At 45.9% G+C, this 144179-nt stretch overlaps 1 long non-coding RNA gene across 1 annotated transcript; it reads left to right on the top strand.

The window, feature by feature from the left end:
- Positions 1-31307: 31307 nt before the first annotated feature.
- On the top strand, positions 31308-122291 carry LOC137517920 (uncharacterized). The gene is made up of 3 exons (XR_011020713.1): positions 31308-31561; positions 52271-52361; positions 122240-122291. It is a non-coding gene; the product is annotated as an uncharacterized lncRNA (long non-coding RNA).
- Positions 122292-144179: the final 21888 nt, after the last annotated feature.

Here is a 144179-nt window from a genome sequence, read left to right as displayed (position 1 = left end):
CTTGTTCACAAGATTCAGTTTAATAAACCCTGAAAATTTGGTGTTTCTAGGGCTTAAGGGGGCTTTGCTATTAACCGCTAAAGTCGGCGGATTTTTACTGTAATGTAAAATGCAGAATCTGCATCTTCCTATTTTCTGCATTTTACATTACAGTAAAAATCCGCCAACTTTAGCGGTTAATAGCAAAGCCCCCGTAAGACCTCGAAGCACCACATTTTCAGGGTTTATTAAAATGAATCTTCTGAACAAGATGCAAAAAAAGTTTTCAAAAAGACTTTATAGTTTTTGAGAAAATCAATGTTAAAGTCGGGCGGAATTTCCGCGATTTCCGGCGGAAATTCCGCATTGGAATGCGGAAATTGGTAGCGGAAAGCGGAATCGGTAATTGGTACGTGACAGAATGCGGATTTACCGCGGAATCGGAAATTGGCATTCCGACCATCCCTAGTTTTCAGTCTCCCAGAACAGGGAAAATAAACTCGTTCCCCCCCGCCCATGGCCCCCTGCAGCTTCTGTGTCCCCCTGCGGCTGCATCCCTTACAGGGTCTACTGTTATGCCCCTGGTCCAGATGGCCACATCCGCGTTCCAAATGTAAAAGGGAACCCTGCTTTTGGACAGTGGGCTTTACATGTAGGGCTGCTCAAATCCGGATCTGGGAGATACCCGGATAGTTGCTATCCGGATATCTCCCCGTAAACCTGTGCGGGGTGGGTGGGGGGGTCAATCTTACTTGTCTGAGGTCTTCTTTGGTCCAGCCCTCGGCGCCTCCCACGATGCGCTCCACGCGCGTCACGTGATTACAAACACTTCCTCCTCCTCCTTCGGAAGTGTTTGTAATCACGTGACCGCCGCTTGGACCGCATCGTGGGAGGCGCCGAGGGACAGACCAAAGAAGACGTCAGAAAAGTAAGATTGACTCCCACCTCGCACAGGTAACTGGGAGATATCCGGATAGAACTACCCGGATATCTCACAGATCCGGATTTGAGCAGCACGATTTACAAGGACACCAGAAGCCTCTGTATCCTGCAGAGGCTTTCGACTACTGAGGATAGAATCTTACTTTCGTTTTTTTTCATTACATTTAGGTGTAGTTTAATATTCGTTCCTTTGAATTCACATCTAATTGGTTTCTATTTTTACTTTATGGTGATGAGAGAAAGAAATATCAAATGTACAATAGTGTCCTGAACTGACCACCATCTAACCATACAGGCCAGTAAACTAGTAGCAAATCGGTACATTATGTGCAAGGCAGATAATTGCTACATGACGAGAAAAACAAATACGGGATGCCATTAGAAAAACAGGATGTCTCCTTCTACAAGGCCGCCTAAAAGCAGAGCACTCAAGAATAAAGATAGATCAGCTCAAGAGGTAGTGCAGACAGTAGTCACATGTTAAGGGGTCTGCTGAGAAAGTGGAAAAACAAAAACTGTTTTTGTTTGCTTTTACTTGCCAACAGAGACTTCTTGCTTGAAAAATGAAGTGATGAATCTTTAAAGGGAAGGTTCAGGGAGGGTGGGTTAAAAATAAAAATCAAATTCCACTTACCTGGGGCTTCCTCCAGCCCGTGGCAGGCAGGAGGTGCCCTCGCCGCCGCTCCGCAGGCTCCCGGTGGTCTCCGGTAGCGTGCCCGACCTGGCCAGGCCGGCTGCCAGGTCGGGCTCTTCTGCGCTCCAAGGCCCGGAACTTCTGCGTCCCACGCCGGCGCTCTGACGTCATCGGACGTCCTCCGGGCTCTACTGCACATGCGCAGAACTACTGCGCATGCGCAGTAGAGCACGGAGGACGTCCGATGACGTCAGAGCGCCGGCGTGGGACGCAGAAGTTCCGGGCCTTGGAGCGCAGAAGAGCCCGACCTGGCAGCCGGCCTGGCCAGGTCGGGCGCGCCACCGGAGACCACCGGGAGCCTGCGGAGCGGCGGCGAGGGCACCTCCTGCCTGCCACGGGCTGGAGGAAGCCCCAGGTAAGTGGAATTTGATTTTTATTTTTAACCCACCCTCCCTGAACCTTCCCTTTAAGCCATAGACCCTGAACAAGTGTACAGATCAGAAGTCTATGACAAATCTGACAAGATTAGCTGCATGCTTGCTTCAGGTGCATAGCTCCCAACTGTCCCTCTTTCCTCCTCATTTGTCCCTCTTTCAGAACTTTGTCCCTCTTTCTATGTAAATATATATATTTCTCTACTACAAAATGTGTTTGATTGACTCTGAATTTTTATCCCCATCCTTTAAATTGATGTATTACTAATTTTAAAATTTTAATATGAAGGAAAATGAACCAGGATAGAAAGGACCAGTGTGGTTTGAATTATAAAACAACATCTTTTTCCCATGAAATCTTTATGGTATGTGTGACTAGGGGTGTGATCAGGGGTGTGGCAGGGGCGTGGCTTAAGTGCCCCTCTTTCTCATCTCAAAAAGTTGAGAGGTATGCAGGTGTGAGATTTAAAGCTTACTGAACAGAAAAATCAGCAGGACTGCCAGGCAACTGGTATTGTTAAAAAGGAAATAAATATGGCAGCCTTCATATCCCTCTCATTTATGTTGCCATGTAGGTTATGTAATTCAATACAAAAAAAAAATAGAAGACAAGCCTGTCTGCCAGACGGTCTGAAGATAGGGGATATCCAACATATGAAATAGGAACATTACTCTTTTTATCTGACTCCTCCTCCACAATGTCATGTGACCATGTGGCAGATGCAGTCTGACCTCCACAATGTCATGTGACCACTTTGGAAGATGCGGTCTGACCTCCACAATGTCATGTGACCATGTGGCAGATGCAGTCTGACCTCCACAATGTCATGTGACCACTTTGGAAGATGCGGTCTGACCTCCACAATGTCATGTGACCACTCTGGCAGATGCAGTCTGACCTCCACAATGTCATGTCACCACTTTGGACGATGCGGTCTGACCTCCACAATGTCATGTGACCACTCTGGCAGATGCGGTCTGACCTCCACAATGTCATGTGACCACTCTGGCAGATGCAGTCGGACCTCCACAATGTCATGTGACCACTTTGGAGGATGCGGTCTGACCTCCACAATGTCATGTGACCACTCTGGCAGATGCGGTCTGACCTCCACAATGTCATGTGACCACTCTGGCAGATGCAGTCGGACCTCCACAATGTCATGTGACCACTTTGGAAGATGCGGTCTGACCTCCACAATGTCATGTGACAACTCTGGTAGATGCGGTCTGACCTCCACAATGTCATGTGACCACTCTGGCAGATGCGGTCTGACCTCCACAATGTCATGTGACCACTCTGGCAGATGCAGTCTGACCTCCGCAATGTCATGTGACCGCTATGGCAGATGCGGCCTGACCTCCACAATGTCATGTGACCACTCTGGCAGATGCGGTCTGACCTCCACAATGTCAAGTGACCACTCTGGCAGATGCGGTCTGACCTCCACAATGTCATGTGACCACTCTGGCAGATGCGCTCTGACCTCCACAATGTCATGTGACCACTCTGGCAGAAGCAGTCTGACCTCCACAATGTCATGTGACCACTCTGGCAGATGCAGTCTGACCTCCACAATGTCATGTGACCACTCTGGCAGATGCAGTCTGGCCTCCACAATGTCATGTGACCACTCTGGCAGATGCAGTCTGACCTCCACAATGTCATGTGACCACTCTGGCAGATTATTATTATTATTATTTAGTATTTATATAGCGCCGACATATTACGCAGCGCTGTACAGTATATATATATATATATATATATATATATATATATATATATATATATATAGTCAGCAGATGCAGCCTGACCTCCACAATGTCATGTGACCACTCTGGCAGATGTGGTCTGACCTCCACAATGTCATGTGACCACTCTGGCCGATGCAGCCTGACCTCCACAATGTCATGTGACCACTCTGGCAGATGCAGCCTGACCTCCACAATGTCATGTGACCACTCTGGCAGATGCAGCCTGACCTCCACAATGTCAAGTGACCACTCTGGCAGATGCAGCCTGACCTCCACAATGTCATGTGACTACTTTGGCAGATGCGGTCTGACCTCCCTCCACAATGTCATGTGACCATTTTGGTAGATGCGGTCTGACCTCCACAATGTCATGTGACCATTTTGGCGGATGCGGTCTGACCTCAACAATGTCATGTGGCCATTTTGGTAGATGCGGTCTGACCTCCACAATGTCATGTGACCATTTTGGCACATGCGGTCTGACCTCCACAATGTCATGTGACCATTTTGGTAGATGCGGTATGACCTCCACAATGTCATGTGACCATTTTGGTAGATGCACTCTGACCTCCACAATGTCATGTGACCATTTTGGCAGATGCGGTCTGACCTCAACAATGTCATGTGACCATTTTGGCATATGCGGTCTGACCTCCACAATGTCATGTGACCACTTTGGCAGATGCCGTCTGACCTCCACAATGTCATGTGACCACTCTGGCAGATGCGGTCTGACCTCCACAATGTCATGTGACCACTCTGGCAGATGCGGTCTGACCTCCACAATGTCATGTGACCACTCTGGCAGATGCAGTCTGACCTCCACAATGTCATGTGACCACTCTGGCAGATGCAGTCTGGCCTCCACAATGTCATGAGACCACTCTGGCAGATGCAGTCTGACCTCCACAATGTCATGTGACCACTCTGGCAGATTATTATTATTATTATTTAGTATTTATATAGCGCCGACATATTACGCAGCGCTGTACAGTATATATATATATATATATATATATATATAGTCCAGGGGGAGTCAGCAGCTAGCACTAGCCAGGTGGATGGGTGTGCACGCAATTGGGGCGGCCAAAACCCCAAGTACAACAAAACAAACGTGGAATTGCAGCACACAGCTCTTTTATTAGAGCAAAGTTATATATCCAGCAAACAGTTTCGGTCGTCCCCGACCTTTGTCAATGCCGATGCACAAATGAATCACAAATCAATATATACCCGCCCAGACAGGAAGCAGGAAACAGCATCATGAGCACATGATCAATGTAAACAAAAGAGTATATAGGAAGTGTTTAAACAGCACACTTATCTCCCTCTATGATTGTCCATAGTCCACAAGCTTATGTCTGTATTTCAACCAATCCGGTATATTAAGTAGCATTCTGTCAACCTGAAAAGAAAAATCACAAAAATAAATGTATATCAAAGTCTCTGTTCAATCCCTGTGGGTGTAAAGTACCCATTTTATGTATCCACATGACCTCTCTTCTTTTGAGGAGTAAAATCCTGTCACCCCCACGTCTTGGCTTAGGTACATGGTCTATAACCATAAATTTCAAATCAATATCGCGATGGCCAACATCCCTGCAATGTCGTGGCACAGGTAGATCCGACGTCCCTCCCCTGACAGAGCTCCTATGTTGTGATATACGGTCACGTACTTTCTGTGTAGTTTCACCAATGTATCCAAGCCCGCAAGGGCAAGTTAACAAATAGATCACATAGGTGCTCTGGCAGGTGAGGAAATGCCGGATCTGAAAACCATCACCAAAAGTGGTGCCCTTGTTCATGTGAATGCACTCACTGCAAGAGAGACATGGGTATGAGCCCAAACGTTTAGAACCAAGGAAGGTGGTGGTCTGTCTAGGCGTAGGTGGGCAATCAGCCCGTACCAGTCTGCTGCCCAGTGTTTCGTTGCGTCTATATGCTGCAATCGGCGGTTGGCGAAACTCCGGAATCTCCGGATAGGCATCGCCAAGTATGTGCCAATGTTTTCTAAGGCAGGACATAATCTTATTAGAAAAACCATGGTACTGGCAAACAAACGGCAGGCGATTAGTGCCTGAATCAGGTCTCACCTGCACATTCATATCATCAGTAGAGAGTATCCCTCTCAATTCAGTTTGGACCAAGTCATCCGGGTATCCCCGCTCTGAGAGCTTATCGACCATCTGCTGCCTTCTCAACTCCACAGAATCGTGGTCCGTAACAATGCGTTCAACACGGAGTAATTGACTCCTAGTGATTGAGCGGAAGACAGCAGGTGGATGAAAGCTCCCAAAGAGGAGCAATTGGTTGCGATCCGTAGGTTTCCGATAGAAGTCAGAGACCAAGGCCCCATTCTGATATTTAATCAAAGTATCAAGAAAGCTTAATTCAACCCGATCATGTGTGATCTCAAACTTTATGTTGGGATGGCAAGAGTTTAATTGTTCGTGGAAGTCAAGTAGGGGTCCAACGGGGCCCCTCCAGACGGCGAAGACGTCGTCAATGAAGCGCCACCACACACCACAGTGTGTGGTGAACGCCTCATTGTTATAGACGAACGATTTCTCAAAGTGGTGCATGAACGCTCCCGCAAAAGAAGGGGCCACATTGGACCCCATCGCCGTTCCACGTTGTTGGAGATAATACTTCTCCTTAAAAAGAAAATAGTTGTTACCCAACACAAAGTGAAACAATGTCTCGAAAAAACGAATCTGTGCCTCAGTGTACTCACCGGAATCTTTGATTAAATCAATGGATGCCCTGATCCCCTCATCCTGGGGTATGGAAGTATATAAGGACGCTACGTCCCACGTGACCAACCATATTTCATCAGAGGGAGTAAACCTAAGCCCAGACAGTTTAGATAGAAAATCTCCCGTGTCACGAATATAAGAAGGTATGTTCTTAATCAAGGGTGACAACACCTTGTCCAATAGTGTGGCACAGGGGGTAAACACCGAGCCTATGCCCGCCACTATTGGACGACCAGGTGGTCTAGTAAGATGTTTATGAACCTTAGGCAAGGTATATAGTACCGGTGTAACAGGATGTGAGACAAAAAGAAAATCACTAAGATCCCGAGCAATAACCTGTTCATAAACTGCTTTATCTAGAATGGATCGTAAGGCAGTTTTAAGCTGTGGGGCGGGGTCACCTGGTAACATTTTATAGACTTTGTCATCGGATAACTGTTTCAATATCTCATTAACGTAATCACTATCATCCATAATCACCAGGGCCCCGCCCTTATCAGCAGGTTTCAAAACGATGTCTCTCCTCTTGCTAAGATCAAATAAAGCAGATTTCTCACCAAGGCTCAAATTGTTACTTGTATAGTCTCTCTTCTGAGTCTGCAATAAATTGTCAATATCCCTGGTCACCTTATCTATAAACATTTCAGCCCCACTGTACGTAGTTGGGGGGACAAATCTACTCTTAGGAAATAAGTTAAATTGTTTACTGTTCAAGGTGCTCCCAGTAGCAGCTATTCTAGTACCACCAGGACGCAATAAGAAATGAACCTTCAGTCTAATTTGTCTAAATAATCTGTATGCGTCCTGTTTTAAAGTAAAGGTATCCATGACAGTTCTTGGCGAAAAACCAAGTCCTTTGTTAAGGACACATACCTCATCAGTAGTAAGTTCAACTGTAGACAGGTTCATGATGGAATCTACCGCCGCTGGCTGCGGGTAACTCGGCGTTCCGGCGGCTCTGTCAGAGGGGCCGAGGTGGAAGCGGGTTCTGCGGTGCTTCCGCCCGGCGCGGCGGTATCTCTTAGCTTTCTCCTGCGTCGTGGTTGGCGTGTTCCACGGCCTAAAAAACGGCCAGAAGCGGGCGAGGAGGACCCGGAAGTGGGTATAGAAGATGAAGAAGGTGCGCGCGCAGTGCGCGGTGTACGCCACGGGCGTCCCCCGGGTGCAGTCCAATAGTAAACTTGGTTCCTACGGTAATCCTCCTCGTCACGTTCGAACTTGCTACGTTTGCGTTCCTGTATAGCAAGTCGCAGCTCCTTCAAAGTTTTTTCAACACGCTCCTTGGTACTTGTGAACTCTTCCGGAGTAAGTGAATTGCGTAGCTCCTTTTCTGCTTCGTCAGCACGGCTTTTCAAAGTAGGCAATTCCTTTTGTATATGAGCAATAGTGAGAGTAATGATGTCAAAAGAACATTTGTTCAGGATCTGGCCGAAAAGGATTTTAAATTCCTCGGAATCCGCAAAGAGGGTTGGGGTCAATCGCACCCTAAGTCCTCTGGGGATATGTTTGACACGGTGATACTCTGCCAAGGTAAGACAGTGCAGCTCCAGGGCCAGTTCGCGTTTCAGCAGTTTCTCCCAGGTCCTAGTGTTGACAGTGGGGGACCTCTGTGTCAAAAAGTCACGGGAGCCAGAGACTTCAGTGTGTATTTTGGAGGTTTCCTCCTCCGTATAGGAAAACACACCAGTGGTTGGAGCAGTAAAAGCGGGCTCCATGTGATCCGGCGTGCAGCAAGCTGACCCAAGGCAATCAAATATGTAGTCCAGGGGGAGTCAGCAGCTAGCACTAGCCAGGTGGATGGGTGTGCACGCAATTGGGGCGGCCAAAACCCCAAGTACAACAAAACAAACGTGGAATTGCAGCACACAGCTCTTTTATTAGAGCAAAGTTATATATCCAGCAAACAGTTTCGGTCGTCCCCGACCTTTGTCAATGCCGATGCACAAATGAATCACAAATCAATATATACCCGCCCAGACAGGAAGCAGGAAACAGCATCATGAGCACATGATCAATGTAAACAAAAGAGTATATAGGAAGTGTTTAAACAGCACACTTATCTCCCTCTATGATTGTCCATAGTCCACAAGCTTATGTCTGTATTTCAACCAATCCGGTATATTAAGTAGCATTCTGTCAACCTGAAAAGAAAAATCACAAAAATAAATGTATATCAAAGTCTCTGTTCAATCCCTGTGGGTGTAAAGTACCCATTTTATGTATCCACATGACCTCTCTTCTTTTGAGGAGTAAAATCCTGTCACCCCCACGTCTTGGCTTAGGTACATGGTCTATAACCATAAATTTCAAATCAATATCGCGATGGCCAACATCCCTGCAATGTCGTGGCACAGGTAGATCCGACGTCCCTCCCCTGACAGAGCTCCTATGTTGTGATATACGGTCCTTTTCGGCCAGATCCTGAACAAATGTTCTTTTGACATCATTACTCTCACTATTGCTCATATACAAAAGGAATTGCCTACTTTGAAAAGCCGTGCTGACGAAGCAGAAAAGGAGCTACGCAATTCACTTACTCCGGAAGAGTTCACAAGTACCAAGGAGCGTGTTGAAAAAACTTTGAAGGAGCTGCGACTTGCTATACAGGAACGCAAACGTAGCAAGTTCGAACGTGACGAGGAGGATTACCGTAGGAACCAAGTTTACTATTGGACTGCACCCGGGGGACGCCCGTGGCGTACACCGCGCACTGCGCGCGCACCTTCTTCATCTTCTATACCCACTTCCGGGTCCTCCTCGCCCGCTTCTGGCCGTTTTTTAGGCCGTGGAACACGCCAACCACGACGCAGGAGAAAGCTAAGAGATACCGCCGCGCCGGGCGGAAGCACCGCAGAACCCGCTTCCACCTCGGCCCCTCTGACAGAGCCGCCGGAACGCCGAGTTACCCGCAGCCAGCGGCGGTAGATTCCATCATGAACCTGTCTACAGTTGAACTTACTACTGATGAGGTATGTGTCCTTAACAAAGGACTTGGTTTTTCGCCAAGAACTGTCATGGATACCTTTACTTTAAAACAGGACGCATACAGATTATTTAGACAAATTAGACTGAAGGTTCATTTCTTATTGCGTCCTGGTGCTACTAGAATAGCTGCTACTGGGAGCACCTTGAACAGTAAACAATTTAACTTATTTCCTAAGAGTAGATTTGTCCCCCCAACTACGTACAGTGGGGCTGAAATGTTTATAGATAAGGTGACCAGGGATATTGACAATTTATTGCAGACTCAGAAGAGAGACTATACAAGTAACAATTTGAGCCTTGGTGAGAAATCTGCTTTATTTGATCTTAGCAAGAGGAGAGACATCGTTTTGAAACCTGCTGATAAGGGCGGGGCCCTGGTGATTATGGATGATAGTGATTACGTTAATGAGATATTGAAACAGTTATCCGATGACAAAGTCTATAAAATGTTACCAGGTGACCCCGCCCCACAGCTTAAAACTGCCTTACGATCCATTCTAGATAAAGCAGTTTATGAACAGGTTATTGCTCGGGATCTTAGTGATTTTCTTTTTGTCTCACATCCTGTTACACCGGTACTATATACCTTGCCTAAGGTTCATAAACATCTTACTAGACCACCTGGTCGTCCAATAGTGGCGGGCATAGGCTCGGTGTTTACCCCCTGTGCCACACTATTGGACAAGGTGTTGTCACCCTTGATTAAGAACATACCTTCTTATATTCGTGACACGGGAGATTTTCTATCTAAACTGTCTGGGCTTAGGTTTACTCCCTCTGATGAAATATGGTTGGTCACGTGGGACGTAGCGTCCTTATATACTTCCATACCCCAGGATGAGGGGATCAGGGCATCCATTGATTTAATCAAAGATTCCGGTGAGTACACTGAGGCACAGATTCGTTTTTTCGAGACATTGTTTCACTTTGTGTTGGGTAACAACTATTTTCTTTTTAAGGAGAAGTATTATCTCCAACAACGTGGAACGGCGATGGGGTCCAATGTGGCCCCTTCTTTTGCGGGAGCGTTCATGCACCACTTTGAGAAATCGTTCGTCTATAACAATGAGGCGTTCACCACACACTGTGGTGTGTGGTGGCGCTTCATTGACGACGTCTTCGCCGTCTGGAGGGGCCCCGTTGGACCCCTACTTGACTTCCACGAACAATTAAACTCTTGCCATCCCAACATAAAGTTTGAGATCACACATGATCGGGTTGAATTAAGCTTTCTTGATACTTTGATTAAATATCAGAATGGGGCCTTGGTCTCTGACTTCTATCGGAAACCTACGGATCGCAACCAATTGCTCCTCTTTGGGAGCTTTCATCCACCTGCTGTCTTCCGCTCAATCACTAGGAGTCAATTACTCCGTGTTGAACGCATTGTTACGGACCACGATTCTGTGGAGTTGAGAAGGCAGCAGATGGTCGATAAGCTCTCAGAGCGGGGATACCCGGATGACTTGGTCCAAACTGAATTGAGAGGGATACTCTTTACTGATGATATGAATGTGCAGGTGAGACCTGATTCAGGCACTAATCGCCTGCCGTTTGTTTGCCAGTACCATGGTTTTTCTAATAAGATTATGTCCTGCCTTAGAAAACATTGGCACATACTTGGCGATGCCTATCCGGAGATTCCGGAGTTTCGCCAACCGCCGATTGCAGCATATAGACGCAACGAAACACTGGGCAGCAGACTGGTACGGGCTGATTGCCCACCTACGCCTAGACAGACCACCACCTTCCTTGGTTCTAAACGTTTGGGCTCATACCCATGTCTCTCTTGCAGTGAGTGCATTCACATGAACAAGGGCACCACTTTTGGTGATGGTTTTCAGATCCGGCATTTCCTCACCTGCCAGAGCACCTATGTGATCTATTTGTTAACTTGCCCTTGCGGGCTTGGATACATTGGTGAAACTACACAGAAAGTACGTGACCGTATATCACAACATAGGAGCTCTGTCAGGGGAGGGACGTCGGATCTACCTGTGCCACGACATTGCAGGGATGTTGGCCATCGCGATATTGATTTGAAATTTATGGTTATAGACCATGTACCTAAGCCAAGACGTGGGGGTGACAGGATTTTACTCCTCAAAAGAAGAGAGGTCATGTGGATACATAAAATGGGTACTTTACACCCACAGGGATTGAACAGAGACTTTGATATACATTTATTTTTGTGATTTTTCTTTTCAGGTTGACAGAATGCTACTTAATATACCGGATTGGTTGAAATACAGACATAAGCTTGTGGACTATGGACAATCATAGAGGGAGATAAGTGTGCTGTTTAAACACTTCCTATATACTCTTTTGTTTACATTGATCATGTGCTCATGATGCTGTTTCCTGCTTCCTGTCCGGGCGGGTATATATTGATTTGTGATTCATTTGTGCATCGGCATTGACAAAGGTCGGGGACGACCGAAACTGTTTGCTGGATATATAACTTTGCTCTAATAAAAGAGCTGTGTGCTGCAATTCCACGTTTTTTTTTTTTTTTTTTTTTTTATATATATATATATATATATATATATATATATATATATATATATATATAGTCAGCAGATGCAGCCTGACCTCCACAATGTCATGTGACCACTCTGGCAGATGTGGTCTGACCTCCACAATGTCATGTGACCACTCTGGCCGATGCAGCCTGACCTCCACAATGTCATGTGACCACTCTGGCAGATGCAGCCTGACCTCCACAATGTCATGTGACCACTCTGGCAGATGCAGCCTGACCTCCACAATGTCAAGTGACCACTCTGGCAGATGCAGCCTGACCTCCACAATGTCATGTGACCACTTTGGCGCATGCAGTCTGACCTCCACAATGTCATGTGACTACTTTGGCAGATGCGGTCTGACCTCCCTCCACAATGTCATGTGACCATTTTGGTAGATGCGGTCTGACCTCCACAATGTCATGTGACCATTTTGGCGGATGCGGTCTGACCTCAACAATGTCATGTGGCCATTTTGGTAGATGCGGTCTGACCTCCACAATGTCATGTGACCATTTTGGCACATGCGGTCTGACCTCCACAATGTCATGTGACCATTTTGGTAGATGCGGTATGACCTCCACAATGTCATGTGGCCATTTTGGTAGATGCACTCTGACCTCCACAATGTCATGTGACCATTTTGGCAGATGCGGTCTGACCTCAACAATGTCATGTGACCATTTTGGCATATGCGGTCTGACCTCCACAATGTCATGTGACCACTTTGGCAGATGCCGTCTGACCTCCACAATGTCATGTGACCACTCTGGCAGATGTGGTCTGACCTCCACAATGTCATGTGACCACTCTGGCCGATGCAGCCTGACCTCCACAATGTCATGTGACCACTCTGGCAGATGCAGCCTGACCTCCACAATGTCATGTGACCACTCTGGCAGATGCAGCCTGACCTCCACAATGTCAAGTGACCACTCTGGCAGATGCAGCCTGACCTCCACAATGTCAAGTGACCACTTTGGCGCATGCAGTCTGACCTCCACAATGTCATGTGACTACTTTGGCAGATGCGGTCTGACCTCCCTCCACAATGTCATGTGACCATTTTGGTAGATGCGGTCTGACCTCCACAATGTCATGTGACCATTTTGGCGGATGCGGTCTGACCTCAACAATGTCATGTGGCCATTTTAGTAGATGCGGTCTGACCTCCACAATGTCATGTGACCATTTTGGCACATGCGGTCTGACCTCCACAATGTCATGTGACCATTTTGGTAGATGCGGTATGACCTCCACAATGTCATGTGACCATTTTGGTAGATGCACTCTGACCTCCACAATGTCATGTGACCATTTTGGCAGATGCGGTCTGACCTCAACAATGTCATGTGACCATTTTGGCATATGCGGTCTGACCTCCACAATCATGGCCGGATTTCTGGCAAGGCCACATAGGCCATGGCCTAGGGCACCAGATAAACAAGGGGCGGCCTGCAGACAGTGGGCATTATTTGCAGGGCATTATTTGCAAGTGTCCAAACAAATGAAAAGGGTCAGGATAACTGCACTATTAGTACCAGCTGGCATCTGCCTGTGCTGTGCTACAGGCAGCTGCAGTCCAGTAACCAAACATTTGTGAACAGTGTGTGACTAGCAAAAAGCCAGACCTTGTCCAATGACATAGCAGCAGCTGCAGGCAGTTACAGAAGGCCGGGTCTCACGCACTTGGTGTGGGGGATGAAAGGACCAGGGGCAGCACCAGCAAATAGTACAGAATACAGAAGGCAGCCTCTCACAGTACCCATTTCTTAATTATTGATTGGCCAGCGCTGTTACCCTGGAGACAGCAGTGGGTACAGGACTCACTTTTACATGTTGCTGACCCCACCCAATGTCCAATTGTGAGCCACTTTTGACAATGTGTGTGTGGTGGACAGCTCCCACCACGCCCATCACCTGTAGATCGCTTGATTGACCAGTTCCCCCGTGTGACGTGATTGATTCACTTCACGTTGCCAAGGAGACCTCGGCACTAGCCGCAATAGTGGACACCAGCGGCCCAAAAATTATTGGGTGGGTGTGTGTGTGGGGCGGCTGGTAATAGTCGGCCTTGGGCGGTAAGAAGTACAAATCCGGCCCTGTCCACAATGTCATGTGACCACTTTGGCAGATGCCGTCTGACCTCCACAATGTCATGTGACCACTCTGGCAGATGCCGTCTGACCTCCACAATGTCATGTGACCACTCTGGCAGATGCCGTCTGACCTCCACAATGTCATGTGACCACTCTGGCAAATGCGGTCTGACCTCCACAATGTCATGTGAACACTCTGGCAGATGCGGTCTGGCATTTGCATTTTCAGGTTACTTTATTGTGTGATATCCGCCTGCATTAGCTCTTGAACAGATCCAGCTTTAATCTTCAGCACTCTTTTGTCGTGCTGCCTCAGTGCTGTGTGCCTAATGGCATCCTGTATATGTCTTTGTGGACATACAGCATCTGTCTGCCTTGTACATAATATTCTGCTGCTACTTTACTGGTCGGCATTGTTCCTCTTGTTCCTTTGAGGACAAGGTTTACATCAGATTTTTGTTCCTGAGATTTATCACGTTGCCATGCATTAGACTAGAGCCACTTAGTTTATGTACACCTGTGCTGAGTTTGTAAAAGTGGCCACACAATTCATTTCTTAGGTTTTTTGGACTTGAGAAATCTGATTGATTTTTCTGCTCGAACAAATAATCAGAAAAATTTAACCAATATACCATACACTTTATGATTGATTATTCTGAAAATATCAAACAGACTAATCAAACTCACAGACACCCTTCCTGACCACTGACACCTAAGCCGAACTTCCCCCCCTTACACCCGTCCTGACGCCTAACCCTAACTGTGTCTCCAACCCTCCCTCCCCCACCTGGAGCTTAACCTTTACACCCACGCCTAACCTTAAAGGATACCCGAGGTGACGTGACATGATGAGATAGACATGTGTATGTACAGTGCCAAGCACACAAATAACTATGCTGTGATCTTTTTTTTTTCTCTGCCTGAAAGAGTTAAATATCAGGTATGTAAGTGGGTGACTCAGTCCTGACTCAGACAGGAAGTGACTACAGTGTGACCCTCACTGATAAGAAATTCCAACTATAAAACATTTTCCTAGTAGAAAATGGCTTCTGAGAGCAAGAAAGAGGTAAAAAGGGGAATTTCTTATCAGTGAGGGTCATACTGTAGTCACTTCCTGTCTGAGTCAGGAGTGAGTCAGCCACTTACATACCTGATATTTAACTCTTTCAGGCAGAGAAAGAAAAAAGGAACACAGCCTAGTTATCAGGCACTGTACATACACATGCCTAACTCATCATGTCACATGTCACTTCGGGTATCCTTTAAAGGAACCCTACCAAACCAAGTGTTCTAAAATGACAATGTACAAATAATGTCTAAGTAGCTGTGTAAACCTTTTCCTACTTTTTATGGTAAATATCAGAGGCAAAAGCTGTAAATCATTGTGTGTAGAGTTTAGCTACGTTTGGAATCTGGAGTCTAATTTGCATAGGAGAATCTCTGCAGTCTGACATGCTAAGAATAGTGTAATATTGCAGCAGAGTTATATGAAAAGCCTGTCAGGTATCAGGTTACACACACACACACACACACACACACACACTTACAAATGTTTCTGTTGCACATAAGATGCATTTCCTCTGTTCTCTGAGGAGGGCTCAGTCAGAGACAGGCAGAGCTTTCTCTCAGACACACACAGAGTTAACAGATGAAGTGTGAGGGAATTCCCCCTCCCTCTCATGGTTCACTCTGTGGTCAGAGTTGCCTTCAGAAAAATGTGAAAGTAATTAGATAACAGCAAACAAAGAGATACATATTCAAATGCAATAGTAGTACAGAGGCGCCAACAAGGTAAAAACAATATTTCTTTAAAATGGATAAAATTAAGTAGGTAGCGATGTACATACGCCTCCTTTTAACCACCCCTTAACTCTACTGCCACAGACAATGGATGCCTGTGGCCACGCCCAAATGTCCGCTACTAGCGGGCGCCAAAATTTCCTGCTACCGTTAATTGTTGCTTAGATCTGAGGGATTACAGTAGCTTCCACCTCCATGGGGGGCTCCGGGGGCTTAAGGCGCCCACTCCTAAACTTATTTTTAGAGAAACAGCAGCAGAGCAAGATACAATACCTGCTGGAAGCGGCAGGACAGGTCCTCCTCAGTCCTCTTCAGTGAGGCTTTGCATACTCTGTTGCTCTGCCGGGCAGTAATGCTCATCCAGATTCCAGATACCCGAACTATCCAGATATCCAAACTTTTTTCTGGTATCCGAACTCGGATACTGATTCCAGATACCTGGATACATCCGGAATGCACTATCTGAGCTAACTCAGATATCTATTAGGTGTTCGGAAATCAGTCCAGATACCTAGTTCGGGTACCCGGATAGCGTAACCACGAAGATGGCGTCCATGACGCCATTGACCCAATCAGAGGGCTCCCAGCCGAAGCCATAGCAACCAATCACAGAGGGGAACCCTGGCCAGCCCCTCCTGTATATAAGGCAGGTGCCATGATGAGAATCTCGTCCTTGCTTGTGACTGCTCACTAAGAGACATCTCCAGTGCTGTTGGCTGAGCAAACGCTGTATTACTAAGTTAAACCTAGCGTTTTTGCTCCTAAACACCTGTACTCACCAGTATTTTATTGTTTTTTTAGTTAGCTAGCTTGTATTTTGATTTTAGTCAGTGTGACAGTCAGACTCAGTGCTGCAGCTGCTAGGCTAGGTTAGGGCCTGCTGTGTGCACAGGCTAGGCCTGCTGCCAGCCTTAGCTACAGTATAGCTTGTAGGTTATTAGGGATTAGGTTACTGTACTACTGCTAGTATTATACCTCGATTCATAAAAGTGTGTTCAGTGAAGTAAATCCGTGCGGGAAAACTCCGCGCTCTGTATTTCAGACTTCTGGGTGGGCATTCATAAATAGTTGCCAGTTGCGATAGCAGAGCGGAGATTTCCCGCTGTAGGCTGTCGGTAGGCTTGCGGAAACACAGAAGCTGGCCGAGTCCCTCCGTGCGCTGCTCTCTCTGCTGCTGCTTGGGAGGTCTGTCCCATTCACTTACATGTATTCCGCACGCTTCTCGCCACATCCGAGGTAGCGGTAATCCCCGTCCGCATACCGCTTGCTCTAATTTTTATGAATTGAAATTTTGTTACATTTGTTACGCTAATCACCGCACAAGGCTGTGATTTATCGCTCTGCTCAGGAATGTCGGCTTTTAATGCGGAAACAGCCTTTATGAATACAGATTTTGCTGTGTGGTCGGTAAAGTGAGCTGTTTTCAGCATTTCCGCATGTGGGAATGCTTTATGAATCGAGGCCTTTGTGTGTGGTTAGTTGTTCGAGAGAGTACTACTACTGTGTTAGCTTTATTTACTACAGATAGTTACTGCAGTGCTGCTGTTAGAGTCAGTCAGTGTGTGACAGATAGACAGTAAGTGTGTGCTCCTGTCACTCCGTTAGTTGAAGTTCTACTAGTAGTACTACTACAACTAGTCTACTACTACCAGTTATATATAGTTAATTTGTATCGAGTTAGCTTACTTTAATTGCAGTGTAAGTTACAGTGTGACAGATAGACAGACAGTTAGTGTGTCAGTGGGTGCTACTCTGCTGTCACTCCGTTAGTTGAAGTTCTACTACTGCTACTATCTACTAGTACTACTGGTTTAAATAAAGTACAAGTACCCCACTTCACTTGGACACATATAAAGTTGTACTATGTCTGCTGGCACTGGCAGCCGGGGGAGGGGCAGCATGAAAAGCAAGGGCAAGAGGAGAAGGAGCAGCATTGCCGGCGCCGCCACCGTTGGCAGTTCTGCCGCCTCAGTGTCCATTCCGCCGCTAGCCACTGGCTGTGGACTCACTGGACGCCAAGCTGTTAGGGGGAGTCACATTGCAGAGGTGCAGCAGCGTGTAGCTGCCACCATTGGCAGTTCTGCCGCCTCAGTGTCCATTCCGCCGCTAGCCACTGGCCGTGGACTCACTGGACGCCAAGCTGTTAGGGGGAGTCACATTGCAGAGGTGCAGCAGCGTGTAGCTGCCACCATTGGCAGTTCTGCTGCCTCAGTGTCCATTCCGCTGCTAGCCACTGGCCGTGGATGCACTGGACACCCAGCTGTTAGGGGGAGTCACATTGCAGTGGTGCAGCAGCGTGTAGCTGCCACCATTGGCAGTTCTGCTGCGTCAGTGTCCATTCCGCCGCTAGCCACTGGCCGTGGACTCACTGGACGCCAAGCTGTTAGGGGGAGTCACATTGCAGAGGTGCAGCAGCGTGTAGCTGCCACCGTTGGCAGTTCTGCTGCATCAGTGTCCATTCCGCTGCTAGCCACTGGCCGTGGACTCACTGGACGCCAAGCTGTTAGGGGGAGTCACATTGCAGAGGTGCAGCAGCGTGTAGCTGCCACCATTGGCAGTTCTGCTGCGTCAGTGTCCATTCCGCTGCTAGCCACTGGCCGTGGATGCACTGGGCACCTAGCTGTTAGGGGGAGTCACATTGCAGTGGTGCAGCAGCGTGTAGCTGCCACCGTTGGCAGTTCTGCTGCGTCAGTGTCCATTCCGCTGCTAGCCACTGGCCGTGGACTCACTGGACGCCAAGCTGTTAGGGGGAGTCACATTGCAGAGGTGCAGCAGCGTGTAGCAGACATTTTCTAGCAGGGTCATCGGCGCACATTGGAGGAGAAAGACGCCGAGCCTATGATGAAGCTGATGGTGGATGAGCAGGCCACCACCAGCTCTACAACAGAGATCTCTACCCACCGCCAGGGTCCACACAGAACAAATCTTCTGCTGCCAGTCTGCCACTGTCACCAGCTATTACGCCACTACAATAGCTGTATTTTGTTGAAAAAAAAAACGGTTTAATATTTTTGAGATGTCTGGGATGAAAACTGTGATGTCCCAGTTGTGCATTGAACACAATGTGAGCTGCACGACCGCTGTCTGGAACCTCCTGATGTTAATTTACAGACATTTCGGTTTGAATCCAGATATCTGGATTTATCCAGATTTTTTACTATCTGGATCCGGGACAACCCAGATATCAAAAAGAGGTATCCGAGCACCACTACTGCCGGGTGTCTGTGTGTGTGTTGGGGGGGGGGGGGGGTGATTTGCTAAAGGTACCTAATATTGTGACTGGAGGAGGGCCATTGCTGGGAGGGTGGGGCTTATGGTGATACACTCTGGACACTGATGCCACAAACCAGGAATTTCAGAAATAAAGCTATCGTAAAGACCTTCAGAGAAGCGATTATCACAATTACACCCACGCAAATGTCCCTCGTCCCATCATATTGATATTGCGATGTGCGGAGTCCTCCTTTAAATGAGTCGCCCCTGCAGTTTCAGGTCAGACCAGGAGATTTTGTAAAACATTATTTATAGCAGCTCAGCTCTCGTTTGACAAACACACAAAAAAATAAATAAGTAACCAACAGTTGGGCTGGCTGATTACTGAGCTGTCGGGGATATATTTAGATGCGTGTGTTTGGTGACAGCCATTAATTAACTTCATATCCCACACAATAACTCTATCTTCATATTAGCCTTAACTAGTCACTCTGCTAACTGCTGCACTAACGTTATTATCACAATGCCGGGACTGGTGTGTAAGTCAGTGACTCAAGCTGATGGAACTATTAGGTCAGCGCAGTAACCGGGGAACTAGCATTATCAGGAGGCAGGGGCGTAGCAATAGGGGTTGCAGAGGTAGCGACCGCATCGGGACCCTTCGGCCAGAGGAGCCCCATGGGGCCCTTCCTCAGAGTCTTAGCTGTTTATTGGTCCTGGTGTGGTAATAATCAGTTCTATAGATGCTTTGAATAGTAGTAATCATTAACAAGCTGTTTCCCATCCCCTTCTTGCACCTCTGACACTGTGGATGACCTTGGCAGGTTTTGTTGCGTCGTATCAAGTGTTATATATAGAGTGCTGGGGGGGGGGGGGCAATGTAAAACTCGCACTGGGGCCCATAGCTCCATAGCTACAACACTGTCAGGAGGACAGCAATGACAGTCTTCCAATTACTCAAAACCGTGGGTGCCCGAACATTTTAAACCAAGGGCCTTATCGCCGTTCTTGTAAGCGCTTTTCCCAGCACTTTCTGAGCGATTAGCGATTTTTAGAAGTGTTTTTCTAAGCGATTTTGTTAGGCGGTTTTTCTTCCTGTAAACAATCAGGAAATGAACTCTTTGACCTGGATAACGACTGTACTTTGCGAGTAAAAGCGCTCACAAAATTGCTTTTCCAAGCGGTTTTTAGTGCACTTAGCAATTTTCTATACCTTGCGTTGAAGCGCATTTGCGATCGAAAAGAAAGCTCATCACTCATGTGAGTAACCTATTGCACAAGCGCTTTTAAAGCGCTTTTTAAAAAAATGAAAAGCGTTCTTCATAGTGGTTGGGTGGAATTCGCTCTGTAATATTTATTAGCTACAGGCTCGCTATACCCATGTGTTTATGGATGTGTGCTTGGATTTCAGGGGCATAAAGAGATGATTTGCATATTCAGGAGTGGTGCATTGTGGGAAACCACAGCTGCTCACTTACAGGTGATTTATCGAAAAATACCTTATAAGAAGACACAATGTAATACTGCATTACAGTCACTTCAGCACCTGAGACAGCACCATGTCTGCCTTGTAATGAGTGTATTCCTCCAGTCACAAAGAACAGCCAATACAGCTTCCAGTGTGGCCACTACAGACGAACGAAACCGTCACCAACAGCTTTGTGAGATGTTCATCAAAATTCCAATCTTTTTTTTTTTTTGAGACTCTTGCGAAACAGTTTCGCGAGACCGACACAGGCGATTATACAAAATTATCATGAACAAAAGTGAAATGAAGGCGAATTGAAGCAACATGATCGATAAATCACTGAAACAAAACAAAAAAAAAGTTTACTACTTATCATGGGTTCTTCTACCTCCTATTTGGAATAGTTTGTGTAGAATATACTTGTTCTAGCCTAATGTTATTGCGTGGCGACATTGACTGCGACACAGTCAAATTTAGCCAGACTCTCACTAAAAGTGGCTACATACATTACATTTTTGATATTTCTTTTCAATTCAAGAATCACAATCGATTTTACTGACTGATTGTAATATTTTAAAAATCTGACCAATGTATCATACACGTGTTTACATTTTTTCCCAATTATGAAAAAAAAGAAAAAAAAGAGAGGGAGAGAAAAAAACTCCTACACCATTCAATTTACATAAAAAAAAATGATTTGGGAAAATCAGACGCTCACACACGAATGACAGTATATACATTTAAGATTAAGATTTTCCCTGGAAAAGAAAAACAGAAGTATGATCCTCATCCTACACACTGGATAGCAGGAAGTGTGACTAGAGGGACATGTATATGTGAAAATCGAAAAAAGGCACATGGAAATTTAGGATCCGAATAAAGTGTAAACTATGGGTATTAAACACTGAAATTTTACTATGGCTAAACCTAACCCTACTCTCACACAGGACCCTCCACAGCCCCCTCCCCCATGCCTAACCCTAAACCACACCACACACACAAACTTCCTACCGGATGCCTAACCCTAACCTCCCACCCCTCCAAAAAAAAGTCCTACCTGATGCCTGACCCCAACGACAACCCCCCCCCCACCACCACCACCACCACACACACACACAAACTTCCTACCTTACGCCTAATACTAAGCTCCCCCCCCCCCAAAAAAAGTCCTACCTGACGCCTAACCCTGAACTTCCCCCCACACACACACGCACAAACTTCCTACATGACGCCTAAGGCTCAACACGCACCATACAATCTTGGTTGTTCAATCTGACCACTTTCATGTAGTATAAGAGCTTATCCAATCAATCATTCAAGGTATTTTCAATCTGTTTGCCCTTATACTGCATAGATTTGGTAAATCTGTACAACCAAGATTGTATGGTGTGTGTTGAGCTTAACCCTAGCCTCCCGCCCTCCCACCTCCCCCAAAAAAATGTCCTACCTGACGCCTGACCTCAACAACTCCACCCCACCCACACACACACAAACCTCCTACTTGACGCCTAACCCTAACCTCCCGACCCCAAAAAAAAGTTCTACCTGAGGCCTAACCCTGAACTCCCCCCCCCCCCCCCGATGCCTAATTATACTAACCCCCTGCATGCCTAACCTTAACCTCCCGCCAATCAAAAGTAAAGCAAGAAAAAAAAGATGCCACTATAGGCGCCTATTGAAATATCGGCACTGAGGCATAATTTGAGTACCCAAATTACTCCTCAATGCCCATATTTCAATAGGCGCCCATGGAGACACCGAAACGTCTACCGCTACCGATGCCCAAATTGCCTGCTTGGCATATATATAGCATTGGACACAAAGTTTCCAACATGGTTAAATGCAACCAGCTTTTTCCTGCTCGGTGTTTATACAGTTGGTCGTATAGTTGTTGGTCATCATGTGTAATTTCAGTCACTGTCTTGCCTTGTCTCGGATGTAATACTTCAGGTTCAGACTCATCTACTGTTTCTCTTGTCCCCCCTGAATAGCAGTCACTTGTCCTCAGTGTCAAGGACGTCACTCCTGTCTTCTGCAGGTCGGGATATATCTGCAGAGATGGGATTTATCCCTCCAGGCTAGCCGGTTGTCACTGATGGCCCCATAATTCATACATTTCACAGAAGAGGTTTTCATGCCGTGGTCCAGGGAGCTCTGGTGGTGGGCTGCAGCCACGTGTGTCGTGGTCTCCAGCCGTAATGTGTGACACGCATCTTTCATCTGAGCCTATTCCATTTTCCGAGCTTTCTGGATGGAAAGGAAAATTATATGAAACAATGCAGAAAATGCAACGAAGCTAAGTTTTATTAAAAAATCCTTATACATTACATAAAGGTTACCTCCACCCCCAATGAACTGTGTGTCCATACCATAATGTTCCTGCTATGGTGTTGGTGGTAGATGCCATCATGGTCATTTCCTGAATGGTGTCATCAGCCTAAATCAGATGGCCTGAGCTGACACAATGTGCAGGGTTCAATTGCCACCCGGTCTTTTACCCCTTTGAGCCCGGACCTTGTTTCCCACTTATGGACCAGAGCAGTTTTGACAGTTTAGCTATGTCCTTATTTAATCAGAAATAACTTTATCCCTACTTATGACACAGAAATTATATATTGTTTTTTTCTAAACAAACTACGCTTTCATTGTATGCCATTTTTTTCCCTCAAACAACTTTGTTTTCTATGAATTTTAATGGGAAAACAAAGAAAAAAATAGAAGAAACACATTATTTCTCACTTTTACCAATTCCAGTTTAAAAATAAAAAGTGCTACTGTAGATAAAAAAACACAAATTTTGTTTGGCTATTCTTAGAGCTTATAACAAAACTTAGATTATGTTCCTGTCACAATTTATGGTGAAGATATTTGATTCTGAAATAATGCTACAGAGTGTATTTTCCATTATAAACTGAGAAAAATAAAAGTATTTTTAATGGTAAAAATCAATCTCATTAGCTCAGGGAACATATATTCCCGTTCACCAATTAGCGCTGCATCAGATAGTGCCAGAAATGTGCACAGGAGCAAGCCCAATCCTGCACAGCACTGCTTCTGCTACAAGACGTATATCTACTGACTTGTGGCTTAGATGAACTTCCAGATGGTATGATAGTACGTAAGGGATGTACTTTAAACTTTTTGTGTTAAATGACATCTGAAGTGAGGGAACAGACCAGTGGCGTAGCTAAGAAGCTGTGGGCCGCAGTGCAAGTTTTACATTGGGGTCCCCAAGCACTCTATACATAACAACTGATATGGCGCACCGAAACCTGCCAAGGACAACCACAGTGTCAGAGGTGCAAGAAGGGGATGGGGAGCAGTTTGTTAATGATAACCACTATTCAAAACTTCTATAGAAGTGAATATTATCAGCACAGAACCAATAAAGAGCTAATACTGCAATTGAAGTTGGGCCCTGCGGGGGCCCCTCTAGCCCAAGGGCCCTGGTGCGGCCGCTACCTCTGCACCCCTTATTGCTACGCCACTGGAACAGACACACTGTAGAGCTCTTTTTGATCTTTTTCATTTTTAAAAACACACTTCCATCGACTTGCATTGAAATTGCTGTAAAATCACAGCAAAATTCGCGGTTTTACCGATTTTTAACATGATTTTAATACAAGTTGAAATCAATGGGAGTGTGTTTTTGAAAAACAAAAATGAATCAAAAAGTGCTCTGCAGTGTGTCTCTGCCCTAACAACAATGTGAAGGTTGCCATATTTATTTCTTTTTAAACAATACCGGTTGCCTGCAAAGAACAAGAACTGCAACCCTGTGAAATTTTCCTAAAATTGTCCTAAATTTTGCAAATCATGGATGCACATTTTTGCAGTTTTAAAATAGACCAATCGAATCTGGCCAAGGTAAAATTCGATACATCTATTTTCAAGCTACATATATTTGCATGCAGAATTTGCATAATCCTGCATCAAGTTGTAATTATTTGCATCTCATTGACCATCCCCAGTCAGTAGAGGTGGTCAGCGAGATTCCATGCAAATTGTAGGCAAATATTTAGCTTGGCATTAGGCCAATCACATGTATAAAGGCCCAGTGCACACCAAAAACCTCTAGTAGATCTGCAAAACGCAAGAGGTTTTTGAAGCAAATTTTCAGAGCGATTCTAGGCATGTTTAGAGATGTTTTCTACACATTTCTTTCTTGAAATCACGTTTTCTACACATGCCTGGCATTTTTGGAGCATTTTTGTGTAGCAGATTACAAATATTGTTACAGTAAAACTGTTTTAAAAAAAAACGCTTCAGAACCGCTCTGGTGTGCACCAGCCCAAACTGTCAATTTTGATTGTTTAAATTTCATGCTGTATACAATTTGCCAACTAGCAGGATTATAAACCTATCATAGTCCATCGCTTGAGGTCAGCAACCAGCGTCTTCTAATGAGTCAGACGAATGACGGTTTAAAGGGGAACTGAAGAGAGAGGTATATGGAGGCTGTCATGTTTATTTCCTTTTAATCAATACCAGTTGCCTGGCAGCCCTGCTGGTCTATTTCTCTGCAGTAGTATCTGATTAAAACCAGAAACAAGCATGCAGCTAGTCTTGTCAGATCAGACTTATAAGTCTGAACCACTGAAACACCTGATCTGCTGCATGCTTGTTCAGGGGCTATGGCTAATAGTATTAGAGGCAGAGGATCAGCAGGGCTGCCAGGCAACTGGTATTGTCTAAAAGAAAATAAACATGACAGCCTCCATATACCTCTCTCTTCAGTTCCCCTTTAAAGTGAACCTCCGGACTAAAAATCGACTCAGCAGCCCTGAAAAGGCCTGGTGTTTCTTTAACAGTTTCACAGCATCAGAAAATTGTTTCTCTTATACAAGCCTCATTTTTAGCTGCACAGAAGAAAACTGCCCGGGCATTTTTCCCCTGATGCTGTGCAAAGCATGATGGGATTTCTGATGTTGTTGTTCTTGTTCTGCTGTTTTGGTGCAATTTTTTTTTTTTTTACATTTTGTATTTGACATTTGAAGCCTAGCACATGCAGCTGGGAGGGGTGATCAGGACAAAGGACAGTTGGAACTGTGTCTTATACTCCCTGTCACTTCCTTTCAACCAAAAAGATGGCTGCCCCATGACAAAGATGGCAGCCCCCATGAATCACAAACATTTGTATGTTCTTTTAAAACAGGGTGGGTAAGAGATTATATTACCTATCTATTCTAATTAACATAACTAATGTAATTTAATGACAGTATGTTTGTTTAGGCTGAAGTTCCCCTTTAAGGAGCCTTTTAAAGGAAACTAAGCACCCATTTTTTTTACCCTGGAATTTCTCCTGGTTTCTAATAGCTATAGGAGCTGCAATGTCCCCCTTTCACCTTCTTTATGCCCTTATTTATCAAGGGGAAGGTGTGAAGATAGCATCTGTGACTTCTCTAAACTCTTTAAAGCTGTTGTCCTAATTACCCCCTAATTTGATGAAAGGTATTGTTTACTCTCTGCTAATGTGTGCAATAAGACCATTAAATCAGCTGTTTGAAATTTCTGTGGTTGGACAGACCGCCGCAGAAGTAGGGTAATGAAACCTCTGCTAAACTTTTAAATGTAAATTAAAAAAAAAAGGTAAACTGGAAGTTTTTTTTTATAAGGAGCCACATTGTTGGCATGAATTTTTAATGTGCTATTGGGATGCTCTGGGTGCTAAAAATGGTGCTTGGTTCACTTTAACGGCACAATCTCCTGAACGATTGACCGTATGATCATTCTATCATCGTTCCGTCAATCTGAATGATTTATGATTCTTTTGGTCTGATGGGACTGCTAATAATTTTTCCCTCCGTTTGTGGACTTGAATGATCGTTTCCAATTGATCAGATGAAAAGGTTGATTGTTTAGGAAATTGTACCTTTAGAAGCTTGGAAACAGAACTTGAAGGAATGTTCCCTGTCCTGGACACAAATAAAACGACAGATGCATTTGTCAATCCAATCTTGCTTGCTAGGGTAAGGATATCAGAATCAGGAGTATGGAAGATGCCGGCAGGACAGGCTGCATGCGACTTGCGCACTCTCTGGGGCCACTGAAAGAAATATCCAGAACAGCCACATCCAAGATCGGGATGCCTCTGAGCGGCGAGGAGCGTGGCCTGCTCTGTCAATACTTATTATTCCGGTGGGCGTCACGGTGCGTCTTTTATCGGGAGTTTTGTGTACAGATGTCAAGTGGTGATTGGAAACCCCCCGCCAAGACGCGAGATCTAATAAACCGGTGTCGTGATTTCTCCTAGCAGGGGTGCATTTACACAATCAACCAAGTCATAAATTATCCAGGCATGAGACTTCCAATAGGCTTTTTTTAAGTTCCTCTGAATCATGACAAGTGCGTTCGGGAAAATCAATGAGTTTAGATGCGTCTTGCTGCATTCATCATGCTAATCTTCCCAGCCGAAGAGAAGGAGCAGAATATCATAATATCGCCGTTACATCACAACACACCAATCAATAGCGGAGTTAGCATACTGTGTGCTGTTCCCAGCTGGCAATCATGCGCCAATCAGGGCCATGTCTTGTGTAGGTCAACAACATCGGGCTTCCTATTATCATAACTAGCGCTAGGAGGCCAGAATTATGAGATCTGATTGGACGCCATAAGCAATGCCGATATACCTTCCTGTAGACACTGTAATAAAATTACATTTGACTGAATTCTTTTTCCAGTTGAATCTTTTAAGGCACAGAATAATATTACTGTATCCATGTTTAAAGAGGAACTGCAATGAAAAAGACAAATAATACATTTGCTTATTTTTTAAAATATTAATTTATAGATTATTTAGTAAGTGTTTATCCTCTGTAAAATCTTTCCTCTCCCTGATTTACAGTCTGACATTTATCACATGGTGGTGACATATTTAGTTGTGTCAGGTGATCTGTACGGAATCTTTGGAAGGCCTAGTGCACACCAGAGCGGTTCGGCTGCGTTTTGCGATCCGCTTGCGGTTGTGGATACGCTTGGGTAATGTATTTCAATGGGCTGGTGCACACCAGAGCGGGAGGCGTTTTGCAGAAACGCATACTCACGGGCTGCTGCAGATTTTGGATTGCGGAGGCGTTTCTGCCTCAATGTTAAGTATAGGAAAAACGCAAACCGCTCTGAAAAACGGCACTTCAGAGCGGTTTGCCAGGCGTTTTTTGTTACAGTAGCTGTTCAGTAACAGCTTTACTGTAACAATACATGAAATCTACTACACCAAAAACGCTTCACAAAACCGCAAAATGCTAGCTGAAACGCTACAGAAAAAGAAGAAAAAGCGTTTCAAAATCTGCTAGCATTTTGCGGATCTGCTAGCGTTTTTTGGTGTGCACCAGGCCTTACTGAGAGTTCTTTACACAGAAGGAGATACTGGTCGCTTGGCAGTTGGAAACAGCTGTTATTTCTCACAATGCAACAAGGTTCACAGACAGGAAACTGTCAGGTCCATGACCATGACATCACACTGTGGGAGGGGTTTCACCACAAAATCAGCCATACAGCGCCCCCTGATGATGCATTTGTGAAAAGGAAAAGATGTATGGTGGGAAAGGGGGTATCAGCTACTCAATGGCATGTAGTTCAATTCAGGGTTACAGTTCTTCCTTGGTTAAAGTGAACCTCCGGATTAAAAATCTACTCAGCAGAACTGAAAAGGCTTGGTGTTTCTTTAACAGTTTCACAGCATCAGAACTTTGTTTTTCTTACCAAAGCATCATTTTAGCTGCATTTTTAGCTAAGTTCCACCCATCAAAGAAAACTGCCCAGGCTTTTTTCCCTGATGCTGGGCAAAGCATGATGGTATTTCCTATGTTGTTATTCACATTGCCTAGCAACTGGGAGGGGTGATCAGCACACAGGACAGTTGGAACTGTGTCTCATGCTCCCTGTCACCTCCTTTCAACCAAAAAGATGGCTGCCCTCATGAAATCAAACATTTGCCTGTTCTTTTAAAACAGGGTGGGTAAGATATTATATTACCTATTTATTTTAATTAACATAACTAATGTAACTTAATGACAGTATGTTTGTTTAGGCTGACGTTCCTCTTTAAGTTTACTCTCCTTACTTCAGGATTGTGTTTTTTAATGCATATTGTGTGAAACAAATATTCTTTTTAATGCACTTGTTTTCTGCATGGCACATAAACCATTTTAGCATTATTCTTTCTTTCTTTTTTCTTTTTTTTTAATTACCTGTCTAGATGAGTTGGCAAAGTTGTCTTGCTGTGTGTTTGTCAGATGCTGCTTGCCTGAGAGTTCATCAAGTCTGCGAGTTGTCCACATTCATACCCATATGCAATCATAACCCACATGAGGTAGTCAGAATGGAGTTGCAAGGGGAAACCAGCTAGTTTTTCCCTCTCAGCCCAGAGCTGACTCTGCCCACTACTAACTCCCTTTGTTCCTTAGGCCAGAGTTCCCCAACCCTGTCCTCAAGGTCCACCAACCGTACGGCCCGGTGCACACCAAACATTTTTGGTAGCATTTTCAAAACCGCTGCTACCTGGGAAAACTCTTGGCTAATGTATCTCAATGGGATGGTGCACACCAGCGGTTTGAGGTTTTTAGCAAAACGCTAACGTGGGTCCTGCAGCACCTTTGCGGTTTGCAGATGCAATTCTGCCTCAAGTACAGTATAGGAAAATGGAAAACCGCTCTGAAAAGCACTAGATCAGAGCGGTTTTCCAGGCGTTTATGTTACAGAAGCTGTTAAGTAACAGCTTTACTGTAACAATATATGAAATCTGCTACACAAAAACACTCCAAAAAATGCCAGGCATGTTTAGAAAACCTCTCTAATCATGCCTACAATCGCTCTGAAAATCTGCTAAAAAAACCTCTAGCGTTTTGCGGATCTACTAGCGGTTTTTGGTGCGTACTGGGCCTGTATGTTTAGCAGGAAACCACAAACCTGCACAGATGGGGTAATTAGTGTCTCAGAAGGGCAGATTAACTACCTCTGGGGATTTCCATAAAGCTTGCACTCTTGGTCAGGGATGGTTGGAAATGTCGATTTCCGATTCTGCAGAAATTCCTATTTCCGCCAATGCCGATTACCGATTCCACAGATTTCCAATCTGTTTCCGATTTCCGAGTTCGGATTTCCGATTTCTGAGTAGTGTTTTTTTGGGGTCATTTTTTGCATTCTCTGATTGGCCAAATACTTCCGAGTTGTCTTTGCATTCTCTGGTTGGTCCAATGCTTCCGAGTTCTGTGATTTGGCTAAAATTACCGAGTTGCGGTAATGCGGTATTTCTATAGAAATCTGATTTCTGAGATCGGATTTCGGATTTCCGAGTAGTATTTTTTTTTTGCCATTTTTTGCATTCTCTGATTGACCAAATACCAAGTTGTTTCTGAATCCTTTGATTGGTCCATTGATTTTGAGTTCTGTGATCGGGCTAAAATGACCAAATTGTAGTAATGCAGTATTTCCACAGAAATACGATTTCCAAGTTCCATTTTCCGATCTTCGGATTTCGAATCGGAAAATTTGGAAATTTCAATTCCGCAAAATCCGAATGAGCACTTGTACTGTTGGTGGGGCATGAGGACAGGGTTGGGGAACACTGCCTTAGGAAGTAGCAGAGGGAGATGGTGGGTGGAGTCTTGTTAGAGCTCTCTGCTGCTCCATCAGGTTTTCCCAGGCATAACCGCTTCCCCAGTGTAAAAGACCATCTCAGAGTAAATTCCTCCTGATATAAACTCCCAACAGCCCATCCCCCTGCACTGGGCACCGGCAGAGCCGGTTTAAGCAAAAATGGGGCCCCAGGGCAAAATAAACCTGGGGGCCCCCCAACAGATACCCCGGAACAAAAATTGGCATTAGGGGACCTTTTTTGCAGCTGGTAGAGTCAGGGTGAAAAGCCCCAATTGGTTGGAGCTCCACATTTTGGCTATCCCAGCCTGCATGGGGGACAAGGGGTTAAAAAGTTTCAGGAGGGGGGACCCCACATAATTTAAAAAAAAAAAAATTCCCACACTCTAAACATTAAAAAAAAAAAAAATTGGGAAAATAGGAAAAAATGCCAGGGATCTTCATGCAGCCATATTGCGGCTGTATGGCGATCCCTGGCCAAAGCGCTGCGGCTGCGTATAGACCCCCAGGAAACCCCGTCAGGAAATGTATTGCTCTTTCTTTTGATGCATGTAAAATTACACTACCGTTAGGTTTGCTACTAAAAGTGACATTTACCGCATTTAAAAGTATACTTTTTTCCTTCAAAACTTTAAAATCGATTTTCTCAAAAACTATAAGGTCTTTTTGAAAAATTGTTTTTTGCCTCTTATTCCCAATGATCTCCTTAATATATCCTGCAAATTTAGGGTTTCTAGCATTTAAGGTGGATTTGCTATTAACCATTAAAGTCGGCAGGATTTTAAATGTGTATTTTTTTCCTTTGAAACTTTAAAATCGATTTTCTCAAGAACTATTAGGTCTTTTTGAAAAATGTTATTTCCTCTTGTAGCCACTGAGGGCCCTTACAGGCACAGCCGTCTCACCCATCAGGCAACTCTAAATTATTGCCTGGAGCGCCACAAGCGGAGAGAGCGCAAAACCACCGCTACTGCAGTGTGTTTTTTATTTATTTACATTCATGCCTGCCCTACTCAGTGCCCGAGTGCTGCCTCTGGTACCGCCCCCTCTCCTCTCATTCAGAGCGAGCAGCCACACAGATTTGATCCAGCAGATCGGAGATGCTGCTTTGCTCCGCCCCTTCCTGCCTCTCTCTACTGTGCTTGACACAGTTTGAAAAAGAGAGCGGCAAGCAGGAATGAAGAGGCCAGAAAGCGGAGGAAGAAGGAGGCAGAGCTGATCTGTGATGCAGATCCTCCAGAGGTAGATGCTGCTGGAGATGATGGGGACTCGGAGGCTGATCTATGCTGGCTGCCTAAGTGATCTTGGGCAGAGAGAGGGCAGCAAGCAAACGGCTACATCAAACCCTGCAAGGGCGCAGACTGCAGGCAGCACACAGTAAGTAATTACAGGCATCTTTCCCGTTGCCCCTACTGACTGATCTATCCCAGCTGCCAATCCCCATCATCAGAGAGAGACACATGGGCTCACTGCAAAGTTACTTCCTGCCTGCGTGATGGAGCTAATTGTTTCTCCTCTGCTGTGTGATGCAGGCTGGGTGCTGCTGGGCTCTGTCAGGGGTCAGTGAAGTAGTGATGGGTCGTTCACGAACGAGCCGGCTCTAAGAGCCGGCTCTTTACTGTGAACGACAAGAGCCGGTTCTCAGTTTTGAAAGACCGATGCCTCAGCCGCCCCACACAGCTCTGATTTGCTGTGTAATAAAGGGCGCTGAGGCATGCTGGGGGATGTAGTCCTCCTCTTGCAGCCTGTAGGAGTGTATAAGGGCAGGCCAGAGCAGTAGCAGGAGGGATTGCCCGAGTGAGAGAAGCAGTCTGGAGTTGTCATGGAGACGGGGGCGGGGCTTTTCCTCCGATTCTGAGTGGTGTCCAGTGATATTTAATGAAGAGCCGATTGAGAGCCGTAAGAGCCGGCTCTTTAATGGGAGCCGATTCAGAAGAGCCGATTCTCCGAGAAGAGCCGGAATTCCCATCACTACAGTGAAGGATGGGCATGGCTTCTGCAGAGACGTTTCTGACAGGAGTTTATCTCCTGTACTGTGGTGTCGGGTGTCACAGGAGCTGGATGACTGTCCATGCAGGATCAGCAGAGGGATGTCCTCATGTGTAAATGTATGCTGCAACCCTGCTGTGCCCTGAATTTCACAAGTATAGCACATGAATATAATGTGATGTCTAATGAACGTTTGTGTTGATGCAGCAGTCTGTATTTTTAGCACTGATTTTGGTTACATGCTTAAAGTGTACCTGAGACAGTACACTCACTGTGCCTTATTTATACTTACCTGGGACTTCCTTCAGCCCCATAAGGACTGTAGGCTCCCTCACCATCCTCCCTAGTCGCTCTGTTGTCGCCTTCTGTATTCTCTTAAGTCATGGCCAGTCGTGGTGTTCTGCACATGACCAGTCACGAGTGTGCCCCATTCTTCGCCCAAGCGCAAAATACTCCCAGCCACGGCAACGTGTGACCAAGCTGCACATGCACAGAGCACTGCAACTGAAGAAGATACATGAGACTATGCTGGGACGGAGGAGTGGTTGATGTGGACGACGAGGAAGCTGGTGGTCCTTATGGGGTGGGAGGAAACCTCAAGTATAAATTAGGCACAGTGAACTGTCTGAGGTCCACTTTAACAACTGAGTGTCAGTGCCTGAAATGATAGAATGCATTAATTATCAATTTGCTGTGAATGCTTGAGCTATCTAAGCTACACATAACTGTATTAAAAGTAAAGATAATCATCCCTTTGGTATGTAAAGAATGAGACTGTGTTGTTGGATGTAACATCATGCATACCTTGACGCCAGGAAACTATAGGAATGGGAGGAAGGCATACGCAGCATGTAAGAATGGGGCGTGTCTAAAAGTATGGCAGGGGCATGTCTTAGTGTCCCTCTTTCCAGGCTCCAAAAGTTGGGAGGTATGACTTGTGTGCAGCCAGCGTGTGACGCACCAGGCATTCGGGTGCCACCGCTGGCTTCAGACAGGAGACTGTGCTTCCTTGACGTGCCCCCCTGGCCCCATTCGCTTGTTTGTTGTGTGTCTCCCTCAGAGCTCCAGAGGCACAGCAGGCAGCAGGTAGTCCAGCACACCCTGTGTGTGTGGGAATAAGGACTGGTGCTGTGTGGGGTAGGGGCGCCCTGGGAAGGGGGGGGGGGGGGCGCCACAGGTTTTCTTGCCTGGAGTGACAAAATGGCTAGAAACGCCCCTGCTTACAGGCTCTAGGGCCCTGGGGCAATTGCCTCCTTTGCCTCTATGGTAGCGCCGTCCCTGGGCACCGGGGCATATTGACCATTAGAGGGGTCAGCGTCGGGCCAGCGAGGCGGCGGATGCAGCGTCTCAAGGCTGATTCCACATCAATTTTAGCCTTAAATTGATCAGGAATCGGCGGCCTGTGGTATATGGGCAGGCAACAGATCTCTCACGATCAGATTTGATCGGAGAGAGATCTGTCTCTTGGTCGATCTGCACATATATGATTTACTCTACCCTTCCCCTGCTAACCATTGGCCATTCCTGATGCCATTGACAACCAGGGATGAGCAGAAACTATGCCAGAGCGAATTCACACACCGTAGTTCGCATCTAAGCATCGTAGTTTGTAGGTAACATTTCAAAACTACACTTACGAATTTACGCGTAGCGAAGTACAGCTATGCGTAGCATACGCCCACTATGTGTAGTTAACATGTGTATTGCGTACTGAACTACGAATGCGTTACTCGCAGCTAATTTTCTGCATGCGATCGTATGCTTACAAATTTACGCGTCGGAAAGGGGAATGTACGCATAGAAGAATTCCCGATATAAGCAATTAAAGAGGAATTAATGCGTACATTTTTCTGCATGCGGGCATAAGCATCCGTATACACTACGCTTCGCACTACGCGTAATTACGTATTTTAACGCGTAGTCTACAAAATGCATACGAAGCAAATATTTGTTTTCGAAGCCGTGGTTTGGCAAAGCGTAATTGTGTAATACTACACGTAGTTCCAGCGTAGCGAAGTTGACTGACTACGACCATCCCTGTGACAACGCCTTCCAGCCAAAATAGGTCTCACCCCCAATATTGGCCCCCTGGTGCCGACATCGGCTACATTCGCAGCCCAGTGCCGGCACCAAAACCACCACCCACAAACTAAACTGCTTAGAAAAGAAAAGATCCCCTCGATATGCTGTATTCATTTAGCGGTAATTACTGAGTTGCTAACATCAGTTGTGATTCTCTGTTGAATCACCAGCGAGAGAGATTCATCAACATTCCATCCCACTAACAAAGTTGCTGGCAGCAGCTGCCGCCTATTAGTTTATATTAGCTGCAGATCGCAGGATGATGGGGAGCAGCTTAGACTTGCATTGTAGCCATTAACGGCAGCGCAGGCTTGATTCATGTTGGCAACCATAATACACTTTAAAGCAGAAGTTCTGCCATTGTTTTTATGTACTGTAATAAAACATAGCTCTGTATGAAATACGCATCAGGAAAGTTTTGTTACAAAATAAAAAGAGGACTCTTTCAGAATAAAAATACAGTAAAACTCACATAACATGGAACTCCGGCATTCAGGAGTCCCAACTAACCGGCATGCTTGAGTAGGATAAACGGGGGCGGAAGTTTTGCCGTTTGCATTGCAGAAATAACTTACTGATCCTCTGGGCGCCGTCTTGTACGCATCCTGCAGCCACCAGCGGCTTTCCAGAATCCATGCACGATTCCCTGTGTGTCACCTGACCTGGCAGGTCAGGTGATACGGCGGGAGCCATACACGGAGGACTCAGGAAAGCTGCTGTGAGCTGTAGGATGCATTGCAGACCATTCAGAATCAGAAATCAAAATTAGAAATATTTTAATCGCCAAGCACTACTGGGTCATGCCCGGAATTGAGGTTGGCACAATATAATTGCTTGAAGGGATACTGTAGGGGGGTCAGGGGAAAATGAGCTGAACTTACCCGGGGCTTCTAATGGTCCCCCGCAGACATCCTGTGTTGGCGCAGCCACTCACCGATGCTCCGGCCCCGCCTCCAGTTCCCTTCTGAAAGTCAGAAAACCACTGTGCCTGCGTTGCCGTGTCCTCACTCCCGCTGATGTCACCAGGAGTGTACTGCTGGGCCTGCACTGTGCGCTCTTGATGACATCAGCGGGATCGAGGGCACGGCAATGCAGGCGCAGTGGTTTTCAGACTTTAAAGTCTGAAGTTCCAGAAGTGAACCGGAGGCGGGGCCGGAGCATCGGTAAGTGGCTGCGCCAACACAGGATGTCTGCGGCGGACCGTTAGAAGCCCCGGGTAAGTTCAACTCATTTCCCCCCCGACCCCCCTACAGTATCCCTTTAAAGTAGAGATAAGAACTGTCAAAAGAACAAACATAACAGCAGTACAATTTAATAATTACAGTGCACAAGGAGATCTCAGGTATCAGCTCCGAACACTGTGTTACTGGGGATAATCTATCAGTCTGACAGCTGCAACTTTAGGGGGAACGGGAGGCTAAAAAGTGATGGCGGTGGGCGCAGAAGGTGGGATGACCTGAAGTGAGTTCAAGAGGTTGACAGCAGAGGGGAAAAAGGAGTTTCTATGCTTCAAAGTTCTATTGTAGATGAACTGAAGCCTACAGCCTAAGGGGAGATGACAGAAAAAGTGGTGACCAGGGTGGGAGGGGTCACTGGCAATCCTCAGTGCTCTCGAGTGTAGTCTGGAGTTGTGGAGGCGGTCAAGCGAGGGGAGAGCTCTTCCGATGATTTTCTCTGCTGAGCTGATGACCCTCTGAAGTTTGTAACGATCTCTGGTGAAGGAGCCAGCGTACCAGACTAGGATGGATGTGCAGAGGATGGACTCAATGGTGGCGGTGTAGAAGCTTATCAGCAGCTCTTCGGCCATGCCGAACTTCCTTCATTGGCAGAGGAAGAACCGTCACTGCTGGACTTTCCTCTGGGTCAAGGTGGTGTTTGCCTTCCAGGTCAGGTCTTTAGATGTGGTCGTGCCCAGAACCCTAGCCAACGTAACGCTATATCCTCTTGATGCCCAGGGAACGGCGGACAGTGGCGTATGTGTTGATCCCTGCCCCAATGGCTGACCAAGAGAGCCATAGGAGTCAAAAGCATCTTCATCCCTGGACCTGCTATGCTAAGTATAGCAAGCCCCAGAGCGTCTTTAAAATCTACTCCATTGCCCTCTATTGGTATTTTAACAGACCAATGTGGATTCCCGTTGGTCTGTTAAAAGACCAATAGGGGTCGCCGGTGGGGATTTCAAAGATGCTCTGCTGTGCCCCTCCACCGCTGTACCTATTTGCCTCAGAGGGCAGGGCACCCATAGGGGGGGAGGGGCACAGGAAGAACGGCAGCTGTTCTGAGCTTACTATACTAAGTAAAGCAAGCCCAAAGCATCTTTGAATTTCCCTCCAGCGCCCCCCCCCCCCCCCCTTCCTTGTTCCTTTAACAGACCAATGGGTATCCTCAGGTTTCATGTATGGGAGTTTTACTATTTACCAATAAAGTCTGCAGACATTGACATTTCTTTAAAAAGAATTTTTTTTTAAAAAGCATTTGCATAAAATAGGTATTTTTTCCAACTAACGTATTTTTTGGAATAAAAGACACACTGTTTCTCCCCTAAAACAGGGTCGGACTAGGACACTAAGGGCCCACCAGGAAAGCTTTAGCCTGGGCCCCCCTCGCCTGATCCCCCCCATCCCCTCTCCCCCCATTTTGGGCTCACATACGCATGTACTCTAAAACTTTTGCAATATATATATATAATTTAGTAGGACAATAGATTATGGTAGGGAGTAGATTGTGAGCACTTCTGAGGACAGTCCCCAACAGGGAGATGTAAAAAATAAAAGGGTGTCACCACGCACTGGAACATGGGCGTGGTCACGATGGGTCATCAGCAGACTTAAAAATGCACAAAATAACAAAAAAAATACACAAAATAAGTAGCGGTGTTATTCACAGAGATTGGGTCCGACCAGGTACATTTTAGATAAAATAATCAAGTAGTTACATGCCTCATGATAATTCATCAAGTAGTCAAATGCTGCAAAATAAAAATATTATGTAGTCCAGTGCTGTCCAACTTTGCGGGCATAGAGGGCCATTTTTTTTCCAGACCATATAGTGGAGGGCCGACCCCCCCCCCCCCCCCCAAAGAAAAAAAATCTAGAAGCAGTTTCCCCACAAAATGCAATCAGATTGTCAGCAGATTTCCCCACAAAATGCAATCAGATTGTCAGCAGATTTCCCCAGAAAATGCAATCGGATTATCTCGGTAAGCTGTTCCCCGTTACTGCTGCTGCTGGCTGGCTGCAATTCTGGAGGGGGGAGCTTGGAAGGGGGGGCCCTAGGTGAGGGAGGAAAAGGTAGGCTTTCACCCCTCCCCGCTGCTTTGTGCCCACTTTTCCGCTCTGTCAGGCGAGGAGGCGGGGCCCACCGAGGGAAAACACTGTACTACGGTGGACCAGTACAAGCCTGCCCTAAAATGTCACGCTCCTCCGATCAGTGGCTTTATTGAACCAGATATCTAATCAATTAAAACTGTTGCCTCATGTATGATTAACTTCATAGGTGACGCTTCTTCCCTGTGTGGAAATGAAACGGGTAAACTCGTTCTTTTCTAAAATGGAGAAACGCCGCTGTGCAGAATCTAGCCGGAAAGCCAAGCAGCTTGGGATTTTCAAATAAGTCTTTTTGAAGAAATGCCGTGAAAAAAATAAAACTGCTGCGTAAGAAGAGACAGATTTGGATTTGGCTTAGATCGAGGCTGACACAGCAAAAAAAATGTATATCTGAAGTTTCTGATTGAAATGTCAAAGCAAGTCTGTAACTGGAAAAGCCTTTTATTTCCATGTAGACAGAGTGCAGGTCAGGCTGAACAACAGGGCATACAACACTTCAGTGCAAGTCTTAAAGAGTACCTAAGATGGGGAGGGAGAAAACTTTATACATACCAGGGCTTCCTGCAGCCCCCTCCACACAGATCCCTCCTTTGCCATCCTCCTCAGACTACTGGAGCATCTGAGACTGACACTGAAAAGTCCTCCAGTCGGGATCAGTTGGCACATGCGCAGTCCGGCCGAACGCACTCCCACATCGTGCTCCCATCGTCGAGAGCATTCTTCACTTGTGTAGTAGTGCGCCACGGATCAGAGCACTTTCTGTGGTCAATTTGAGAAAATACCTCCTGCAGAGGACAGCGATCTGTGTGGAGGGGGCTGGAGGAAGACCTCGGTATGTATAAAACTTTTCTTTCCCTCCATCTCAGGTTCTCTTAAAAGGGACTCTGAGCAGGTTCTAAAATCAGAATTTCCACTAACCTGGGGCTTCCTCCAGCCCACAGCCCACAAAAATGCATATCTTGTGAAAATTCCATTATATTTTTGCAACATTTTTAGTCAGGTGAAAATGCAAATTTCACTGGAGATGAACATTCTAATTTGTACCGATGTTTCCAAACAGAACTCAAATGTAAACTTATTCACACTGCGGTGACACGGGGTGTGACCTCACTCTTGTTGCCGTCTTCATCCACGTTGCATTTTAGTTCTACAGCTACTTTCTCTTTCACAGCCCGAAGGAGGACGTAGCTGTAGAGCTGAAACGCAACATCAAGGGCTGCGCAAAGAGGCAGCAACCACCACCGCCATCGTAGTGGTGCACATCAGTTTAAATGTGAGGTCTGTTCTGAACCATTCGGAACAGCGGTACAAATCAGAACGCTCATCCCTACTAATCACCTGTTCAAATAAATCACAGATACTAAAAACACTGGTGGAGGCGCCCTTGATGATATGATCATACTAGATGTTGTATGTATGAGAAGCGTAATTTCTTACCGTCTCAGAAGGACAAACCGTTATTTAATGGAAAAAGTAATGTTTATTAATGCATGGTAGACAACGCGTTTCACATGTATTGGCCCGCTTCCTCAGGCCAATACAAATGTCTGTAGAACTTTTGGTCACGAACGTAAGCGCCTGTTTTTAGTCCTCACAACTTATCAAGGAGAGTGACCGACCAGCATCTGCACCAACAGACCTGGGACACTGATTGCAGACGGTTATATTCCTGCAGGTGGTGGTTGCAAGTTTTCGATTCGTTTTGATTTGGGTTCGATTCCTCGCCAATGTATGTAAGGTTGCTTTTGACATCCTACAAATTCCTAAGCAAGCTCATTTTTCTCTTGGGTATATCACAATGGTACATACTAGGCTGGCTTCAGCATGTAGCGTTGGTGATACAGTGGTGAGCATAGCTTCCCTCAAAGCAGTTGACCTGGATTCGATTCCTGGCCAATGTATGTGAGGTTGCTTTTGACATCCTACAAATCCCTAAGCAAGCTCATTTTTCTCTTGGGTATATCACAATGGTACATGCTAGGCTGGCTTCAGCATGTAGTGTTAGTGGTACAGTGGTGAGCATAGCTGCCTTCAAAGCAGTTGACCTGGGTTCGATTCCTGGCCAATGTATGGCTGGCTTTTGACATCCTACAAATCCCTGGAAGACAAGAGGGGAGGAGGGAGGAATTACACTCCCTGATTGATGTATACACATGCAAGATGTGTGAAAGCACGTTAGGCCTGCAATTTAGCATTCAATGTGATTTCTGCCCTTAAATCGCTGCTTTGCATCAAATTCAGATTTTTCCCCAGGACTTTTGGCATGTATCCCACTCCGCCATACCCCCCTCCAGGTGTTAGACCCCTTGAACCATGTTTTCCATCACTTTTGTGGCCAACATAATTTTTTCTAGTTTTACAAGTTCGCATCCTCATTGAAGTCTATGGCGGTTCGCAAACGTTTGCGGAGGTTCCAGAACCGGGTTCGCGAATCTAAAATCGGAGGTTCGGGCCATCTGTACTGGTTGAGGCAGGGTCTGTCTGAATACTTTTACTTATGGCCGAAGCATCTTCTGAACCTGTGGTGGCTATTTCACTTTCTACAAGAAAAAGACTAAGATGAAAATAATCTATGTCACATAGAAATACTGGTATCTACTATTGAGCGTCTGCATTTTGATTAGACTTCTTCTATAAATAGTATATTCTAAACATAGCCGTGGCAGATCTCAGTGACAAGAGTGGTTGATTATCGGTTGGGGACGAGGTCTCGATGTGACTCTGCACGTCCTACTCCCTTCCCCGTTACACTGGATAGATCTGTGATGACACAATGAACGGGGCACAGGTTCTTTGCTTGGGGCAACCATCTGGCACGCGGCAAGGGCTGAAGAGGTCTGTGTTGGCACAGAAACCACAGAAGGCTTGAATGTTTCTTCTTAAGTTGCATTTTAGCAGTGGGCTTCCGATAGAAAGTGACAGAAAACCCAGGGAGATGGAGGGGGGAAGCTAGGCAGCTGCAGATAAACTCGCCACAGTATCGGGAGAGGGAGAAATGAAATCATGAGAAGATGAGGGGCAGCGAGGCAAGCTCAGAAGTGCTAAGGGGGCAGCGGAGATTGTAGCATGCTGATACTGTATGATAATCAGGGAAAGTTTTCTGCTTCCAGAGAAGAACAAGACACATTATTTATTTCTTACACTACCTACGATTTTTAGACTAGGTCTACTAATAAAGGACACTGTAAATTGCCAACCTCGCCTCTCTTCTTAGCCTCCTTTCCAGAGGCGTAACTACAGGGGAGTCACCACTGCAAGCGTAGGGGGGCCCAGAGCTGCGAGTGGTCCCCAACTACTAAACTTGGCTCCCTCCAATAAAGAGGTCCATCATTCAGATGAGGTGTTTTTGTGGCTACACTTGTAATAGGTGTGAAGATTATCCACTTAATGACATGCTGACTTATAAAAACGTCCTGCTAGAGCCTCTTAATGGCTCCAAGACGTTTTTATAAGTCAGACAGTGCTGCTGCCGCTGTGCGCGTGCACGCGCGCGCTCCCGCATTCCCATGCATGTGAAAATAGTGAAAAGAAAGCCCACCAAAGAAATAAATACACCTTTATTTCCAAATACTATATTGTTACCATACTTTGTACTAGGGACATAATTGAAATCTTGTAATAACCAGGACAAATAGGCAGGTAAAATGTGTGGGTTTTATGCACAGTAGGAGTGTTTATATTAAAACCATAGGGGATGAAATTGGAGAAATAGTGTATTTTTTCATTCTTTCCTTGTATTTCCCTTTAAAATGCACAGAAAATAAAGTAATTACTGAAAACAAATATCAACCCCAAAAAGCCCAATTGGTGGTGAAAAAAACAAGATACAGATCATTTAATTGTGATTAGTAGTGATTAAGCTATTGGCAAATGAAAGGGATGAGCACTGAAAGGTGAAATGATGGCCACACTTGTTTCATGACCGTTGGAAGATGGGCCCCCAGGCTGTGATCTAAGGCTGTGAGGATGTAACCTCTGTATTCCATTTGCAGCCTCTTCTTCCATATGCAGCAATCCCTGTTCCATGTCCAGCCGCCCCTCAGCCAGCTGCCGCCCAATGCCCGGACCTTGGTGGCCTTTCTAGAAATCCGGCCCTGAAAACCAGATGAAAAACCGATGCCCAATGTGACAATCTGAAAGGAACGTGGATCATTTTTTTTACAGGATCAGTGTCATGATTGGTGTCAGCACGCAGAGAGAATCTGATTATTGGCGATCTGCAGTATCACCAAGAATCCGATATATACCCGATTATTGATGATCTGCAGTATCACCGATAATCCGATATATTGCTAACCTCTGGACACCAGCAAAAGAACACAATAAAGACAGTAATATATCAGATGGTGTGGAAATGTCCACCACAAGGTAATTCCTCAGAGGTGTGGTTACCTCTGAATGGGAACCCCGTGAGTGAGATCCTCTAACCAGGCTGAGTGAGGAATCCCGACCCCCAGCAGTAACCGTCTGCTTGGGGCAGGCGTCTCGGAGAGGCAAGCCTCAGAGATAACCCTCCAGTGGGAGACGTTCCACTGAAGGGAGAAGGTCAGACAGGCAAGGGTTCGGCAACAGAGATGGTGGCGGCAGTACAGGAGCGGAAGGCAGAAGAGTAATCGGTAAACAGGCAGAGGTCGGCAACAAGAATCAGATAGGCAGAGGTACAATAGCGGAGAGAGAGAGAGTAGCAAGGATAGCCGGAGTCAAAACACAGATACAATATACAATAATTCCTAAACTAAGGTGTGAAATCCTTAGTATCAACACCAGGGCACTATACTAAGGTCTGAGCGCTAACACAACAAGTGTATTCACGACAGCAGACAGTGAACAATAGAACATTGTGCGCTTAAATGCTGAAGCCCAGCTCCACCAGCCTGCCCATTGGGCTGGAGCTAAGGTTAGCCAGTGATTGGCTGCCTTAGGTCAGCTGATCGTCGGATCAGTTGACCTGCCTCCTTAGGGAATAAAGCTCCTGCCGTCTCGCGCGGGTGCGCAGGACGCTCTGCCTCCTTGAGAGGCCAGGTCCCTGATCCATGCCCGCCCGCACATGGAAGGCCGCCGGCTGAGCAGCGGGACCCGCCGCCATCCTGTCAGACGCGGCGGCGCCCGCCCTGCTCTGCGCCGGCGGCTCCGTGTGAGTTACGGGAACCGCCGGCTGGGATGCGGAGGCCGCCTCCACGCTGCCCTGCGCGGCGGCGGCTCCGCTATTGCTCACAATCAGGTTTTCCTCCAATACAGATTGAAACCAGCTTTCTGTGCCCACTCCCTATATACACTAGCTCATGTGGGGTCATGTAGGTAAATGAAGTAGCTAATTATAGAGAGAAGTTTGTCTTATAAATTTAAAGTGGGCTTGTCAGCCATAAAATCAAATTCTATTTACCTACTGCTCTGTTTATTATGCAATCTGCAAACTGATCCTTCTGCTGTAATAAATCGTATCGCAGTCAGCCTGGCTCTATTTGGTACATTCCCGGGGAGAGGGAAGCGTATCTCCCCTCCCACTTTTTTGCTCCTTACTGATTGGCTGAGGGCAGTTCAGTGTGAAGCTGATGAAATACAATCTATGATATAGCTCCCAACTTTCCCTCTTTTGGAGGGACAGTCCCTCTTTGGGAATCAAATCCCTCTGTCCCTCTTTCTTCCTTGTTTGTCCCTCTTTCAAGACTGATGTACAGATCTGTGTTAATATATGTATTTTTCTACTGAAATTGGGTTTAACTGACTTTAACTTTATTCCCATCAATAAAATTGATAGTTTTCCTTCATTTTAACATTTGAAAATAAAGATATAAAGATGATATAAAGGACCATTCTAGTTTGAATGATGAAATTACATCTTTTGATTCTGAATTCTTTGTGATTTGCATGACAAGGGGTGTGGTGGGGGCGTGGTTAGAGGTGTGGCAGGGCATGCCTTAAAGGGGAACTGAAGTAAGAGGTATACGGAGGCTGCCATATTTATTTCCTTTTAATCAATACCAGTTGCCTGGCAGTCCTGCTGGTCTATTTCTCTGCAGTAGTATCCGAATAACACCAGAAACAAGCATGCAGCTAGTCTTGTCAGATCTGACTTCAAAGTCTGAAACACCTGATCTGCTGCATGCTTGTTCAGGGGCTATGGCTAATAGTATTAGAGGCAGAGGATCAGCAGGGCTGCCAGGCAACTGGTATTGCTTAAAAGGAAATAAACATGGCAGCCTCCATATACCTCTCTCTTCAGTTCCCCTTAAAGTGTCCCTCTTTCTTATCTCAAAAGTTGGGAGGTATGTCTATGTCTATGATGTGCTCACATGTCTTTACAAAGCAAGCTAGATATGACAGTGCAGTTTGTAGGAGGTAAAAAAAAGAGTAAGGGAGGAAATGATATCAGGATTGGCTTTAGTCAGAGGTAGTAAAGATGGAAAGTGCCTGGAACAGTTTTCTCTTCATTTACTATACAAAATTCACTGAAATCAGTACAATACATGTGTTATGTAAGTAGAACAAGTATTTATCTACTTATATATGTGCTTTTTTCCCCTGGGATAGTATGGCTGTCCCTGCTGCTTTAACAAGAGAATTAAAAAAAAAGTTTTGCTATAAATCCCACTTTAAATGTAAAACGTTCGTGTTTGACTACAGTGTACATTTCATTTTGCATTTTGTTCACAGCAGGTGTCCGTCCCGGGGCCATACGAGCGCACATCCTTCCATAGAATAAGGTTGCTTAACACGTAATGGCGAACACTGACGCGCTGGCTAATAACGGAGGTGTTGAATCGTAATTTAACTTCTAATGTAAATAACTCCGCAGAAGCCTCTTCAAGGCTAATATCAGAATAATTTCAGTGTGAAAGCATGAATATGAATGAAAAGTTCCTGGCGCCGGGGGAAGAAATCTGCTTCTTATTTGTTCAGCGCAGCCTCCGCCATGGCGGCAGCCATTATCCGCCGGCGTACTTCATGTCCTCCTGAGCGGAATTACTTCTGGAGTTAGCTGGAGGGTGAAACCACTTTGATGCTTCATAAAATCAACAGAGTTCCAATGAAAAGCGCGGAGCAATTCTCTATGCGCTCTGTAATATCTGCCCGCCTTTTATATCGCCGCTACAAATATTAGTGTAATAATCACGGCGCACAGCAACTAAAGATTAATAACCTGAAACCGGAAAAATAATAAATAATGGAGCTGGAGAAAGCGCCCGGTATTCTCGAGGTGCGTCTTAGTTTATAATTCAGAGGCAATGTTTCGGTTTATGAGATTGCCGCGGCTGGTCTTGTTTTGTTACTTCGAAGCCAAACTTGGCAAAACTTTCCTCCACTTCAGCCCACCTCTGACATGTTCCTTTCTCCTAAGGTTAGGTGCACAGTTAGCAGAAACGCTAGCGTTGCGGAAAATGCTGTGTTATTGCCGTTAATGGAAGTCTGTGGGGCGCAGGAAAAAACGCATATAAAATGCATATGCGTTTTATATGCGTGCGTTTTCAAAAACGCTGGTTTAGTTGCATTATATGCAAAAATGCATCAAAAAAGCACATAATGAAAGTCAAAGGAAACGCAATGGTATGCATTTGTCATTCGTTTCCATGCGTTTTTGTAAAAAAAAAAATTGTTTTGTGTTGTATTTCCGCTTCCTGTTGTCTTCCTATTAATTTGCACAAAACGCAATTGTAAAACGCATGAAAAACACATACAAAATGCATAATGCTTTAAAACGCACACAAAATGCATCTGCGATAAAAAAAAAAACCGCTAACGCAAATGCACCAAAAACACCCACAAAAAAATATGCAAATGACATAAAACGCAGCCTTTCATGTTATGTTATGTGTGCCCCCAGCCTAAGGGCCCTTTTCCACGATCAGCGTTTGCGATGCTAAATCGCAAATCGCTAGCAATTTTTCAGTCGCTAGGTTTTGCTAAATAACATAGGAGTCGCGGTAGGTATTTTCCACTACCATGATTCGATTTTTACAAAAGCACAATCGCACCGCGATTTTTCCATGCAATGCATTGCATAGCAAGATCGCAATCACGGAAAAGAATTGGGGAGTTGCGCAAGCGCTAGCGATTGCTAGTGGAAAAGGGCCCTAAATGTGCCATTTTACCTTCGTCAGTGCAGGGCCAAATCCCACATCCTGTGCTGCAGTTATGCACTTAGGGCTGGTGCACACCGAGCACTTTTCCTCTCGTTTTTACAGCCGCTTGCGGCTGTGGAAACGCTAGGGTAATGTATCTCAATTGGGTGGTTCACACCAGAGCAGGAGGCGTTTTGCAGAAACGCATACTCCCGGGGTGAGGCATTTTTTGGATTTCTGATGCGTTTCTGCTTCCAATGTAAAGTATAGGAAAAACGCAAACCGCTCTGAAAAACGCCAGTTCAGAGCGGTTTTGCCGGCATTTTTGTTACAGAAGCTGTTCGGTAACAGTTTTACTGTAACAATATATGAAATCTACTACACAAAAACCGCTACACAAAACCGCAAAACGCTAGGTGAAACGCTTCATAAAAATAAGAAAAAGCGTTTAAAAAACTGCTAGCGTTTTGCGGATCTGCTAGCGGTGTTTGGTGTGCACCGGGCCTGCGAGTTGCCCACCAACATTAGGTAGCTGAGGGTGCCCCTTAGTATTAAGCAGCCATAGGTGACACCCCCCCACCCCCTTTTTCTTAGATTGCCAAAGGTGCTTTCAGTTTTAAGCCCCATACACACGCTCAACCAAACTCGCTCAGTAAAAACGACAAGACAATTAAACAACTTTAAATGGCGGCAAGATACGTCTTGACGTGCACACGACAGACATACACGCTGCACGATAAAACGAGCGACTGTTAGTTGAAAAACACAAATCTCTGAATGCGAAGGAGAGGTCTTTTTTTAGATAGTTAAAAGCTAAATCGTACTAGATTTCTGTACACATTGCATTTTTCAAATGACTTTTCCCCGTCGTTTCGTAAATCAATTTGACAACTGGAACGATTCAACTTCTTGTTATCTGTCGTTTGCCATTTTTTAATCTCACTTTTATCTCTTTTCTCGTCGTCCGCACGTCTACACGTGAAGACTGTCGTATAACTTTCCCAAAAAAAAAAAAATCCAAATCGGATGACTATTTTTATAATCCTTCATAATCGATTGTGCCCATCAACAGAGATTATTTACAACCAAGCCGATCAGAATTTCTGATTGCTCAAACGATTTTTTGCTAGAAATTGGACCGTTAGTGGCCATCTGAACAGTCCACTGAAGATACATAATGGATGGAAATAATCTTTTATTACGGTGGCCACTAATGGTCCAATTTCTAGCGAAAAATCATCCGAGCGATCAGAAATTCTGATCGGAAGAAAAATCGTTCATTACACTATCAACGATCCAATCTTTGCTTCCTATCTATCACAACCAATCAAGAAAATCCAAATTTTGATCCAACAAAAATCCAATTGGACGACTATTTTTATAATTGTTCATAATCGATTGTGCCCATCAACTGAGATTATTTTCAACCAGTCCGATCAGAATTTCTGATGGCTCAAACGATTTTTCCATAGGTATTGGACCGTTAGTGGCCATTATAATAGTCCACTGAAGATAGATAATGGGTGGAAATAATATTTCACATTAGCACAGAAGGATATAAGGTGCAGCTATCCCCTGCGAGTTCTGGGAATTGGCTCTCATATGAAGCAATCCGTTCATCTTGGTTAGAAAGCCTCACTTAGAACCTGATGTGTATTGTATTTTTAAAACCAGTACGTTACGCCTCTTCAGAAGGAAAGACTTGACCCTCCCCACTCGCTGCATCTGGCGCTGACCTCAGGTACTTAGAAAAGGCTTCGCGTAGCAAGTGATATAATGGTGGTGCCGCTCAGGGCTCCCTCTCTTTGTGAGCGTTGCCATGTTCAGGGGAAACTTACTCTCGAGTGTGAAACACCTCCCTGACCTTCCATAATTCCTACCACATTTTTGTATTATGTCTGTTAGACCCACGTCATGCTTCCAGGCTGCTGTGATGGCTTTTATAAAGTAGAAGGATGTGAACAGAGAAATGGGGGAAATAATTATTATTATTGGATATTTACCAGCTACAACCCTTGTAATAAACTTAAAGAGACTCTGTAACAAAATGTTCATCCTTATTTCTTCTATCCTATAAGTTCCTATACCTGTTCTAATGTGCTCTGGCTAACTGCAGCCTTTTCTAGTTGCACAGTGACTGTATTATCTCTATTATATGATCTAATCTTCTCTCCTCTGTCGGCTCTGTCGGGCTCAGGCAGTCAGGCTGGAATGTGCTGTGCTGCTTGTGATTGGATAGAAGCTATACACACCCTCTCCAGGACCCCTGCACACTCTGTATGACTCAACACTGAGCTACTCTCAGCCTATCACTTGCTATGTCTTTTGTTTGTAAACACTGCATAAAAATGGCAATTACAAGCCAGGATTGCAGCAGGGAGTGGCAGAAACAGCAAAGAGGGGCCCAGGAGAACATAATGAATAGAATGGTATGCTTTTTATTGTAAGAATTTTAGAGTACAGATTCTCTTTAAAGTGTAGTGTAGTTATACTTAAAGGGACCCTGAGCAGCAGCTAAAAAATGAAACCTGGACTTACCTGGGGCTTCCTTCAGCCTCCCCGTATCCCGCGAGGTCCCTCGGCATCCTCTTCTTTCCTTCCGTGGTCCTGCTGGCTGCTTTAGTAATCCGGTGACTTTGGCCAGCCCCAGGCCACCCATGACGCCACTTCCTCAGGCGGCATCAGCGTCAGGGCAGCAGCCTGCCCCCCCCCCCCTCCTAGGGTCTTCCTCCAGTGCTCCCCTCCATGCAGAACAGCAACGGCAAGGCACTTACGTGACGTCCATGTGTCGGCGGTCCTCCTCCACCGGCGGGTTTCTCCTTTGTTGTGCCTGAAGCCGCTGGGAGCTGTGATCTGCCCTCCATAGCCGTGCTCATCTAATTCCTGTTTCTGCTGCAGGAAGTAGACGAGCGGTGGCTACAGAGGGCAGATCACAGGGAGACCCGCCGGCAGCTGGATGTAAGTGCCTTGCCGCTGCTATTCTGCATGGAGGAGAGCACCGGAGAGCACCGGATGGGGACCCTAGAGGAGGGAGGAGAGAAATCAGGTCCCCCTCTGGCAAACAGCTGCCCATCCCCTTTGCTCTGCTATGCGAGCAATCATTCGGGGGAGGGGGGGGGGACGACCTCAAGTTTGCCTCAGGCGGCAAAAAGTCTAGAGCTGGCCCTGACTTCGGCTGAAGTTGCGCATTATTACCCTGGCGCATGCCACTTACTTGTGGCCTTCATCTCATGCAGAGGCTGAAAGTTAAATATTTATTTATCAGGATAGTTCCCATTTTATGGCCTCTGTCTCATACAGAGGTAGAAATTGAAATATATATTTAAGAGGCAGGTAAATTACTTATTTTTCAGGCCTCCAGTGTGGCTACAAGAACAATGTTTTAGGCAGGTAATCGCCCAATTTTTCAGGCATCTCAGACAGAGGCGGGATATAATTTTATAATACGGGTGCCATCCTAGACCCTAATTTGAAAAATCTAGTAAATGTGTAATTTTTCGCATTTACAGATGAAAAACATACATAATTTTTTTGTGGAAAGTTTCGGCCTTGATTCCCCTCCACTATGTCACTTTCTTTTCTTCTTTTTTTTTTTTAAAGAGTCTTTTATTTTCAAAAGAGGTTTACAACAGAAATTATGAAAACATTTACCAAGAGGCACAGACTACCCAGCAAGCTCATGGTGACCCAGAACTCATTGGAGTGTGTGAGGGGCTACAATGGTCCTAAAAGCCCCCTTACTAAGATGTTAAGAAAAACAAACGTTTGCTTTCTTAAAACAGAAAGAATTTGTGATAATTCAGGTTGGAGTGAGCTTGAGATGTCTCCCAGAGCATCACTGCTGAATATATGCAAATTAACCATTCTACCCTTAGAAGCTAAACACACCTCCAGAACCGCTGGAATGCAATGATGTGTCAGCTTGTTAGTTTGTACAGAGCCCTAATAATCCAACATGCATACAGACTGTTTCGGATTGTTTGATCCTCATCAGTGCATGGCATGGATTAATTTGGCTCTATGCAGTAGGGCTTGTAACACCGAGGGGCACAGACTAACCAGCAAGCTCATGGTGACCGAGAACTCATTGGAGTGTGTAAGGGACTACAAGACTATTTACCAAGAGAGAAGCACTATGTCACTTTCTATGTTGTTGGACACTTTGTACACCTTTTTAAAAAAATTGTGGCAACAGAGATGCCCTGAAGGTTTTTGATGTTCGCCTGCTATTAATGTCAATGGGGCTTGCAGCAAATTTACGGTTTGCGCATTTTCACGGTAACATTCTCAAACGTGTTCGCGAACCTGAAATTGCAATGCCTATCTATGATCCAGTATCCAGAGCACACTGTCACCCCATGCTGGTGAAAATCCCCGGATACACTGACAGAATGCTGTCATAATTTGCTCTTTTCAGATCCCAGTCTATCTAGTCTGAAGTGGGTGATAAAGGTGAGTAGGGATCCTTTCGGTGGTTGTTCCCGAATTTGTATCATGAAACAGAATGGGAACGACCGGTTTCGTCCTCCACAGACATTGTCCAGGGTGTGTGGATTTAGTTTACTAACAGTGTTCTGGACGTTTCTGTTACCTAATTAGAACAGACAAGGTTGCTAGAACGTACACATATACTGTAAATGTCTAGTTGAAATGACAATATTTTTCTTGCAAGGATAAGGTGGGCTGAAAGTGACATCACAAAGTGGGTGGAGCTCTGGGGACTTGAAGAAAGGGAAACACTCCTCTATACTAAAGAGCAGAGGTGGATAAAAGCGGACCTGAACTCAGAATTTCCTCTGCTCTAAAAGATACACAACAGCATAATAACCTTAAAGGGGCACAACAGCGAAAAACTGTAAAATTTTAAATATGTTCAAACATATACAGATAAGAAGTACATTTTTTCCAGAGTAAAATGAGCCATAAATTACTTTTCTCCTACGTTGCTGTCACTTACAGTAAGTAGTAGAAATCTGACAGAAGCGACAGGTTTTGGACTAGGCCATCTCTTCATAGGGGATTCTCAGCAAGGCTTTTATTCTTTATAAAGATATTCCCGAAAAAGGATTTAAACAATGATGCTGGCCAGCCTCCCTGCTCGCTGCACAGTTTTTAGGCATTTGGACAAAGCTACTGCCATTCACCTAGTGCTTTTGAAAATAAATATATCCCTGAGAATCCCCTATAAAGAGATGGACTAGTCCAAAACCTGTCACTTTCTACTACCTACTGTAAGTATCAGCAGTTATAGGAGACAAGTAATTTATGGCTTATTTTACTCTGGAAAAAAATGTACTTCTTATTTGTATATGTTTGCACATATTTTAAATTTTACAGTTTTTCGCTGTAGTGCCCCTTTAAGGCCTTGTTCTCATTGCATTCCGTTCGCATGTCCGTGCGCGTTTGGCATTTTTGAGGCAATTTTTATTTCCAGTTCCCGGCGATTAGCTGCACGCTGTTTTTTTTTATGAACCACTTTTGTACGCGATTTTGCAGAGCGATTGCGTTTTTACACTTCCTGTCGTCAGTCAGGAAGTGAACTCCTTGATCCGGAAAAGAATAAATACGATGTATTTATTCTTAAAAACGCTCATGCAATCGCTGCACAAAGCGATTTTGTGAGCGTTTGCGTTTTTCCTATACCTTCCATTGAGGCAAAATCTCCTCAAAAATGGCGCATGCATCGCTTTTGGAAACGAACCACTCAGATGTGAGCTGTCATAGAGAACAATGGTGTAAGCGTTTTCAGGGCGATTTTGAAAAATCGCCAGCGCTTAAAAAAAGCGAAAAAACGCCTCAAGTGTGAACGACCCCTTAAACTAAACAAAAATTCTTTGTTACAGCTGATACAAATGTTGCAATAAATCTGCAGTGTGTCTACTTCCTGCTTCATGAAAACATCCTGTACTTTCCAATGAGCTTATCTGCCATCTCTGCCATGGCAGCCAGGTAACACTGCTTAGAGATCAAACTACAACTCGTGATTAGACACAAATGAGGGGGAATTAAAGCTAAACTTTCTAAATACATACAGGGTGCGTTTCTCCATGTTTTCCTTCTGTCCTGTGAAAGAGTGCAGGTCCACTTTAAGATGTAACAGGGCCCTAGGCAAGGTAGTAGATACGGGGCCCTCTTGTGGTCCTTTGGTAAGCTGAAGTGGAGAGAGGTCAGAGAAGATGGCAGGTGGGCCCCTTGACACCCATTAGGCCCCAAGCATCTGCCTAGATTGCCTGGGGGATGAGCCCGCTCTGCTATAGAGAAGTAAAAGATTGCTCCAGTTCTGTGTACTGGTTTGTTTCACATTTTAGGCTTGTTCTGAATCTAACACACGGTTGATGATTTGCACGTATGAGAGGCCTTCTAACAAATATTACGGATAAAGAGAACATCCCTTGGTTACTCCATTAGCCATTTTTACGGTCCTACAAAAAATACAACCTAATTATCAATAACTGCCATAGGAATTATGACATAAAATATCGTCATTTACAAATATCGTTTGCACAGCAAAACTATTTAAGTGTTTGGAATAAATATGTCCAGATTAATGTGTGAAAATATTATTAACTTTCCTTGCCCTTCACATTCGTTCAGAATCACTTTGTGCTCTTTTTAATGTTTATTTTAAGGTTCGTGGAAGTTTGTCTTTTCATCGCACGTAAAATATTGAAAAAACGAAGAGAGCACATCGAGGAGAAACCAAGAGCGCAATATAGTGCAGTATGTATCAAACAATCGTGACCTCAAATTGCATTAAAGGATAGCCGAAGTGACATGTGACATGATGAGAAAGACATGTGTATGTACTGTAGTACTAAAGAAATGTAGCCTTCAAAAAGGAACTGAGCGATTTTGTTACTCGAGCCAGCTGGCTCTCTTAGGATATATCACTCTCTGTGGGCCTCAAACCTTGAACGACTAGCTCAAAATTGTAAAAAAGGAAAGTTTGCAGAGACCTCACTGATCCATACAAAAATGCAAAACTTTATTGAATACCAGCAAACACAACATCCCAAAGTCTAAAAACAATTCCTTAAAATTGGAGTCCCCGGAGTTCCTCACATCACCCTCACATGCACAATTCCATTCACACAGACCTAGCAGTGCTAATTGATTACCGCTGCAGCGTATAGGCTAGTTTAATTGACTTAATGCCAGTGGAACCACTACCTATAAGTGTATATATGTACACACCAGGAAGTCCTGTAAATTGCAGGCGAATTGCCGTTCACGCAAAACTTTTGAGTGCACTCAGAAAAAAGGAAGGGCCCATATCAAAAAACATTGTAGCTACTTCAATTAGTCCTATAGGGTACACTTCTCACGTTAGCATGTTGATCCAGCATATCGCCATTTCACAGGTGGATAATTGCACTTCCAGGCATCTATTTGTAAACAGTTCAAAGCAGGTTGGCTTAATAGCCCCAATGCCAATTTATAAGAAAGCAGTTCATATATTGCTAAAGAGGCTCAGTCATAAAGCTTTAGCCACAGAGCACTTAAAAGGAGGCAGATGCCAGGCTTAACTTACATCGCCCTGCCGGTCCCCCACACTCCGCAGTCTGCGCATCTCCGGCAGGTTTCCCTCATTTCTCCTTTGAACTTCCGCTGCAGCGGTTTGTCAGAGCAGCACATGTGGTCCTTGGCTGAAGGTGCGCACGATCGACCCGCTCACAGCCTCACGTAGTAGCGGGGATCCAGTGCGCAGAACGCTTGGAAGGGTGGAAGAGATCAATCAACAGGGACTCCTCCCACTAAGTGGGAGGAGTCCCTGTTGATTGATCTCTTCCACCCTTCTGACAAACCGCATCTTCCACCCTTCCACTCTTCCACCCTTCTGACAAACCGCTGCAGCGGTTGCTTCCTTATAAATTGCTTCCTTATAAATTGGCATTGGGGCTATTAAGCCAACCTGCTTTGAACTGTTTACAAATAGATGCCTGGAAGTGCAATTATCCACCTGTGAAATGGCGATATGCTGGATCAACATGCTAACGTGAGAAGTGTACCCTATAGGACTAATTGAAGTAGCTACAATGTTTTTTGATATGGGCCCTTCTTTTTTTCTGAGTGCACTCAAAAGTTTTGCGTGAACGGCAATTCGCCTGCAATTTACAGGACTTCCTGGTGTGTACATATATACACTTATAGGTAGTGGTTCCACTGGCATTAAGTCAATTAAACTAGCCTATACGCTGCAGCGGTAATCAATTAGCACTGCTAGGTCTGTGTGAATGGAATTGTGCATGTGAGGGTGATGTGAGGAACTCCGGGGACTCCAATTTTAAGGAATTGTTTTTAGACTTTGGGATGTTGTGTTTGCTGGTATTCAATAAAGTTTTGCATTTTTGTATGGATCAGTGAGGTCTCTGCAAACTTTCCTTTTTTACAATTTTGAGCATGTGTATGTACTGTGCCTAGCACACAAATAACTATACTGTGTTCCTTTTTTTCTTTGTCTGCCTGAAAGAGTTAAATATCAGGTATGTAAGTGGCTGACTCAGTCCTGACTCAGACAAGAAGTGACTACAGTGTGACCCTCACTGATAAGGAATTCCAACTATAAAACACTTCCCTAGCAGAAAATGGCTTCTGAGAGCAGGAAAGAAATAAAAAGGGTCAATAGTTCATAGATTTTAGCTCTGGCATACTTCAATGAATGTGTCATTGAGCAAAAACAACAAAACAGTTAAAACTTAAAGTGTAGATTTAAACATAAAATAAAACTGTGGAATATCTTAAAAAGTCATTTTTAGGAGAAGGAAGATGGATACAATTGTTTATTTCATTAGTTTATTTTCGTCTCGGGTGTCCTTTAAGTAGAGCAATACTCACAAACATAGGTGACCTCAAAAGTGACCACAGCAGGTGACCTCAAACTTGACCCCACTTGGGATAAGAAGTGGCTCTCTACCTATTGTCCGAAAGAGGAAATTACAGGGGAAATAAACAAAAATTGAATATCGTGCAAAAGCTCATTTATTTTAGTAATTCATCTGCAATTCATGACATAGACTCATTACATGCAAAGTGGGATATTTCAAGCCTTATTTGTTACAATGTTGATGATTAGGCTTACAGGTTATGAAACCCACCAAATCAAAATCTCAAATCATTAGACTATTGTGAAAATGTACAATATTCTAGGCAAAGTGTCAGACTCCAATCAGCTATTTCATCCAACACACCTGCAAAGGGTTCCTGTTTCACCTTTAGGCTGCTTACACACAGGGACGTTACAGGCGCACGTTAGTGCGCCTGTAACGCTCCCCCAACGCACAGCAATGTAACACAAGTGGGCTGTTCACACAGCCCACGTTGCGTTACATGTAACGCTGCACGTTCCCCGCAAAGTGCAGCATGCTACGGCGTTGGAGCGGCTATAGCCGCGTTAGACTGTTTGCACGTGCGCAGTGGGGGGCGGAGAGGAGGCGGGGAGTGCCAGCTACAGTAGCCGTGCACATGGCTACTTAATATTCACTGCACTGGCGGCAGCTGATTGGCCGGCGGGACCACGTGATGCGGAGTGTCTCGCTCCGCATCACGTGGTCCCGCTGGCCAATCAGCGCCACTCTGGGAGACATTATAGGAATCGAGCCGCCTAACGCGGCTCACTCTACCGTCGGCTCTTGCAGCACCATACGTTGTGTTAGGTGCACGTTATGCGACCTTAACGTGGCACCTAACGCAACGTCTTGGTGTGCAAGAAGCCTTAAAGAGACTCCGTAACAAAAATTGCATCCTGTTTTTTATCATCCTACACGTTCCAAAAGCTATTCTAATGTGTTCTGGCTAACTGCAGCACTTTATACTATCACCATCTCTGTAATAAATCAATGTATCTTTCCCCTGTCAGACTTGTCGGCCTGTGTCTGGAAGGCTGCCAAGTTCTTCAGTGTTGTGGTTCTGCTATGAACTCCCCCTTCCAGGCCCCTCTATGCACACTGCCTGTGTGTTATTTAGGATTAGAGCAGCTTCTCTCTTATCTTTTACAAGCTGGATAAATCGTCCTCTGAGCTGGCTGGGCTTTCACAAACAAGGGCAAAGCTGTTTGCAGGAAGAAAAGAGCAGCCTGAAACTTCAGTGCATGAGAGATGCAGGGGGAAAGAAACACACAAATGATCTCTTGAGATTCAAAAGGAATGCTGTATACAGCCTGCTTGTGTATGGATGTATTTTCTATGTGTGGACATACTGTACATCAACCTACTTCATGTTTTGGTGGCCATTTTGTTTGTTTACAAACAAACTTTTTAAAACTGTTTTTAACCACTTTTAATGCGGCGAGGAGCGGCAAAATTGTGACAGAGGGTAATAGGAGATGTCCCCTAACGCACTGGTATGTTTACTTTTGAGAGATTTTAACAATACAGATTCTCTTTAAGGCTGCTTTCACAGTGAGACGTTACAGGCGCACGTTAGAGCAGCCTGTAACGCACCCCCACCGCACAGTAATGAAAAATCAATGGGCTGTTCACAGTGCCCACGTTGCGTTACATTGTAACGCAGCACATCCGTTGAGAGTGCTGCATGCTGTGCATTATGCGCGGCTTTGGCCGCGTTAGGCTGTTTGCACATGCTCAGTGATGTGTTTTTTTTTTTAACTTTGGGGCAGGAGAGGAGGCAAGGAGAGTCTGCTATTGCAGCCAGCAACATGGCTAATAAATATGCACTGCACTGCAGTGTTTACTTCCTGGAGCGGCTGCTTATTGGCTGGCGGGACCACGTGATGCGGAGTGTTCCGCTCACGTGGTCTCCACCGGCGCATGCGTCAAAAAGTACGCATCACGGACACATCAAGAGCCGCTTAACGCGGCTCTATGTAGCGTCCTCCAATACCATCACCATGCATTGCGTTAGGGGCACGTTATGCGACCTTAACATCGCATATAACGCAACGTCTTGGTGTGAAAGTAGCCTAAAGTTGCATTACTGATAGACTGTAGCAGGAAATTCTAATTTTTCGAGTTTTGCCTGTAGGCAATGATACAATTGGTAAACCAGATACCTATACTGAAGGGGGGGGCGGCTGGTGACAGTGGCCTTGGGCGGTAAAGAGTACAAATCCGGCCCTGATCGTTGTGTGTGTCCTCACTGTCCTCACTGTTCCTCCTCCTGACCCCATCCTTCCCAGCAGAGTAATACAGCGGGAGGAATTACTCATCTCCTCCATCCACTCTCCAAGTCTGGAGACATCCTCTCTAGCTGGCAATTCTCCCCCTAGCATACAAGAATCAGATGCTAGGACCTGTAGCTTCTGATCCCTTTTCAGACCCTAGGGGGAGAAGCCCAGGAGAGAGGTCTCCAAAATCTGGAGACTAATGCTGCGTACACACTGGCGACTATGGTCGTTTGAAACAGCTCATTAACGATCGTTCCGCTGACAGTCGGGGAAAGAACTTTACCCAACGATCATTAACACGAACAACAAAAGAACGACATCGGGAAGATGACCTGAACGGATCGTATCTAACGACAATCGTTACAAAACTATAGTGTGTACAGACATCGGCCGAGAACGATCGTTACAAGGGCCACTGCGCCTGCGTTGAATTCTGCCCAGCTTCAGTACCTCCTTTGTAGCGCGGCCGTAAAGATTGTTACATTGCTCATTTCAATTAAACTTTGTTTTCAAGTTAACAATCATATATTTGTATCTATTGTAACTCCATGTTAGTGGTTTTTTTTTTTATTTTATATAAATATGTACGCAACATTTCCTTCTGATCGTTCTTGTCTGCGAGAACTATCGTTAAAATGTGTATGATGATCGCTGCATCCCATCGTTGCATACCAATCGTTCCAATATCGTTTGTCTGGTAACTATCGTTCTTTGCAAACGATAGTTATCGCAAGTGTGTACGAAGCATAAGTGGCCAGAGATGAATGCCTGATTCTGCCTGGGGGACATCCAGGGCACCCCAGAATAGACCCGGGGCACGTGCCACTGATCTTTGGGGCTAGCGACACCCCTGGCACATCAACAAATACAGGTGGCTGTGTGATGTGCGACACTATAATGAATGGGAATCCCTGTGCGTTTGTACATTTTCATTGCAAATCATGCATTATGATTCTCATCACAACACACTTCTGATGTCCCTGCAGATCGCGTTGCCAACAATGGGCATGATTCACAAGACTTTTTCACCTGTTTTCCTTTCTTTTCTCCTTATCTATGTTACTTTTTTAAGCTCCCAAACAGCAAGAAAAGGTAAGAAAGTTATATTGAAATGATGTTAAACTGTGAGTGATTATTTTGCTTGTAAATGTGCTGAAAGGTTATTTTTTATCAAATAGGTAAAAATAAGTCATTATGAGAAGTTTTGTGAATAGAGCCCATTATGGACAAAATCGAGGTATGTGGGCAAGGGGCCTTAGCTTGCCAGTATTTGTTTTTTGGAGAGCCACATACCAGTTCCAAACCTATGTTCAGTGGAAAAGTGTTTATTAAGGGCCGGTGCACACCAAAAACCGCTAGCAGATCCGCAAAATGCTAGCAGATTTTGAAACGCTTTTTTTTATTTCTCTATGGCGTTTTGCTAGCGTTTTGCGCATTGCTGCTGCGGATTTCAGTATAGTACATTTCATATATTGTTACAGTAAAGCTGTTACTGAACAGCTTCTGTAACAAAAACGCCGGCAAAACCGCTCTGAACAGGCCTTTTTCAGAGCGGTTTGCGTTTTTCCTATACTTAACATTGAGGCAGAAACGCATCCGAAATCCAAAAAATGCCTCACCCAGGCATTTTTCGTTTCTGCAAAACGCCTCCCGCTCTGGTGTGCACCACCCCATTGAGATACATTGACCAAGCGGATCCGCAGCCGCAAGCGGCTGCAGAAACGCTGAAAAAGCCGCTCGGTGTGCACCAGCCCTAAATGTCTTGCTAAAATCCACATGTACCGAAGTCCACATTAGGCCTCATTCACATCAGGGCCATTTCTGTGCGCTTTTCACAGTGCATTGCCCTGTGCGTTCTGCAAGGTATTGATTTTTCCATGTAATTCAATGTGCCTGGTTCACATCTATGAGCTGCGTTACAAAAACGTAGTGTTGCATACATTTCTATGCGTTGAGCTGTAAAGCTCACATCAATGCGGATAGAAGCGCATAGAAGCGCATGCGTTTTTTACCCCTAATTGAAAAAAAAATGTCATATGAAAACAAAGCTTTATTGACAAATGCCACTGCTACAATAAGCAAAACATGCTTAAAAAAAGCGCAGCCCAACGCACTGAAGCGCGCACTAAAGCATTCACAAACGCATGTGTTTTTTACCGTGCGTTTACACACGATTCTCACCACACCTAATGTGAACGAGGCCTTAGTCCAGGCAAGGGCAAACTCGGCCCTCCAGCTGTTACGGAACTACAAGTCCCACAATGCATTTGCCTTCATGAGTCGTGGCTGTCAGACTCCTGCAATGCATTGTTGGACTTGTAGTTCCTTAACAGCTGGAGGGCCAAGTTTGCCCATGCCTGCCTTAGTCAGTAGGGATTTGTCATTGAGGTGAAAATAAATTTGAAATGATTGAGAATTCTGATAATTATTACAATACAGAATTATGCTAATTATTATGCAAATCAATTGTAAATGGCCTATTCAAATGTTGCATTGGATTGGTCCATTTTAAGCTGCATAGATGTGCAATAACAATAACATTTGCACAATTTTGTATCCATGTGGAATTAGTTGCTTATCTCAAGCTAAGCAGAAGTATAGCCAGTCTGCCTCAGTAAAGGTGGCCATACACTGGTCGATGTGCCATTAGATCGACCAGCTGACAGATCCCTATCTGATCGAATCTGATCAGATAGGGATCGTATGGTTGCCTTTACTGCAAACAGATTGTGAATCGATTTCAGCCTGAAACCGATCACAATCTGTTCAGCTGCTCCTGCCGCCTGTCCCCCCCCCCCCCGTATACATTACCTGAGGCTGGCTCCCGGGCGTCTTCTCCGCACTGCACCGCACCGCTGTTCTTGCTCCATCCCGGCGCTTCCTGTGTTACTCCGTGACCAGGAAGTTCAAATAGAGCGCCCTCTATTTCAACTTCCTGGTCACCGGAGTGACACAGGAAGTATAAGCGTACACTGGGACATGCGGAAATGCGGTGCAGCGAGGAGAAGAGGACCCCGGAGCCAGCTTCAGGTAATGTATACATGCTCGGATCGGGCCCGAATCGTACGCCGCAAGCGACGCGCTCCTACCGCCGGGCGATCGAGGGTAATTTCCCGCACGGCGCGATCGACGGACCGATCCGATTTCGGGAGGGAATCGGATCGGCGGGTGCGTTTAGCGCAAGCGATTGGCAGCAGATTCGATCCCAGGATCGGATCTGCTGTCGAAACGGCCGTGAATCGAGCCAGTGTATGGCCTGCTTAAGTAAACAGATTCTACAGTTTGCAGTAAATGCAGTTTCAGGCTCTCCAGGGCCATTTGCTTCCACTAAAGTACTGTGCTAAAGTTGGTGCAGCAGTAAAAGGAGGCAGAACAGTTTTTCCGGAGTATTGATTTTTTTATGCATTGTTGCTGCCATGAATCCTTAAAGGCTGAATAACATGAGCTGGAATTAATTTTGCTGAGCTGATTTTAGGAGTGCCTCCAGATTTTTGAACTTGGTTTAAAGGGAAACTGAAGGGAGAGGTATGTGGAGGCCGCCATATTTCTTTCCTGTTAAACAATACCAGTTGCCTGGCAGCCCTGATAATCTCTTTGGCTACAGTAGTGTCTAAATCACACACCTGAAACAAATATGCAGCTAATCCAGTCATACTTCAGTCAGAAATACCTGATCTGCATGCTTGTTCAGGGTCTATGGCTTAAAGTATTAGAGGCACAGGATCAGCAGGACAGCCAGGCAACTGATATTGGTTAAAAGGCAATAAATACGGCAGCCTTCATACTTTCTTTATAAAATTGCCTTTACAAAAATCACTGCTGCACAAGTCATTCTGCACTTTGATGGAAATTGTTAAAGTGATCTTTGTGTTTAATTTTACTGCCGTATGTGAATTTATGAACATGACAGTAACCTCATATCGCAGTCATGGTTACAGTATTCTTTTTAGAGTATGAAATGCTCATAAACTTCCCATCTTGCTGCATGAGTAAATGACAGCACAGAGCAGGAGCTATAAGTCCCCAATAAGTCCCCAATGACAACACCTGCACTAATTCATTCGCTGGCAACAAACAAACCTCTCTGGCAGTTTCCATAAGCAACAGTGTGGAATGGACGTGCAGTATGAGTTTATAAACACATAGCACACAAACTGAAATAATCTTTGGCTTTCATTTTATAAATCGATATAGTGGATTGAAGTGTTTTTCTCTGCAAAACTGAAAGTGACCTTTAACCATACACTAACATTATAAAGCCCGCCAATATAGATAATGAAGCATCAGTTCTATCGCTGCAGCACTGCTCTGAATGACTTACCTGCCTAAACATACTTTTTCCATAGTGCAGTGCTGTGTGGCTTGCATCCCTCCCTGGGCAATGGGCATACATGGCATGCAAAAAGGGTGGCGGGGAAATTTTTGGCGCCGGAGTGGGCACTAGTAGAATACTGGTGAAATAACCGATATTCTACTATTGCGCACTGCTTATTCCCATTGCAGAATTGTGGTAAATGCTACCAATGTTTTACTATAGCTAAACCTAACCCTACTCTCACACAGAGCCCTCCCTCACTTAACTCTAACCACCCCTTCTTCCACCGCCCCTCCCCCGTCGGTGCCGAACCCTAACTAACTCCCCTGCAGATGACTAACCCTAACCAACCTTTACCCATACCCAACCCTACCTGCACCCTACCCCGCCAGTTGAGGCCCAACCCTAGCCGCTACCCCCTTGCCGATGTCTAACCCTAAAACAACTCCCTGTCCATTCCAAACACCAACCAACCCCTCCACCAATGCCTAACCCTAACCAACTCCTTACTGATGTCTTACCCTACACACATCTCCCACCCCGATCCCTTACCTAAACCAACCCCACCCGATGCCTAAACTTAAATAAAAACAAGAAGAAAACACTGATGACTAACCTCAACTGACCCCTCCCCCCACAACCGCAAAAAACATGGGACTCCGGAGAAGTTTCAGTACTGCCATAGGCGCTCATATAAAGTGCGGCTATAAGCAGAAATTTTGGCTGATAAAATAGCAGACTCAAGCACCCATTATTTGTACCCACAGTCTGCATGGCAGGCTGCCTCGGCACCTGCTATTTTATCAGCACCCCAACTTCCCCCCTATAGCCAGCCACAATTTCTATGGGTGCTTTTGGCGGCACCAAAACCTCTGTAGCGCCTCCACCATCCAAATTTCCTGCTTCCCCTCCTCAGTGCCGGTCATTATGACATAGAATGGTTCTCCACTGCAAATATGCATTGATCCCTTATTGGACCTAACGTCCATGGACCAATACTATGCTGCCTGTGTGCATGTGTGTATTGCACCTAACATCAATCAATGGGAACTAAGACCAGGTGGATCTATGCAGCATTGTCCTAAAGCCAACCATATACTATTTAACCACGGTGCCAATCATCCTGCGATTGACAGTACAACCAATATCGTGGGTCGATCGCGGCAAAGAAAACACCTATCCCAATCATGTCACCCACAGATCGTTTGTGGGTGAGGTGAGGAACCAAGTTTTTTGCCTAATTAGAAGTTTGAACATTAAATTGGGCAAAAAATATTGTATAGCGTAATGGCCAGCTTAAATTCAATTTAATTCACTTTATTGTCATTGTGTAACACAACGAAATTACTTTACAAGTGGTATAAAACTTAGCATTGCCTTTTTGTTCTAAAAAGATTATTTACAGCATAAAAATATCTACTACCGAAAAAAAAATATTTGTAGAAGAACATCATTCAAACAGTTAAACACAGCACTTTGTTCTTCAGTAGAAAGCTCCTTGCTTCATTGGGTAGCTTCAGGCCGCATCCGAAGAGGAGACAAAATCTTTTGTTTACATTCCTTTGTGAGATACATTTAGTAAACATTAGCAAACTGCCGAAACTGAGCTGTACTGAGCTGATCAGCAAAAGCTCGGTATACAGAGGCGCCAGAGTAGAGTAAAACGTTTTAAAAAACGTTTAAAAGCAGAGGGGGATGTTAGGGTGGACTTACCTCCCTCTTACAAAAAAGAAAACTCACTGGAGTCTCGATAAAACAGAATTGACAAATAATTTATTCAACTCCACAAATGCAACGCGTTTCGCGGGCGTGACCCCGCTTCCTCAGGCAAAAATGGGAGCACAACTCAGTGGGTCAAGCAGTAGGTTTGAGCGCCTCTGCCTACTGCTAAGCCTACTGCTTGACCCACTGAGTTGTGCTCCCATTTTTGCCTGAGGAAGCGGGGTCACGCCCGCGAAACGCGTTGCATTTGTGGAGTTGAATAAATTATTTGTCAATTCTGTTTTATCGAGACTCGAGTGAGTTTTCTTTTTTGTAAGAGGGAGGTAAGTCCACCCTAACATCCCCCTCTGCTTTTAAACGGTTTTTAAAACCTTTTACTCTACTCTGGCGCCTCTGTATACCGAGTTTTTGCTGATCTTCTAGTCCACCCTGGGTGGAGGGGTGCATCCCCATCTACTATCTACAGAGAGCAACTTCTTAACCTGAGTGGGGTCAGGTCCTAATGCTCCCCACCTGCATTTAAAGTGGTTGCCTATGGGTAACCCGTGTTTGTGAGTATATACACATAAAATTGTATTGAACTCTTTATTTTACCTGACAATACTGCACCATATTGGGCTCTCGATTCTCTTCTTGTTTTTAAGTGTACTGAGCTGAGAAGCAGAAAGAGCTGAGAAATGATCCCTAGGTAGATTTCAATATATAAATACAGCAGCTATGCAATAAAATGCCATGGCAGCTTTTAGAGCAAATCAATTGCACTTTGGGAATTTGTAATTTGTAGACAATATTACTTGTGCACAAAAGCAAATATGATAACTGTATCGGTAATAAAAAGTAGGAAACCACATTTTTATTGAATCTTATGTCAGAGTTTTATCCCACTTTAACATCCAGAAGAGTGCCAGGCAGGAGGAGCTGAGCTGACCCACAATACTATGGAAAAAGACTGTTTTGAAAAGACAAGCAGAGCAGTGTTGCATTTGCAGCACTAGCACTGCAGTTTGATATTCCAATTTTGACTTTAGATTGGCTTTAAGGGAGGCCTTGGGTCTATAGGACAAACTCAGGAATAAAAAAACTGAAAGAAGACATTAGGTTGTCCTGAGAACACCTCGGAATTCCCCAGAAAACCTACGGCAGGGGTCAAAGGGCAGCCAAGGCCAGGAGGCCCAGCCTGCTTCTCGCAAGTGGCCTGAAAATGATGACAAGGACCATGGAGTTGATAATGGATGGACTCACACTTTAAGCTTTCTTCTAATTACTTCTGTTCCATATTTTTCTTTTTCCCATTTATACTGCAATTATTTCCCCGTGTTTCGCTCGATACCACATTGTAAGGTCGTGCTTTATTCGCAGATAACCACTATTATCTAGCCCATCTTTGTTCCAAGCCCGAGCGCAGATTTAACCACTCCAGATTAGTTATATGAAGAGCGTTCTTGACATTTTATTCGCAACGTATCGAGTCGGGCTTGAATGACATTGCTCAAATGGAGCAATTTTAAAGCAATTGCCCATTAATAATATATTTTAGAGGCTTTGAATAAGCAGTCACAATTAAACGAAGGTTTATTGATCCCCGGCCATTCTTGTGTATCGATCGTCTCGCCAGTTATCTCTCGCGTTTCATTGTTGCCATTAGGAGAGGACGAGACTTTGCCTGGAATGTTTCCATCGTCTGAAGTATTTTGCATCCCGCTCCCTTCCCGGCTTGCAGATTTCGGCCCTCCGGTTCAGACAGAGAATAATCATATTGTGCGATGCGCGACATCCAGTGAAATTAATGGCAGCGTGGGTCAGCGCGGGATGTGAGCGGAATCCTGCCTGCGTTTTAAGTACACTTGTCTTAGTCTCTCTGTTTTTGTTATGCTAAGTGGGGACGGAATGAAAAAAAATGACATTGTGGGGAAGAGGAAGCATTATTCAGGAAGAATAATAAAGGAATACTTCAGTCAGAATTGCAAATTGAGTCTTCAAGACACGACTGGGAGAGCCTACCTGTCCAGCCGGAGTGTAACGGATAACGCGGCCGGGGCTTAAAGAGCGACTCTGCTCTGGCGGTAAAAATAGAAAAACAACTCTCTGAGGATAGCTACACTCTTATTGTTTATTTTAAGTGGGGAGGAGGTAAAAGTTACATACGTACTTCAGTAGTTGGAATGCTCTGGATGGTCCAGAGGCCTCCTGGATTCTTGTCGACAGGGACAGTTCTTACATGAAGCAACATGAATTATGTGCATCAGGGCGGCAACAATTAGAGGGCAGCAAGAGGCGGCTCCCCTCCCCAAATGTTCCCCTCCTCGCACTCCCCGTCTCCCCCTCCCTAGATGCATGGTGACCCTTCACTCATCTGCTCTTTGTGTTCCTGCAATAGGATCTCCATTTGCCTGTCCGGTGTCCTGTATCCATGGCTACAGTGGTGCCTCATGTGACCTGTTACATGCTACCGGGACACATGAGGTGCCGCTGTAGTCAGAGAGGAAGCGGGACTTCATGTGTGGCTGCCTGGTGCTCCCATCTCTAATCTGCTAAGAGCGGGTGAGTGATGTGTCGGCGGTGCAGCACATACCCGGCATCCTGGTAATCAGATGCTGCGGGCCAGCAGGGAAGAGATGCTGTCTCGAAAGAAGCAGAGGGAGGTAAGCATAGTGCCAGTGCCAGTGCCAGTGCCTGCTATGCACAGCCGAATGTCTCTCCTCAGGAAAGGGGGGGTCCCAGTCGAGGCATCCTCACAATGTATTGCTTCAGGGAGGAAAATCTAGATCCGGCCCTGCTTGTTGCTTCCAATCATTTCAGCGTGGGCTGCCTCTTCACCTGGCCATGGATGAGCACATCCGGACTGGGCAGTAGTACTGAGTAAGGCTGAGAGGTCGCCAACCTCAGAAGAGCCAAATACCAAGAGCCTATGGTGCAGAATGTCTGGACAAAGGATATCAGTAGGAAATTATAGGATTTTAACTAACCTTGATTATTACAGAGACAACCACTGTTGCGGAGAACACCCCTGTCCAGTGGTGCTCAGCAGAGCTCGAATATTCGAGTAGCTCGAATATTCGAGCTCTTTTTCAGCTATTCGAGCTCGGTATTCGAGCTCCGAATAGCTGGAGCTATTCGAATGGGCTATCCGAGTACACTCGAATAGCCCATTCACTATTCGAGCTATTCGAGCAACCCGGCGCTATTCGAGCTCGGTACCGAGCTCGAATAGCGTCATAGCCCAGATTGATGTCCTTAGAGCCAATCAGAGGGCTCCCAGGCCCTCTGACGGCAGCCAATCACAGAGGGGGACCCTGGCCAGCCCCTACCCTATAAATAGCGGCCGCCATGTTCCGTTTCTCCGTGCTTGCCTGAGACTTGTACAGAGAGAGAGTTGCTCCTTTGTGCTTTGGCTTAGCAAGAGCTCTATTGTGGTCATTTACCTAGCGTTTTTGCTCACCTACACCTGCCATATACACCTATATTGTTGTTAGTTATTTAGACATTGTATTTTAGTTAGTAGCTTGTGTGTTACATTAGAGACAGGCAGCTGCTGCAAGCTTACAGGTTTAGGCCTCAGGGGGGCCTTGCCTCTGTGGGCAGCTGTCCTCTGTTTATTTCTCTCATCTATACCAGTATTTCTGCTGTCCTTTACTAATAGTATTGTAGTTATACTGTACTAGGAGTAGGACACTCACTGACTGTCACTGTTTATAGGCTACTAGCTAGCTCCTGCGTGTGTGCACTCACTCACTGTCTGTGTGTACACACACTCTATTTCCTTCTGATTACTGATAGATTATTGTTAGTTAGTTGTACTTACTTACTACTTACTCTTACTGTACCCGTAGGGACACTCACTGTCACTGTTCATATAGGCTACTAGCTCCTGCGTGTGCGCACTGCACTCACTGTCTGAGTGTACACACACAACACACACTCTATTTCCTTCTGATCGCTGATTGATTATCGTAATTAGTTAGTTGTACTTACTGTTACTACTTACTCTTACTGTACTAGGAGTCTAGGACACTCAGTCACTGTGTTCATAGGCTACTAGCTCCTGCGTGCGTGCACTCACTGTCTGAGTGTACACACACCCACACTCCATTTCCTTCTGATCGCTGATTGATTATCGTAATTAGTTAGTTGTACTTACTGTTACTACTTACTCTTACTGTACTAGGAGTCTAGGACACTCAGTCACTGTCCATAGGCTACTAGCTCCTGCGTGCGTGCACTCACTGTCTGAGTGTACACACACCACCCACACTCTATTTCCTTCTGATCGCTGATTGATTATCGTAATTAGTTAGTTCTACTTACTGTTACTACTTACTCTTACTGTACTAGGAGTCTAGGACACTCAGTCACTGTGTTCATAGGCTACTAGCTCCTGCGTGCGTGCACTCACTGTCTGAGTGTACACACACCCACACTCCATTTCCTTCTGATCGCTGATTGATTATTGTAATTAGTTAGTTCTACTTACTTACTGTTACTACTTACTCTTACTGTACTAGGAGTCTAGGACACTCAGTCACTGTGTTCATAGGCTACTAGCTCCTGCGTGCGTGCACTCACTGTCTGAGTGTACACACACCCACACTCCATTTCCTTCTGATCGCTGATTGATTATCGTAATTAGTTAGTTGTACTTACTGTTACTACTTACTCTTACTGTACTAGGAGTCTAGGACACTCAGTCACTGTCCATAGGCTACTAGCTCCTGCGTGCGTGCACTCACTGTCTGAGTGTACACACACCACCCACACTCTATTTCCTTCTGATCGCTGATTGATTATCGTAATTAGTTAGTTCTACTTACTGTTACTACTTACTCTTACTGTACTAGGAGTCTAGGACACTCAGTCACTGTGTTCATAGGCTACTAGCTCCTGCGTGCGGTCACTCACTGTCTGAGTGTACACACACCCACACTCCATTTCCTTCTGATCGCTGATTGATTATTGTAATTAGTTAGTTGTACTTACTTACTGTTACTACTTACTCTTACTGTACTAGGAGTCTAGGACACTCAGTCACTGTGTTCATAGGCTACTAGCTCCTGCGTGCGTGCACTCACTGTCTGAGTGTACACACACCCACACTCCATTTCCTTCTGATCGCTGATTGATTATCGTAATTAGTTAGTTGTACTTACTGTTACTACTTACTCTTACTGTACTAGGAGTCTAGGACACTCAGTCACTGTCCATACGCTACTAGCTCCTGCGTGCGTGCACTCACTGTCTGAGTGTACACACACAACACACACTCTATTTCCTTCTGATCGCTGATTGATTATCGTAATTAGTTAGTTCTACTTACTTACTGTTACTACTTACTCTTACTGTACTAGGAGTCTAGGACACTCAGTCACTGTGTTCATAGGCTACTAGCTCCTGCGTGCGTGCACTCACTGTCTGAGTGTACACACACTAAATTTACTTGTGATTACTACTGATTATTGTAACTGCTAGTTGTACTTCCTGACTGTTACTACTTACTTACTGTACTAGGGGACACTCACTCAGTCACCTCACCAACCAACCAACTCACCTCATTAAAGTACCCCACTTTTCACCCGCCCTTTTAAAAAACTTTTGTCTATACGCCCAAAACATTGAAGATGTCTGGAAGTGGCAGCCAGCGCGGTTTGGGCAAGGGCAAGGGCAGCAAGGGAATCAGGAGGAGAGGGAGCAGCATTGTGGCAAGCCGCGGCCGCGGGCGCGCCACCATGCACAGTTCCGCAGCAGCAGCAGCGTCAGTGGCTAACATTCCTCCCATAGCCACTGGCCGTGGACGCCTTGGGCGCCGCCCAGCAGGAGCATCTGCAACTCACGCTGCAGAGACACAGCAGCAGCAGCGTGTAGCACCTGCTCCCATTTTCCTCCAGCCGGGTCGGAAACGTCCCATTGAGGAAAAGGATGCAGACACTGTGGTGCAACTCATGACGGAGGATGAGCAGCCCGCCATCAGCTCTGCATCCGAGGCCTCCACCCTCACCACCACCACCACCCCTGTTCGCAGCAGCCGCCCAGCAGGGCCTGGGGAGGAGGCCAGTTCACCGTCAGTTGGCGACCTGTCATTCAGCAGTCTTTTGACCCCAGGCATCATGAGTCAATTGTCTGCTGTTGTTGGCGATTTTGAGGAGGAGATGCTGATGGGCACTTTGGGGGATGAGGGATTGGACAGCAAGACTGTGGCGACAGTCAAGCAGCCCATCCATGCATCAGGAGAGGAGTTTGGGGGGTCCTCATCCCAGCAGGACATGTTTCAGGAGGGGGAGGATGATGATGACCCGGTGACAGACAGAGACTGGGTGCCACCACCTCCAGGGGATGTCGTCCTCAGCAGCTCTGAGGAGGAGGAGGAGGATGCTCTTGTGGGCCTTGCAAGGAGGCGCATCATTGCAAGCATTGGCAGCAGCAGTAGGCAGGTCCCACAGCCTGCTGGTGTCTCAGGCTCAGCAGCAGCAGCAGCAGCATCTGCCAGTACCACCACCAGCCGCACCCAAGCCCCCCAAGCCCCCCCCCCAACCACCACAGGGAGACAGGCAGCAGCGCTTCCATGCCGTAGGGGGATGTTTAAGTCACCAATCTGGCGATATTTCACCATGCCCACTGTGTACAGCAAGTACGCCACTTGCAACCACTGTCAGCGGAAGTTGAGCAGAGGTGCAGACCCCTTAAAGTTCTGCACCAGCTCGCTCATCAACCACCTTGCGGCTAGACATTTCCACCAGCATGAGGAGTTCCAGAGGCTGAAGGCATCTGGTGCTGGCAGTGGCACCACACCCATCACTGCACAGCCTTCAGCAGCAGCAGCAGCAACAGCAGCCACCCGCCCTCCTGCTCCTCCAGCAGCACCAGCAGGAGTGCGGAAACGCACTGCTCCTCCCCCCTCTGCAACTCCTGCCGCCGACACTGAGGCCTGTTCTGGCAGCCAGTCCTCAGTGGCCTCCTCTGCTGTGTCTGCTGATTCCCGTGTCAGCAAAAGGCCACGCCAGAGCCTTTTGAGCGAGTCCTTCCAGGGGGTGGTTAGGGCTCTGCCTCCCAGCAGCCGTCGCGTGCGGCAGCTGAACGGCTTGCTGGCACTTGCTGGTTGCTGTGCTCCCAACTCCTGCCGTACACGCTCGTGCAGGAGGGGAGCGACATTCGTGCGCTGCTTGCTTGCGCAGCCCCAGACTGGCAGCTCCCCAGCAGACACTTCTTTGCCCGCAAGGCCATTCCTGCACTGCACCGCTTTGTGATGGCCAATGTGGAGCGAGGGCTGGAGCACGCGGTTGGTGAAAGGGTCCACGTCACCATGGACTCCTGGAGCAGCCGCTTCGGGACAGGCCGCTACCTGTCCTTCACTGTCCACTGGGTCAGCTTGGTGGAAGGGGGTGAGGATGGGAGAGCAGCAGCGGGCACAGCAGCAGCAGCAACACAGTGGGTGGTGCCACCCCGCAGGGTCAGGGGAACTGCAGCAGGTTCCTCCGATCCTCTGCCATCCTCCGGCACACCTGGCCAAACCCCCCGCCTCAGCAGCAGCGTGAAGGCACGCCACTGCCAAGCGCTGCTGCACTTGGTCAGCCTTGGGAAGACCAAGCTGACGGCAACCCATGTGTTGGCCAAACTCCAGGAGCAGGAGAGGATTTGGCTGACCCCCAGAGGCCTCAGAGGCGGAGAGGTGGTGGCCGACAATGGGGCCAATCTGGTTGCCGCAATAGACAGGGGAAACCTGACCCACATCCCCTGTCTTGCCCACGTGCTGAACCTGGTGGTGCAGAAGTTCCTGCGCACCTACCAGGGGATGGGCGAACTGCTGGAAACGGCAAGGAATGTTGTGCGTCACTTCCGGCGCTCGGCTGCAGCCTGTGCGAGCCTGGAAGACGTGCAAAAGGAGCTGGATCTGCCACGCCATCGGCTGATCCTTGACGTTCCGACTCGCTGGAACTCCACCCTGGCGATGTTGGAGCGTCTGGTTGAACAGAAGCACGCTGTCAACCAGTACCTTGCCCTGGCCACTGTTTCCGCCGCTCAGAGAAGGGACAAGACCAGCAACATCCCGTCCATCGTCCCCGATGATGACTGGAGGCACATGCAGCAGGTGTGCTTTGTGCTGGCTCCCTTCCTGCAGGCCACAAACATGGTGAGCAGGGACCATGCTATGGTCTGCGAGTGGGTGCCCCTGGTTTCTCTGCTGAACAGGGCTCTCGATGCTTTGCTGGAACAGGGAGCGGCAGCCTTGGACCAGCAGGAGCGGCAACCAGCTGCGCAGTCCACCTCTGAGGGGGAGGAGGAGGAGGACTTGGTGGAGGTCCCTGACCTGGCTGCTGATGAGGGGGATCAGCACAGCGCAGCTGAGTTGGTGCGGGGGTGGAGAGAGGATGAGGCGGCAGAGGAGGAGGATGAGGACAGCACTGACGTCGATGTGCCAGCAGACGTGGCCCGCCTCTTCCCAATGGCAGCGCACATGCTGACGTGCCTGCGCAGGGACCCCAGGGTGATCCAGATGAAGCAGAGGGAGGACATCTGGATCAGCATGATGTTGGACCCACGCCTCAAGGGGAAGTTGAGCCAGTTCCTGCCGCCTGCAGGAGGAGACCCAGCGCAACAAATAAGGAGCTTGCAGCAGGCCCTTGTTGAGCGCTTGGAGGAAGCCTTCCCCCAGCCTTCCACCCCCACTGTCCAGCAGCCAGCACAGAGGCAGCAGCAGGTGCCTGCATCCAGCAGCAGCAAGCGCCCCACAGACCTGCTGTCTCTCAGCCACGAGCTCTACAGGACTGTAGAGGCTCCGGCAGCAGTGACTAGAGAGGAGATGCATGCAGCAGCATCCTCCTCCGGTCACAGCCAGCGCCTGACCCGCATGGTGGCTGACTACATGGGGTCGTACAGCGGGCTTGACAGCGATGCCCCTGTTGATCCCATGGAGTATTGGGTCAAGCGCATGGAGATCTGGAGCGAGCTGGCGCAGTACGCCCTGGAAGTGCTGTCCTGCCCCCCTTCCAGCGTGCTGTCCGAGCGCTGCTTCAGTGCAGCTGGTGGCGTGGTCACCGAGAAACGCTCACGTCTGTCTCACAAGTCTGTGGACAGACTGACGTTTCTCAAGATGAACCAGGCGTGGGTGGAAGGCGAGTTCCTGGCCCCTGTTGTCGGCGAGAGGGGGACATGAACTGGCTGCCGGAACCATCGTTAATGTGCCTTACCACCCTTTACCACCTCCTGGCTCCTGCTCACTAAGCCAGCCTGGTTCACTTTGACTATTACGTCGCCTGCAGCCACACATTTTACACCTACAGTGGGCTGCTGTGTACTGCCCTTCTGCTGTCTGTCTGTGTTTCCCACTGCCAGGGTACACAGAATTACCTTCTTCTGCTGCCACTCTGCCACCAGCTATTACGTCAAACAATAGCTATATTGGTTGCAAAACCAAAACCAAACAAACCATTAAAAAAAAAAAAAAAGGTTTAATTTTTCTGAGGTGCCCGGGTTGAAAACTGTGTTGTCCCAGTTGTGTATTGGACACAATGTGGGCTGCACGACCGCTGTCTGGGACCTCCTGTTGTGTTTATTTACAGCCCTGGTATCACCGCTAGGTACCAGGGCTATTATGTCACGCTGCCTACCTGCTGCCACACTCACACTGCTCCTCCATACCTCCTCCTGCTGCTGCTGCTGCTGTCTGTCTGTGTTTCCCACTGCCAGGGTACACAGAATTACCTTCTTCTGCTGCCACTCTGCCACCAGCTATTACGTCAAACAATAGCTATATTGGTTGCAAAACCAAAACCAAACAAACCATTAAAAAAAAAAAGGTTTAATTTTTCTGAGGTGCCCGGGTTGAAAACTGTGTTGTCCCAGTTGTGTATTGGACACAATGTGGGCTGCACGACCGCTGTCTGGGACCTCCTGTTGTGTTTATTTACAGCCCTGGTATCACCGCTAGGTACCAGGGCTATTATGTCACGCTGCCTACCTGCTGCCACACTCACACTGCTCCTCCATACCTCCTCCTGCTGCTGCTGCTGCTGTCTGTCTGTGTTTCCCACTGCCAGGGTACACAGAATTACCTTCTTCTGCTGCCACTCTGCCACCAGCTATTACGTCAAACAATAGCTATATTGGTTGCAAAACCAAAACCAAACAAACCATTAAAAAAAAAAAAGGTTTAATTTTTCTGAGGTGCCCGGGTTGAAAACTGTGTTGTCCCAGTTGTGTATTGGACACAATGTGGGCTGCACGACCGCTGTCTGGGACCTCCTGTTGTGTTTATTTACAGCCCTGGTATCACCGCTAGGTACCAGGGTTATTATGTCACGCTGCCTACCTGCTGCCACACTCACACTGCTCCTCCATACCTCCTCCTGCTGCTGCTGCTGCTGCTGTCTGTCTGTGTTTCCCACTGCCAGGGTACACAGATGATTTACCTTCTGCTGCCACTCTGCCACCAGCTATTACGTCAAACAATAGCTGCTCGCCTACTCCTCCATTCCTCCTCCTGCTGCTGCTGTCTGTCTGTGTTTCCCACTGCCAGGGTACACAGAATTACCTTCTTCTGCTGCCACTCTGCCACCAGCTATTACGTCAAACAATAGCTATATTGGTTGCAAAACCAAAACCAAACAAACCATTAAAAAAAAAAAAAAGGTTTAATTTTTCTGAGGTGCCCGGGTTGAAAACTGTGTTGTCCCAGTTGTGTATTGGACACAATGTGGGCTGCACGACCGCTGTCTGGGACCTCCTGTTGTGTTTATTTACAGCCCTGGTATCACCGCTAGGTACCAGGGCTATTATGTCACGCTGCCTACCTGCTGCCACACTCACACTACTCCTCCATACCTCCTCCTGCTGCTGCTGCTGCTGTCTGTCTGTGTTTCCCACTGCCAGGGTACACTACACAGATGATTTACCTTCTGCTGCCACTCTGCCACCAGCTATTACGTCAAACAATAGCTGCTCACATTACTCCTCCATTCCTCCTGCTGCTGTTGCTGTCTGTCTGTGTTTCCCACTGCCAGGGTACACAGAATTACCTTCTGCTGCCACTCTGCCACCAGCTATTACGTCAAACAATAGCTATATTGGTTGCAAAACCAAAACCAAACAAACCATTAAAAAAAAAAAAAAAAGGTTTAATTTTTCTGAGGTGCCCGGGTTGAAAACTGTGTTGTCCCAGTTGTGTATTGGACACAATGTGGGCTGCACGACCGCTGTCTGGGACCTCCTGTTGTGTTTATTTACAGCCCTGGTATCACCGCTAGGTACCAGGGCTATTATGTCACGGCGAGCTGCCTGCCTCATTGACTGCCTGCTGCCACACACTCATCCTCCTCCTCCTGCTGCTGAATTTACCTCCTGCTGTCTTTGTGTTTCCACTGCCAGGGAGCACATACAATGGCGCTTCCAACATGCGTGCGCCCACCAGCTATTTGTTACGCTCAAAAATAGCTGCATTTCTTTAAAAAAAAAATTGAAAAGAGAAATACGTGAAGAAGAAGAAGACGATATTGAAAAAGAAGGAGAAGATGAAGATGAAGAAGAAGATGAAGAAGATGATGAAGAAGAAGATGAAAAAGAAGAAGAAGATGAAGAAGATGAAGAAGATGAAGAAGAAGAAGATGAAGAAGAAGAAGAAGAAGATGAAGAAGATGATGAAGAAGAAGAAGAAGAAGATGAAGAAGAAGAAGAAGAAGAAGATGAAGAAGAAGAAGAAGAAGAAGATGAAGAAGAAGATGAAGAAGAAGAAGATGAAGAAGAAGAAGATGAAGAAGATGAAGATGAAGAAGAAGAAGAAGATGAAGAAGATGAAGATGAAGAAGAAGATGATGAAGAAGAAGAAGAAGAAGATGATGAAGAAGAAGAAGAAGAAGATGATGAAGAAGAAGATGAAGAAGAAGAAGAAGAAGAAGAAGAAGAAGAAGACAATATAGAAGAAGAAGAAGAAGAAGATATAGAAGAAGAAGATCTAGAAGAAGAAGAAGAAAGATAAAGAAGAAGAAGAACAAGTATATACAGTAACACTACTGAACAAAATTAAGGACACAACTTCTCTTTCCACATTTTTGCAGATAGCGGTGCGTCTCACCCCGCGTGCAGGCCAGCAGAGACATTGCAAAGTGTGACTGGTGTGGCTGGGACTGATAGTCCACACAGGTTCAAAATGAAGCACGCGCGCGCTGGAAGGCAGAGTTTATATGACAGCCAGAAGAAGGTCAGCTGACATTTCCACCACTTTTCATTGGTGTAGCACTTAAGGGTGGCACTGGAGAGCGCTATAGTATATATACTGGGTGCTGGTCAGTTCTCTGGTGTCTGGCGTTGCGATCACTACGTGGTAGCACTCAGGCCTTGTCTGTTTCTGTGTTCTAGCTCAGTTTCCAAAGGTGTTGACATCAAGGAGCTCACACCTTAGCATTAGGAATATTGAATTGTATTATTTGTTATGACCTTCTGCCTGCCTGACTATTCCTCTGAACTCTGATCCTGTACCTTGCTATTTCTGATACCCTGTTGCCAAACTCTGCTCGTTCCTGGACTCTGTATTTGCCTCCTGATTCTGTACCTTGCTATTCTGATACTCCGTTGCCAAACCCTGCCTGTTCATCGGATTCCGTATCTGTCTCCTGAATCTGTAGCTTATCTGTCTGTGTGTTAACGACCTGGCTTGCCCGACCCTGAGAACTGGCCTTACTGTTAGAGGCAGTTCCCAGACCTGTTAGTGACACCCTCTCTCTGGTGTCACTCACACTCTGTCCTTCCTACTCTCAGCCTAGCTCCTCCCCCGGGAGAGTCTAGGCCAACGGAAGGAACATACTTCTGTGCAGTACTCAAGGTATTGCTGTTGCACTTAACACTCACTTGTTATCTCAGGTGTCCAGAGGTTAGTAGATATATCTGATTATCGGTGATACTGCAGATCATCAATAATCGGGTATATTCTGTATTCTCGGTGATACTGCAGTTCACCGGTAATCAGACCCTCTCTGTGTTACACCGATCGTTACAGCAAAGTTTTGCAGGTGAGCCCCATTACTTGTAGTTATGCCCCTGCTTCTGAGAGCTTCCTAACCAGCATACTGTAGTTCAGTTGTTTGTGGTTCTGATTATTATTATTTAGTATTTATATAGCGCTGACATCTTCCACAGCGCTGTACAGAGTATATATTGTCTTGTCACTGACTGTCCCTCAGAGGGGCTCACAATCTAATCCCTGCCATAGTCATATGTCTATGTACATATAGTGTAGTGCATATATTGTAGTCTAGGGCCAATTTTTGGGGTAAGCCAATTAACTTATCTGTATGTGTTTGGGGAAGTGGGAGGAAACCGGAGTACCAGGAGGAAACCCACGCAGAAACGGGGAGTACATACAAACTCCTTACAGACACTGACCTGGCTGGGATTCGAACCAGGGACCTAGCATTGCAAGGCGAAGAGCACTAACCACTACGCCACCGTGGTAAATATGGTAAACTTTCCTTTGATATTCCGGTCCATGTGGTCATGATTGGATCACACAAAATGGGAATGTAAATTTTAAAAGGTTTTTTTCTCCCTTTTATGCTTGTTGTTGTTGCATATTTACAGCACATGATTGCATTTCCAATGCACATTTGCAAATACACCTTCAGTTAGCATTCATGCTGTATTGCTAAAATAAAGGCATTTATCCCAAATGCTGTACTTATGCAGTTTGCTGAGAATTTAAAGACCAACTCGATCTTCCATTTTTTCTACGCATACTAACAAACAGGTGCATAGGCAAACGCAGGGGGGGATATTACAGTTGCCCAGAATCCCCCCTCAGACCAGTGCCAGTGCAGTGTCTGGAGACAGGCATAAGTTAAGAAACCAGAATATCTACAGGCATCCTGCAGCTCACAGCACCGCCCCCTTTCTTTCCCTGCTACAGTTGACTTTGGATGTAGCAGCAGCGTGTGTGCAGAGCATTGAGCAGCAGTGTGTATACAGAGCATGGAGCAGCAGCGTGTGATCAGAGCATTGAGCAGCAGTGTGTATACAGAGCATGGAGCAGCAGCGTGTGATCAGAGCATTGAGCAGCAGTGTGTATACAGATCACTGAGCAGCAGCAGTGTGTGTACAGAGCATGGAGCAGCTCTGGGAAACTCAGAGTCAAGTATGAGCACAGCCCTGTGCCCTGCTGGGTGAATGCTTCACTTTCCCCTTCCTTAGCAATGTCGGCTGTCCTCATTATTATTTGTATCCATATTGCTCCTGATCTATACTGTTGTCAATCGGGAGCAGATTGAACATTTAGGAAATAATTGTCAGATCCTGTCAGTTGGATGAGAAATTGCATTATGTGTACCTAGCATGATGTATTACCATATTATTATACTGTATTGTGCGTGGCTGAGGGGCCCCTTTCAGGAACCCCCCCTTGAAAATCCTGGGTTTGCCCCTGAGGTGCCCGTGGAGGATTGTACAGATCACATTGAGCCAATAAACAGGGAACAGAGCTCGAATAATATGACTGATGTTTGAAAGGGGGGAGGGTGCAAGGGGATTGCAATGAAAATGGAACACCCTGCACGGACAGTTGGAAGACTAAAGGTGCCCATACACTCGTCAGATTGGCAGCAGATAGATAAGAAATGCATCTGATGATCTATCTGATGCGTTTTTAGAACATTTTTTACCAGGATAGAATTCCAATAGATTTCAGTTTGAAATCTATTGAAATTCGATCTGATGGCATTTTTTTGCCATCAGATTTCCATTAAGGCCAATGCAAACTGATAAGCAATCTCATCAGATCGACCTAAATTTTCCACCCTGCAAGTTCGATGGAAATCCATCGAAATCGGCCGTCGATAGGTCGATTGGCCAACCGATTTGCAATCGATTGATCGATCGATCGGGATCGATCGGTCGGCCAGAAAATCGGCTGAGTGTATGGGCTGCTTTAGATGGCAGAGAGAGGCAGTGGTGTAGAAATTTCCGATTCTGCAGAATTGAAATTTCTGCATTTCGGATCCGAAATTGTATTTCCGCATCGTAATGCGGAAGTCATAGTGTGGTAAGCAGATTTAGTCAAAAATGGTGAAAATTTCTGCGGAAATTCCGCTTTACCCATATTCGGTCATTTTCAACCAATCAGAAGACTCGGAATGAATAAGCCAACCAGAGATTGAGGATTTGTAGTGCAGTAAGCGATAGGCAGAAATTCCATATTACCGACATTTGTTAATTTTAAGCCAATCAGAAGATTCGAAATAAAAAAGCCAATCAGAGAATGAGGATTTGTAAGGCGGTAAGCGGTAAGTGGACATTTCCGCAAAAATTGTCGAAAAGCGTAAATCTGCGGAATGCGGAATACTGTCGTTATCCCGCCAAATACAGTCGGAATAAAGCGTTGATATTTGCGACCATCCATAGTGTAGCAATAGAGGTTGCAGAGGGCTCGACCACACTGGGGCCCTTAGGCCAGAGGAACCCCATAGGGCCCTCCCTCAAGCACAGTATTAGCTCTTTATTGGTCCTGTGCTTGTAATAATCACTTCTCACTGAGGGCCTGTTTCCACTTGTGCGGTGCGAATTAGTTGCGGAAAACACGAAAACGAATTCGCACGCGGATGCGAATTTTACTGCAAATTCACGGGTGTTTTCACATATGTTAGTAAGTATGCGAATTTAACAATGTCAGTGCCTGTGTGCTTTTAGGCCCCATTCACAGTAGAGCGTTCTGACCAGATTTCGACAAAATGCTCAAACGCTAGCGCTTTTTAAAAGTGCTAGCATAATGAAACCCTATGGGACCGTTCTTACTTGGGCGATTTGCGGTAATCGCTGCAAATCACCCAAAAATGGGCAAAAACGGGAAAGGAAACGCGTCACCTGCACCATTTTCAGGCGATTTCCCGGCGATTGCGTTTCAGTGCTATAGAAGCGCTAAACGTGACTGCGGCAAAATCGCCACAGTGTTCAGTGATTTTTCCGTGTGAAATCACGGAAAAATCACTCCTGCAAAACGCCAGCAAAAATCGCTGGCGTTTTGTAAGTGTGAATGGGGCCTCACATTGATTTTATGCGAAAACGCCCGCTAATTTGCACTAAAATTTGCACTAAAATTTGCATACGAAAACGCATGTGAATTTCCTATTAAATACACTGTATGCTAATCGCACACCGCAAGGCGGTGTGCAAATTCTGATGGCTCTGCCGTGCAGATTTTTCCTGCACACAAAACCGCACAGGATTTCTGACAAGTGGAAACAGGCCCATCCACTTGTATTGGTTATGCGAATCTGCATGCAGAAAATGCATGCAGATTCACTCTAGTGGAAATTAGCCCCTAGTGTACGGGCCTGAAAGGGATCCCTAACTGAGCCAGAAAAAAAAAATGTTTCACTTACCTGGGGCTTCCAACAGCCCCTTGTAGTCGTCCTGTGTCCACGCCGGCAATCACCGATCATCCGGTCACCCGCCGTGGCTCAGTTTCATTTTCGATAATTGGCCAATGGCCAGTCCCTGAGGCAATGCGCCTGCGCGGCCTTGGTCACTGTAATGTGTATGCGCAATATTACGAAATGAAAGGGTTCCCTTTAAGTGCTATACAACAAAATGTTTGTAATTTTTATTCATATCTTTGCCTACACAACAGTCTGACCAGCAGGATCTGTGATATTTCATATGCTCATAAAAGCAAGCGTTAGTATATGTATACAGTGGCTTGCAAAAGTATTCGGCCCCCTTGAAGTTTTCCACATTTTGTCTCATTACTGCCACAAACATGAATCAATTTTATTGGAATTCCCCGTGAAAGACCAACACAAAGTGGTGTACACGTGAGAAGTGGAACGAAAATCATACATTATTCCAAACATTTTTTACAAATCAATAATTGCAAAGTGGGGTGTGCGTAATTATTCAGCCCCCCCTGAGTCAATACTTTGTAGAACCACCTTTTTCTGCAATTACAGCTGCCAGTCTTTTAGGGTGTGTCTCTACCAGCTTTGCACATCTAGAGACTGAAATCCTTGCCCATTCTTCTTTGCAAAACAGCTCCAGCTCAGTCAGATTAGATGGACAGCGTTTGTGAACAGCAGTTTTCAGATCTTGCCACAGATTCTCGATTGGATTTAGATCTGGACTTTGACTGGGCCATTCTAACACATGGATATGTTTTGTTTTAAACCATTCCATTGTTGCCCTGGCTTTATGTTTAGGGTCGTTGTCCTGCTGGAAGGTGAACCTCACCCCAGTCTCAAGTCTTTTGCAGACTCCAAGAGGTTTTCTTCCAAGATTGCCCTGTATTTGGCTCCATACATCTTCCCATCAACTTTGACCAGTTTCCCTGTCCCTGCTGAAGAGAAGCACCCCCAGAGCATGATGCTGCCACCACCATAGTTGACAGTGGGGACGGTGTGTTCTGAGTGATGTGCAGTGTTAGTTTTCTGCCACACATAGTGTTTTGCTTTTTGGCCAAAAAGTTTAATTTTGGTCTCATCTGACCAGAGCACCTTCCAGCGCATACCACTAAGGCTGCATCTGAAATGACCACCAGCTCAGTGTGAAGCACCTAAATAGATTTTCCGCACACTTTGCATTCAATTCAGATGCAAATCATATGCAAATCTGCTAGCAGATTTGCATATGATTTGCATCTGAATTGAATGCAAAGTGTGCAGAAAATCTATTTAGGTGCTTCACACTGAGCTGGTGGTCATATCAGATGCAGCCTTAGTGGTATGCGCTGGCGTTCTCGCTGCTCAACAAAATGTAAGTTACACATTTTTTTGCTTAGCTGCTCCACGGTTTTAAATTTAGGTTAGGTCACTTGCCCGGAGGTTTGCCTCACCGTGGCGCAAGTGTCTAGTATAATATACTTTGCATGCAAATCATATTGGAAGCTAAAATTCCTCCTAGTTTAATGTTAGCACTTGTCTAGGATGCAGGGCATGCATTTTTCAGTCTGAAAGAGGCGGTGTATGCCTGTGCGATTAACCATTCAATTGCAACATGTGTTTAGGGACGTGCAGCCTTTTCCCCCCACCTTTTTTTAACCTTCTTCCACATGTTTGCTGTGTCCCCCACATGGCTTGTGGCAAACTGCAAACGGAATTTCCTATGCTTTTCTGTTCACAATGGCTTTCTTCTTGCCACTCTTCCATAAAGGCCAACTTTGTGCAGTGCACGACTAATAGTTGTCCTATAAACAGATTCTCCCACCTGAGCTGTAGATCTCTGCAGCTCATCCAGAGTCACCATGGGCCTCTTGACTGCATTTCTGATCAGCGCACTCCTTGTTCGGCCTGTGAGTTTAGGTGGATGGCCTTGTCTTGGTAGGTTTACAGTTGTGCCATACTCCTTCCATTTCTGAATGATCGCTTGAACAATGCTCCGTGGGATGTTCAAGGCTTTGGAAATCTTTTTGTAGCCTAAGCCTGCTTTAAATTTCTCAATAACTTTATCCCTGACCTGTCTGGTGTGTTCTTTAGACTTCACGGGGGTTGTTGCTCCCAATATTCTCTTAGACAACATCTGAGGCCCTCACAGAGCAGCTGTATTTGTACTGACATTAGATTACACACAGGTGCACTCTATTTAGTCATTAGCACTCATCAGGCAATGTCTATGGGCAACTGACTGCACTCAGATCAAAGGGGAGCGAATAATTACGCACACCCCACATTGCAGTTATTGATTTGTAAGAAATGTTTGGAATCATGTATCATTTTCATTCCACATCTCACGTGTACTCCACTTTGTGTTGGTCTTTCACGTGGAATTCCAATACAATTGATGCATGTCTGTGGCAGTAATGTGACAAAATGTGGAAAACTTCAAGGGGGCCGAATACTTTTGCAAGCCACTGTATATATATATAATTTTTTTTTAATGTATGTATTTTATTTTAAGTACAAAATGAATAAATAAATCAAAGCAAGATAAAATATGGAAGAAAGCTATATAAAAATCTCAATAAATTTCCTGTAAGAGTAATGTTTTCTTTTTTCACCTTTATATCATCTCCTTGTGCTGGAATTTCTCAAGGCCACTTTTTCTCAGCTCTGACCAGAACCCCCCCCCCCCCCCCCCCCCCCCCCTAAATAAGACAATATTGCCGCTCTGTACAGAGAATAATTTACCTCGGCCATTTTCTGCTCAGCTGCCTGATTCACTCAAGCAAAAAAAAAGCAAACCTTTATTTTATTAAGTGAATGAGAGGCCTGCTGTGAAAAATATATCAGCGGTAAAGTGGGAGAGCGCTTTGTCCCCAGGTGAAGGAAATGCTTCGCTATTCTTCCACTTCTCCTGCGGTAGAAGAGATTCAGAGGCACGGGGCCAGGCCGGGGAGCCAGAATCAGCATTTAAATGGAAATATTTGCGCTGCTTCCACACTTAGGGCCTCGGAGGGCGCGGCGCTGAGGCGCAGAGATGTGGAAGGGTTGCACTTATCTACATTCAGTGACATGAAGTAGGGCTTGCTTGGTGGAGGTGAGGGGCTGTCCTCCATGTCCTGTTTCCTCGCTCCTGTGTCATTATGTGGATCAGCTTTCCTCAGGGGAGATCTGAATCTGGATTCTGCCTCTATAGCGGGATTGTCATACTCACGCCTGCTGCCATATCACCTGCTTGTTAAAGTAAATCTACAACCAAAGTCGTTACATAAAAGAGTCAATAAGGCACAGCGAGGGTGGGGGCAGCGCTGTTTGCTGCGGGAATGAAAGGCTCTGAGTCACAGCTGTCTTACTGCATGTTTTATCTCCGTTACTGATCCTCCTATCTCCATTTATGCCTGTATAGCTTATTCACAACAATACACTCTCTGAGTCTGATTTACTAAAGACAATAGACAGTAGCCAAACAGAACAATTGTCCTGCTCACCTAAACAAACAGGAGAGTAGTACCTTGGCCGCATGCTCTGTCCGATGGAGAGAGTAGGGGGAGGAAAGGCAGGAGGCTCCCTGCAGTATCGAGTGACACCCATGGCTAGGCATGGTCAATCTATGCTGATTGAAAAGTAACCAATCTGATCCTGTTAAGGTAATACACAATTGGTACATTTTCAAGCTACATAAATTTGCATACAAAGTTTTCATAATCCTGCATCAACTCGAAATGATTTGCATCCCGTTGACCATCACTACCGATGGCTGGTTGTCTGACCCTTACGTTTTGAGAGGTGTAGAAAAGGTTGTACGTACTTCAGACTGAAAAAAAGGTCACCAATTATTGTTTCAGGTTTACACAACTGGGACATATCAGATTATAAAAGAATAAAAACGATAGGATGGTTCAAACTACCATATTGGGAACAACCCCCTTTTTACTCCACTTGACCAAAAAAGTCACCACCTGGATTCAACAAAGCAAATAGGTAAGAGCCTCTCATTGGACAATTACTACATGGATGAGTTTGTTTCACAAACATTGAGGTCAGCTGACTGCCAGAATGAACTGAATGACCAGGTGATGCCATCAGTATCTTCTCCATCGCTGATGGCACGGGCGTGTTCCAAGATGACAATGCCAGGATTCATCGGGCTCAAATTGTAAAAGAGGGAGCATGTGACATCATCATCACTAGGGCTGCTCAAATCCGGATCCGGGAGACACCCGAATAGTTGCTATCCAGATATCTCCCAGTAAACCTGTGCGGGGTGGGCGGGGCGAGGGGGTCAAGCTTACCTGTCTGACGTCTTCTTCGTCTGTCCCTGTTGCCTCCCACGATGCGTTCCATGTGGCCGTCACGGCACTACAAACACTTCCTCCTTCCGGGTTGAGGGAGGAAGTGTTTGTAGTCACGTCATGTGCGTGGACCGCATCGTGGGAGGCGCCAGGGACGGATGAAGAAAACGTCAGACAGGTAAGCTTTACCCCCCGCCCACCTCGCACAGGTTTACTGGGAGATATCCAGATAGCAACTATCCGGGTGTCTCCCGGATCCGGATTTGAGCAGCCCTAATCATCACACATGGATTGGCCACCAAAGAGTCCAGACCTTAACCCCACTGAGAGTCTTTGGGTTGTGCTGGAGAAGAATTTACGCAGCGGTCCGACTCTCCCATCATCTCTACAAGATCTTGGCACAAAATGGATACAGCTTTGGACAGAAATAAACATTGTGACATTGCCAAAAAGCTCATCAAAACTATGCCTCAACGAATGTGTGACATGATTAAAGTTGCGGGCCAACAAAATATTAGATTAGAGTATGTGAAATTTTTGGGGGGACAGGTAGTGAATTCCATTATGCTGGACCATAAGATGGTTTGAAAAGAGCATAGGAAATGTTTTAGGCAACAGGGACTGCCGCAGTTACTGGACTTTTTGAATTAGACCACAAAAACTAGACAGCAAAAAGAAGACTTACATATTTTCTTACAACATAAAAAAGAGAGACATTTACTGTAGATACTTAAAGAGACACTGAAGCGAAAAAAAAATGATGATATTATGATTTGTATGTGTAGTACACCTAAGAAATAAAACATTAAGATCAGATACATCAGTGTAATTGTTTCCAGTACAGGAAGAGTTAAGAAACTTCAGTTGTTATCTCTATGCAAAAAAGCCATTAAGCTCTACGACTTTCAAAGTCGTGGAGAGGGCTGTTTTCTGACTTTTATTATCTCAACTGTTATTGAACTATTTACTTTTTCTCTGCCAGAGGAGAGGTCATTAGTTCACAGACTGAATGTATGTGGAGCTCCGCTCACAACCTCCGTCTGCCGACAGTGCAGGAAAGCAGGCTGCCAAAACCTCGAATCCAAGACTGTACAAAAGTGGAATCCGCACAATGTCGGCAGAATCTGTATATCTTTATTTGGTCATTACACACGACAGGCTAAAACCAGCACCACATGCTGACATGTTTCGGGCATTACACGCCCTTAATCATAGCATAGTTCACAGACTGCTCTGAAAGAATCATTTTGAATGCTGAGTGTTGTGTAATCTGCACATATTAGAGAATGATGCAATGTTAGAAAAAACACTATATACCTGAAAATAAAAATATGAGAATATTTTCTTTGCTGCTAATCTTCTAGTAATTATTCATAGTACACAACCAATTCATTATATAATTATTTTTTTTCCGCTTCAGTGTCTCTTTAACTTAAAAGAAGGAAGCCACGGGATTCCTCCTCCCCCCTCCGCCTGTTCTAGTGCTGGGACCTCCAAAGCTTGTGGTAAAACACCCGTAAAAGAAGTGAGTGCGGCCACACAGCGCAGGCACAGGACGCAGGCTCGGGCCTGGCAGAAAAAGTCAAACCTGTTTGCAAATGCGCGGTTTCGAGCCGTCTGCATAGTGAGGCTGAGCTCTGTCGACAAACCCTTGGCGATAGGCTTTCGGGGGTCTTAACTCTAGAATGGCGAGGTGGAGGAAGACGGGGGAATCCTTTAGATTTCCTAGGCTTCCCTCTCCCCAAAGTAAGTACCCGTTTGCGACACTCTTTTTTTCATTGCAGGTTTCCTTTGACTCTTCTGTTCATATTTCTGCCTGAGAAAATATTTTTAAACCACGAAACAAAAATATTTTTAAACAAGTATTTTTAAAGAGCTCCTAAAGTGTGCTCAACATAAATTTGAACTTTACGAAACAGAAAATCTTCTCTGCAGAAGGGCGAGCGGGTCAGATAAATAAAAAAAATGTATTTGCCGGCTGATAAATAACTTTTTGATTGACACAGCTGAGAGATCGAATTAAACTTGTGATTACTTTAAGATGAGGGATAATTAGACAGGCTCTTATCTCTAAAAACACACAGGGTGCATTTCTCTGTTTTCCTTGTGTCTTGTGCAAGAGTTCAGGTCCACTTTAACAACTTAATTACCCCTCCACGCCAATTGGCGTGGACGCGGCGGCAGCCCCAGGACTGCTCAACGCCAATTGGCGTGAATTTTTGGAGCTGGGTTTTGCAGGAGACTACCTGTATTACTATTTCTATTTTTATTATAATAGTATTTATATTTTTACTGTACTATTATTTCTGTTTTTTGTTATATCATTATTCCTATTTGTTCTATTTGTGTCTTGCTTTATGACAATGTCCCGGCTCCAGCAGCAGCAGCAGCCCGGATCTCACCCCCCTCCCCCTCCCGGCCCCGACAGAGATAGTCTGAGTATTTTGTCCAGTGTCCTCCTTGTCCTCCTCCTCGTCTAAAGCTTCATCCTGACAACATACAGACAAATATTCCCAGGAGCGGCTCAATTTACCACTGCGGAGATTTCTGCAGCCGTCACAGGTTGTCCTCGAGAAATGTGCCACATAAAACAAGCCTGGATTTCTTCCATCACCGGCCTCGGCGGCACAGAGGTCAACATTAGCCGCGTCTTCGGGGATTCAATTAAACACCGGGAAAGGTGGAAGCGAGGCGCTACTGGAGGGAAGCTTATGGATTGCAGGAAGACAGGCGTTTTATGGCGCAGTCCCACTGCAGGCAGACATTGCTTTCATGTATAGCGCGGGCTTCTTGGCTGGCGTTCCGAGTACCGGGAGGGAGACTTCTCCGCAGAGCTTTATTTGCATCTAAAATAGGAAGCATTTTTACGGCATCTGTGCCTTATAAAAGTTTCCCAACTTTTGCTGTGAACTCGAATTTTAAAGCAAGCCTTTATTTAAAGTAAAATTCTAGGCTAGACCAATATTGACTATACACAATACTTTAAAGTGGGGCTGTCAGCCACAGAATCAAATTCCATTTACCCACTGCTCTGTGTTTATTATGCAGCCTGCAAGCTGACCCTGCATTGCAAGCATTACAATCATCAATGTTTCTGCTGTCATGAATATTATCTCAGTCAGCTCTATTCTGGTACATTGCTGAGGAGAAGGAAGCTTGTTATCTCCCCCCCTCCCCCCCCACATTCCTGCTTCTTACTTATTGGCTGAGGGCAGTTCAGAGTGACAATTAGCTGAGAAAGAAAATACACCTCACTCCTCTGCAGAAGCTTCTGAAATACGATCTCTGCTGTGCTCACATTCGTTTCCCAAGCAAGCTAGATATGACAGTGCAGTTTCTAGGAGAAAAAAATAGTAAGGGAGGAAATTACATCAGGATTGGCTTCAGTCAGAGGCAGTGTAGATGGAAAATGCCTGGAACAGTTTTCTCTTTAATTACTATATAAAAGTATCTGGAATCAAAACATGAACAACACAATGTATATAGCAAACAGAGGCACCAGAAGAATAAAACTTTACTAAAACTATAGAGGAGGCAGTGGTGGCCTTACCGCCTCCAACTAGACACAAGTACTGTCGGGGTTTGACAATCACAAACATTTCATTGATGTACTCCGTAAACTGTGCAATGCATTTTGCAGGTGTGACTCTGCTTCATCAGGCAATATAAAAAGAGTATATAATAGCTGTGCGCCCATCCACCCTCCGAAACCCCCACTATGCTTATCTTCATCTTTGGTGACACATGACCCCACTGTCTGGGATGACACTGCATGGAGGTGAGCTGAGTTATTCAGCTCAGTACTGTCTCAGCTATCCATCCCTACCCCAGCTATCCACACACAGCAGCCCCACACCACATTCCCCCCAAAAAACCTGGTCACTCCCACATCGTTGCACCTCCCCTTACATCCCCTAAAGGAAAGCCACCCAACTTCTTGATATACTAAGAAGAGGTTCCTTGGTTGTAGCAGCCATGTGTACCCTTCCTCATCTGGAGGTCACCCTGGACCACCTCCAGAAACAGGAGGACGTGATGGAGCTGAGCTTTCAGGAGCCCTCGAGGATTTAGAGGTGAGGGAGTACCTCTTTTAAAGAGAACCCGAGGTGGGTTTGAAGAATATTATCTGCATACAGAGGCTGGATCTGCCTATACAGCCCAGCCTCTGTTGCTATCCCAAACCCCCCTAAGGTCCCCCTGCACTCTGCAATCCCTCATAAATCACAGCCACGCTGCTGACAAACAGCTTGTCAGAGCTGGCTGTGTTTATCTCTATAGTGTCAGTCTGCTGCTCTCCCCGCCTCCTGCAGAACTCCAGTCCCCGCCTGCATCCCTTCCCTCCCTGCTGATTGGAGGGAAGGGGCAGGGACCGGAGCTATGCAGGAGACGGGGGAGCAGCTGAGACTGACACTACAGATGTAAACACAGCCTCACAGCACGGCTGTGATTTATGAGGGATTGCAGAGTGCAGGGGGACCTTAGTGGGGTTTGGGATAGCAACAGAGGCTGGGCTGTATAGGCAGATCCAGCCTCTGTATGCAGATAACATTCTTTAAACACACCTCGGGTTCTCTTTAAGTTAGTTAGAGGGTGTGCGGGGTGTGTGTGAGAGGAGTAACTGTCGATATTTTAATACAGCTGTCCAAGTTTATTTTTTTACAAACCTACCTCCTACCATTCCCACTTATGTTCCCATGGATGTATGAGGCCCCATTCACACTTGCTGATCGCAAAACGCTAGCGATCAGCTTTGCTCTGGCGTTTTTTAGCGATTAACGCCCCCCCCAAAAAAAAATCACCATTCACACCTGGCGATTTTTTCGCAATCGTATTTTGCGCTTCTATAGTACTAAAACGCGATCGCCGGGAAATCACCTGAAAATGGTGCAGGCTACGCGTTTGCGTTTAGAGTTTTTGGGCGATTTGCTGCAATTAGCGCAAATCACCCAAATGAGAATGGGCCCATAGACTTTTATTACCCTAGCGCTTTAAAAAGCGCTAGCATTTCAGCGTTTTGCCGAAAACGTCGGCAAAACGCTCAAGTGTGAATGGGCCCTAAAAACAACAGTGACAGTCAAACAGGTTCTCTTAGTTCTCTTGGTTCCGGGCAGGAGGGATGGGGTGAGGGGAGGCCCATGCCAAGCTATTGCTCAGCATTCCTTCCAGTCAGCATGCAGTAGAGGGTGTGGCTGTTCCTCCCGTACAGGTGTCAGCAGACAATGGAGGGGCGTGGCATAGCCAACAGGGGAGTGACGTTAGAGGGTGCATTTCTGCAATTACCGTAAATGTTATTGAAAATTACCTTCCATTACAGTCTGTAGCCAGCTATGAACTTCCACAGCTGTCTGTAAGCACAAACTGTACTTCTCTCTAAGAACATAATCTGTACCAGGGGCGTTGCTAGGGATATTACATAGTTTCAGTGTGAAAGCTTTATCTGGTTCTTGCTTTAGATCCGTATTCTTTACAGAATGCCGTGGTTTATAAATGTACCATTTGTAGTGACTCATATCACTGACACATGTATGAATCTTGTTATGCTTCTCCTTTCTTATTAAATAAAAATTATATGAAAAAAAATCTCAACTAGTCAGGATATTACAAATCAGTCATGTGATCACATGTCATTTCCTTTAGTAACGCAATGTGGGCAACATTTCAGCAGAAAATAACGCAGTGGGCAACATTTCACCAGAAAATAATGCAATGTGGGCAGCATTTCAGCAGAAAATCACGCAACGTGGGCAACATTTCAGCAGAAAATAACACAATGTGGGCAACATTTCAGCAGAAAATAACGCAGTGGGCAACATTTTAGCAGAAAATAACGCAATGTGGGCAACATTTTAGCAGAAAATAACGCAATGTGGGCAACATTTCAGCAGAAAATAATGCAGTGGGCAACATTTCAGCAGAAAATAACGCAATGTGGGCAACATTTCAGCAGAAAATAACACAGTGGGCAACATTTTAGCAGAAAATAATGCAGTGGGCAACATTTCAGCAGAAAATAACGCAGTGGGCAACATTTCAGCAGAAAATAACGCAGTGGGCAACATTTCAGCAGAAAATAACGCAGTGGGCAACATTTTAGCAGAAAATAACGCAATGTGGGCAACATTTCAGCAGAAAATAACGCAGTGGGCAACATTTCAGCAGAAAATAACGCAATGTGGGCAACATTTCAGCAGAAAATAACGCAATGTGGGCAACATTTCAGCAGGAAATAACGCAATGTGGGCAACATTTCAGCAGAAAATAACGCAGTGGGCAACATTTCAGCAGAAAATAACGCAATGTGGGCAACATTTCAGCAGAAAATAACGCAGTGGGCAACATTTCAGCAGAAAATAACGCAATGTGGGCAACATTTCAGCAGAAAATAACGCAGTGGGCAACATTTTAGCAGAAAATAACGCAATTTGGGCAACATTTCAGCAGAACATAACGCAATATGGGCAACATTTCACCTGCAAAAAAAGGAATTTACTCACCTAACAGAAGTCCCCTCTCCCGACCTCTGGCGCGCAGCTCCCCGGACGATCTTCCTCCTGCAGTCTCCCACGCTGAATTGAATAGCAGGGCTACGGGAAGATGGCGCCCGAAGCCCTGTACTGGAGACACAAATAGTCTCCAGTACTGTCACGGTCACTAACCTTGGTTTGGCGGCAGGTACACACGGGGTCCCAGCGCGTGCGTGTGTGTGCGTGTGTTGACATGCTCTCCTTCCGGGGGGTGTGTTGATGCACGTCGCGTCCACTGACGCACGCGTACGGGGGTCCGGGGTGGATGCGGATTCTTTGTGCACGTGTGCTGGCGTGACGTGTAGCACGGCGCGGGGTCCGCTTTGGACGCAGATTCTTTATGCGCGTGCGTTGGCGTGACGCGGAAGCACGTACGCGCATGCGTACACCATTTTGGTGCCTAGAGGCCTATTTAAACCAGGGAGCAGCACTCACAACTTGCTGTAGTATTGCAGCTTGTGTTGTTTCGTGACCTGATCGCTATCTGCCCTGATTCCTGGACCCTGTTGATGACCCTAGCTTGTATGACTATCCGATCTGTTGCCGACCTCTGCTCCGTCTGACTTCCCGCTCTGGTACCGACTTTGGCTTGTCTGAGGATCCGCTCTGTTACTGACCTATGCTGTGTCCGAGTTCCTGATCTGCTGTCAACCCCTGCTACGCTAACTGACCAAGAGCTGTGCTGGAGACCACCCAATTTATCATTAAGACTCCCTGGTGCTGGTTCAGCCTGCCCACCATTCTTTCATCAGAGATATACTTCATCAGCCACTGAAGTACATGGATCATCATCCGCATCTCCGGCTCTCCTGCCATTCGCTGCCTTGCGCTTCCTGTTCCAACCTCAGGGGCAATTGGCAGTGACCTGCAAGAGAAGCTGTCCTCCATGTCTCGGTATCCGAAGATTCAGGTACGTGAGTTCAACTAACCTGACAAGTACAGAGCTTCAGACGCCATCTTCCCGTAGCCCTGCTCTGCCTGCGGAAGACTATGCAGGCTGGAGCAGGGCTGCGGGCTATGAACTGGCGCGGCGTCTATTAGACGCCGCGGACAGTTCATGTAATGGACAGTGGCCAGAGTCCCGAGGCCGGGACATCCCGCGGCTAAAGGCGAGACGTTTCCCGGGACCTCATGCAGCCTGGGACAGGGGAACCCGAATCCGAGACCTGTCCCAGGTAAAGCGGGACGTCTGGTCACCGTATAGAAGTAGCAGTAGATTGTTGTACCATGTTAGCCAGTAAAAGCAAGAAGTTTTTAATCAGAATGATACTATTTATTGGCTGACTTAAAAGAATAAGAGTAAGCTTCCGGCTATACAGCCTTGTTCACACTCAATCCCATTTGCTTACAAGATATTGGAACAGACAGCTATATACATGCAACATCAAAAGGGGACACATAGCTTTTTTTGCAAGCATAAATACTTGTTATCAAGATGCCTTAAAGGGACACTTAAGTAATCCCAAAAAAATGAGTTTTACTCACCTGGGGCTTCCACCAGCCCCCTGCAGCTGTCCAGTGCCCACGCAGTCTCACTCTGATCCTCCTGTCCCCGCCGGCAGCCACTTCCGTTTTTGGCGACAGGTCCGACAGGTCTAGGAACAGGAGTGATTCTTCGCGTTCCTGGCTGCAATACCAGTATAGAGGGCGCTATTGCGGCCAGGAATGTGAAGAATCACTCGCGTTTCCAGACCTGTCGGACCTGTCGCCGAAAACAGAAGGGGCTGGGGGCAGGAGCATCTGATCGAGACTACAAGGGCACAGGATGGCTGCAGGGGGCTGGTAGAAGCCCCAGGTTAGTAAAACTCATTTTTTGTGCATGACTTAAGCATCCCTTTAAATGAAAAAGAACATCTAAATGGGGTGAGAGGATGCTAGCTGATTTATGACTATTAGATAAGACCCCTTGTTTACTCAATCCTCACACAATTGGGACTCAGACTGTCACAGTCCAGAGGCATCGTAAATTCCAAGTTCACAAGTTTTAGCTAAAAGCAGAGTGGATGCATTATTTGTCTATGCTTAAAAACAAGAAGAGAATCGAGAGCCCAATATGGTGCAGTATTGTCAGGTAAAATGAAGAGTTCAATACAATTTTATGTGTATATACTCACAAACATGGGTTACCCATAGGCAACCACTTTACATGCAGGTGGGGAGCATTAGGACCTGACCACACTCAGGTTATGAATTCACTTTCTGTAGATAGTAGATGGGGATGCAACCCCCACCCAGGGTGGACTAGAAGATCAGCAAAATGGGGGCACAACTCAGTGGGTCAAGCAGTAGGTTTGAGCGCCTCTGGGACAGAGGCGCTCAAACCTACTGCTTGACCCACTGAGTTGTGCTCCTATTTTTGCCTGAGGAAGCGGGGTCACGCCCGCGAAACACGTTGCATTTGTGGAGTTGAATAAATTATTTGTTAATTCTGTTTTATCGAGACTCGAGTGAGTTTTCTTTTTTGTAAGAGGGAGGTAAGTCCACCCTAACATCCCCCTCTGCTTTTAAACGGTTTTTAAAACGTTTTACTCTACTCTGGTGCCTCTGTATACCGAGCTTTTGCATTATTTGTCTAGGCTGAGAAAGAATTATGGCATAAAATATAATTCACCTCATTCCAATATAAACCATTGTTGTCCTTATTCAGGCCTTTGTCCACAGCTTTGAACCAATTTATTATTATAAATGTTGTCTTTGCTGTTAATCTTTCTTTCGGCGATTTGAAGCCACCATTCAGGGCAGTAACCTGAAGATCATTTAGGCTGTGTCTGTTGGAACCAAAGTGTGTTGCGACTGGTAGATCAGATTTGTGATTGTTAATAGTGTGCCTGTGTCCGTTCACACAAATGAGCAAACAAGGGGTCTTATCTTTTAGTCATAAATCAGCAAACATTCTCTCAAGACTCCATTTAGATGTTCTGTTTCATTGAAGGCATCTTAAAGTGAACCTAAAGGCAACAAAAAAAATGAGATGAACTCACCTGGGGCTTCCCTCAGCCCCCTGCAGCCGATCGGTGCTTTCGCAGCCCCGCTCCGATGGCCCAGGACCCGCCGGCGAACACTTCCGGTTTGGCCGTCACCGGCCGACAGGCATGGGAACGCGAGTGATTGTTCGCATTCCCAGCCTGTATACCACCCCCTATCCTGCTATTGCAGCCAGGAGGGCACCGATCGGCTGCAGGGGGCTGAGGGAAGCCCCAGGTGAGTTAATCTCATTTTTTTTGTTGCCTTTAGGTTCACTTTAATGACATGTATTTATGCTTGCAGAAAATCTATGTATCCCTTTTTGTGTTCCATGTATATAGCTGTCCGTTGCAACAGAAGAAGTCTGCAGAAGACTGCACAGCCGAAAGCTTAAGGCGGCCACTAATGATCCAATTTGTAGCGAAAAATGGTTCAAGCCATCACATAATGCTGATTGGAAGAAAAATCGTTCACTACACCATCAACGAACCAATCTTTGCTTCCTATCTATAACAACCAACTAGAAAATCCAAATTGGACGACTATTTTTATAATCGTTCGTAATCAATGGAGATTATTTATAACCAATCCGATCAGAATTTCTGATAACTCAAACGATTTTTCGCTAGAAATTGGATCGTTAGTGGCCACCTTTACATTCTTTTAAGTTAGCCAACAAACAGTATCATCCTGATTCAAAACCTCTTGCTGGCAGTTTATAGTTAATACAATTTAGCCATAGTATAGCTCTGAGTCAGCCGTGTATTGGTGCAGAATTGTTTTGAATACAGAATATAGTGACGAAACTGGCGGTGACTTATTCCTGCGTGCTGGACCAGGAACCATCCATCTGTTAGTGTTTTGTCAGCTATATAGTGATACGCTAGGTCTGCCAAATGATGCATACCCAGCATTATAAATAAGAATGTAAATGTATCTTCCAGCAAGGCAGGTTTCAATGCTGACCTTTCCAAATGGATATTAAAAGCAGTTCAATAATCAGTTAATTAATCGCAATGATGAAGCTTACTGCTCTCGGTAAACAAAGACATCTCATAAAAGAGGTTAAATCATGTACAGTATACGAATCTCAGTACTTCTATACAATGGCGACAAGTTGGGGAATAATTAGGTACTCCCTACTTCTTGGGGGTGATGATAGGGAAGGGGGAGGAGCAGAGCACTGTAGTTCTGTCTAATCAGCATACATTTAAAAGGGCTGCAAGGTGATTTTTACACAAGATATTCCCAATAGTAGAATATTGGTAATGTTATGGCTAGTTATACTATTGTTTTATTTTACCCTATTCCTTACACTAATCTCCCTTCAACCTACACTTAAAGTGAATGGGAACCCGTTTTTAAATAAAAAAAAGTCAGATACTCACCTAAGGAGAGGGAGGCTCTGGGTCCCATAGAGCATTCCCTCTTCTCTCCCAGTCCCCGCTTTTGTCCTGGCACCCCTGTAGCGGTATTCGACCATTTCGGTCAAATACCGCTGTTTCCCCACCGAAGGGAGGCTTCGGAAATGCTTCGGGAGCCCGAGTGCTCCTGAAGACGGGCCGCTCCGTACTGCGCATGCGCGAGCGCCCTCTATGATGCACTCCCCCTACCTACACCTAACACTAGCCTCACCCCTGGGACAGTACCATCTCATAGACACAGAAGCAGGGAAGCAGACAAAGGGATCCAGGTCAGACGCAGGGCACAATGGTGTCCAGCCAACACCAAAGCACATCACATCAGTAACAGTGGAGCAAAGCTCAAAGACTTACTTAAAGGGAACCCATTGTGGGAATGTCTCTCAGTGACAGTAGGGCCTGGACGTTTTATAATCAATAGCAACTTGTCTCACTTTATATCAGCAGCTTTCTTCTGCATAAACAACTGTATTCTGAGCACAAAGTCTCTGTGACTGTACAGCTCTCTCACATAGGCAGTCTTTAGCAATACCACTCAGGGACAGAATCTGGGCCTCTCCAGGTTTTGGATTGCTATCATCAGCAAGCTTACACTGGACACTGGCTACTAACTGTACACACTTTATGGCTTAGGTTTGGCTCTCAGGCCTGTACTCATCTGACTGCGAATGTCTTTAGGTCAGGGTTGGTCCGGGTCTGCCGCCTCCGGCTTCCGGGTAGTGTCCGGCCCACTGCCGCTGCCCTTACTGCTTTACTGTGTCTTTCACTGCATGGCTGCCGGGTCCCCCTAGCTTCCGGGCGACTGCTACGGCCTTTCTCTGCACTGGTCTGGCCTCCCACCCTGTTCCGCACCCATGGCCGGATTTCTGGCAAGGCCACATAGGCCATGGCCTAGGGCACCAGATAAACAAGGGGCGGCCTGCAGACAGTGGGCATTATTTGCAGGGCATTATTTGCAAGTGTCCAAACAAATGAAAAGGGTCAGGATAACTGCACTATTAGTACCAGCTGGCATCTGCCTGTGCTGTGCTACAGGCAGCTGCAGTCCAGTAACCAAACATTTGTGAACAGTGTGTGACTAGCAAAAAGCCAGACCTTGTCCAATGACATAGCAGCAGCTGCAGGCAGTTACAGAAGGCCGGGTCTCACGCACTTGGTGTGGGGGATGAAAGGACCAGGGGCAGCACCAGCAAATAGTACAGAATACAGAAGGCAGCCTCTCACAGTACCCATTTCTTAATTATTGATTGGCCAGCGCTGTTACCCTGGAGACAGCAGTGGGTACAGGACTCACTTTTACACGTTGCTGACCCCACCCAATGTCCAATTGTGAGCCACTTTTGACTATGTGTGTGTGGTGGACAGCTCCCACCACGCCCATCACCTGTAGATCGCTTGATTGACCAGTTCCCCCGTGTGACGTGATTGATTCACTTCACGTTGCCAAGGAGACCTCGGCACTAGCCGCAATAGTGGACACCAGCGGCCCAAAAATTATTGGGTGGGTGGGTGTGTGGGGCGGCTGGTAATAGTCGGCCTTGGGCGGTAAGAAGTACAAATCCGTCCCTGTCCGCACCGCTCGCTCCTGCTTCAAGTCCTCTCTCCTCTATGCTCTCTCCCGCTCTGCTCTGATTCTCACCAGTTCCCTCCAGTTACACCCTTCTAGATCCTGCCCCCTGCACCTGCGCCGTGTCCCTCTGACAGGCCGTGCGGGGCTCTGGAAAGTTCCAGCAAATACCCCTACTTTGCATACTGTGGTCACCTAGCAACTGACCAAGCGACCTTCCTTCCGCTTACTTTCCCTTCTCATGTGCCGTCTTGGTTCTAGCAGCTTGATACTTAGTTTTAAAGGCACCACACACATAGTAATGCTTTAGTATTCTGGAACCCTCTTTTGGGGGTTTCAGGTCAGGAGACTCAGCTGCCTGTGCAGGTACAGGCCTTGTGGAGTCCACCGCTGCTCCCCAGGAGATCAGGGCTCCACTGAGGTAGGACACCATGCTGAAACATTTGACCTTGCTGGATGCCGGCTCCATCCACCGGCTGTTGCTGCTCCAACGCAGCAGGGACACCGCTGGTTTGGTCCCTCCATGATGCCGGCCACTAAACTGGAAGTAAGCGCTGCCGCAGCCGGATGCTTCTATGGCAGCCATATTATCTAGACCAGCCCTGCTGAATGCTGCCCAGGAGTCGGGACCCACCCCAGAAATAAACACTTCTGCACCTTTTGAACTGGAACACCTCGGCCAGCACTGCCAGATGCCAGCAATCAGGACCCTCAGCAGTGTCAGCCAGCACAGCAGGTTTATTTCATGAAGAACTGGGTCATCACTGCTGAACCTTCACCTCGCTCTGGCCCCCTCGCCCCATGTCTCTTTAGAGATGACAGATGATTGGCAAGTGTGACTGGTGGCGCCGTAGTATGGCAGCCTCGGCTCTTGACTTTCGGACATTATCCCCTTATCCTTCCAGATCCTGTATGAGCCAAAACCAATTTCAGATAAAAGCCCCCGTTTGTACTTGGCGAAATAAATGATTATGATCCTGATTCTGAAGAATTGTTTTTTAAATAAAAAATCCATTGGCCCTCTGTTTGTAACAGAATAAAGTTATCTGTTTTCACCTTGGTGGTCTGGACAGCGGAGCATGTGGCGTCTGGCGTGGGGCGGTCTCTCCAGCCTCATTTTCTCCGGAGTACGGCCTTAACGATGTGTTTTGCCTGAAGGACTCTCTGATATCTCAGGATGTTTATCTCCGTGAATATTATAAAGAGCCTCGCAGACTTATGTTGTTCTTCCTCGTTCCGCTCCGAAATCAAACTATCATTACAGATCGGAAAGGACTCTTCATCACCAATCAGGGAAGAGTCCGAGACATCTAAATTCAAACCAACAAAGTCATCTCCTAACACAGTAAAATGAAAGAAAAATGAAAAGCGACGGGATGAATCGTTTTTATGGCGCCGCGGAAAGGAGTTTTTATCAATTTATGGCGAACACTGCGAGTTCCGTTTGTGCTTCCACATCCCGGCGACTTCAGAAAAAAGGCCGTAACTCCTAATAAAATGTTATTGTTTTTCTACAGATAGAGAAAAGAGACTAAAAAGCATAACGATTGATGCTGGGCTGGAAAAACAACGCGCTTCGTTTTTTTTATAAATCAGGAGGAGGACAGTTATAGCTGGGATTATTCAGGAAGTAGCAAACGTTACAGGATATGGATAAGAAGAGCGCGCGACGTACCATATATTTATATATGAGAGAGGGGGATAGACAAGGCGAATAGAAAACAGATAGAGGGATGGATGGACAGATGAATGGATAGATAGCTAACGGTAAAATTTACCAAACCGTTGTTTACAAACGATTATTCGTATCAACAGGGACGGATCTAGACCAAGTTGCGCCTGGGGCAAGGTCAGGTTTTGGCGCCTAAACTGCCATTCTCCATCCAGTTTTGGCGCCTAAAGGTCAGGTTTTGGCGCCTAAACAGCCATTCCCCATCCAGTTTTGGTGCCTAAAGGTCCAGGTTTTGGCACCTAACTGCCATTCCCCATCCAGTTTTGGTGCCTAAAGGTCAGGCTTTGGCGCCTAAAGATCAGGTTTTGGCGCCTAAACTGCCATTCCCCATCCAGTTTGGCACCTAATGGTCAGGTTTTGGCACCTAAACTGCCATTTCCCATGCACATTTTGCAGCCTTTTTAAGAATTCAACAAACTGCACCTGGGGCAAGAGACCTGCCTGCCCCCCCCCCCCCCCCCCCCTAGATTCGTCCCTGCGTATCAACGATCGGAAATGATAATTTGGGACCACAAATTGAATAAAAATCTCTTAAAGGAGAACTGTAGTGAGAGGTATATGGAGTCTGCCATGTTGATTTCCTTTTAAGCTATACCAGTTGCCTGGCAGCCCTGCTGATCTATTTGGCTGCAGTAGTGTGAATCACACCAGAAACAAGCATGCAGCTAATCTTGTCAGATCTTACAAAAATGTCAAACACCAGATCTGCTGCATGCTTGTTCAGGGTCTAGGGCTAAAAGTATTGGAGGCAGAGGATCTGCAGGATAGCCAGGTAACTGGTATTGCTTAAAAGGAAATCACTATGGTAGCCTCCATATACCTTTCACTACAGTTCTCCTTTAACCAATCTAATCAGATTGACGGGATCGATCCAAAAATGGGATTGATATCATTAATGTGATTGGAGTGGCTAGGAGATTTTTGTCCATTTAGTGGTCCCAAACGATCATTTCCCATCGTTCATACGAAGAATCGAACATTCGCGATCGTTTGGCAAATTGTATTGTTCGTGACCACCTTAAAGATGCCCATACTTCAGAAGATGTATGGGCAGATTGACCAAGACACAGATCTCCCTCTGATCGGATTTGATAAGATAGCGATCTGTTGCCTGCCTATGCACCACAGGCCAATTCCTGATCCATTTCAGTATGAAATCTTTCAGGACTCGGTTTTGTGACGCCGCTTCCGCTGCCTCACACGCCCTCACGGTACTACGACAACTACATGGACGCGTATAAGAAGACGGAGACACCGACAGGAGGGGGAACGTTTTACATTAGGAGGTACAGCACTTGGGGGGTAGTCCGTTGCATTCGTCGCTTGTCCCAATATCACATGTCATAACCGACGCGCACCCAATCGACCAAGTCAGGCCTACATCTTGTAGCATGTCATACCGATATATTCAACCAATTTTGGCCTGAAATTGGTCTCATCCTCGATCAGGCATGCACTTAGGGGCACCGATTTTCATTCGATTTCCATAATAATTATCAAATCAGATGGTTGATCGGCTGATGTATGGCCACCTTTAGACAGATAAATAGATTAATAAATACATAATAGACAGATAAATAAGATACAGAATGTTTATTTTACACTTTTCGTTTATATCACCCAACTCCAAGGAGAGAAAAATTGTGAGTTAAAGAGAAACCGTGGCCAAGAATTGAACTTCATCCCAATCAGCAGCTGATACCCCCTTTTACATGAGAAATCTATTCCTTTTCTCAAACAGACCATCAGGGGGCGCTGTATGGCTGATATTGTGGTGAAACCCTTCCCACAAGACACTCTGAGGACCCTATAGTCCTGGCAGTTTCCTGTCTGTGAACCTCATTGCATTGTGGGATATAACTGCTGTTTTACTGTTTACAGCTGCTTCCAACTGCCAAAAAAATGCAAGCAGCATCTCCTTCCAGTGACATCACCTGCCAACAGTAAAAATGTCACCATGTGATAAATGTCGGAATGTAAATCAGGGAGAGGAAAGCTTTTACAATGGGTAAACACTGACTAAATCATTTATTGTAAAAATGAAGCACGTTTTAATTAGATTATTGTCACTGGAGTTTTTAAGACAGTTGAGGAGACAAATCATTTTCCCTGGTGCCTCCATGGCAACATACTAATGGGTTAACTCCACCCCTTAACCCTAATAGGACCATGACTATAAAAGTGTTTACCTGACGACCTTCAGCCATTCTTTTGAATATTTTTTGTTTGTTTTCAGCAAATCCCACCCTCGTTTGAACTTATTTTGGTATATACAGCCCATTAGTGGTGCTCAGCAGAGCTCGAATATTCGAGTAGCTCGAATATTCGAGCTCTTTTTCAACTATTCGAGCTCGGTATTCGAGCTCCGAATAGCTGGAGCTATTCGAATGGGCTATCCGAGTACACTCGAATAGCCCATTCACTATTCGAGCTATTCGAGCAACCCGGCGCTATTCGAGCTCGGTACCGAGCTCGAATAGCGTCATAGCCCAGATTGATGTCCTTAGAGCCAATCAGAGGGCTCCCAGGCCCTCTGACGGCAGCCAATCACAGAGGGGGACCCTGGCCAGCCCCTACCCTATAAATAGCGGCCGCCATGTTACGTTTCTCCGTGCTTGCCTGAGACTTGTACAGAGAGAGAGTTGCTCCTTTGTGCTTTGGCTTAGCAAGAGCTCTATTGTGGTCATTTACCTAGCGTTTTTGCTCACATACACCTCCTATACACACCTATATTGTTGTTAGTTATTTAGACATTGTATTTTAGTTAGTAGCTTGTGTGTTACATTAGAGACAGGCAGCTGCTGCAAGCTTACAGGTTTAGGCCTCAGGGGGGCCTTGCCTCTGTGGGCAGCTGTCCTCTGTTTATTTCTCTCATCTATACCAGTATTTCTGCTGTCCTTTACTAATAGTATTGTAGTTATACTGTACTAGGAGTAGGACACTCACTGACTGTCACTGTTTATAGGCTACTAGCTAGCTCCTGCGTGTGTGCACTCACTCACTGTCTGTGTGTACACACACTCTATTTCCTTCTGATTACTGATAGATTATTGTTAGTTAGTTGTACTTACTTACTACTTACTCTTACTGTACCTGTAGGGACACTCACTGTCACTGTTCATATAGGCTACTAGCTCCTGCGTGCGTGCACTCACTGTCTGAGTGTACACACACCCACACTCCATTTCCTTCCGATCGCTGATTGATTATTGTAATTAGTTAGTTCTACTTAGTGTTACTACTTACTCTTACTGTACTAGGAGTCTAGGACACTCAGTCACTGTGTTCATAGGCTACTAGCTCCTGCGTGCGTGCACTCACTGTCTGAGTGTACACACACCCACACTCCATTTCCTTCCGATCGCTGATTGATTATTGTAATTAGTTAGTTCTACTTAGTGTTACTACTTACTCTTACTGTACTAGGAGTCTAGGACACTCAGTCACTGTGTTCATAGGCTACTAGCTCCTGCGTGCGTGCACTCACTGTCTGAGTGTACACACACCCACACTCCATTTCCTTCTGATCGCTGATTGATTATTGTAATTAGTTAGTTCTACTTAGTGTTACTACTTACTCTTACTGTACTAGGAGTCTAGGACACTCAGTCACTGTGTTCATAGGCTACTAGCTCCTGCGTGCGTGCACTCACTGTCTGAGTGTACACACACCACCCACACTCTATTTCCTTCTGATCGCTGATTGATTATCGTAATTAGTTAGTTCTACTTAGTGTTACTACTTACTCTTACTGTACTAGGAGTCTAGGACACTCAGTCACTGTGTTCATAGGCTACTAGCTCCTGCGTGCGTGCACTCACTGTCTGAGTGTACACACACCCACACTCCATTTCCTTCTGATCGCTGATTGATTATTGTAATTAGTTAGTTCTACTTAGTGTTACTACTTACTCTTACTGTACTAGGAGTCTAGGACACTCAGTCACTGTGTTCATAGGCTACTAGCTCCTGCGTGCGTGCACTCACTGTCTGAGTGTACACACACCCACACTCCATTTCCTTCTGATCGCTGATTGATTATCGTAATTAGTTAGTTGTACTTACTGTTACTACTTACTCTTACTGTACTAGGAGTCTAGGACACTCAGTCACTGTGTTCATAGGCTACTAGCTCCTGCGTGCGTGCACTCACTGTCTGAGTGTACACACACTAAATTTACTTGTGATTACTACTGATTATTGTAACTGCTAGTTGTACTTCCTGACTGTTACTACTTACTTACTGTACTAGGGGACACTCACTCAGTCACCTCACCAACCAACCAACTCACCTCATTAAAGTACCCCACTTTTCACCCGCCCTTTTAAAAAACTTTTGTCTATACGCCCAAAACATTGAAGATGTCTGGAAGTGGCAGCCAGCGCGGTTTGGGCAAGGGCAAGGGCAGCAAGGGAATCAGGAGGAGAGGGAGCAGCATTGTGGTAAGCCGCGGCCGCGGGCGCGCCGCCATGCACAGTTCCGCAGCAGCGTCAGTGGCTAACATTCCTCCCATAGCCACTGGCCGTGGACGCCTTGGGCGCCGCCCAGCAGGAGCATCTGCAACTCACGCTGCAGAGACACAGCAGCAGCAGCGTGTAGCACCTGCTCCCATTTTCCTCCAGCCGGGTCGGAAACGTCCCATTGAGGAAAAGGATGCAGACACTGTGGTGCAACTCATGACGGAGGATGAGCAGCCCGCCATCAGCTCTGCATCCGAGGCCTCCACCCTCACCACCACCACCACCACCACCACCACCCCTGTTCGCAGCAGCCGCCCAGCAGGGCCTGGGGAGGAGGCCAGTTCACCGTCAGTTGGCGACCTGTCATTCAGCAGTCTTTTGACCCCAGGCATCATGAGTCAATTGTCTGCTGTTGTTGGCGATTTTGAGGAGGAGATGCTGATGGGCACTTTGGGGGATGAGGGATTGGACAGCAAGACTGTGGCGACAGTCAAGCAGCCCATCCATGCATCAGGAGAGGAGTTTGGGGGGTCCTCATCCCAGCAGGACATGTTTCAGGAGGGGGAGGATGATGATGACCCGGTGACAGACAGAGACTGGGTGCCACCACCTCCAGGGGATGTCGTCCTCAGCAGCTCTGAGGAGGAGGAGGAGGATGCTCTTGTGGGCCTTGCAAGGAGGCGCATCATTGCAAGCATTGGCAGCAGCAGTAGGCAGGTCCCACAGCCTGCTGGTGTCTCAGGCTCAGCAGCAGCAGCATCTGCCAGTACCACCACCAGCCGCACCCAAGCCCCCCAAGCCCCCCCCCCCCAACCACCACAGGGAGACAGGCAGCAGCGCTTCCATGCCGTAGGGGGATGTTTAAGTCACCAATCTGGCGATATTTCACCATGCCCACTGTGTACAGCAAGTACGCCACTTGCAACCACTGTCAGCGGAAGTTGAGCAGAGGTGCAGACCCCTTAAAGTTCTGCACCAGCTCGCTCATCAACCACCTTGCGGCTAAACATTTCCACCAGCATGAGGAGTTCCAGAGGCTGAAGGCATCTGGTGCTGGCAGTGGCACCACACCCATCACTGCACAGCCTTCAGCAGCAGCAGCAGCAACAGCAGCCACCCGCCCTCCTGCTCCTCCAGCAGCACCAGCAGGAGTGCGGAAACGCACTGCTCCTCCCCCCTCTGCAACTCCTGCCGCCGACACTGAGGCCTGTTCTGGCAGCCAGTCCTCAGTGGCCTCCTCTGCTGTGTCTGCTGATTCCCGTGTCAGCAAAAGGCCACGCCAGAGCCTTTTGAGCGAGTCCTTCCAGGGGGTGGTTAGGGCTCTGCCTCCCAGCAGCCGTCGCGTGCGGCAGCTGAACGGCTTGCTGGCACGGGCCATGTGCTCCCAACTCCTGCCGTACACGCTCGTGCAGGAGGGGAGCGACATTCGTGCGCTGCTTGCTTGCGCAGCCCCAGACTGGCAGCTCCCCAGCAGACACTTCTTTGCCCGCAAGGCCATTCCTGCACTGCACCGCTTTGTGATGGCCAATGTGGAGCGAGGGCTGGAGCACGCGGTTGGTGAAAGGGTCCACGTCACCATGGACTCCTGGAGCAGCCGCTTCGGGACAGGCCGCTACCTGTCCTTCACTGTCCACTGGGTCAGCTTGGTGGAAGGGGGTGAGGATGGGAGAGCAGCAGCGGGCACAGCAGCAGCAGCAACACAGTGGGTGGTGCCACCCCGCAGGGTCAGGGGAACTGCAGCAGGTTCCTCCGATCCTCTGCCATCCTCTGGCACACCTGGCCAAACCCCCCGCCTCAGCAGCAGCGTGAAGGCCCGCCACTGCCAAGCGCTGCTGCACTTGGTCAGCCTTGGGAAGACCAAGCTGACGGCAACCCATGTGTTGGCCAAACTCCAGGAGCAGGAGAGGATTTGGCTGACCCCCAGAGGCCTCAGAGTCGGAGAGGTGGTGGCCGACAATGGGGCCAATCTGGTTGCCGCAATAGACAGGGGAAACCTGACCCACATCCCCTGTCTTGCCCACGTGCTGAACCTGGTGGTGCAGAAGTTCCTGCGCACCTACCAGGGGATGGGCGAACTGCTGGAAACGGCAAGGAATGTTGTGCGTCACTTCCGGCGCTCGGCTGCAGCCTGTGCGAGCCTGGAAGACGTGCAAAAGGAGCTGGATCTGCCACGCCATCGGCTGATCCTTGACGTTCCGACTCGCTGGAACTCCACCCTGGCGATGTTGGAGCGTCTGGTTGAACAGAAGCACGCTGTCAACCAGTACCTTGCCCTGGCCACTGTTTCCGCCGCTCAGAGAAGGGACAAGACCAGCAACATCCCGTCCATCGTCCCCGATGATGACTGGAGGCACATGCAGCAGGTGTGCTTTGTGCTGGCTCCCTTCCTGCAGGCCACAAACATGGTGAGCAGGGACCATGCTATGGTCTGCGAGTGGGTGCCCCTGGTTTCTCTGCTGAACAGGGCCCTCGATGCTTTGCTGGAACAGGGAGCGGCAGCCTTGGACCAGCAGGAGCGGCAACCAGCTGCGCAGTCCACCTCTGAGGGGGAGGAGGAGGAGGACTTGGTGGAGGTCCCTGACCTGGCTGCTGATGAGGGGGATCAGCACAGCGCAGCTGAGTTGGTGCGGGGGTGGAGAGAGGATGAGGCGGCAGAGGAGGAGGATGAGGACAGCACTGACGTCGATGTGCCAGCAGACGTGGCCCGCCTCTTCCCAATGGCAGCGCACATGCTGACGTGCCTGCGCAGGGACCCCAGGGTGATCCAGATGAAGCAGAGGGAGGACATCTGGATCAGCATGATGTTGGACCCACGCCTCAAGGGGAAGTTGAGCCAGTTCCTGCCGCCTGCAGGAGGAGACCCAGCGCAACAAATAAGGAGCTTGCAGCAGGCCCTTGTTGAGCGCTTGGAGGAAGCCTTCCCCCAGCCTTCCACCCCCACTGTCCAGCAGCCAGCACAGAGGCAGCAGCAGGTGCCTGCATCCAGCAGCAGCAAGCGCCCCACAGACCTGCTGTCTCTCAGCCACGAGCTCTACAGGACTGTAGAGGCTCCGGCAGCAGTGACTAGAGAGGAGATGCATGCAGCAGCATCCTCCTCCGGTCACAGCCAGCGCCTGACCCGCATGGTGGCTGACTACATGGGGTCGTACAGCGGGCTTGACAGCGATGCCCCTGTTGATCCCATGGAGTATTGGGTCAAGCGCATGGAGATCTGGAGCGAGCTGGCGCAGTACGCCCTGGAAGTGCTGTCCTGCCCCCCTTCCAGCGTGCTGTCCGAGCGCTGCTTCAGTGCAGCTGGTGGCGTGGTCACCGAGAAACGCTCACGTCTGTCTCACAAGTCTGTGGACAGACTGACGTTTCTCAAGATGAACCAGGCGTGGGTGGAAGGCGAGTTCCTGGCCCCTGTTGTCGGCGAGAGGGGGACATGAACTGGCTGCCGGAACCATCGTTAATGTGCCTTACCACCCTTTACCACCTCCTGGCTCCTGCTCACTAAGCCAGCCTGGTTCACTTTGACTATTACGTCGCCTGCAGCCACACATTTTACACCTACAGTGGGCTGCTGTGTACTGCCCTTCTGCTGTCTGTCTGTGTTTCCCACTGCCAGGGTACACAGAATTACCTTCTTCTGCTGCCACTCTGCCACCAGCTATTACGTCAAACAATAGCTATATTGGTTGCAAAACCAAAACCAAACAAACCATTAAAAAAAAAAAAGGTTTAATTTTTCTGAGGTGCCCGGGTTGAAAACTGTGTTGTCCCAGTTGTGTATTGGACACAATGTGGGCTGCACGACCGCTGTCTGGGACCTCCTGTTGTGTTTATTTACAGCCCTGGTATCACCGCTAGGTACCAGGGCTATTATGTCACGCTGCCTACCTGCTGCCACACTCACACTGCTCCTCCATACCTCCTCCTGCTGCTGCTGCTGCTGCTGTCTGTCTGTGTTTCCCACTGCCAGGGTACACAGATGATTTACCTTCTTCTGCTGCCACTCTGCCACCAGCTATTACGTCAAACAATAGCTGCTCGCCTACTCCTCCATTCCTCCTCCTGCTGCTGCTGTCTGTCTGTGTTTCCCACTGCCAGGGTACACAGAATTACCTTCTTCTGCTGCCACTCTGCCACCAGCTATTACGTCAAACAATAGCTATATTGGTTGCAAAACCAAAACCAAACAAACCATTAAAAAAAAAAAAGGTTTAATTTTTCTGAGGTGCCCGGGTTGAAAACTGTGTTGTCCCAGTTGTGTATTGAACACAATGTGGGCTGCACGACAGCTGTCTGGGACCTCCTGTTGTGTTTATTTACAGCCCTGGTATCACCGCTAGGTACCAGGGCTATTATGTCACGCTGCCTACCTGCTGCCACACTCACACTGCTCCTCCATACCTCCTCCTGCTGCTGCTGCTGCTGCTGTCTGTCTGTGTTTCCCACTGCCAGGGTACACAGATGATTTACCTTCTTCTGCTGCCACTCTGCCACCAGCTATTACGTCAAACAATAGCTGCTCACCTACTCCTCCATTCCTCCTCCTGCTGCTGCTGTCTGTCTGTGTTTCCCACTGCCAGGGTACACAGAATTACCTTCTTCTGCTGCCACTCTGCCACCAGCTATTACGTCAAACAATAGCTATATTGGTTGCAAAACCAAAACCAAACAAACCATTAAAAAAAAAAAAGGTTTAATTTTTCTGAGGTGCCCGGGTTGAAAACTGTGTTGTCCCAGTTGTGTATTGGACACAATGTGGGCTGCACGACCGCTGTCTGGGACCTCCTGTTGTGTTTATTTACAGCCCTGGTATCACCGCTAGGTACCAGGGCTATTATGTCACGCTGCCTACCTGCTGCCACACTCACACTGCTCCTCCATACCTCCTCCTGCTGCTGCTGCTGCTGCTGTCTGTCTGTGTTTCCCACTGCCAGGGTACACAGATGATTTACCTTCTTCTGCTGCCACTCTGCCACCAGCTATTACGTCAAACAATAGCTGCTCGCCTACTCCTCCATTCCTCCTCCTGCTGCTGCTGTCTGTCTGTGTTTCCCACTGCCAGGGTACACAGAATTACCTTCTTCTGCTGCCACTCTGCCACCAGCTATTACGTCAAACAATAGCTATATTGGTTGCAAAACCAAAACCAAACAAACCATTAAAAAAAAAAAAGGTTTAATTTTTCTGAGGTGCCCGTGTTGAAAACTGTGTTGTCCCAGTTGTGTATTGAACACAATGTGGGCTGCACGACAGCTGTCTGGGAGCTCCTGTTGTGTTTATTTACAGCCCTGGTATCACCGCTAGGTACCAGGGCTATTATGCCACGCTGCCTACCTGCTGCCACACTCACACTGCTCCTCCATACCTCCTCCTGCTGCTGCTGCTGCTGCTGTCTGTCTGTGTTTCCCACTGCCAGGGTACACAGATGATTTACCTTCTTCTGCTGCCACTCTGCCACCAGCTATTACGTCAAACAATAGCTGCTCGCCTACTCCTCCATTCCTCCTCCTGCTGCTGCTGTCTGTCTGTGTTTCCCACTGCCAGGGTACACAGAATTACCTTCTGCTGCCACTCTGCCACCAGCTATTACGTCAAACAATAGCTATATTGGTTGCAAAACCAAAACCAAACAAACCATTAAAAAAAAAAAAAGGTTTAATTTTTCTGAGGTGCCCGGGTTGAAAACTGTGTTGTCCCAGTTGTGTATTGGACACAATGTGGGCTGCACGACCGCTGTCTGGGACCTCCTGTTGTGTTTATTTACAGCCCTGGTATCACCGCTAGGTACCAGGGCTATTATGTCACGCTGCCTACCTGCTGCCACACTCACACTACTCCTCCATACCTCCTCCTGCTGCTGCTGCTGCTGTCTGTCTGTGTTTCCCACTGCCAGGGTACACTACACAGATGATTTACCTTCTGCTGCCACTCTGCCACCAGCTATTACGTCAAACAATAGCTGCTCACATTACTCCTCCATTCCTCCTGCTGCTGTTGCTGTCTGTCTGTGTTTCCCACTGCCAGGGTACACAGAATTACCTTCTGCTGCCACTCTGCCACCAGCTATTACGTCAAACAATAGCTATATTGGTTGCAAAACCAAAACCAAACAAACCATTAAAAAAAAAAAAAAAGGTTTAATTTTTCTGAGGTGCCCGGGTTGAAAACTGTGTTGTCCCAGATGTGTATTGGACACAATGTGGGCTGCACGACCGCTGTCTGGGACCTCCTGTTGTGTTTATTTACAGCCCTGGTATCACCGCTAGGTACCAGGGCTATTATGTCACGGCGAGCTGCCTGCCTCATTGACTGCCTGCTGCCACACACTCATCCTCCTCCTCCTGCTGCTGAATTTACCTCCTGCTGTCTTTGTGTTTCCACTGCCAGGGAGCACATACAATGGCGCTTCCAACATGCGTGCGCCCACCAGCTATTTGTTACGCTCAAAAATAGCTGCATTTCTTTAAAAAAAATTGAAAAGAGAAATACGTGAAGAAGAAGAAGACGATATTGAAAAAGAAGGAGAAGATGAAGATGAAGAAGAAGATGAAGAAGAAGATGAAGAAGATGATGAAGAAGAAGATGAAAAAGAAGAAGAAGATGAAGAAGATGAAGAAGATGAAGAAGAAGAAGATGAAGAAGAAGAAGATGAAGAAGAAGAAGAAGAAGATGAAGAAGATGATGAAGAAGATGAAGAAGAAGAAGAAGAAGATGAAGAAGAAGAAGAAGAAGATGAAGAAGAAGAAGAAGAAGAAGATGATGAAGAAGAAGAAGAAGATGAAGAAGAAGAAGATGAAGAAGATGAAGATGAAGAAGAAGAAGAAGATGAAGAAGATGAAGATGAAGAAGAAGATGATGAAGAAGAAGATGATGAAGAAGAAGAAGATGATGAAGAAGACAATATAGAAGAAGAAGAAGAAGAAGATATAGAAGAAGAAGATCTAGAAGAAGAAGAAGAAAGATAAAGAAGAAGAAGAACAAGTATATACAGTAACACTACTGAACAAAATTAAGGACACAACTTCTCTTTCCACATTTTTTTTTAAAGGAACATCCCCACATAATCACTTGCTGTTGTTACTTGGAAAAAAAGATGTTTCTTGCATCATTCACCCTCAAAACAAGTGTTGGAAGCTATTTAAGGCCAATTCGAATAGTCAGCTCGAATAGTGAGCTCGAATACCGACTCGAATAGTGAGCTCGAAGTCCGAGGTCGAATCGAATAGTAAAAATTATTCGACTCGAATATTCGACTGACCTCGAATAATTTACTATTCGAATTCGACCTAACTCGAATTTTGAAAAGGGGTATTTGAGCATCACTACAGCCCATTAGTATGTTGCCATGTAGGCACCAGGGAAGACGGAAAATTGTATACTTACCTAATGGTAATTTTCCTTTCCTGGTGCATCTCCATGGCAACATACATTCCCTCCCTCGTGGAGAGATAATATTCAAAAGAATGGCCGATCAGGTCAGGTAAAAACTTTTATAGTCATGGTCCTATTAGGGTTAAGGGGCGGAGTTAACCCATTAGTAGGTTGCCATGGAGATGTACCAGGAAAGAAAAATTACCATTAGGTAAGAATACAATTTTCGGTTATATAAACTGATAAGGACAGACAATGAGACAAAGTGTCTGAATCATCTAGACCAGGGGTCCCCAAACGTTTTGGGTCAAGGGCCAGGTCAACATACTTCAGACGGCTTGGGGGGCCGGAGTGTACATAAAATGATGTAGAAGTCTTTGCGGGCCAGACAGTGGAGCATACCCAGGTGACAACCTGCAGTCCAATTGGACAGCAGTGTCACCTGATGTTGTATTTAAATGGAAACCATAAATTACTGCTGTCTGGCTTCCATGTGGATGGGTGGTGCAAGCACTGCTATTCTATATGCAGACCACCAATATTTAAAGATGTAGCTGACTGCATCTATAAGTAATACATTTTGTGTGTGGAGGGCCGGTAAAAAAGACTCAGGGGGCCACATTCGGCCCGCGGGCCTTAGTTTGAGGACCACTGATCTAGACAGATGCATCAGGCTTATAGATAGATAGATAGATAGATAGATAGATAGATAGATAGATAGATAGATAGATAGATGGATAGATGCATCTTGTCTTTTTCAAGACCAAGAAATACAGAAACTTTTTAGAGCAGAAATGTTTTGGCAGAAGTCACGATCCTGTCACATCTCCAGTCACGATCGCAGCGCAACCCGAGTCATTCCGACTATGATTAATAAACACATATTTCCAGTTTTAACATAACATTGGCGCACTGTTTAATGACTGCTCTAACATCATAACAACATATGCAAATGAGAAATAAAATAATTTAGAGGTGGGTTGTATAACATTTACATTGTAAGACTATGTACTCTGTAATGTGCTGCAGAAGATGTCAGTGCTATATAAATACATAATAAACATATGGTAGGACATTAGACTATGACTAGTGTGAGAGTGTGAGCTCCTCTGAGGACAGTCAGTGACATGACTATGTACTCTGTAATGTGCTGCAGAAGATGTCAGTGCTATATAAATGCATAATAATAATAATATGGCAGGACATTAGACATAATATTAATAATAATATGGTAGGACATTAGACTATGACTATGGTAGGATTAGATTGTGAGCTCCTCTGAGGACAGTCAGTGACATGACTATGTACTATGTAAAGTGCTGCAGAAGATGTCAGTGCTATATAAACACATAATAATAATATGGTAGGACATTAGACTAGGACTATGGTAGGATTAGATTGTGAGCTCCTCTGAGGACAGTCTGTGACATGACTGTGTACTCTTTAATGTGCTGCAGAAGATGTCAGTGCTATATAAATACATAATAATAATAATAATAATGATAGGACATTAGACTATGACTATGGTAGGATTAGACTGTGAGCTCCTCTGAGGACAGTCAGTGACATGACTATGTACTCTGTACAGTGCTGCAGAAGATATCACTGCTATATAAATACATAATAATAATATGGTAGGACATTAGACTGTGACTGTGGTAGGATTAGATTGTGAACTCCTCTGAGGACAGTCAGTGACATGACTGTGTACTCTGTAATGTGCTGCAGAAGATGTCAGAGCTATATAAATACATAATAATAATATGGTAGGACATTAGACTATGACTATGGTAGGATTAGATTGTGAGCTCCTCTGAGGACAGTCAGTGACATGACCATGTACTCTGTAATGTGCTGCAGAAGATGTCAGTGCTATATAATTGGATAATAATAATATGGTTGGACGTTAGACTATGGTAGGATTAGATTGTGAGCTCCTCTGAGGACAGTCAGTGACATGACTATGTACTCTGTAAAGTGCTGCAGAAGATGTCAGTGCTATATAAATACATAATAATAATATGGTAGGACATTAGACTGTGACTGTGGTAGGATTAGATTGTGAGCTCCTCTGAGGACAGTCAGTGACATGACCATGTACTCTGTAATGTGCTGAAGAAGATGTCAGTGGTATATAAATACATAATAATAATATGATAGGACATTAGACTATGATTATGGTAGGATTAGATTGTAAGATCCTCTGAGGACAGTCAGTGACATGACTATGTACTGTGTAATGTGCTGCAGAAGATGTCAGTGCTATATAAACACATAATAATAATAATAATAATAATAATAATAATAATAATAATAATAATAATAATAATAATAATATGGTAGGACATTAGACTATGACTATGGTTCAGATCAGAAATGCGGATGGCCATGCGTGCGGAACGCGTGCGGACCGCAAAGCGTACGAACGCATGGCCATCCGCGTTTGTGTGCGTTGCGTGGCTGATCCCATCACTGAAAAGTGAATGGGACAGCCACGCGTTTTTGCAAAATATGCGTGCAGCATGCGTTCCCGGACCGCACAGGTCCGGAACGCATGCAGTGTGAACATTAGACATTGCACTCTATGCAATGTCTGATGTCGTGCGTTTTGGCCACCTGCACGCGTTTCCAAAACGCGGCTGGAAACGCGTGCAGTGTGAACAGGCCCTAAGATTAGAGTGTGAGCTCCTCTGAGGACAGTCAGTGACATGACTATGTACTCTGTAAAGTGCTGCAGGAGATGTCAGTGCTATATAAATACATAATAATAATATGGTAGGATAGTGCACTATGACTATGGTAGGATTAGATTGTGAGCTCCTCTGAGGAGAGTCAGTAACATGACTATGTACTCTGTAATGTGCTGCAGAAGATGTCAGTGCTATATAAATACATAATAATGATAATATAGTAGGACATTAGACTGTGACTGTGGTAGGATTAGATTGTGAGCTCCTCTGGGGACAGTCAGTGACATGACTATGTACTCTGTAATGTGCTGCAGAAGATGTCAGTGCTATATAAATACATAATAATAATAATAATATGGTAGGACATTAGACTATGGCTATGGTAGGATTAGAGTGTGAGCTCCTCTGAGGACAGTCAGTGACATGACTATGTACTGTGTAATGTGCTGCAGAAGATGTCAGTGCTATATAAATACATAATAATAATATGATAGGACCTTAGACTATGATTATGGTAGGATTAGATTGTAAGATCCTCTGAGGACAGTCAGTGACATGACTATGTACTCTGTAATGTACTGCAGAAGGTGTCAGTGCTATATAAATACATAATAATAATATGGTAGGACATTAGACTATGACTATGGTAGGATTAGAGTGTGAGCTCCTCTGAGGACAGTCAGTGACATGACTATGTACTGTGTAATGTGCTGCAGAAGATGTCAGTGCTATATAAACACATAATAATAATAATAATAATAATTATTATTATTATTATTATTATTATTATTATTATTATTATTATTATTATTATTATTATTATTATATAATAATAATAATAATAATATGGTGGGACATTAGACATAATATTAATAATAATATGGTAGGACATTAGACTATGACTATGGTAAAATTAGAGTGTGAGCTCCTCTGAGGACAGTCAGTGACATGACTATGTACTCTGTAATGTGCTGCAGAAGATGTCAGTGCTATATAAATACATAATAATAATAATATAGTAGGACATTAGACTATGACTATGGTAGGATTAGACTGTGAGCTCCTCTGAAGGCAGTCAGTGACATGGCTATGTACTCTGTAAAGCACTGCAGAAGATGTCAGTGCTATATAAATACATAATAATAATATGGTAGGACATTAGACTATGACTATGGTAGGATTAGAGATTGTGAGCTCCTCTGAGGACACTCAGTGACATGACTATGTACTCTGTAAAGTGCTGCAGAGATGTCAGTGCTATAAAAATACATAATAATAATATGGAAGGACATTAGACCATGACTATGGTAGGATGAGAGTATGAGCTGTTCTGAGGACGGTCAGTGACATGACTATGTACTCTGTAAAGTGCTGCAGGAGAGGTCAGTGCTATATAAATACATAATATTATGGTAGGACAGTATACTATGATAAGGATTAGATTGTGAGCTTTTCTGAGGACAGTCAGTGACATGACTATGTACTCTGTAATGTACTGCAGAAGATGTCAGTGCTATATAAATACATAATAATAATAATATGGTAGGACATTAGACTATGACTATCGCAGGATTAGATTGTGAGCTTCTCTGAGGACAGTAAGTGACATGACTATGTACTCTGTACAGTGCTGCAGAAGAGGTCAGTACTATATAAATGCATAATAATCATAATGGTACGATATGACATAGTAGTTTACATGGAAAGTCTGACAAATCTATACATATATTTTCATATAAACAAGATGAGATTGACTGACAGATCTCTTTATGAACTGCCGCAATTTCTTGACTGTGTATTATTTATGACTTGTCATATATATGCATTTTATTGCTCTTTATTAGAAAACACCTCAAAATGGAACATCTTTACAATCACCGTAAAAAATACACAATGTATTAAAAATTTACAGGCAGCAGCTTAAGCGGCTTAAATACATATTTTGAAGAGATTTATCTGCATTCATAAAAGTAAACATTTCCCCGGCACGATATATCAGAAAGTTGTGCCGTGTGTCTCTCAGGAACAGAAGCGCGGGTTTTTGTCAGATCGCAATGGCGCAGGGCCAGCGACTACAGATCTGCTGCCCTTTCCTGGGATTACGGTTTAATCATGTAAACACATTCGTTCCAAAAGACAGCCAGCGACATTTGATAACAGTTGGAAGTGAGGAGACAATCACAACAGCAAGAAACATTCCACATCGTGCAACAGTAAGGGTCCATTCACACTAGAGTGTTTTGCCGGCGATTTTGGCAAAACGCTCAAGCGCTAGAGTTTTTTAAAGCGCTAGTGTTATAATACCCTATGGGCCTGTTCTTACTTGGGCGTTTTGCGTTAATTGCCGGCGATTACCACAAAACGCCAAACGCATAGCCTGCACCATTTTCAGGCGATTTCCCAGCGATCGTGCTTCAGTGCTATAGAAGTGCTAAACGTGATGGGGGGAAAATCGTCACAGTGTCCAGTGATTTTTTTGCACGTGTAATCGCGGAAAAATCATTCACGCAAAACGCCAGCGGTAATTTCCGGTGTTTTGCGCTTTTAAGTGTGAATGGGGCCTAATGCTTTACCCCCAAGGGTTTTTACCCTGACCGACCAGAGCAATTTTCACCTGTCAATGCTCTCCCCATTCATTTGCCAATAACTTTTTCAATACTTATCACAACAACATGATCTATACTTTTTATTTTCCACCACAAATTAGGCTTTTTGTGGGTGATATTTGTTTTTAGTAATTACTTTACTTTCTATGCATTTTAAAGGGAAAAACAATGAAAACAATGAAAAAATACACACTTTCTGCAATTCCATCCCCTACAGTTTTAGAATAAACAAAGCTACCATACATAAAATGCACACGTTATATCTGCCTATTTGTCCTGGTTATCATAAGGTTTGAATGATGTCCCTAGTGCAAAGTATATTGACAATATTTTATTTGGAAATAAAGGTGTATTTTTTTCTATGTTGCAGTTTTCGTTTTCTCATTGCACACTACCAATGATTACAAGCCCTTATTAGCAAAAATAACAGTAATACACCCTCACGGCATACATATTTAAAAGACTGAGGCCCTAAAGTAGGTATTTTTGCATTCTATTTTCAATTTTGTCACTTCAGGGTTTTTTTTCAAGTGTTTTATTTTGGTACGAAATATATGAAAATAACAATTTTATTGCTTCTCATTCAGTTTGCAGCTAAAACAATGTCAAATGTCATAGGCCTCAGATCTCAAACACCCCAAATTCTATTCTCTCGCCTGTCACGATTAAAATTATACCCTATGTACACAATCAGATAGCTTTTTGGCCATGCAATACACTGTTAACCATGAGCAGCAACGATTGATTATTTCTTAGCAAAGCCCCTAGACTGTCTGATCAGTCAAGAAGAAAAGTCATAAATGTCACCATTCTGAAAAATAGAGACCCAGGCCTACTCAGATATACATATTTTTTAACTTTTGTACTTATGTGGTTTTGCTGCAATTTTACCATAACTTTGAAAATAGTATTATTTTACATTTTTTTTTTTCACACTGGGATAAAAAAAAAAATTAAATTACATTGGCCTCATCTCTCAAAAACCCAAAATTCTATTCTCTTGCTTGTCATGGCTAAAATCATAATCTATATAGATAATCAGTTAGGTTTTTGGGCACATGGCAGACTGTAAACTACCAGTAGAACTAAAGGCCCTTTTTCACCAAATGTAACGTCATTCTTTCTTATCAAAGGCCCTGGAGTGACAGAACATGATTTGATACATGTCATTAGTGTTACTATTCTGAAAACTAGAATGGGATCACCCCCCGGGAGCATTTTGCACATGCGCAATATGATATTTTCTCCTACTGCGCATGCGCAAGACACTCCCGGAGGCAGGAGCATGATCGAGGACGCGCAGCCAGGACCGTGGAGGCGCGGTTGCGGAGAGTGGCTCTGTCACTGGAATCAAAACTAAGCCACTGCGGGGGACCAGAGGATCGTTCCAGGACGTCGCAGGTACAGGGCGACTGCAGAGGGCTGGTAGAAGCCCCAGGTAAGTGAAACTCTTTTTAATGTTTAGTTAAGGTTCCCTTTAGGCAGGAAACACACTAGACGCGTTTGTGCTCATTTTACCACGGATGGCAAAACGCGCACCATTCTACAGTGCACACGCACCTGCTTCAGCACGCTCCTGCTCTTTAAGGCAGGGAACACACTTGTAGTGCCATTTACTCCTGCGATTTCTGGGCCCCCGTCAGCTTTTGCGTTAATGTTTAACATTTTTATGTGAACGTTTACGCATTTTTCGCATTTGGGGCTTCATGTACTGTATGCAAATGTGTGCGTCGTGCAGAAAAAAGCAGAAAGCTGTGCAATTCAAAAACGCACTGACGTTATAATAATTGCAGTATTTGCATAGCGCCTTTCTCCTGTCAGACTCAAAGCGCTTGCAAGGCAGCCACTAGAGCACACTCAGTAGGCAGTAGCAGTGTTAGGGAGACTTGCCCAAACATTCCTTACTGAATAGGTGCTGGCTTACTGAACAGGCAGAGCCAAGATTTAAACCCAGGTCTCCTGTGTCAGAGGCAGAGCCCTTAACCATTACACTATCCAGACACTGCCTAAAGTTATGATTCGCTTTAGGCAGTGAACACATTAGACACGTTTGTGCGCATTTTGCCATGGACTGCAAAACGTGCACGATTCTACAATGCACACCACGCACGTACATTCGCATGTGCACATGCACCCGGCACCCGGCACCCGGCATGTGCACTTTAAAGAGAAACTCCAACCTAGAATTGAACTTTATCCCAATCAGTAGCTGATACCCCCTTTTACATAAGAAATATAATGATTTTCACAAACAGACCATCAGGGGGCGCTGTATGACTGATTTTGTGCTGAAACCTCTCCTACAAGAAGCTCTGAGTACCGCAGTACTCTGGGCAAACTGCCACAATGTAACAAGGTTCACAGACAGGAATTAGCTGTTTACAGCTGTCTCTAACAGCCAAAACAGCTAGGAGCAGCTACATAACCATGTAATACATGTCAGAATGTTAATCTGGGAGAGGAAAGATTTTACAATGAGCAAACACTGACTAAATCATTTATACATAATTATGGTACAAAATGAAGCACTTTTTTTTACTACATTATTTTCACTGGAGTTCCTCTTTAAGGCAGATAACACACTTGCAGGGTTGTTTTCCCCTGCGATTTCCGGGTCTTTGCCGGCTGTTTTGCTTGTGTTGAACGCAAAGGTTTTTCCATAAACATTTCTGCACTTTTGCGGCAGCATGTACTGTATGCCAACGTCCGTCGAATGGAAAAAAGCAGAAAGCTGATGCGATTTAAAAACGTGCGGAAGTTAAGGTTCCCTTTAGGTAGGGAACACGCTAGACAAGTTCGTGTGCATTTTCTCATGGACAGCAAAACACACACGGTTCTACAGGCTATTGAAATGAATAGCCTCGTGCGGAAAACGTGTGACGCGATACATTTTGCGTTTTTCCACGCATTGTTGAATTGCACAACTTTCTGGTTTTTTCCACACGACGTGCACATTCGCATAATGTACATGCCGCCAGAAATGTGGAAACATTCCTGGAAAAACGTACACATTAAGCACGAACGCAAAATCCGACGGAGAGTCAGGAATTGCAGGGAAAACGGCCCTGCAAGTGTGTGCCCTGCCTTAACGAACAGGTGCGAGGTAAAAAAAGATCGATTTACCTGGGGCTTCCTCCAGCCCCTGGCAACCTATCTGTCCCTCGCCGCAGTTCTTCTGAGCGCTTGGACGGGACGCTCGTGATCACGCCCACGTGGCCTGGAGCATGTTGCGCAGGAGTACTGTGCCTGCACGATCGCAAGCAGCGCGGCCACATGCTTACACAGGCACAGAAGATGCCGACCAGGTTGTTACTTTTAAAGTCCACATTAGTGCACGTTAGTTTGCGCGTGCTCGTGCACGTGCAGATGAGAGTGCACTCACGGGTCCTCGTGCGCGCGCACACGCCTGTGCGTGCACACGAGCGTTTTAAACACTGGGCATTTTAATACGTCCATTGGTCCATTAATAGGGCATATTTCCTTATGTTTAATGTCCATGTTTCCCTATGGCTCATGTAGGCGATATTACAGTGTAACAGTGTGACCAGGAAGCTGTTATGGGGTAATGGCCATTTTCAAAAAGGAGGACTGAGAATTCCATTGATCACAGGGGACAAACAGGACACAGGAGAGGAGAAAGAGATTGATGAGTAGACTACGCAGGAGGTAAGTATGACCTGTCACCTGTGTATGGTTATTTTGACTTTTAATTTTCAGTTCAGGTTTGCTTTAAGGCTTAACTCTACAAGAAGAGGATGAAAAAGACTGTCACAAGGTTTGCGTCGAGTTAGTTATAAATGTTCTTCGAGGACTACAACAATAGAAGGAAAGTGTCGGTTATAAAAAACCAGCGCAAAGGCGATGTGATGAGGACAGATGGCAAAGACGCTCAGACATCTGCCTGTGCCAGGGTTGGACAGTTCTGTGCCTGGGGGGGCAACAAAAAAGTCAGGTTGTCAGGGCAACATCTACCTATGTAAATTCTGGAACACATTACCACCTAACTATACAGGGATGAGTAGATGGGAGACGGAGACTTCTCTCTGTGATATGTGCATGGAACGAGCTGTGTACGCACCTCGTGTGAGCGCATGTCTACATGCTTACGTGCGCAAACTGTCAATAAACGATGTCACCGGCTACAGAAATGCGTCCGTACGGCTGTGGGTGGAACTGGGATGATTTCTGACATTATTATTACCTGAAGCTGATTAAATTAAATCCTGTAATGGCAGTCAGAAATACACCACAGACCTCTCTCAGGGCCCGTTTCCACTTGTGCGGTGGGAATCGCCGCGGAAAAAATTTGCATACGATTTCGCATGGATGACTATGTATGCAAATTTAACCATGGCAGTGCCTGTGTGCTTTTCCATTGTTTCTATGCGAAATCGTATGCGAATTTGCATGAAAATTCGCATACCAAAACCGCATGCAAATTTCCTATTAAATACATTGTATGCGAATTGCATAGCGGTATGTGGTATGCGAAATATGATGGCTCTGCCATGCAGATTTTTTTCTGCACAGAAAAACGCTCAGAAATCCTGACAAGTGGAAACAGTCCCATCCACTTGTATTGTCTATGCGAATCTGCATGCAGGAAACGTATGCAGATTCGCTCTAGTGGAAACAGGCCCTGCTATGTTCTCAAACGACAAACCACAGCCTGCATAGCTGCTGCAAGCACACCCCTCTCACTCAGCAGGAGGCTGTGTTATTTTCAGCACCTGCACTAATTAACTATTTAAGCCTTTTGGACGGGGCTGCTACGTCCAAAAGGCTGCTGCGTGCTCCTGTGGCCGATAGCGTGCGAGCCTGTGCGCTTCTGTGCCGTCTCCCATTTGCCCGGAGATCAATGAATGGGAACACAGCCGATGCCCGCGCATCTCCACTCCGCCATCAGTCTCCCAGTGGCGATCGCCGCTAAGAGACTGTTAGACGGTGAAACCGCCATCTATTTACTATGTACAGCGCGGCGATCTACCGCAACGCTGTACGGGGGACAGCCGTGTGACACCCCCTGAAGCCTGTGACAGCCGATCACACTGATTGGCTAGCGGGGATTACAAAAATATATATATATATGTATAGCGCTATTTATTTTAAAAAAATTACAATAAATATTTATTTAAAAAAAAAAACATCCTGGGAGAGATCATTGCCCACCAATGGGCAAAAAAGGAGGGGGGGGGGGGAGGAATATCTGTGCGCTGAGTTGTACGGCCATGCAGCAAGGCCTTAAAGCTGCAGTGTAAAAAATGGTCTGGTCCCCAGAGGGGGGTTAACACCGCAGTCCTTAAGAGTTTAAATTATGGGCATGTAGTTAGTGATGGACATATAACTGAAAAAATGCACCTTTATTTCCACATAAAATATTGTCGTCAAACATTGTACTAGGGATATAATTTTAATGTTGCAATAACTGGAACAAATGGGCAAGTAAAATGTGTTAGTTTTATCCACAATAGAAGATTTTATTTTAAAACTATAGTGGTTAAAAACCGGGAAATAATACATTTTTTTTTCTTATTATCACCATTAAAATGCAATTAGCATAAAATAATTATTAGCAAAAAGTACCACCCAAAGAAAGCCTAATTGGTGGCAAAAAAAACTAATGCTGCGTACACACTGGCGACTACGGTCGTTTGAAACAGCTCATTAACGATCGTTCCGCCGACAATCGGGGAAAGAATTTTACCCAACGATCATTAACACGAACGACAAAAGAACGACATCGGGAAGATGAAGATATCCAACCTGACGGATCGTATCTACCGACAATCGTTGGAAAACTATAGTGTGTACAGACATCGGCCGAGAACGATGGTTACAAGGGCCAATGCGCCTGCGTTGGATTCTGCCCAGCTTCAGTACTTCCTGTGTAGCACGGCCCGTAAAAATTGTTACATTGCTCATTTCAATGAAGCTTTGTTTTCAAGTTAACAATCATATATTTGTATCTATTGTAACTCCATGTTAGTGTTTTTTTTTTTAATTTTTAATAAATCAGTACGCAACATTTCCTTCTGATCGTTCTTTTCTGCGAGAACGATCGTTACAATGTGTATGATGATCGCTGCATCCCATCGTTGCATTCCAATCTTTCCAATATCGTTCGTCTGGTAACTATCGTTCCTTACAAACGATAGTTATCGCAAGTGTGTACGCAGCATAAGGTATAGATCATTTTGTTGTGATAAGGAATGATAAAGTTATTGGGGAATGAAACAGAGGAGCGTTGAAATGTAAAATTTCCTCTTGTGCATAAGGTGAAAATAACCCGCGGGCTGAAATGGTTAATACAGAAGGTCAAAAATGTTCAGATTTCTGTGTTTTGAGGAGTCTTTTTTGTTTTGTTTTGTTTTGTTTTGTTGGGGAGGGGGGGGGGGGCATTTTTTGCAGTCCCCGAATACTTCTGACTCATGCACCAAAATTGCTACCTATATTAAAGGGAAGGGTGGGAACAAGGCAGAAACATAATTTTTTTCAAATAAATCTTGTTGTTTTTCAGAAAATCGATTTTAAAAAATGAAAAGAATTTTTTTTTTAACCCCAGAAAAATGACAATTTAAAATCCCCTTTCTTTCCATTTTTAAAATGCAAAATTGGTGATGATAGCATGTATGAGGGCTTGGCTAATAACCGCTAAAGTTGGGATAAAATTATGCAAAATGTATGCAAAATTACGATTTCTGATTACCTTTACAAACAAAATGAATTACAATTTTACCCTAAATTTTGCATTACACTTTTGCATCATAATTGCGAATTATGATGCTAAATTAGGATTATGCAAAATTTGTGGTCATCACTAGATAGCGCCCAAATATGAGTAGGAGTAGTACGTTTCAAGGCTATCACTGAAGACTATTTCCCAATCCCGAAAACCGAGAAAAAGGTTAGTTATGGTCAGTGTGCACTTTGCGCCCATGGCCATGCCACAAATTTGTTTGCAAAAAGATGCCACTCAATGATAAAAAAATTGTGATTAATCAAAAAATCTGGGAATTGAAGCAAAACACAGTGTGCAGATCATGATGTTGTCTATTTTACGTGTCAAGAAACTATTTGACTGTACGAAAAGTCCATGTGACATGTTAGGATAAAGTGATTCAATGTCACAGGTGACCCATAACGTACCTCTTGGGACCATCAAATCCTGCAATCAAGACAAAAAGTTCCATGCTGTCACACAAATATGAATTGAAAGAGGTGACATGTAGCTGTGAGAAGAAATCAATAATAGAACAGCAGGGAGCTGTAAGACTATTAATTCCTGGGATAACTAGCCTGCCAGGAGGGCGAGTCATATTTATATGAACTTTTAGCAGCATGTAGAATAAAAGGATAATAGTTAAATTTTTTACCCTTAAGAAATCATTGGCCCAATTCCAGTTCACATACAGTTTGCATTATATTTGCATGTGAACCAGAATTGTTAGCATCTCACATCTCACTGACAATCTCTTGTTGTGACAGGAAGAAGACACCCGCAGGAGAGAAATGAGGAGGAACAGAGTCGAGGGAGGGGTCTTTCTGGGAGAGGTAAGTATTTACTTCTTGCTTACTACAAGAAAATTTATGCGTGCTCAACACCAAGCGTTGTTTGGGGGCATTGGGAAGCCTCCCCGTGGCGCTCCTGGATAGTGCTATGTAGCATGAACTAATTCCCGCAGGGCAACCGCTTCGCGGTATTAGTTTTTGACCCTGCAAAGTTTGGCATGCGAAAGCAAATGCATTTTTGCATGAGCAATGCCTCATGATAAGCCAATTTAGCCAGATTTGCACAGCCAGACTTGTAAGGGTTAAGCTTGGTGTTGAGCACGCATACATTTTCTTGTAGTGAGTATTTACTTCTTGCCTGCAGTTTAATTTGGATTCTCAGTCTGGAATTCAGCCTTAAAGCGACCCAGAGGTGAACCTCGGGTAAAAAAGCAAATACTTACATAAGGAGAGAAGAGCCACCGGATCCGAGTTTTCTCACACCGTCCACCGTCCATGGCCACGCTTGCGCAGTAGTATGTATACGAGCGACTTCGGCTTACTGTGCTGGTACGGCCATGCTTGCACTGGCGCAATACGGCCACGTTTGTGCCTGAAAAAGAGCGCAGATCCGATCCTCTTGCCGACAAGCCCTTGTCGAAAGTTTTGTGCTCAGCCACGGGAGATCAGTGGATGGCGTGGAAAGCCTCTACAGGATCCAGAGGCTTCCCTCTTCTTAGGAAAGTACTGTATTATTTTATAGAAAAAGGTAAGTACTGTATTTTTTGGCATATAAGATGCTCCGGGCTATAAGACGCATCTAGGTTTAGAGGGCACAATCCAGGGGAAAAAATATACTAAACCTGGAGCGTCTATGATCCAGGAGCTTCTTGTAGATGTTCCCCTCGATGATTGTGTTCCTCTTGTACCTCATGTGTCCTATGCCCCATGTGTCCTTCTGTGTCCTCCTGTGTCCCATTCTGTCCCACATGTGTCACCTTTTGTCCCCATGTGTCCCCCGTTCCCCTATGTCCTCCTCCTCCTTAATCAGAGCCCACGGCGATCAGAGACCTCTCCTCTTCCTCACTTTTCCTCTAGTGTCTGTCTAGTGATGACATGATCAGCAGAAGCTGGCACTAGAGGAACAGTGAAAGAGGGGAGAGGTCTCTGATCACCGTGGGCTCTGATGGATTCGGTGAGCCATGCTGTCACTGCATTCGTTTATTCAGGGGGAGTGAAGGAAGACACAAGGGGGGAGCAGAAGAGACATGGGGACAATACACGGAGTCCCCGACATTGCAGATAGTCGGTTCATATTGGCAGGCATTCCTAAGTCAGGGACTCTCTGACTTTGGCATATAAGATGCAGTGACCTTTTCTCTCCATTTTGGGGGGAGAAAAAGTGCGTCTTATATGCCGAAAAATACGGAATATGATTTTTGACCCAAGGTTTACCTTGGTTACACTTTAAAGTGTAATTGTCGGGCATAAAATCAAAAATCAATTCTTTATTTTTATCTGGTGAACAAGTAATAATATGCTAACCAGGCAATCCAAAAGTTAAAATCACTATTACTATTACTATTACTTTTCTTGTTGGCTGCAAACCAGAACTCATTGGAGTGTGTGAGGGGCAACAACGGTCCTAAAAGCCCCCTTACTAAAATGCTATGGAAAAAAAAGTTTGCTTTCTTAAAACAGAAAGAATTTGCGATAATTCAGGTTGGAGTGAGCTTGAGATGTCTCCCAGTGCATCACTGCTGAATATGCAAATTAACAAGCTGGAGGTGTGTTTAGGTTCTAAGGGCAACAATGGTTAATTTGCATATATTCAGCAGTGATGCACTGGGAGACATCTCAAGCTCACTCCAACCTGAATTATCGCTAATTCTTTCTGTTTTAAGAAAGCAAACTTTTGTTTTCTTGTTGATAAATGATCATTCCCCAGTTTACATGATTCTTATTTGGTACACAAAAAGGAAGTTGCAGGGCATGCTGGGTTTTCCTATTTTGCTTCTCTACTTCCCCTCAGACTTAACTAAAGCAGCCTGATTGGCTGAAGCCTCTTTCCCTTCTGTTTTCCCCTCCCACGCCTCTGTTCCACTCTGATTGGCCAATATTTCTCATGCTGAGACAATGCCCTTTCTATAGTGAAGGGCGGGCAATGCATACACAATCAGGCAGAGGAAATTAAGGGAGGAAATGATAGTATGGCTGACAGCTTCTCTTTAAGAACTTTATCAACAAGAGATAGGTACGGGCACCATCCGTCATTCAGCTCATTTATTGTATGTGCAACACAGGACATGTGCAACACAGGACATCAAAAACACATCACCTGTATGTCATGGCGATATCTGTGCGGGGTGGAGGTGGGTGCTCAGGGCTGCATAAGGGTCGGTGACGGCCGTTTCGCGTCCACCAGGACGCTTGGTCACGCTGCGTTCCACAAAGATGGCCGCCGAGGCACTTCCGGTATATAACACAGAAACATAACACATTACTATTCATTTATTGTAATGATATCTGCATTTTATTATCAAGCGATTATGTTTTTTCCTGACTATGGGAAGTAGGCTTTCTGTAGGGTGGATGTTGGACCATAGCATACTCCCCACCTGTATAGCACCTTACCAAACCCCCCCTCCCTGCAGAACTCCTAGGTGCAAACATCTCAGGGCTAAAAATATCTGCTTTGCAAACAGAATATATGATAGGGAGATAATAGGCCCTAAATTTGGACGCCGTGTTGACTTTTCACGGAAGGCGTCTAATCATTTATTCACTCTCACACTCGCACGCGGCTAAAATAATAGAAATTTCATTCTGCGCCGCGGTCTCAGCCACCAAAAGGGAAATGAAGTTTGTTAATGTACAATTTGCAGCAGATGGTCTTTGTGTTGATGGAAGATAAACACTTTGTTTTGGGAGAGAATAAGTCGAGGATCCCGGGTGATTCCAACTGTTTTTCTTCTCCCGAAATTTGCGCTTAATTGTCTTTCTTCTTCTTTATTTACTCTCTCTGGCAAAATTAGCGGTTTTGCCGTAATTCACGTTTATTGACAGAACCTTTGACAGACTGTAAATGAAATTTATAAAAAATGGGATTAATTGACGACAGGCAAAAGGAAAGGCTACGAGGAGCGAGGCATATTGAGGCATGCTAATGAAATTACCATGGAGCAGCAGGTATGCATGTCAATGAGAAGTGGCCATAAACGGGCAGAGCTAGAGAAGGGCTGAGCAGAAATAACGGGATGACTCTATGGAAGACAAATGCATGGGCATAACAATCACCCCTGTGGGCCCTGCCATTGTGGGGGGGCTCGGAGGCTTTGGGCCCCCACCCCTTTTCCCCCTCCCCAACCACAAGTGCAGTCAATTAACAAAAAAACTCCCCGTTTACTCACAAAAATCATAAACATAGAGACACTCCGCATGGGAAGCCTCCCTGTGACACCCCTGGATAGTGCTAAATGTTGCAGGAACTAATCCCTGCAGGGCAACCACTTTGTGGTAAATTAGTTTTAGACCCTGCATACTATGGCATGCGAAAGCAAATGCAAATTTGCATGAGCAATGCCTCGTGATTAAAGGGACACTTAAGTCAAACAAAAAAAATTAGTTTTACTCAACTAGGGCTTCCAATAGCCCCCTGCAGCTGTCCGGTACCCTCACCGTCTCCCTCTGATCCTCCTGGCCCCGCCGGCAGCCACTTCCTGTTTCGGTGACAGGAGCTGACAGGCTGGGGACGCGAGTGATTCTTCGCGTTACTGGCCACAATAGCGCCATCTAAGCTGCTATAGCATATATCATTTACCATATAGCAGCATAGAGGGTGCTAATGTGTCTGGGAACGCAAAAAATCACTCGCGTCCCCAGTCTGTCAGCTCCTGTCACCGAAACAGGAAGTGGCTGCTGGCGGGGCCAGGAGGATCGGAGGGAGACGGTGAGGGTACCGGACAGCTGCAGGGGGCTATTGGAAGCCCTAGGTGAGTAAAACTCATTTTTTTTGTTTGACTTAAGTGTCCCTTTAAGGCAATTAGGTCAAATTTGCAAAGCCAGATATATCAGGTTTTAACTTGGTGTTTGATGCACACATTCCTCTGCTGCTGTGCTACTATCTTTCTTTCCTTAGGAGGCAGGTGGTAGATGGCTTTCTCTGGGTGGTGTGAGCCCTGGAGTGAGTTGTCTGCGCCTGTCCTCCGCCCACACCCAGGGTGTGTTGTGTGAGAGCCCCCTCTGAGCCCCACAAGCTTGGGGTGGCCCATGCTATATTCCCCTTTCATGTGTTGCTCCCAAGTCGTGCTCATATGGCAGAATGTGATGACACACATGGAAATTGTAAGGTAGGGGTCTGTCTTTTGGGAGGCGGGTGCGAGCGCCCACGCTTGAAGGGGTCACCTGCACTTCCCAGCCTCCCCCTCCAGGGTGCTGCTACAGGGTTTCCGAGCAGTGAGAGGGCTTGGAGCTCTGTGGCTCCCGGTTGATGGGGGCATGGGGAGCCTCCCTGTGGTGCCCCTGGATAGTGCTAAATGTTGCAGGAACTAATCCCCGCAGGGCAACCGCTTTGTGGTAAATTAGTTTTAGACCCTGCATATTCTTGCATGCGAAAGCAAATGCAAACTTGCATCAGCAATGCCTCGTGATTAAGCCAATTAGGCCAAATTTGCAAAGCCAGATATATCAGGTTTTAACTTGGTGTTTGATGCACACATTCCTCTGCTGCTGTGATAGAGACACTCCCTGCTTGCAAAACGCTAGTATTAAGACACTTTTTGTTATTTGATCTGAGGAAGCGGACTGCGATCCACGAAACGCGTTGTCATTCAGGTGTCTGGTTTCTATTAAAATTTGTATTACTTATTTGGGCTACCCCCTTCTTTTATAGGTAAGCCTATTTATTTATGTTTTATTCAGCTGACATTATTCCTTCCACACATCACATCTTGGGGTGCCTCCACCCTTCCAGTAATAACTCACAAAAATCATCCCTAACACCTTCTCCCACCATGCAGAGTAGACAGTAGAGGGAGCGTTTGTAATTCTCTCCTGCTTCCAGATGCTGCTTCACAGCAGAACCTGCTCTGCTGCCATTCGCTGGCTCCCAATCATGTGACCCACATGGGGTTCAAGACCAAGGGTGACCTATGCTATCATTTTTGCAGGGGGGGGGGCCTATTAAGTCTAGTTATGCCTCTGGGCACATGTAATTCACTAGTGCAGGTACTCAGGGACAGATTTCTGGAAAAGCCACACGGGTTCGGGCCTAGGGCGGCTGCTCCCCAAGGGGACGGCTAGACATTGAAGAGGGGATGCTGCATAAGGAAGATGAGGCTGCATAAGGAAAACAGAGGCTGCAAATGTGGAACGACACACTGAAGAAGCGAGCTGCTGAACAACTGCATGGAAGAGAGGGGCTGCTGTACATGGAAGAGGGGCTACATATGAAGGGAGGCTGCTGTAAAGGGAGTGGGAGAGGGTTGCTGTAAAGGGAATGGGAGAGGGCTGCTGTAAAGGGAATGAGAGAGGGTTGCTGTAAAGGGAGTGGGAGAGGGCTGCTGTAAAGGGAGTGGGAGAGGGCTGTTGTAAAGGGAGTGGGAGAGGGTTGCTGTAAAGGGAATGGGAGAGGGCTGCTGTAAAGGGAATGAGAGAGGGTTGCTGTAAAGGAAGTGGGAGAGGGCTGCTGTAAAGGGAGTGGGAGAGGGCTGCTGCAAAGGGATGGGAGAGGGTTGCTGTAAAGGGAATGGGAGAGGGCTGCTGTAAAGGGAGTGGGAGAGGGCTGCTGTAAAGGGAATGGGAGATGGTTGCTGTAAGGGAATGGGAGAGGGCTGCTGTAAAGGGAATGGGAGAGGGTTGCTGTAAAGGGAATGGGAGAGGGTTGCTGTAAAGGGAATGGGAGAGGGCTGCTGTAAAGGGAATGGGAGAGGGTTGCTGTAAAGGGAATGGGAGAGGGCTGCTGTAAAGGGAGTGGGAGAGGTTGCTGTAAAGGGAATGGGAGAGGGCTGCTGTAAAGGGAGTGGGAGAGGGCTGCTGTAAAGGGAGTGGGAGAGGGCTGCTGTAAAGGGAATGGGAGAGGTTGCTGTAAAGGGAATGGGAGAGGGCTGCTGTAAAGGGAGTGGGAGAGGGCTGCTGTAAAGGGAGTGGGAGAGGGTTGCTGTAAAGGGAATGGGAGAGGGTTGCTGTAAAGGGAATGGGAGAGGGTTGCTGTAAGGGAATGGGAGAGGGCTGCTGTAAAGGGAATGGGAGAGGGTTGCTGTAAAGGGAATGGGAGAGGGTTGCTGTAAAGGGAATGGGAGAGGGCTGCTGTAAAGGGAATGGGAGAGGTTGCTGTAAAGGGAATGGGAGAGGGCTGCTGTAAAGGGAGTGGGAGAGGGCTGCTGTAAAGGGAGTGGGAGAGGGTTGCTGTAAAGGGAATGGGAGAGGGTTGCTGTAAAGGGAATGGGAGCGAGCTGCTGTAAAGGGAATGAGAGAGGGTTGCTGTAAAGGGAATGGGAGAGGGTTGCTGCAAAGGGGATGGGAGAGGGTTGCTGTAAAGGGAGTGGGAGAGGGTTGCTGTAAAGGGAATGGGAGAGGGCTGCTGCAAAGGGGATGGGAGAGGGTTGCTGCAAAGGGAATGGGAGAGGGTTGCTGTAAAGGGAATGGGAGAGGGCTGCTGTAAAGGGAGTGGGAGAGGGTTGCTGTAAAGGGAATGGGAGAGGGCTGCTGTAAAGGGAGTGGGAGAGGGTTGCTGTAAAGGGAATGGGAGAGGGCTGCTGTAAAGGGAATGAGAGAGGGTTGCTGTAAAGGAAGTGGGAGAGGGCTGCTGTAAAGGGAGTGGGAGAGGGCTGCTGCAAAGGGATGGGAGAGGGTTGCTGTAAAGGGAATGGGAGAGGGCTGCTGTAAAGGGAGTGGGAGAGGGCTGCTGTAAAGGGAATGGGAGAGGGTTGCTGTAAAGGGAATGGGAGAGGGCTGCTGCAAAGGGGATGGGAGAGGGTTGCTGTAAAGGGAGTGGGAGAGGGTTGCTGTAAAGGGAATGGGAGAGGGCTGCTGCAAAGGGGATGGGAGAGGGTTGCTGCAAAGGGAATGGGAGAGGGTTGCTGTAAAGGGAATGGGAGAGGGCTGCTGTAAAGGGAGTGGGAGAGGGTTGCTGTAAAGGGAATGGGAGAGGGCTGCTGTAAAGGGAGTGGGAGAGGGTTGCTGTAAAGGGAATGGGAGAGGGCTGCTGTAAAGGGAATGAGAGAGGGTTGCTGTAAAGGAAGTGGGAGAGGGCTGCTGTAAAGGGAGTGGGAGAGGGCTGCTGCAAAGGGATGGGAGAGGGTTGCTGTAAAGGGAATGGGAGAGGGCTGCTGTAAAGGGAGTGGGAGAGGGCTGCTGTAAAGGGAATGGGAGATGGTTGCTGTAAGGGAATGGGAGAGGGCTGCTGTAAAGGGAATGGGAGAGGGTTGCTGTAAAGGGAATGGGAGAGGGTTGCTGTAAAGGGAATGGGAGAGGGCTGCTGTAAAGGGAATGGGAGAGGGTTGCTGTAAAGGGAATGGGAGAGGGCTGCTGTAAAGGGAGTGGGAGAGGTTGCTGTAAAGGGAATGGGAGAGGGCTGCTGTAAAGGGAGTGGGAGAGGGCTGCTGTAAAGGGAGTGGGAGAGGGCTGCTGTAAATGGAATGGGAGAGGTTGCTGTAAAGGGAATGGGAGAGGGCTGCTGTAAAGGGAGTGGGAGAGGGCTGCTGTAAAGGGAGTGGGAGAGGGTTGCTGTAAAGGGAATGGGAGAGGGTTGCTGTAAAGGGAATGGGAGAGGGTTGCTGTAAGGGAATGGGAGAGGGCTGCTGTAAAGGGAATGGGAGAGGGTTGCTGTAAAGGGAATGGGAGAGGGTTGCTGTAAAGGGAATGGGAGAGGGCTGCTGTAAAGGGAATGGGAGAGGTTGCTGTAAAGGGAATGGGAGAGGGCTGCTGTAAAGGGAGTGGGAGAGGGCTGCTGTAAAGGGAGTGGGAGAGGGTTGCTGTAAAGGGAATGGGAGAGGGTTGCTGTAAAGGGAATGGGAGCGAGCTGCTGTAAAGGGAATGAGAGAGGGTTGCTGTAAAGGGAATGGGAGAGGGCTGCTGCAAAGGGGATGGGAGAGGGTTGCTGTAAAGGGAGTGGGAGAGGGTTGCTGTAAAGGGAATGGGAGAGGGCTGCTGCAAAGGGGATGGGAGAGGGTTGCTGCAAAGGGAATGGGAGAGGGTTGCTGTAAAGGGAATGGGAGAGGGCTGCTGTAAAGGGAGTGGGAGAGGGTTGCTGTAAAGGGAATGGGAGAGGGCTGCTGTAAAGGGAGTGGGAGAGGGTTGCTGTAAAGGGAGTGGGAGAGGGTTGCTGTAAAGGGAATGGGAGAGGGCTGCTGTAAAGGGAGTGGGAGAGGGTTGCTGCAAAGGGAGTGGGAGAGGGCTGCTGTAAAGGGAATGGGATAGGGTTGCTGCAAAGGGAATGGGAGAGGGTTGCTGCAAAGGGAATGGGAGAGGGCTGCTGCAAAGGGAGTGGGAGAGGGTTGCTGTAAAGGGAGTGGGAGAGGGTTGCTGCAAATGGAATCGGAGAGGGCTGCTGTAAAGGGAGTGGGAGAGGGTTGCTGTAAAGGGAATGGGAGAGGGTTGCTGTAAAGGGAGTGGGAGAGGGTTGCTGTAAAGGGAGTGGGAAAGGGCTGCTGTAAAGGGAATGGGAGAGGGTTGCTGCAAAGGGAGTGGGAGAGGGTTGCTGCAAAGGGAGTGGGAGAGGGTTGCTGTAAAGGGAGTGGGAGAGGGTTGCTGCAAATGGAATGGGAGAGGGCTGCTGTAAAGGGAGTGGGAGAGGGTTGCTGTAAAGGGAATGGGAGAGGGTTGCTGTAAAGGGAGTGGGAGAGGGCTGCTGCAAAGGGAATGGGAGAGGGCTGCTGCAAAGGGAGTGAGAGAGGGTTGCTGTAAAGGGAGTGGGAGAGGGTTGCTGCAAAGGGAATGGGAGAGGGCTGCTGCAAAGGGAATGGGAGAGGGCTGCTGTAAAGGGAGTGGGAGAGGGTTGCTGTAAAGGGAATGGGAGAGGGTTGCTGTAAAGGGAGTGGGAGAGGGTTGCTGTAAAGGGAATGGGAGAGGGCTGCTGCAAAGGGAATGGGAGAGGGCTGCTGCAAAGGGAGTGGGAGAGGGTTGCTGTAAAGGGAGTGGGAGAGGGTTGCTGCAAAGGGAATGGGAGAGGGCTGCTGCAAAGGGAATGGGAGAGGGCTGCTGCAAAGGGAATGGGAGAGGGTTGCTGCAAAGGGAATGGGAGAGGACTGCTGCAAAGGGAATGGGAGAGGGTTGCTGTAAAGGGAATGGGAGAGGGTTGCTGCAAAGGGAATGGGAGAGGGTTGCTGCAAAGGGAGTGGGAGAAGGTTGCTGCAAAGGGAGTGGGAGAGGGTTGCTGCAAAGGGAGTGGGAGAGGGTTGCTGCAAAGGGAATGGGAGAGGGCTGCTGAACATCACATGGGAGGGGGCTGCTGAAAATGGAATTCTAACAGCCATTACTTCACTGCAATAGCTGAGAGGTCAGAAACTGTGTGCAAACACGTGGCAACATTCTTGGATTTTCTTCTTCTGCTATTCCATGACAGTCTATATGGGTAGCAAAATGTCTCATTTTTGCTGTAGTGGCCTTTTAAAGCGGACCTGATCTCAGGACTTCCTCTCTGCAACAGCATAACAACCTTTAAAGAGATTTCCTTGCTACAGCTGATACAAATCCTGCAATAAATCCTGCAGTGTATCTACTTCCTGCTTTCATGGAAGGAGACGTAAGGTTAACATCCTATCTTTACAGATTTGCAGCTCTGCTGTGGCAGAGAAAATTCCTGAGCTGACACAGCTGAGATATCAAATTACAGTTGTGATTAGTCACAGATAAGGGGCAATTAGACAGGCTAAAATCTCTATTTCCTTATGTCCTGTGCAAGAGTTCAGGTCCAGTTTAAATGACTCCTATGCTTTCTTTAAAGATTTAAATAAGCTATTACCCAACCACAGAATATATAAAATATCAAGTCCACAAACCTACTTGACCAGTCCCAGCTTTAGCTGCTAGAATGTATACCTCGGTAAACTGGAACGCAAGATATTAAGATGTCTTTGAGTTCAAGAGCTGAATTAATTAAATGATGCTATAAGACAAGATAAATGCTATTATTACTGATAATGGCAAGGTTGATGAAAAGGAACAAATCACATGACTAATTTCCATGTACCGGGACTATTTGCTTCTTAACCCATTCACATCTAGAAGCTGAAAACCAATGAATTAAAAGACAGAATTCTCCTACTACGTCAACAATCTTATCTTTACTCAACCTATGATATATTGCGGATATTCACAAAACATTATAAAAACGCTAAAATCCAACCCTGACCTCATCTCCACCGACTGTGCAGACCAGATGGTACAAAGTCAAGGAAATATATCAAATGAGGCAAAATGAGGTGGGGAAACTTGCTATAAAATGATCAGAGCACAATTACATACAAACAGAACAAACAAATGTCTACCAACATTTTCAGTAAAGCAGCTCAGATGAAGTTACATTTAGGCCGCTTTCACAGTTAGACGTTACAGGCGCACGTTAGTGCAGCCTGTAACTCAGCCCAACTCACAGCAATGATTAATCAATGGGCTGTTGTTCACAGTGCCCACGTTGCGTTACATTGTAACGCAGCACGTAAGTTGAAAGTGATGAATGCTGTGCGTTATGCGCGGCTAAGCCGCGTTAGACTGCTTGCACATGCTCAGTAGTGTTGTAAAATTGTAAAATTATATTTATCACAGGAGGTGTGGGGGTTGATTCTGAAAGGTTACTTATTTTTCACCTTAACGAGGAACTGCAGTGAAAATAGTGTAATAAAAAAGTGCTTCATTTTTACAATAATTCTGTATAAATGATTTAGTCAGTGTTTGCCCACTGTAAAATCTTTCCTCTCCCTGATTTACATTCTGACATTTATCACATGGTGACATTTTTACTGCTGGCAGGTGATGCCACTGGAAGTAGCTTCTGCTTGCTTTTTTGACAGTTGGAAACAGCTGTAAACATCCGTATTTCCCACAATGCAACAAGGCTCACATACAGGAAACTATCAGGACCATGGTCCTGACAACTCACTGTGGGAGGGGTTTCACCACAATATCAGCCATACAAGTGACCCACATGCTTTAACTCCAGCAACCATGTGGGGGCGCCAATGCGTAAGTACAATGAATAGCGGCAGCGCGAGCGGCAGCAGGTAAAGTGTAACTGCACAGCAACCGAGGGTGGTGCGACGGCGTGGCGGCATCGCAAGGCCAATTCCCACAAGATTTAATGCTGAAATCGATCAGGAATCAGCCTGGGATTTATGGCGGCCAACAGATCTCACTCCTATAAGATTCGATCAGAGACAGATCTGTCTCTTGGTCGATAGGCCACCCAGATGTATGGCCACCTTAAGGCACCTATTCTCCTGACTTAATGAGTCCTGTCCAATCAGATTGCTTATCATTTTCCCTCTGTTGGTGAGCCGTCGATTCGCAATCATTATTGATTGCAACAATTGTATTGGATGGGTGATAGCTTGGAAAAGTGGATCGTTAATGGCAGAGGCGTAGATAAGGAGCTGTGGGCTCCAATGCAAGTTTTACAATGGGGCCCCCTAAGCACTCTATACATAACAATGGATATGGCGTACCAAAACCTGCCAATGGCAACTAAAGTGTCAGAGGTGGAAGAGGGGGATGGGGAACAGTTTGCTAATGATTATTACTATTGAATGTAGAAGTGATTATTATGAGCACAGGACCAATAGAGAGCGCATACTGTAGTTGAGGGAGGGCCGTTTGGGGCCCCTCTGGCTCAAGGGCCCCGACGGGGTCGCAACCTCTGCAACCCTTATTGCTGCTACGCCCCTGGTTAATGGCATTAAGGATCCAATTTTGGGCACCTATGGACCCATCTTGTGATAAGCAGCATATTTGCCCTGTATGATATTATGCCCTGTCTATAAGGTAAGTATTATGTTATCCCGGACGCTCCCCCATCCCGCACCCCGTCGCTTCGCCTCCATTAACTCTCTATCAGCTCAGCGCTGTACACCGTGGATCATTCGGTCCTATTAAAGCGTTAATGCGTGATGAATGTGGAGCGCATACCTGCGAATCTTCTGCTGCCGGAGATATCCATGCTGTACGTTCTGCTTAATCATACCGGGAAGGCCTGACAATGACACCAAGCATTATCAATTCAATGCTGCTTTACTGCCTGCCCAACCGAAACATTCAACTTCATTTCACTAAAATGGTGCAACGCGAGATTGTGTTATTGCTAGCGAGTCATTTTCATTTATCTGAACGGGCGGCTCTATCCCCGAAACATAAAAGGACTTAATGAAACACGGAATTAGATGCTTGTTGGAAAAGTGGAAAAGACACGGAAATTTTCTTCTTAAACATAAATATAATTGTGGATGCCTATGGGTAGGGGAAAGAGGGGGACATTAACCTCCACTAGTGGCGTATCTAGAGTAGAGATGTTTTCCAACATCAAATATTCCGGCGAATGCAAACTTCCGCCAATGTTCGCCAACATGCGAACCACCATAGCTTTCAATGGGCAGGCACATTTTAAAACCTTCAAAGACTGTTTCTGGCCACAAAAGTGATGGAAAAGTTGTTTCAAGGGGTCTAACACCTGGACTGGGGCATGCCGGAGGGGGGATCCATGGCAAAAGTCCAACCAAACATTACAGAGTTGACGCAAAGTCTGGTTTTAATCCCTAAAGGGCAGAACTCACATTATGCACAGCTGTGGGTGTCAGTGGGCTGTGGGGTGTCTCACACAGAGAAATGCACTAGTACTATCAGAATACAGAGACATAATAATGCACTGGAGGGGTTCTGTGCCTGCAACTTAATGTGTGCACACAGCTCTGGGTGTCAGTGGGCTGTGGAGTGTCACACACAAAAAAACACAGGTGACCGATGTGCTAGCCCTCAATAGGGCTGTTTAGAATGCTTTCACAGCAAGTGAGGAACAAGAACACAGGCCTAGCTAACGCTTTCCCTACTTATCTGCAGCAAGTCTGTCCCTGCTCTCACTAACAGTCAGCAGCCAGCAGAGAATTAATCCAATATGGCCACTGCTACTGCTTTTTGATAGGGGGGTGGGGGGTCCAGGAAGGGGCGCTAGCTGATTGGCTGCCATGTGTCTGCTGACTGTGAGGTAAGGGGTCACAATTTAGCTCAATGATGATGTATAGGGGGTGAATCGAACACACCAAATGTTCGCTGTTCGGGCCATCTCTAATCTAGAGGGGTGCCGTGATAGCCGTTATCACGCTTTTGTGAATCAGGTCCCTAGTGTGCACCTGGCTATTTAATTTGTTTATCGTGAGGCACCGAGCTACTTGATTATTTTACCTGGAGGTGTGACTACTAAATTATTTTATCTGAATGCTTGTAACTACTAAATATTTTTATTGGGGGCCACGTGACTACTTTTGAATTAACTGGGGGCATGTGACTAGTTGATTCATTTATCTGAAGAGGAGGGAGGCACAATGTCAGTATTTGCCATAGCTGCTGTATTACCCAGATACTGACCTCAACCTCCCTCAAGCATAGCTCCCAACTGTGCGCAGAGCAGGGACAAGGTTCTCCAGCACCCAAGGCTGAGACACCAAAGTGCGCCCCTCCATCCCTCCCACCTCAGCTGTCACACACGGATTGCTATTAGACTAAGAGGGCCACAGGGCCCACAACCTCCCCAATACCTTAATATCTAGTTATCTGGCTTGCAGTCACTGCTATGTATCCCCTTTTCTTATTTCTTTCTGCTTCATACACAATTAGGAATGACAGCTAAATGAATTGTGCGCCCCCTCCTACACTGCGCCCTGAGGCTGGAGCCTCTCCAGCCTATGCCTCGGCCCGGCCCTGACTGTGCGTACGTATTAGTAGGCCACCGGTGAGCTGGGCACAGGGTAAACCAAATGGCGGCTCTCCCGGCTGACGCTCAAATCGCCGGCGGCGTTCTATACTATTCCCCCTCCGAGTTGTCGCAACTCGAAGGGAAAAGTAATTTGGTGTCCGGCGATCGACAGAACCCTGACCCTTTACACGTGCCGCACACTATAGAATTACTGCTATAGCGGCGCTTAGTTTCGACGCGCACCCTGAGCGCCAAAACCACCCCACCTGCTTCGCCCAACTGTCCCTTTATCGGAAGGACAGTCCCTCTTTGGGAGCCAAATATCCCCATTTCTTCCTCATGTGTCCATCTTTCAGGAATGATGTACAGATTTGTGTTAATATATGTATTTTTCTACTGAAAAATGTCTTTAAAGAGAACCCGAGGTGTGTTTAAAGAATGTTATCTGCATACAGAGGCTGGATCTGCCTATACAGCCCAGCCTCTGTTGCTATCCCAAACCCCACTAAGGTCCCCCTGCACTCTGCAATCCCTCATAAATCACAGCCATGCTGTGAGGCTGTGTTTACATCTGTAGTGTCAGTCTCAGCTGCTCCCCCGCCTCCTGCATAGCTCCGGTCCCTGCCCCCGTCCCTTCCCTCCAATCAGCAGGGAGGGAAGGGATGCAGGCGGGGACTGGAGTTCTGCAGGAGGCGGGGAGAGCAGCAGACTGACACTATAGAGATAAACACAGCCAGCTCTGACAAGCTGTTTGTCAGCAGCGTGGCTGTGATTTATGAGGGATTGCAGAGTGCAGGGGGACCTTAGGGGGGTTTGGGATAACAACAGAGGCTGGGCTGTATAGGCAGATCCAGCCTCTGTATGCAGATAATATTCTTCAAACCCACCTCGGGTTCTCTTTAAAGGAATACTTGAGTCTAAAAAAAAAAATGAGATTTACTCACCCGGGGCATCCCTCAGCCCCCTGAAGCTGTATGGTGCCCTCGCAGCCCCGCTCCGATCGTCCTGTCCCCGCCGGCGGCTACTTCCGGGTTCGGCGACAGCCGCTGACAGGCTGGGAACGCGAGTGATTTTCCGCGTTCCCAGCCGCTATATCACCCTCTGTGCTGCTATAGCGTAAATGTTATACGCTATAGCAGCATAGAGGGTGGTATAGCGGCTGGGAACGCGGAAAATCACTCGCTTTCCCAGCCTGTCAGCGGCTGTCGCCGAACCCGGAAGTAGCCGCCGGCGGGGACAGGACGATCGGAGCGGGGCTGCGAGGGCACCATACAGCTTCAGGGGGCTGAGGGATGCCCCGGGTGAGTAAATCTCATTTTTTTTTTAGACTTAAGTATTCCTTTAATATACTCTAAACTTTATTAATCCCATGAATCCCATCAATTAAATTGATATATTTCATATTTTGAAATGTTAAAATGAAAGAAAACTAATGATGATAGAGAGGACCAGTGTAGTGTGAATGATAAAACTATATATTTTGCTTCTGAATTCTTTGGGATGTGTGTGACAAGGGGTGTGGTGGGGGCATGGTTGGAGGTGTGGCAGGGGCGAGTCTTAAAGTGTAACTGTCGGGCATAAAATCAAAAATCAATTCTTCATTTTTATCTGGTAAACAAGTAATAAGGATGCTAACCAGGCAATCCAAAAGTTAAAATCACTATTACTTTTCTTGTTGATAAATGATAATTCCCGGTTTACCTGACTCTTATTTGGTACACACAAATTTGATATGCAAAAAGGAAGTTGCAGGGCATGCAGACTTAACTAATGCAGCCTGATTGGCTGAAGCCTCTTTCCCTCCTGTTTTCCCCTCCCACACCTCTGTTCCTCTCTGATTGGCCAGTATTTCTCATGCTGAGACAATGCACTTTCTATAGTGGAGGGCGGGCAATGCATACACAATCAGGCAGAGGAGAGTAAGGGAGGAAATGACATCAGGATTGGCTTTAAAATAGCCACAGTTAAAATGGGAAATGCTAGGAAGGATTTTCTCTTTTTTTACTGTAGAAAAATCACTAAAATCAAAATGTGAACAGTGCAATACATGTGTTATGTAAGTAGAGCAAGTATTTATCTACTTATATATGTGGGTTTTTTTCTGAGATAGTATGGCTGACAGCTCTTCTTTAAATTGTCCCTCTTTCTTATCTCAAAAGGTTGGGAGGTATGCTCGAAGAACGCTACTATACATAGTTACATAGTTATTTTGGTTGAAAAAAGACATATGTCCATCGAGTTCAACCGAGTTCTCACAAAGCAAAACTCCTAAATCAGTCCAATGCAACTAAAACCTACACACAAGGAATTACAGCTTTTGCCTCCTATATTTAACATAAAAAGGGAAATGCTTACATAGCGACACAATATGTTCATTGTAATTTTAGAACACTTAAAATTAGATGTAAATGATTCTGGGTTGCATGCAAATCTAAGGCAAATTGCATTCACCTTGAAATCGGGCCAATCAAAAATGGCTAGATGTGCACTTGTTTGGCCCATTTCCAGGCTGCATTAAATTTGAAATCAAGCTGGAATTATTTGATTCTCATTGATCATCTCTACAATGGACTAGACCACATGTGTCCAACTCCAGGCCTGGAGGGCCAGATCCATGCCAGCGTTTAGGACTAATGGCAGCGTAACTATCTACTGCCATAGTTAGGGGAGTTGCCATGTTTGGTCCTCCAGCTGTGCTACTGCACAGGCGTGGGCCAAACATGCACCTGTGCAGTGTGAACTCGCTCAGACGGGGAGGGTAGCACAACCATTAGAACATATCCAACACGGTATTGTCAGATATGTTCAGGGGGGCACTATGTTAGATCGGTGGGGTTGAGGAGGAAGGTTGAATTTACTGGACTATCCTGAGGTTTCCTTCTACTGAGGTTAGTATCTATCTTTATCGTTTTGTTTCTCACAGGTACACTTGATGCCCCTTTCAGACATGTCACGTCGCGGTACTCATCCTCACCGCAGCTCATCGCAGTGGCCATTAGTCTCCATGAGGCAAGCCACGGTATCCCCGGTGCAACGCGATGCGGCAGAGAAGCTGCAGAATGTTCGCGATAATAATCTAATCTGATGGTTGATTGGCCCCCAAGTCACCTGATGTATAGCTACCAATAGGGGGTGCAGAGGCAGCGACCACATCGGGTCCTTGGGCCAGAGGGGCCCTCCCTCAACTACAGTATTAGCTTTCTATTGGTCCTGTGCTCATAATAATCCCTTCTATAGATTCTTGCACCTCTGACAATGTAGTTGCCATTGGCAGGTTTTGGTGCGCCGTATCAATTGTTATACAATATATAGAGTGTTTGGGGGGGCCCAATGTAAAACTTGCATCGGGGCCCACAGCTCCTTAGCTACGCCACTGTTAACTCTTTATATTCACTTATCTTCCTCATTGCTATTAGGGTTTGCCTCCTTCACTATTGCATTTGGTCGGGACGTAACTGCAGACATTAATTAATACAGTCCAGGTTTTGGCAACTCAATTATGCAATCCCTTCGGGAAGCCTTAATAAACCAGCCCATTGTGTTTTCCCTTTGTCCACACACAATGGCCCGCTCGCGATTCATGTTCGGCCACCGTTATTACGTTACTTTTCAGCAGTGGCTTCCGAAAAAGGCCGCCTAGATTACATTCACGACTGTGATGAAAAAAATCCTGCAGATTTCAGCTTAAAAGACTACAAAGGGGGGAAAAAAAACAACAAACACCGTGTTTTTTCCATACATTCCTGGGCATGGTCGACGCGTTTCATAGATTGTATCAAATTACGCCCAGCAAGAGAGTGCAAGAAAGCAAAGGCCGCGTGCAAAACATTGCATTTCAAGCAGCTCTTTTGTAGCGTGTCCTCTGTACCCGGATAGACTGGTGCGCGTCCAAGTATTCGGTGCGCTTCAGCGCAGAAGACGGGCCGCGTTAGGAAGGCCAAGCTTTTAATCACGAGCTTTCATACTGGCATCTGACTTTTCCTTGCCAAGGTTTAAATCTCCTGATATCTTTTCACGAGACGAGAACGGATTGAAGCCCCCAGCTGCCGCCGCCGACGTGGCGCATCAACAGAATTCAACCAGGCTCGATAGACTGTAACGTTACCAACGTGGCACCAATACTGAACCGACAAACTCTCAAAAATACTTGCCACAAAATGACAGGAAAATCAGGATAGTGTTACATTAGATGTGTTTACAGATGTGATCTACAATTATAAGTACTTGACAGATCGTAGTCTGTCTTTTTGTCTTTATTTTTTATTATTTGTTTTGTGGGGTTTTTTGCACCCCGTAAATGTTCTAAGCTTTGATTCACACTTGTCTGTTTTTGGCCTCGTTCACATTGTGAAATGCAGATGGCCTGGTGATCGGTGTGCAACACGTGCATTTGCACGCCATTTGCGTCACCATACTGATTCCATTCACTACAGTGTATGAGTCAGTGCAGCACTTTGCCGAAAATTGCATGCAGGAATGCGCCAGAGTATCGATCTGCTGCCCAGCGCTTCATTCACTAAACCGTGATAACTCAAATATCACACCTTATCAAACATATCACACCTTCTGAAAATATATCACACCTTATCAAAAGATATCACACCTTATGAAAAGATACCACACCATATCAAAGAGATTACACCTTATCAAAGTTAACACACCTTATCAAAGTTAACACACTTAGGCTTGATTCACAAAGCGGTGCTAACTGTTAGCACGCCTGTGAAAACCCCCTTAGCACGTCTAAACAAGCTTTTCGCTCATAAAACTTTACGCGCGCAAAACTTTACGCGCGTACTGCACAGAGCACAGGGCGCTCCGCGCGAAGTGCCCATTAAAGCCTATGGGACTTAGCGCGCTTAAAACTTTGCGCGCGCAAAGTTAGCGCGCGATCTGATTGAGAAATCCGGTGCTAAGCTACTTAGCACCATGGTTAGCGCGTCTAAAGACTTTAGACGTGCTAAGTAGGTTAGCGCCGCTTTGTGAATCAAGCCCCTTATGTGTCAGCACACCATACGCTTTGACGAAATATGCACAACAACATGTATAGTGTGAACGAGGCCTTTCTGTGCGTTTAAAAACTAGTGGTGAGCACAAATTTCGCACAAACGTAATTTTGCAACGAAATTGTAATGTGAAATTTCAGGTAAAATCATAATTAATTACCTTTGTAAAAGTAATCAGGAAATATCATTTTGCAATTTTGCATAATTTTCGCGTAACTTTGTGCTGAATTTAGCAATTAAGAGCAAATCCACATACATTATTATTATTATTTATTGTATTTATAAAGCGCCAACATATTACGCAGCGCTGGACAATAAATATATACAATGATACAAGGATGACAGACATAGGGTTATACACATAGAACAAAGTTATACATGCAAATTGTACAAAATTCATGATCATGCGATATGGGCTAGTTAGGTAGGCCCAGTAATACAAGTACAGGCTGTCATAGGACAAGAGTACATGATCATGTAGATTACACTAGGGAAAGGAGGGTACATGCTATCATCACCAAAATTGCTATGGAGGTTAAGCAGAAGGGTAGGATTTTTCAAAGAGACCTTGTAGTTTTTGAGAAAATCGATTTTTAAAAATGTAAACTTCAAGGTGTTTTCGAAAAATTATTTTTTTGCTTTGTTCACACCCTTCTCCTTAACATCCTTAACATCCATAGCAACTTTAGTGGCGATAGCATGTCTGGGGACTTTGCTATTAACAAGTCGGCATGAAATTATGCAAAAATTATGTGAAATTATAAATGGACTACACAAAATTAGTTGGAAAACAAAAGTTTGCTTTCTTAAAACAGAAAGAATTTGCAATAATTCAGGTTGGAGTGAGCTTGAGATGTCTCCCAGTGCATCACTGCTGAATATATGCAACCATTGTTACCGTTAGAAGCTAAACACACCTCCAGAACCGCTGGAATGCAATGATGTGTCAGCTTGTTAATTTGTACAGAGCCACAATAATTTAACATGCATACAGACTGTTTCATACTGGTTGATCCTCATCAGTGCATGGCATGGATTAATTTGGCTCTATAAAGTAGTAAAAATTAGTTGAATGGCTAAATCGTAATTACGTATGACTGTAATTGCAAAAATGTACGGGAAATTTTGCGTACGATTATCACTACGGAGTATAGAAGTGCTACAAAATCCCTTTGAAAAGCTGCAACGATTTGGGGGCAAGAGTTTGAAAATTTAAATAAAGTTATTTATACTTACCGGGTGTCCCGATTTCCAGCTTCCGTCCGTAGCCCCGCCCCTAACAGAAAAAGTCACTTCTCTGATTGGTCCTCTTCCTTTAGGGGCGGGGCTACGAACGTAGGCCGGGCATCAGGACACCTAGTAAGTATAATAAAGTTTATCAAAAAAAAAAAAAAAAAAGAAATCGGAGCGTAACGTGATCGCAATCGCCCTAGGAATCACTGCGCACAGCGCAGACACGATTTAAAAGAGCTGCAGTGATTCCTAATAGGTTCCAGGCCTAAGGCCCAGTTCACATTGACAAACAAAATGGTCTGCTAAGCAGAACGTACCAAAACGGATCCTAACGGACCCAATGTTAACCAATGGATCTGTTCAAATTGCTCAGTTAGAATCAGGGCCGGATTTACCATAAGGCACTGTAGGCTCGTGCCTACAGGCGCCTTATGTAGGAGACTGAGCTCCCCTATCCAAATGTCCCCCTACCTATTGTGGGTGCTACTTAATACTGGGGTGGGGGCACATCTGGCTCCCTACACTTTGGGAGGGGGACACATCTACTACCTAAATTAATGAGATTATCTAGCTACCTAGTAAGGGGAGGAGTGATACCTTCCTAATATGGGGGTTTGGCCTGAGTTAAGGGGTGGAGTTAGGGTGCCAGAACGCCTATGCCTACCGGCTCCTGAGCTGAAATTCTGGCTCTGGTTAGAATGGATCTGTTATAACAAAGAAAACTGATCCATTTCATGGATCAGTTTTTATACGGACCAGTTTTAGATCCATCCACTGAACTGGGCCTAAAAAAGCACATTTGCATAGTGGCCACAGATGACATCATTTCCTGTTCATTTTGGTGGAGCCACAGCTAGGTTACAGAGAGCTGGAGCCTCCAGCCAGGTACAGTGTGCCATAGTTCACTGTCAGTGTGTCACTGCCACTCTCCTGCTGCTGGGTTACCATGGCACCATGAAGCCAATCCATCACCATGCGTAGCTCCTGGCTTTAGGATATGAGCTTAAAGGTACATGGTACAATTTTTCATTTTTTTTCGATTCGATAATTTAGTTCGATTATTCCATTAGATCGAATATAAAGATTTTTCCAGCATGTCCGATCAAATTTTTCTCGAAAAAACAGGATAATCGTTTGAATTTCTTGATCGAAAAAAACATTTTCGACTTTCATTCGATTTGATCATTTAGATTGAATAAACGGGAAAATTGAACGTTTTTATTGTATCGCGTATAGGCACCATTATGGTGGCCATACATGGTACAATAAAAACGTTTGTTTATCCCGTTTATTCGATCTAAATGATCAAATCGAATGAAAGTAGAAAATATTTTTTTTTTATCAAGAAATTCGAACGATTATCCCGTTTTTTCGAGGAAAATCAGATTGCACATGCTGGAAACATCTTTATATTCAACTAGCTGATTGCCCGGCGTTGCCCGGGTATGTATCTGGCTGATGTCGGCTCCACCTACTTTTTCTAACCCTAACACACAATTACTCAATGACCAAGTTTGTGAGCTTTGCCGTCTTTGGTATCAATAATTTGCATTGAAATGAAAAAAAACTGATTGACTGTTTGTGGCTCCACCCCTTTTCTGAATTTGAACCCCAGTCACCCAATAACCAATTGTACCAGGTTTGAGGCCTGTGCCATTAACAGTTCAAGAATGGTAGCAATTAAATATTCCTCTTGAAAAGCAATAGGTGAAGTTTGATCCACTTTTGTAGGCTCCACCCACTTTTCTGAATATTAATCCCAGTCACCCAGTGACCAACTGTGCAACAAGTTTAAAAACCC

Source organism: Hyperolius riggenbachi, chromosome 5, assembly GCF_040937935.1.
Source record: "Hyperolius riggenbachi isolate aHypRig1 chromosome 5, aHypRig1.pri, whole genome shotgun sequence".
Lineage (NCBI taxonomy): Eukaryota > Metazoa > Chordata > Amphibia > Anura > Hyperoliidae > Hyperolius > Hyperolius riggenbachi.
The sequence above is the reverse complement of the archived record's forward strand: the minus strand, read 5'-3'. Positions and strand labels throughout refer to the sequence as shown.